Source organism: Phlebotomus papatasi, chromosome 3 (genome assembly GCF_024763615.1).
Source record: "Phlebotomus papatasi isolate M1 chromosome 3, Ppap_2.1, whole genome shotgun sequence".
Lineage (NCBI taxonomy): Eukaryota > Metazoa > Arthropoda > Insecta > Diptera > Psychodidae > Phlebotomus > Phlebotomus papatasi.
Window position 1 is genome coordinate 37,851,391 of NC_077224.1, and position 144,179 is coordinate 37,995,569.

Consider the following 144,179-nt stretch of genomic DNA (forward strand, 5'->3'; position numbering starts at 1 on the left):
TACTTCATTTTTATTTGTATATTTTTAATGCTTTAGTTTTATAATTTGGTTCCTTGTGCTTAAAAACAAATTTTGTACTGTATTTATCAAGAAAAAAGCCATGTCCAACTTGTACCGGCGAATTGTCCAACTTGTAACACTAATTCCAAATTATACACTTTACCCTATATGTATTTACAATAGAGATATAGGGGAAGTGCTCATAATTTTGGACAGTCTGCATATAAGCATCGATATCCCAAGTTTGAAGTGCGATATTTTCAATACTAATTGACTTTATTGTTAGGGGAAAGTCGTCTGCCTTCAAACGAAAAATGGAGTTCCAAATTTAAGATTTTTTTCTGAAGAATCCGCAAAATGGATTTTATTTTCTACTACACCAAAAAATTCTCTTGTTCATTCGGCGTATATGATTACCTCATTTAGCACTCGCAAGTCCTCAGTTTTTCCTTCTAAGGAAATTAAAAAAGTGATGTCGATTTGTATGAAGGCAGCTGGCATAATCTGCCTTTAAACGCGAGGCAGCTGCCTTTAAATGTTTTTTTTTTCACTGAGAATATTGAATCAATAAAACTAAATGGGCTATAAATGATTAGATTGAAGCCTAACGCACTCACTAAAATCATCACTGCATTCAAAAGACATTAAACAATAACTTTTCTTCACATTTTTCTGAAGCACTGTTTTGCACATGAAAATTTGGAAGAAAAAGCCATTGAAGTTGAAAATTGTCAACTTGAAACATCCCGGCCGGAGCAAGATAGCAGGTTATAAGTATGTGTATGACGTTCGTCAGAGAAAAGTAGAGTTCGATTTCACATGTTTTAATGTATGGAAAGATAGGATTTAAAGGCACACGACATTAGCATTTAAAGGCTGCTGCAGGGTGATATTTTCAAATTTTTGCCACCCACAAAAATTGTGTCATCTGAACCAAAATGTATTAACAGAAATATTAAGCCTGATTAACCTTCTATGTGTCACAATGGAAGATTTATTTGTAAAATGATTTTTACTATGAAAAATCACATGATTTGTGGAACATCAAAATTACAGTTTAGAGCTCATTTTCATTTTTTTTGATCTAGCATCTAGGAAATAGGAGCTAGGCTCTCCATTTTTTGATGATTTGTGAGGATGATGGATAGCTACCTAATAGTTAATAGAATATAATTTATGCTTTTGAGAACAACGAAAAAATCGCAACATTTGAAGGCTGCTGCATTTAAAGGCAGACGACTTTCCCCTACTCTCTTTTCAGAAGGATTGTTTAAAAACTTGGCAAGCTATTTATCATCTCATTTTTACTAAAATTAGTTTTAATACGTTTAAAAATGAATTGATATGTAGAGGTGAATTTGACTCTTATTTTGGACAACTTGGTTATTAATTTTTACAACTTGTCTGTAAATTTGGACAGATAATCCGCCTCAACAGGATGCCCATTGTTCTTCATTTTATGAACCAATCTTACCAAGTCCTCTTCCTGTTCATGTAAGGGAAACCTAGAATGTCACAAGAAACCCGGAAACTTTCCATATCATTCATTAAATTGAGTTGACTTCGATACTCCAAGTACGTGCAGATTCGCTCATTCCCTGACCTTCTTTCCGGGAGCCTTTCAAGGCATTTCTCGCTACATCTCTTTCGTAGAGATGATGCTCCTTTGTTTCTCCAGGCATTTGTCCAACCTAGTCATCACAAAAGCTAAAACTTCACGAAATTTCGTGAGAAAAACACCTGTCCAAAATAAGAATCATCACCTCACTGGTGAATGTCTTAAAAAATTTCCCATTTTTCACATGAAAAATATAATTCACAAGGCAAATCTCACTTCAGATCAAATGTACAAATCATCAGTAACGTGAATCAACACAATATTCAATGAATATTCAATAATATCACTCAAAAACAGCGAACAAACTTTGTTAGTACTTCACCAAAACTAAATAAGACTGAAGTAAGCCACGAAGTTCTGTCATATTTCTCGTAAGCAATTGCTCACACTGAATTTTCAACAAAGCAATTTCAACTCAAATCATATTCAAAATTTAACGTATTTAGTGTCAAAATCTTCCAAAAAGAACAAATATTTAGATAGAATTCATTTTTCATCAAATATTGGAATAAAAATCCACCATTTTAATCAATTTATTTTTATTGTCCAATTTTACCCTCAAAGTGTCCAAATTTAGAAACTGTCCAAAATTATGAGCACTTACCCTATGATATATTCCAACCAAATTATAATGAAATTGGCTAAAATCGCTCCATGTTTCGATCTAACCACAAACCAAATTCACCATTAGCTGAAATACCTGAAATATTAATTAACTTTGCGGATCAAATGGAGAAGATTGACTGCAAACAAATAAGAATTGTGAGAAATTGCACCTAAACATTGGAAATTCAATCTGTCTTTAAAAGGTACATATTTTCTTTTGCCAGATGCCCGAGGTTATCCTAAAAATATTATCTCAAGGAAATGAAATGCAATTGGAAACCGACAAAGCAGGATATCGAATCTAAATCCAAATATTTAGTATCAGAGTGTCTTGCTAACAAGAAAAGCAATTTAAATGGTAACACGGGTTTTCACGACAATCTCTGTATTACTCCGTTCTACAGGTGAAAGTGCAATTGTGTTTGGGATACAAAATGTTCCATTATATAGAACATTAAAACTACAATCCACATAAAAGTTGACATACTCGTGGGATGGTTAAAGTGCCCCATTTTATCCTAGGGTGTTATTTTAATAATTCAAACTTTCCTTAATATTACTACCATGCGTTAGACTATTAGAATGGAAATTGCAGACTTTAGTTACAGACACAAGTTGGATCTCTCTCTCTCTCTTTGAGATTTATCACAATAAACTAGATTAGGTTTTGACCTATATTTTAACAAATATTTCTTTCGGGACTTAGGAGAAATATAAACGAACAATACATTTTTTTAAATTATTTCTAAGGATATCATTGAGGCTTAAGCATTGAAGAGAAAAAAGTGTTAACATAATGGCAATGCAAATAATTTAAATTAATTAACCCATTTAGTCAATGTACTTGAAATACTTGAGATAGAATGCTCAGTTTTTGGGATTAAATTGTTACAGATTAGTAGGGGAAAGTGACCATGCTCTGCACGGTCCCAAGCTTTACAATGACTAAATTTTTCCTGTATCTCCGCAATAACAGGGCACTTTCGTATAGTTTTTAAAATACGGAAGAGATGAGTCATATTTATTGAAAAACATATGAAAAATTCAGTCATTGTAAAGCTTGGGACCGTGTAAAGCATGGGCACTTTCCCCTAGATGATTTAAAAAAAATCTTTTATGGGGGAGCGAGAAGCCGTTGTCAAACACCCGTCTTAACGGTCAATGAATTGAAATTTTTTACATTAATTTACTATAAACTCCATTGATTTAGGTCATGGGCGTGCAAGAACCGTTAAAACCGAATAAACGTCAAATGAAACATATACGTCAATGATCAAAACGCTACCAGAACAAACTTATTTTGACGTTTATTCGGTTTCAACGGTTCTTGCACACCTCTGATTTAGGTAGAGTAACTATTCAAGAAAACATATTAACAACCAGAATTCAAATCAGAAAAAAGGATGGAGATAAGTTTTAAGAAATCCGACGGTATGTCGTATTTTCCGTCTGCCATTTTAAACAACAATTTTGCATGACTTTCCGCGAAGCGAGAAAAGAACAACAAAATGTATTCCCATTTCTATCTGGCTATTTTTTCCAAGTAATTGAAGAACTAAAATAACAAAAAATCCATTCCCAGCACCAATTCAGATATCAATTGCCCAGAAATAAATAAATAAAATCACAAAATTTGCGTATGATGTATAATACCATGGTAAAAGGGATAGGTTAACTCTTTAAGGACGATTGGGTTACCCGTGACCCAAAAATGGAATTTTTCCTAAGGCCTTCAAAGCTGTATTTTGCTCTAAAAGGTTAGAAAAAATATTTTTTTCTGACCCTCGTTTTTTGACCTTCTCGTCCTTAAAGGGTTAATAAAGTCTTCGGCATACCTTTTAGATCAGGAAAATTTCATGAAATCGAAATTCATACACCTTTCTTTCGAAAACGTTTTGCATATATCTCACTCTTTATGGCTCAAAATTGGGTTGAACTAAATTAAATTTCTTGTAATGTTTAACCCTTTAAGGACGATTGGAACACCGGTGTCCCATAAAGAAAATAATTTTCCCTGATTACCTAAAGTTATTTTTTCTTATGTCTGTACATAATTGTAAAGTAGAAGGTTGAAGGAATCTAGAATATTTTTAGCAAGTCTCTAGCTATTTGCTGTGTAGTAAATATTTAAGATCAAAAATGGCGAATTTTTAAATTCTTAAATTCATAATTGATTTTATTTATTTTTTATATTTCCAATTTTCTTAAGCAAACCCCTTTTGGCAATACAAACTACAATAATCATACGTAATATTTTTCATTAAAGGGAAAAATATTATTCATTGGTATTGTCAGAAAAATTACTTAAATTTTTGGGCTATTTTTGTCCCTATCGTTCATAGAAGCACAAAATATACCGAATCAGGCTCTGTTGGACTTTCCAAGTTTAGATGTAAGGCTTATTATTGATTATGTTTCCCAGTTTAATTTTTATTGTTGATTTTCAGTCCGTAAAAAGTGTCTCGTCATCAAAGGGTTAAAGAAGAAGTAGAGTGCGAATGAGTTAGGGCAAATATGTGGAAAATGATGGAAAGAGAAAAAATGTCAATTTTGATTTCTTGAAATTATCCTGATCTAAAAGATGTGAACGGAGGCTTAACTACTGAATATAGGTGTTCAAAAATTCCTTATTTTAAATTATTTATTATTTATATCAATTATTTATTTTCATAAAACATTTAGAGATTATTCTCTGATTGACTTAAGCTTGACTGATTGACTTAAACTTTCTCTACCCTATTGGAGATAGGACTAAAATATTTTAAGTGGCCAAATATTTACCAAATATAGTTACGCGGGAAAAATTGATTAAACTAAAATTTAGAAATTTTGCTAGCAATTTAATACAAATTTCCATCTGTTTAGATTTTATCATCTGTTCGTATACCTCAAGATATATTCTTCAAGACAATAGCATCCCAATAAATAGCCCTAAATTATCCAGTCAATTGGGTTCATTCAAGGGAATCCATGGGATGTTTTGCTGATAGCCCATTATTTCCACTTGGAAGTCATCCTTTTGAGCGTCCACTCTTGACAAATTGGTTTATTTTCCTCCATGTGGCCGGGAAAATTGTTGGATCTCATCATGTGTAAACCACCCGAAAGTCACAATTAAGCCACCAGGCCGTTTGACGGTGACAATGCACCGGATACCTTTCATAAATCATTCATGAATCGAACGGTATACTTGCATATTTCATCGACACTCACCCAGAGATCTCCATGATTTATAACTATTCACCCAGACTCAAAGCAAATATACTCCGACCTGGGTTGTGATAAAAAATTACTGTTGTGGAAAAAGGGTCATGAAAGCAGAAAAAAAATACAATAAAGAGTTAGTGAGAATTTTAGAACGTGGGTGTCGTTTTCATAGGGGAAGTTTGTACTAATTAATTAGGGATAATTACGTGATGGAAGTAACTGGATTTTTTTTAATTTAGAGTTTAAAATTTAAAAGGGTTTTCACTCAAAATGGCCAAATATAAAACATTATCCGGTATGATTGGAATCTTGAGTTTAATTTAGTATTGCTTAATTGGAAGATCGTACTAAAAAAAATAAATCATCGAACTTATCAAGTGAAGTATTTTTCAAAGTTTTCCTTACCTTATTAATGGGCCAATCAATTTAAATTCAACTATAATGGCTCCGGCACACCTTTTAGATCAGGAAAATTTCATGAAATCAAAATTCACATGCTTTTCATTCTCCAACATTCAGCATATATCAATCCCACTCTTCAACACTCTGCTTCTTCTTTTAAACACCACAAGAAATTTAATTTAGTTCAATTCAATTTTGAGTCATAAAGAGTGAGTTAAGGTGTCTACACATTGGGAGCAATTTTCGTCAAAAATTGCGTTTTTGACAGAAATTTGACGTTTCCTCCGACAACGCTGCAGGGAATTTCCTTCAAAAAAGCAATTTTTGACAAAAATTGCTCCCAATGTGTAGATGCCATTAAACAAATAAAAACGTTTTCGAAAGTAAGGGATATGAATTTTGATATTAAATTGTACCGAGTTAAAAGGTGTGCCGAAGGAATGAGATTCAAAATTTTCATTGATGTGCTTGTGTTTTTTATAAAGAAAATTTACATATTTATCTTACTTACCTTTCATTCATAAAAAAGTCTTCATGGTCTGTTTAAAAATCTATTTCAGTACATAGGTAAGAAAATCAATTAATGAAAATCTCAGGGTTTTCTTCCTCATTTCCCAGACTCGCCATATTCAAATATTCCTTCAGCATGAAATGGGTAAGTGTGCCAAATTTCGGCATAGTTGCATGCAAGCGTCAAAGTCTCAAGTTTGAAATGTAATAGTTTAAATACAAATTGATTTTTTTTTAATTCTTTCTTCTCAAAGAGTGTTGCATGGAACCTTGCAAAGAGTTTACCGTCTTTATTTACTATAAACTCATTCTTAATACATTTTAAAATGAATAAAAATATAGACATATTAGCTTTGGTGCCCTATTTCGGCCACCTTCATTCTCATAGTTCTTTGCCCTTCGGGAATTCTTCCAATATCTTTTTCACGTCTCCTCGTTTGTCGTAGCTACATTTTTTGTTATTCTTTTACATTGTATAATCTTTTAGAGTACGTAAAATCTAAAAGTTCATGGAAATTCTAGGAACAAAAAAAATGGGCGAAATTAGAAGCTGGCCGGAATTAGGCACACTTACCCTACTTGCTCAAATATTAATGGAATTATCAAGACTAAAATATTGTTCAAAATGTAGAAAAAGAGTTTTCTGGCCCTTAGAAATTAATTCACCTTACGAGATGTTGTAAGTTGTGAAAAGAAATTAATTAAACATTCAACCACATGGAGCGCATATGGACAAGGTTATAAATTGCAGAAAATGCTAAATATCACTTCAAAATGAAGACTTAATGAAATAAATGTTAATTTCCCTCCTTTCATGACCAACACTGTAGAAACAATGATCAAAAGCCCATTAGCGCAGAGGGAAAACTTTCACTCCTCTTTGAGGGGGATGTTTTTGATATAAATAATGTGCTTTAAATTGTTCTCAACTCTCCACCACGCACTTTCCCTCTTAAATCACATAGAACGCTTCTAATTAGCTCTGTGATGTTAAATCCCAAAAACAAATCTCATTCTCTGTCTCGCCTTTTTCCTGAGCCTGAGACACCAAATCCTTCAGGGAAATCGTCTTAAGCGCTCAAGAGGGTTGGTTGAGGATTTTAGAACATTTTCAAGTGCTCGAACACAATGAAAATAATTTCTTATTGGCAATTCGACATTTAAGAGTCGTATGGTTTTTCTTTCAGACGAAAAAAAACGTAATAAATTCCTCGTGTTTCTTGAGGTAAGAAAACATCCCTCTCCATTCATGGAAACACCTTTTAGAATGACGATGTCAAGGCAAAAATTACACTTATATCGCGATGATCGTAAAGTTTAAGTGAAAATTGTGATTTTTCCACAAAAGTTTTACCGATGATGGCTGTAAAAGGATAAAAATTGTATCATAATCATAACTGAGAGAATGAAACACAATAACACAACTAATAATGGCCAATATAGCCCGTGAATAGGAGTGAAAACACTAAATAAATGTCTTTTATATCGTTTCACATATGTGGAAAATTTTCCAAGGGTTTCGACAAAATCTCTTTTCGATATCAATATGAGAAAAACTGTGCCTTAATAGCCATTAAAATGAGTGGAAACGAGATTTCGCTACGAATTTCACTAAAATTGAATTTTGTTAAAACTTTAGTGAATAAAATTAACGAGTTTTAGCATTTAATTAAGTATTTTTCACTTGGCTTATTTGACCAATTTGTGACTGAATGAAAATCTTGATGAAAACAATACACAAAGCCATATTTTTTTTCTTTTTGAAGGGAAGTAGGTAATTTTGAACTGCTCAAGGTGCTCAAGCAAGCTCAAATGAGAAATAAATTTAGGTCACGCCCCCATAAAAGCTTTTAAATTCATAAATTGTAGGAGTAATATTTAGCAAGAATAATTATGTTAATATTCTACAATTAGATGAATAAAAAAGATGTCAAAGATTGGAATTATGGTCTTATAGAGGAGGGAGGGCAGTTTAACAAAGGGGCAGTTTCAAATTGTTTTTTTTTATTATTTTGAAATAAATGGAGTAAAAAAATTGTTACCAAATTGGTAAACTAAGCTCCACCTCATACACAAAAAAAATTTTTGTATTATTTTGAGTTTTGTAAATAAATTTATGAAAATGTATCAAAATGAAAAACCTGAAGCATTGTAATTATCTATCAAATCTAAAAACTTAATTATACTTAATAATTTCCACTGTGCGGAAAAAAAATTGAGTTATTAGTAATTTCCTGTTATTGTAGGGTGAATTACCAAAAAATCATGTAAGAAAGCTAGTGATAAGCCTAGATCAGCTTATTGTAGGTGAGATTCTTAACGTGAGCTAACTCGGAATGCATGCAAATTCGATTTAGAGCTGAAGTTGGGGGACGCCATTCAGTTATCTTGAATCAAATTCGTGAAATTAAATAACTTTTTTAGAGTAAAACCAAAATATCTAGGATTTGGATGGACTGACAGAAAAGTGATTATATGGGTGAATTGTAGACCAGAATATTCTCTATAATTTTGCCTAAAATGCTTGATCTCATTGAATACTCAGAAGCCCAGATAATCGAGGTTGTTTGTTTCTCAACTCGTTTTTTCGACCAAAGCGCCCCAAGCGTTCATTTGATGAACTTCAACTATATCAAAGAATTGTTGTATTTTGTGAGACTTTCCATTTAAAACCCTATTTTAAGTGTCTTGGTCGAGTAGAAGTAGTTAAATTGGCATCTGAGTGGTTTCAATTTCAAAGCGCTATTATGGGAAAAAATCAATTTTTTCACACTAAAAACGACAAAATATAGATATAAATGTCCTCGACAATTATGCCGAAGTAATCATCAAGATCGGTTAACCACGTGTTGAGATAATTGAGGTTATGTGTTATGAAAATAGTTTTCCGACTCTGTTGCCTCTAAGCTTTGGTCCTACGAAGTTTAAATCTACTAGTTGTAAAGCTTTGCGAGACCTTTAATTTACGCACTCACTCGTCAAAATCGGTCAAATAGAACCGAAGATATGAGATTTTTAATTTCGTAAATTTTGACCTCTCTCGGTTCTGTTATAACCACAGCGAAGCCACGCTACTTTTTGGAAACTCCATAGCTTAGGCTTTAACACTCTAAAATTTGATAGAAATGCCCAATGGCGTTTTTGAGAAAAAAATTAGTTTAAATTTTGACGCTATCGTAGCGCTGGTATATAACCTTTGCCGAAAACCGCTAGTCGATATCTCTCTTAGTTTAGGATATATTAAGCTCCAAATAGCGGCCGGACGGACGGACGGATGGGAACGGTTTTTAGCCATCCATATATTCGTGATCAGAAAGTGATCATATCCATATTTTCGTGATCATTTTGTCAAAGTTTGGGGCCGATCGGAGAACATGAGATTTTCTTAGGATTATAGTAAGTGAGATTGTTAAGAATCTCACCTAATAAAAGCCAAGTTAATATTGAGCAGTCAAACAGAAACCCCAAATTGTTAACCGAAATTGCTCAGCAGTGAGGAACTTTCACACATTATGTCGTTCAGGTGAAAGAATTTCCCCTGGAAATCAGTTAATTTAAAGGTTTATTGTTCTTATTTTTATTAACCTTAAATTAGGGATCTCAGTGGCGCAATAGGCAAGACCGTTGGCTCTTGGGCGGTGAGATCTCTGACTCGACTCTCACAACTATGAGCTCGAATCCAGCCCTGTGCAAGCAACTAAATGTCGAGAAAAAGGACATTTTTCACTGTTATAAAACGTAATAAAATGCACTGCCTCTGCCCAAAAAACCTTTAGGAGTACGGAATTCTTCCAATACGAAGAAGCAGATTCTTCCAACATAAGCTACAGTGAAATGATTACATTTTAATGCCAAATAAAGTGTCTCTCTCGATACGATTAATAATAACCTGAAATTCAACAGTGCACGTGGACTTTATTGGTCAAGTCAAGTTTCATATTCGCACAAGTGCTCCGAGTTCGAATCTCCTTTAGACCATCAGAAATATTTCCTGAATTAAATATTATTAGAATGGCAGCATCCAGAGAGCTTCATTGCTTTTAATTACACAGGTCGTGGGACTGACAACACCCCTGTATAAAAAAATAAGGAATGTTCCTCAGTCTCTTAAGGTAAGACCGGTAAGACTTTGTTCCTCTATAGAATGTTATGCCAGCATTATTATTTTATTATTATTTTTTTAGTATTAGCTGTAACTAACCTATACTAAGTCTAACTTGTTTATAATCTTTCTGTAAAACTACATATCAAAAGTTAATTTGAAATTCATGAGTGGAACTGCCTACACTCCCCTATTTTTTCTTTTATTATTTATTTATTATTAGGACGTTTCAGTCCTTGATATAGGGATTTTCTCCAAGTTATCAAAATCTGGGGGAGAACATACGCAAAAGTTCACATACTTTCAACTCTTGACTATTGCATTTAGTTATTACTTAATTAGTAATTATTTATTGTTTAATTTTTATGTTCGTTTTATTTGCTTTATAACGAGGATGCACGAGAAGATTTCAAATGATGAGAGGATACACGGAAAGTACAGAATGCTTTGTATGATAATGTGATATCTGCAAGGATGTCCCAGTCTTATTGCTGTTATGTTTCAGAAAACGTGACAAATACAACTGAGCTTATTGTCATTATAGGAAGACCACTAGGAACTGAATGAGATACAATTGCGTAAAGAAAAAAATTGTTATGCAATTCGATTTTTTTTATATAATTCCGGATTAATAATTTAAAAAGTTCAATAAATCGTCAAATACCACCAGGAGTTCTTGACAAACACCTGTGCTGCTGTAATCCCTGGGCTATTTGGTATAAGAACGTTTATGGAATGTGGGTGGAATTTGGCCTATAAACAGTTGATAGAGACTTCAATCAACCACAAACCGAAATTATCAGCCTCAGGTTATATTTCTCTCCTTTGGACAAAAAGAGACGATGGACAAAATCAACACTTGCAATGAAAATTCCTTCTGGCTTCGCTGTGGTTTGTTTTAGGTGAATAATAGTTTGTGGTCTGAGATTTGACACTTCATGATGGTATCTGGGTTTCCACAGTTTCAGCTGGAAAAACATTAAAAGAAAAATAGAAATCAAAGATCAAAATGCATCTAATTGATATAATTCCTCTTTATTTACATGAATTTGATTATATAATTGTCATATAATTTATTTCAATTAATTTATCAGAGGTTTGAAGTAAATTTTATAATATTTTTTTGAAATTGTATGGGTTACAGAAAAAAATGAGAATTTTTTATAAAGGATGTGGGTGTGTATTGATTTTCCGACTATTACAACAATATTTTCTTTTAATGCCTTTTTTTTATTCAGAGGAAAATTTTGTTATATCGTACAAATAAAATTCGCATGAGGAATTTTTTGTCACAATCACTAATTTATTCTTTTAAAATTCTTATATAGAATAGATAAATTAAATATAGACACTTTTGCAGTCAGCAACAAAACTAACACTTTATCATGTAATTCCTCATCCCACTCTTCGGCGATAATTGATCATAAATCTGTTAATTACATAGGATTTAACTTCTTTCATCTCAATAGTGATTTTAGATTACATCAATTTTTATTTTTATTTATTTTTTTTAATTCATGGCATTCCTCAAGATAAACTTGTCCAATGTAGTAATTTTGTGTGGCTTATCAAATACTTTTGTGCTCAATAGTTGTTGATATTCCCAGAAAGTAGCTGGATCTTTCCAAGAAAATTTCAGTGGCTTCTGTTTTGGCATCTATACTGGAGATATTTTTCTTAAAACATTCTTTTATTGAAAAAGATATATCCACTGTCACACGTTTTTCCTCATTTTTTTTCTATTTTGTATTATATATATTTTTCTTATTGATTTCCATCAATTTCCCTCTTTCTTATTCTCTCTCAGAAGAAGGTATTTTATACACTATGCTGGGGGATGAAGAAAGTCTAAAGGATTCTTTGTTGGTGTTTACACTTGATAAATGAAGGAAATTTAATTGAGAGTCATGTGGTTTTCCGTGGGCTTTCCGAGGAAATTATTCAGTGATTCCTGAAGCAACAATTGTGGATACAAATAAAGGTTAAAGATGTGTGATTCTAAAATAAAGAATTTTTTTGTTTTATTTTACCTGATCCTGAATAAGTTGAGCCAAGAGATTGATTTCTTCATCAGTGAAAATACTGTTCCTCAGGTTTCCACCATCACTTCGTCCCCAGCGAAGTCGAGCTGGTTTCCTCTCCTCACGAGTCATTGGAGCATCTCCAGGATTTACCAATTCCTGATAAAAACAGTAAAAGCATGATAATGCATTTTTATTTGGTAAATTAGTATTAAAGTTATCATTGAATCTAAATTTGTATTGTACTGTATTTATTCTTCATCTTGACTGTGACATTTCAAAACTTTCCTGCGGCCATCGCCGTCTTAGCGTTGGTGACCAACCTCAAGAGCCAAAACGATGGAAAAGCTCTATCACGGGTTGTATAAGCCAAAGTAACATTATTCGTTTACAGATCTTGCATTAAATAAGAACCATTGAATAAGAATGTCAGGAAATGTCCACTCAAGCAAGAGACAAGGCCAGGCTGTGGCAGCCGTTTGGCATGGAGGGTAAAAAAAATTATAATAAAAATATTAATGATAATAATAAATTAATGAAGAACGAACCACGAAGAGGAAAAAAAAAAACACAAAAAAACATAAACTTTGTTAATTTCCAATTATTATACTGTTTAAATCAGAGGTGTGCAAGAACCGTTTGAGACCGAATAAACGTCAAAATTAGTGTGTTCAGGTAACGTTTTGTCCATTGACATACAAGTTTCATTTGACGTTTGTTCTGTTTCAAACGGTTCTTGCACACCTTCGGTTTAAATATTCGGAGAATTTTTTTAAAGATAAAATTGCATAAAATTATTTTATTTAACATTATGAATATTCATAAGGAAATTTTATATATATATATACAGTGAGTGTCAATAGTTTGTTGCCTAATGGATGTTTGAGAAATCAAGTGAAAAAAATGATAGAAAAAAATACTTTTCCAAATTTTTCTTTTTGCAGATGAGTTCCTTGTAATCCGTAGATATTATTTATAATTTTCAAAAAAAATAATTAATTTTATTTCATATCAAAAATAATTGTTTTCCAAAAGTTGGTCATTTTTGAAAAATCAAAAGTTTGTTGCCTCATTAAAAAAACTAATTCAAAATGGTGAAAACGTGCAACCAACTTTATGTAAACCGGTTACATTTTGAGCTTATGTCATTTGACAGGCAAATGGTAGATTTGTACATTTTTAAGGCTGTCAGTGGTAAATATATAGGTGTAAAAGTGATGATAAATAACAAGAAATAATCATTTTTTTGATAATTCATAATTTAGGTTATAATGACAAATTACAAAAAGTTGGAAGGTGGGATATTGTCCAGAGATACTGCTGGAAGGAATCGGCGTCGCTTAATTGCCAAATTTTATGGAAATTCATGAAAAGTTATACATAAAATGGTCAAATATTATAGTTATGAGGCACGAGTACATCTGAAAAACGTTACTGGCAGACCTAGGGTATCGACTCAGAGGGTTGATAACAGCATTGTAAGTATCTCTGATAGTGACCCAATGATGTCTGCTTCATAAATTAAAAGATAGTTGGTTACTGAAGGAACACAGGTCCCTACAGTTACAAAAACGAGCTCATATTGAAAGAAAATGGTAAGAATGTTTGGGTGGCTCTCAATATTCCATTGGTAAGCAAGACCAATCTGAATAAAAAGTTGTAAATTTACTTGAAACATGTTAAACAAGTAAAACTACAATATTTTAACCAGATTAAACTAGCTAACCAATGGAATATTGAGAGCCACCCAAACATTCTTACCATTTTCTTTCAATATGAGCTCGTTTTTGTAACTGTAGGGACCTGTGTTCCTTCAGTAACCAACTATCTTTTAATTTATGAAGCAGACATCATTGGGTCACTATCAGAGATACTTACAATGCTGTTATCAACCCTCTGAGTCGATACCCTAGGTCTGCCAGTAACGTTTTTCAGATGTACTCGTACCTCATAACTATAATATTTGACCATTTTATGTATAACTTTTCATGAATTTCCATAAAATTTGGCAATTAAGCGACGCCGATTCCTTCCAGCAGTATCTCTGGACAATATCCCACCTTCCAACTTTTTGTAATTTGCCATTATAACCTAAATTATGAATTATCAAAAAACTGATTATTTCTTGTTATTTATCATCACTTTTACTCCTATATATTTAACATTGACAGCCTTAAAAATGTACAAATTCCCCATTTGCCTATCAAATGACATAAGCTCAAAATGTAACCGGTTTACATAAAGTTGGTTGCACGTTTTCACCATTTTGAATTAGTTTTTTTAATGAGGCAACAAACTTTTGATTTTTCAAAAATGACCAACTTTTGGAAAATAATTATTTTTGATATGAAATATAATTAATTATTTTTTTTGAAAACTATAAATAATATCTACGGATTACAAGGAACTCATCTGCAAAAATAAAAATTTGGAAAAGTATTTTTTTCTATCATTTTTTTCACTTGATTTCTCAAACATTCATTAGGCAACAAACTATTGACACTCACTGTATATATATATATATATATATATATATATATATACACTAACGGCCTAAACATTAAATACACCCTTCGTAAGCTTAAATACACGTGATTTGGACCGGGAAAACGCTGTAATATCCAGTTCTATTGACTGAAATAGTTTCATATATAAACCTAAGAACAGTTTTAAACAAGATTTGAGAAAATACATGAGTTACAAAATTTATAATTTGAGGATCAGTCAAAAATGAGCTTTTCGGAAAAAAATGCAAAAGTTGCCCCACATTCTAAAACTGATCTAATCTTTTAATAATCATTTAAGATAAGCTAAATACTATTAGTAAATATTATTAAGAGTCAGAAAAACTGAAAATAATACCGAGGGAATATTTTTGGTACGGATTGTGGTCGGTTTCTGGTGTGATGTGTTCTGAAAGGGGTTTCTTCTTTGAATATTAAAATTTTCAGCCCAAATTCTACTTTTTCATATATTTTTTTATTATTTTTCAAATTTCTTCTTATTATTGTTGCAATTTCATTTCTTTTACTTCATTATTTTATTTAAATAAACATAAATAAAATCATTAAATTTAGTTTTCCTCGAAGAATCCTCCTTTAACTTTGATAGGCGCCTCACAGATTTGGGGCATCCTGTTGATCAATTTCTACAAAATGTCTGAAGGAACTTTGCCCACGTATCCTGAAGTGTTTCCACCAAGACTGGAAATGATGTCGGCGCCTTCTCTCGAACCATCTGGTTTAGAAAATTCCAGAAAATTTCGATGTGGTTACAATTGAGCGATTGGGGTGGCTAATGCATTCGGCTTATTGGGCGTGGGTTTTTTTTCCAAGAGGATAACGATCCCAAGCATTTCAGTCAACCCAAGCATTTCAACTATTTCAGTCAATAGAACTGGATATTACAGCGTTTTCCCGGTCCAAATCACGTGTATTTAAGCTTACGAAGGGTGTATTTAATGTTTTGGCCGTTAGTGTATATATATATATTATAAATATATTTATTTATTATTTTTTATTAGCCGAGCTAAGATAAGGAAATTTTTTACATTGTAAGGTGTGACTCATTGTCCACACTTGGGCGTTTGCCCAAATGGCTCACAGCTCAGTAAGAGCTAGCTATTTCTTTCTCTCACAATACTTAGAATCGCGCAAAATAGGCAGATCAGCATTTTATCTGTTACTTTTTGTTATTCTGTGCAAATGTAAAACCTGTTTTGTAAACTTTTGACTTGTAATCATTTGAGACCTCCCTGGCATACACAACCTGAGATGGAGTTCTTCCACCGTTTTACTCCGGAGTAGGTTGGTTATCAACGCTAAGACGGCGGTGGCCGCAGAATTACAAATCGAACACAAAATATGTACTGCGCTTTAAAGTCATTGATGATGAAATAAATATCTATGTATCTATATTATAATTAATCGGAATATTTAGACCGCTCATGAGTACCTTCCTGTGATGTGGATGCTACTTCCATGCTCTCAAAGTTTTTTGGGCATAGGCGGTGAAATTTATTACATTTTATCACAGAGGAAATGTCTTTTTAGGTGTGATTCCTTTTAACCCTTTAACGACGAGACAGTTTTCGCGGACCGAAAATCAGCAATAAAAATGAAACCGATAAACAAAATCAGTAAAAGATCTTACAACTAGCCTTATAAAATCCAACAAAGTCTGATTCGGTGTATTTTTTACCTCTATGAGCGATAGAGACAAAAATAGCCTAAAAATTTAAGGAATTTTTGTGCCAATATAAATGAATGATAATTTTCACTCTAATGAAAAATATTATGTTAGAGTATTGTAGTTTCTTTTTCCAAAACGGTTTTACTTAACAAAAAAATTTGAAGTATAAAAAATAATTAAAATTAATTTTCAAGATGAGAATTTAAAAATTCGTCATGTTTGAGCTTAAAAATTTACTATACAGCAAATAGCTGGATAGTTGTAAAAAATATCCTATATTCCTTCAACCTTCTACTTTGCAATTACATATAAACATTAGAAAAAAGTATCTTTAGGTAGTCAGGAAAAAATATTTTCTTTATGGGACACCGGTGTTCCAATCGTCCTTAAAGGGTTAATCACACCTGTTCTAACATTCAGTTGTTTGCACCGGGCGGGATTCGAACTCACAACTTTGCGAGTCGAATCAGAGATCTCGCCCGTCCAAGACCCAACAGTCTTGCCTATTGCGCCACTGAGATCCCTATTGTATAAAATGAGCTAAGCGATCGAAACCTTTAATATTCAGTGCACAATAGATTAAGTCTTGTCCTTAAAGGATTAACAATAAGGTGAGAAGATAATTAATCGCACTTTTATACAATTTTTGGAGAACATGAATGCCTAATATAGTAACTGCCACGAGCATTTAAGAGGACAGGTATACCTTAATGAATTTTAAAGTATTACTATATATCACGTCTGGGGTAAAATCAACACCCCCGTGAATAAACATTTCTTGTTCATCATGTTTCACCGACAGAAATAGGTTAATCAACGTTACAAATTTCACATGTACATCAAAGAGCAATATGCTCATCACCAACGTGCAGAGATGTGAATATTTATGCAGGTGCAGTCAATCCAAAGCCACAATTCATTCCATCAAACCCCAACCGACAGTTAGTTTGCGCTGTCAGACAATTGCTTTATCTAATACCTTTCTGCAAAAGAAATTATTTCAATGGCCTCTCTTTAAAGCGCAGTAAAATGCCATTATCTCTTATCTCATTACACTTTCTCGAATGTCATATGTTCCATCAGGAAACTTTTCAGCCAGGGATTAAATATTTGTCTGGGGCTTACTCTATAGAATAGGGAAGCTTTTAAGGGTATTATATTCTCAGGTTAAAAAGAAAAAAACTAGCAATTGGACTTTGGATGGAATTCTGAATTACGCTGAATTCTTCGTAAAATTGTGAAAAATTTTCTGGATGACTTTTAGAAGAGTTAAGACAGTCAAAAGCTTAGCTTTCGAGGTTTTAAATAAATTTTTCAGTAGCCTTCAATGGATTATTTAAATGTGGTGGGTAGAAGTTTCTGATGCTAAATTTGCACACAAAATCTTGTCACTTGGTCACAAAAATAATCATCCTTTCTCGTTAGGAAGTTATTTTGAGATTTCACAGTCCACAGGCGCATCTATTTCTGGAAGATTTTTTTTCCGAGGAAATATATATTGATTAAATCCGTGAGTTTAATTGATCTAAAACAAGGTCTTTAAATTTCCAACGTAACACAGATTTTATGTATTACTGAATTCTTATGAACCAGATTTTTATATCTCTAAGAATCTGACATTTAGGCACTTATTTTGAAATATATTTGAAATAGAGCAGAATTTCTCTCTATATTAAAAGGGCACTGAACAAATGAGCAGTAATGAAAAAATAAAAATACTGATATCATTCTTTGGAAAAATAAAAATAAAATGCTTTTAAATGCAACCACTCACTTTTAGAAAGATTTTATATTTTAACTGATCAAAATTTATTATTTTGCCACTCATTTTTAATTTTCTAAATTATTTATTACCCTTTTAAAAAACTATTATATTTTTAAGAAGAAAATTATTGCACTTGCAGTTGAAAAATGTTAGATGATTTTTTTTTCAATGCGTTTTTCATTTACCAAACGGATCGTAAAATTTTGGTAATTACACAGGTTTTGAATCTTTTAAGAAATTTTCTCATTACATTTTTTTAAGAATACGTGAATAATACTTGAAATAACCTTATCAAAAACCAAAATTTTAGTTAGAAACAAAATTAATAATAATTAAGAATTTAATTAATAATAATTAAAAATAATAAATAATTAAGAAATAAAATGATAATTAATATCAATATCATTTATTTGTCTTTAGGATTTATTATCTAGCCTTTCCATTTAAATAGTTCAAGTTTTCATTTAAGGGGTTACGTGGGTCACGCAGATAAAAAAGAATAACAATAGGGGAAAGTGGTCTGCCTTTAAATGCGGCACCCTTTGAATATTTTTTTTTTCTCTTATTTCCCAAAGCAAAAGTTCTATTTTATTAATCGTAGTTAATACAAAATAATTTGTTGTATCGACTATAATTTAGAGAATAAGGTTTTTGCTTTGGAAAATAAGAGAAAAATTGAAATATTCAAAGACTGTAGCTTTTAAAGGTAGGCTACTTTCCCCTACATTTTTTTTGATCTATTTTTAACATAATAAAAAACAAAATTCGAGCTCTAAAGCATACAAAAGTAAAACACTTAAACTATTTTCTGAAATTCTCGTTTCAAGGTTTTTTAGAAGCCATTTCCAATTATTTCAGAAGATAAAGAGGAGAAAGCAAAAAAGCATTGAGCAAGCACTAGGGCGAACATCCAAAACTTTGTAGCGTGTTTTCCTTTTATTACTTTAAATGTGTAAAAGATAAACCTATTATAAATTTCCTGGAGCTTTGGCATGTTTCCTTCTTCTCATAAAAAATACAAAAAACCGTTCAGATTTGGCCTCCTAATTAGGGAAGGCAAAATGTTTTCGGTCAGTAAAAAATTCAAATCGGTCAGTAAAAAATAAAATATTGGTCAGTAAAAAATTAAATATGGTTAGTAAAAACCTTTTAAAAATCAGTAAGAAATTAAATTTGGTCGGTAAAAAGTCAAATTTGGTCAGTAAGAAATCAAATTTGGTCAGCAAAAAATTAAATCTGGTCAGAAATAAATAAAATTTGGTCAGTAATAAATAAAATTTGGTCAGTATAAAATAAAAACTTGGTCAGTAAAAAATCAAATTCGGTCGGAGAAAAGTCAAATTTGGTCAATATTTTTTTTAAATCAGTAAAATGTGAAATTTAATCAGTGGAAAATTAAATATGATCAGTGAATAATAATGTAGTCAATAAAAAACTAAAAGGAAATCAATAAAAGTTAAAACTTTGCATATCCGGATAAAAAGTATTGTACATTTCGTATTGCGGAAACTTCGTATTTTAGTACATTTCGTATTTTACCATTTCGTATTTCATATTTCGTCTTTCCTAAATTTTGTATAAAAATTAAACAGGTGCTACTGGTAACTTTCCAGAGCACAGAAAATTTCCCTTTGCCTCAACAGGTGCTACTGATATCTTCCCAAAACACAGAAAATTTCCCTTAGCCTCAACTCAACATGTGATACAGATAACTTCTCAAAGAACAGAAAATTTCCCTTTGCCTCAACAGGCGATACAGATAACTTACTGAAGCACAGAAAATTCGATTTTTTACTGACCAGATTCTTTATTTTTTACTGACCATTTTTTATATTTTACCGATCAAATTTCATTTTTAAATTAAATTTCATGAAGTTGAAATTCGGATCCCTTTCTTTCTTGCATGTTTTGCATATTTCTATATCATTCCCTCGCACTCTTCTTCTTCTCTTAAACATCACTCCAAATTCAATTTAGCTCAATCGAATTTGGTATGTGAAAGAATGAGATAGTCATATGCAAAATATGTGAGAAAGAAAGGGTTTCGAATTTCGATTTTATAAAATTTTCCTGATCTAAAAGGTGTGCCCGAGCCATTACTGATCAATTTTGATTTTTCACTGACCAAATTTGATTTTTTACTGACAAAATTTTATTTTTTTACTGACCAAATTTGATTTTTTACTGACCAAAATATACGCTGATAAAATTTGACTTTATACTGACCAGATTCTTTATTTTTTACTGACCATATTGCATTTTTTACTGACCGTATTTAATTTTTTACTGACCAAATTTGACTTTTTACTGATTAAATTTTATTTTTTACTGACCAAATTTTATTTTTTACTGACCAAAAAGTCGCAGCCATTGGGGAAACTCCCTTAATATTGCAAATATTTTGGCAACGTTTTTTTTTGTACCTAAGCTATTACCAGTTATTAACAAGTATTACGCATTATCGACATGTAATTAAATATGTGTTCATCAATCTTTTAAAATTTTATAGGGTCGAAGAAACACCTATTCAGCAGGGAATTATTGGTAATTTCGTTAAATATTTTAAATATATTAAAATTTAATTCATGTATCTAATAAAATGCTAGTAATAGGTCGTAACACAATTTCTTAAAGTGCCAATAGGTATTTCTTCGACCCTAGTATATTTGTATTCTTTGATTGACTAGAGCTTGTAGGATTTCCAAGTTTTAGCCAATTAGAAAAGGCTATGGGATTATATAAATACGTAAAAATGTAGGGAAGAGTGGGACAGTTTAGGTAGCTGAAGTTTTTTATTTTAATTTTTATACTCATTTACCAAGTATTTATGAACTATAGTCAAGGTAATAAAACTAACTAAGTGGAAATCACACCTATTTTCTTCTATTATTAAATGGAACTAAGCCTTATCATCATACAATTCGGCTTCACAATTACAATAGGAGCTAAATTCTTTATGATAAGGTCCACTTAAAAATAGGAGAAAAAAGTCCTACTTTTAAGGTGCCCTAATTCAAAGGTGCCCCGCTTCCCCCTATACTATATATTTTCCATATTGAATATGATACGAGAAACTGTCCTACGTTCTCCTACTAAAGAGATAATTAGTTAACTACCTCATTTGAATTATCACTGGTCGTGGCAGCACTTCGTCCCCAGCGAAGGCGACTAGCGGGCTTCCGTTCTGGCCGTTTGAAGGTGAGCTCATCATTTAGTAAATCCTAAAGAGAAGCAAAATCACATCATGGTCACCTCAGCCTATTCTAATTAATTCCCTATGATATCTACCTGATTGAATGTGGGAAACAGTGGGTCATTTCGTCGTCCGAATCTCAGCCTTAAAGATGGTGATCTGATGGGTTTCTGGTTGATCTTCTCCATCTGTGTAGGAATTCAGGTGTTAGTAAATCAGGATGCTAATAGAGAAAAGCTTGAAGTTTCACCTGGAAGGGATTGAAGCTGGGATCACTGCGTCGGCCGAATCGCAGCCTGAGGGAGGGTGATCTCACTGCCTTGCGCTCCACTTGGTGATCGGAAAGTGAAATGGGACCAGTGTATTCTCGCTGTAGTAAGCTCTCGTACAGATCATTTATCGAACCTAATTTTGTACATTTTCATACAGAATATTCACCGTGTGTTTGTGTGTTTTGTGTCTCTAAATGAGCCTTTTTTGCTTTGCAATTTATAGTGTAAGTGTTTTCTTAAAATTTGGCTTTGTCTAATTTGGGCATTGGGTATACGATAGCAATATTCAATTGTATCATGAAAATCTGTAGACTAGGCATTATTATTAATCTATGAAAGTCATAAAGAATCTTCTTTAACTTTCATTAGTCACAATTGCGAATCTTCTCATTTTCGTGTGAATTAGCACGTGAAAATTATTAAGAGATCACATAAATTATCTTATTTTCTAGGAAAAAAAGTGAAAGGTGGTATATTATTGTATTTTTTTCGTAGAAAGGAAATTAACTTTAGAGTAAAGGTCAGAGTGTCATGGCACAAGAATTGAGGTAAAGGAATAAAATGAGACAATACTTCTATACTCACTCTCAGTGTCCAGAGCAGGAGCTGCCATGAGAATCTGAATCGCAAGAATCAGAACAAATATCAGAAGAGATTGTTTGGCGCCATTCATTTTTCCTTCCTGGAAAGAAAGAAAAAAAATCATTCCAAAGTAGAATACGTTATATTGTCCTCTAATGGGCTCTTTGTCGCATTCCGAAGATTTTCCTCTTAATCCCCTGTCAATTACTTTCCCCTTGGAGACTTCCTGGGTCAAACAATGGAATATTTAGGAGGGGTAGTAGGGCGTTGGGTGGAAAATTGACGTGTGTAAGATGTCTTGTAGTTTCCGGCAGTTAGGAGCTTTCAAGTAAATTGAAGAGATTCTCTCGAGAAAGAATTAATTCAGCTGAATATTTAATAAAATTTGGAAAATTCTCTTGAGAAAATGCTCAAAGAACAGAGGATGGTTAATTGGATAGAGAGAATTTTCCTCTTGAGATTTTTTTTCCGGTTCAGATTAGGAAACACGTGGGAAAGGTCACTGATGGCTTTACTAAATTTACCCACTCACTTTGAATGGGGAAAATGAGAGAGGAAATTAACGATACTGCCAGAGGATGCTGGTGCAATAATTGAAAATAATCAGGAAATTGCATTTTCTCCACAGAAATATCAAAAACATTAAATGAAATTCCCTGTGGCTGTTATTTTTAGTCGATGTAAGACCCAAATTTTTACCAAAAAAAATCAGAAAAACACGATAAAAAAGGGATATTTGCGGAAGGTTAAAAACTTAACCAAGATCAATTTTTTGCGGCTTGTTTGTCAGCCATAAAATGAATTAAGTGGATGCCATCAGCTTAATTAATGTCTCATTTGGGAGTATAAATTTCACTGAACCTGACAAGAGTGTCTCTCAACATCTCAAAGTTGAACTTTTCACCCCAAAACACCAACTCTATGTCTGGAATACATGAGAAGTGAATTTTCGTGACAAAATTGGAATAATGAGGAGGAATAAAAAGCCATCAGGTATGTTTCTCGTGACCTTCTGTCCAAAAATCTGTCCCGCGGGAAATCCTTATGGCCCCTAAAACCATTAACCGCGCTATGGTAAAAATTATTCGTTCAATTTTTGTATCACCTACATATCCAGTCAACCGTTTTTTTGCTGAATATTTTATTGAAAACGTGTGACAAAGGCTTCAATTACAAAAAAGATTTATTGTCTGATGAGAAAATCAATAAGATTGGATATATTGAATAATTTGTATAAGTCCGGGGTCAAAAGTTATGTAGGCAGACGAAGCATGGAATGTTTGAAACGTCTGAAATATTGTGTAATGAGAGATATGTTAATATTTGTAACATAAAATATTTATTTATTGGCATCACACATCGCCTTCCAAACCATATGAAATTCTATGGTGTAGGGGGAACCTGGGGCAAAATGTGACAAAACAAATATTCTACTATTTTCACAAAATTCTAAGAGATAAATAATAGGATAATAATAAGATAATAAAAATAAATTATAATTATTCACCTGAATCTCTGATATCCATATGATTGGGGTGGAAAATGATATTATGAATTATCCCTAATAACGGTTTATCAAGGACAAAAGTTTAAAAGACTCTAGTAAAGTGCGTATTCCTCAACTTGATAATTTCAGGTTTGGGTTTGTTGGAAAGGTTTTGGAATTCCTGACAAGCTTCAGCCAATTTCCATCGGATATGAACCAGTAATAAACAGGTTCATAACCGACAACTAATTCTTATCCAAAATTAAATTATATTACTCGTAAGGTGTATTTTGGGCAATGTTTTGAGTAATTTATAAATCGGTTGAAATCAGTTGTGAACCGGTAATGAACCGGTTATATGAACTGATAAGTAATTTTTATATGTAGAAATTGAGTTTTGCAACCCATTGGGATAAGTTTGAGGTGGGTGGAAATGTCTTTAGTATCTCACCGTGGTGTCACATATAAGATTAATATTAACATTAAGAAAGGCCGGAAAGAGAAGTATACAGTATGCAAAATTTCAAATGGAAAATCACGTGTGTAAGAAAGAGTACACTCTAGTGGAGTAATACGATGAGTTACATATTACTGTACGTATTAATTGCTTTCTGAATCGTGTTACAGGCAATTCGAGCAATTTTCCATGCGTGCAAAATGTAATTTAGTCAGTTTTCGAGCAAGATAAAACACTTGCTATCTTTTTTTTGGCATTCTCGCAGTTCAGAAAGTATTAATTTTAATATTAATCTTATATGTGACCATGGTCATCAAACAAGCCTGGATCGGTACGACCGGTAGTAACAGCTCAAAACCAGATAAATATTTTTCATCTGAAATTCAATTCAATTACTTTTATCCAATTTTAAGCAATCTTTTGAGGTGATATATTAATCGGTGTAAAATCGATTACGAATCAGTAAACATAAGATAGAAATAACGTAGTAGAGAAGAACTTTGCTAATTCCTGAATACTGTGCTTTATGAATTGCATGATAGCTAAAAAAAAACTCTTAATATGATTAAAATAGTCAGCAAATACAATTTTGGTCAGTTTAAGTCCCGAGTTTTCGAAATTTATAATACTATAACTCTTTTCGGACATTTTTAAATTCTAAATTAAGTACACACTTATTGTTTTTCTATAAGAAATATTTTTAAAATTTACTCCTAAAGTTCAAAATTGAAAGAAAAAATATTTTCAAAGTGGATAATATATTTAAAGCGTTAAAAGTGATACGTTTTGATACTGACATAATTTGGTTAAAGTCGGACATTTCTGAAAGTCGGCTTCAGTTACAAATCTATATTGAATTTGAATTTATTTTCACCTTATTCTTAATCATTCCCTATTCCCATGTGTCCAACATGATTCCAACAGTTAGAATCTAGTTCCCGGCGAGTGGTCTTCAAAGTTGAAGCCAATTTCTTACTTTCACATACAAATGCGTATGGGAATTTTTCTGCACTCGTGATTGTTATGCTAAATATTTAAAAAGTGAGAAGTTTTTCCGTATTATAAGATACCTTTCCGCATCGTGGGATAAATATACTAAATTTTTGTTGAAATAAATTTTTTCCTTGGAGCACTGTGAGCTGAGTCCGAGATAAATTTAGGAATTGGCTTCAAGTAGCTCCATATAAAAAGGCCAACTTACCAGGCGCTTGTTTAGAATCAAACGGTGGAAATGTCTCTTCTCTGATTGTATATTTTGATTCTATAATGTATTTTACATTTCATTGGAACTAGGCCAGTCAAACAGAGAGAACAAGATTGCTAAGCTAATCTAATCAGCTGTATGGCAGTTTCATTTTAACCAACATTCCTAACTTCTCATAAGCATCTCCATGACAGAAAAAATAAAATGAACTCTAAAATGCGAAAATCAAAAAAAATATAAAAATTTGAAATTTTTAAATAGGATTTGCTCATTTAAATTTAGGATTTGAGTTTAGTTTTTAAGTTTTAGTTCAGAGTTTTAGGTTTTGAGTTTCGGTTCGGTCGGGTCAGGATGTGAAGTTTGAAGTAATAAAAGTTTGTAAATATAATCATTTGTAGATCATACATCATAGATTAAAAAAAAGTTTCTTCTTAACATTTTTTGAGCTCATGCCCGTACCTTAACTTGTAAATCAATAATGGTTTAACCTCATATTAGATTACATTGCACTTCCATAAACACCCACCGAAAAACCCTTTTAAATAATTCAGTGGTTCGTCCCCGAAATCCAACCCATACAGTATCTATTCCATGGAGAGTAAGATGCCCATTGTTTCGGTCTGTTAACCTGGAAAACTATACTCGAGAGTGGTGTTGTCAAGGAGGCGTAAGAGAATCATCCTCCTGGTTTTGTTAGCACGTCAGAAAAAAAAGCTGGAGGGATGTTCGAACAAGAAAAAAATCATTTTCCCTTCAGGGATTTGTTGCAGTTGTTGCGTATCTCTGGGCATGATGAGCTTTTCGGTGTCACAACCAGAGAAATATCGCCATCAGACATTGATGTATGCAGTTATTGCAGCGTCTGACGCAATTATTTCGCGGATGGAGGTTAAATCTGTTAAATTAGAGCCGAGAAGGGGTCATTTGGGCCAGGTAACAGGTGGAAAATTTTCCAATTATTCAATTTATCCAATGCTTCGAAATAGCTAATTTCCTAATACTTTTCAATTCTGAATTAAATTAAATTAAATATGAAATGGGGTTTTAATATTCGTGTTTGGAATAAAATATTGTGTAATTTCAATTATTCTCCCATTTAATTCAATTTTATTTCACGCTAAAATGAAGGAAATTGTCCAATAGGTATTCTCTTTTTGAATGGAAAGAAATCGATATAGTTTAAAAATTGTGAAAGTGAGTGAAAACGATTTTTGTGTGGATTTTCCGGGTGAGTGCGGGCGTAGAACTATTTTGTGTGGTCGGGAAAACCATCAGGAAAATACGCTCACAATCGTGCTTGCAGAAAGCTAATTCTATAAATAATCCCCGTGCCATCCGCATTATCAATAAAATATCTCAACTTGAGTTGATAATAAATAAGATAGAGGTAAATCATTTGATACTGAAAGTACTCCTGAGTCATTAATTTCCAGGGCCTCCAGTGTGATTAATACCGAGTGGGTGGCACCTCGGGAAGTCGACAGGGGATCTCTATAGACGAGTGTGCAACAATTTGTGACTTCAATTAATTGGATTTATACTCCACTTTACACAAAACGCTTCAGTTTCTATTTTCCCGCCACAAAGCACATGCTTTATGGTCAATGACATTTTCTTGGAAACTTTACAAGAAGATAATTTTCCGGAAATTACATCTTCTTTATTTATTTCCCAAGGATATTATTTGTATTAAGTAGCAGAGGACTTTAACCTAAACACTGATGAGTCAATTACCTGTACTTTGTGGTTGACCGGAAAATGACCTGTAGTATCTGAAGTAGTATAAATTTCCCTGCACAAATTCCTCTCATGAATAAACAATGCTGTAGATGGGGAGAACGGGAGAGCAAATAAACTTTTTGTGATGTTTAAAGCAACAAGTTCAAGAGCAATTGCAGAAAAAAAAGTAGCGGTACTTCTTACAAACTTTCCGCATTCTTGAAAGCTCATCGTGAAAGTTCATGAAGAAAGCAAACAAAGAATGAAAGTTAACACTTTACGACCACACTAACGTTGGTAAGATTAATCTTAGTCAATCTTGCTGTTTACGTTTTTAACTACTGTTTGAACTCAAAGAAAATAACGATTTATAAGATCTTTATGATATTATTGAACTTGGAAAAAACTTGCATCAAATCAATTTTGGTAACCGCGTTATGTGATAATCCCGTGATTCTTTGAATTCACGAAAATGATAATGTTATTGTTTATTTTAAATCACAAAAATAGAGTTATCCTTTTTAAAATTTCAGGATTGATCAAAAAAATCATCTTAAACAAAAAAATTGAGTAAATTGGGTTAGAAAAGGCAATGAAAATGAAAAAAAAAAAACATTTTTAATGTTCAGCCTGTAAAAATTTTCTAAGAAGGGACAAGTTATTTCTGAAAGCCGGCTTTTCAGGCCAGATGGAGTTAGTCTAAATAATGTATAATTGCTAGAGGGAAAATGGAGAACTGAAGATGTCAACTATCTGGGAGAGAACTATCTTTCGCGATTGATGCTCACTCGTTGAGGTAATGAAGGTAATTGTCATGAGCAACAAGAGCACTGGGTTAACAACTGTCGAATGGGCCGTAAGTTTTACAGGCTTTACCTTTTTTATTGTTTATCCATTCGTTTGACCATTATGCCCTCGACAGACTGCACTGGTAAAAATAAAAAGGTCAAATTGACCCTTTTCCAAAGGATGGATCATATTTGACTCTTTGAAAGGGTCACCAGGTACCCTTCGAAAGGGTCACGGTTTTGACATCTATTTAATTCCGGAATAAACGAATAAAAAAACAATGAAAAAGTGATCTTTGGTGTTCGCTCAGACGAGAGAAATATGATATCAGTAATAAGTTTACAATAAAACATGATTATTCGTGATAAATGTGCATACTAAATTTCAAGAGATACAAAAGTGAACCTTTCAAAGGGTCAAATACGATCCATCCTTTTGAAAAGGGTCAATTTGACCCTTTTATTTTTCCCAGTGTGACGGATTAAGCCGAGAGGCGACTAAGTTGGAAACTGATGGGATTGCAGTCTAATCATAATTTTGATTATAATTACGTTTAGGCGTCTCTCGGCTTAAGCCGTAGGTGCGTTTAGTACATTATACTCTAGGCCAAGATGCCAAACGTTTGGAAATAACGATTTGGTTTTTAATGGGATTTCCCCAATAATTCGGCTTAAAGACTATTAACAGTACCATTATCTTCATTGTTTCCTCAACTCTTCGCAATCCTTTATAATTTTTTTTGGGTATCTCAAAAACGTGTTGCGCTATTTTATTCAATGTCAAATATATTTTTCGCTTTTTGTTTTTTTTATATTTTTCGAAAAGTCGAACTTTTCGTCCATATGCACAAACAGCCTCAAATAATTTCTCGCAACTGTTTTTAAATGCTTTTCAAAATCAAAGAATTATAAACTAAAGAAGGTATTTTCCAATCAATTAGACAAACATGCACTCTTTAGAAAGGTATTAGAAACCCTTATAAGTTTGAACCGGTATAAGCAGTATAACCGCTTCTAAACTTATAATTGATTTGCCTTAAATTCAATTGTATCATTTGGCAAAGAGAAAAGCACCACGAAGAAGTAGCGTTGAGTATTGGGCTAGTACTTCTTCGTGTTTTTTTTTTTATCCAATCTGAAAAAGTCAATAAATTTCAAAATTTCAATTTAGGACCGATTCCAAATTACACTTTTGTATTCTATGAGTCACCGGTGCCTCACTCGTCCTTATAAAAAGTTAAATAGGTTTAAATCGCTCATGAGCTGCCTCGAAAATGTGTCATTTCATTTTTTATATGCGTTGGGTATTGCCGGTATTACCCATATGAAGGCATTTTCGAGATTTTTAAAACACCTTTAAAGAATACATATCTGAATCGATTGAAGAAAATTTGGATTCGTTGGAAAGGCCTTTGAATTAGACGTATATGAACCGATATTTGAGATTTACTTAAAATTTATTTGTTATTCTGCTCCATTATAAAATTTTACTTTATATTTTTTGGATTTCTATATAGATAAAACTTTTTCAAGACTATTAGGTGAATTCTTAACAATCTCACCTATTTCAAATTTTAAACTATTTTTTACTTTATTAACTGATTAACCGTGTATGTGGGTGCTTTTGTACTTATGGGGTGACTTTGCACCCCTGCTTTTCGTAAGCTTTTAGTTCTAGTTTTTAGTTCTATCGAGTTCGGATATTTCAGAAAGGTTTAACACTTTGCGGGTACTCAATGGGTCAAGTGGTAGGGCACTCGCTCTATGATGTAAGTGTCCTGGGTTCGAATCCTCTTTAGGTCACCAGGAATTTTTCTGCCGATAAAGGTGTTCGGATTGCATCCAGTGAGCTTCACTGCACTTGATTCCATGGAGCATGGGACTGACAACCTCATCCCGTACAAGAAAAAATAATAATGCATGTCTAGAAATCCCCTTGTGGGAAGGCCTAGTCTCTTCATGGAATGTTGTGCCAGGATTAATTATTATATTACTTAAGGATGGGAGAGAAACCATAAGGATACTTAAGGAATGTCTATAAGTCATCCTTAAGTGCAATAGTTAAGTTAAGTGCAATAGTTAAATTCTATAATTTTTCAAATATTCTAATTCAAAAGATAAACCGAAAAACAAATAAAACTTGGTAACATTGAATATTATATGTTAATGTTGAGTATAAATTATTATGAATAAATTTTGTCTTATCTTTGGTGTTTTTGAGGTTTAAAATTGTTTTGTGAATTTTATTTTTCTTTTTCTTTTAAGTATTCTTACATAATATTATTTAGATCCAAAATTGTTTTGTCTATTTAATTACATTGGTTTTCTTAGAGTCCTGTGAAAATTCAAAGAAGTCCTACCTCCTCTCAACCATTTCAGGGTAAAGACTAAGGCGAAATGGGGCACCTTTGAAATAGGTTTTTTTTTTCACTTAGAGAGAAGTGGGCACCTTTGAAATTGGGATTTTTCACCTATTTTTAAATAAAATTGAGCTTTATCGTGATATAATTTAGCTTCTTAATCTATTTGTGCAGCTAAATTATATCACGATAAGGCTCAATTTTATTTAAAAATAGGTGAAAAATCCCAATTTCAAAGGTGCCCCAGTTTCAAAGGTGCCCCACTTCCCCCTATGTTTAAGTGGAACTGAGCCATATCATAATGCAATTTAGCTTCTCAATTTGTTTGTGCAACTAAATTATATCACGACAAAGCTCAATTTTATTTAAAAATAGGTGAAAAATGCCAATTTCAAAGGTGCCCGACTTACCCCTAAGGCTTTTTGGTATTTTTGTGAATCATTGTAAGTGTTATGATGTGGAATAAAATCAATTCACGGACAACAGATGTTAACATGGGATATTCACACATTTCTATTGTACGTGGTTAAGCATAGAACATCCTTTTCCAGGAGAATAGAAAAAACAAACAGAGACTGACTTGACTTGTTGAATGTTTAATGAAGCGATGAAAAGGATATTTCTTAGTTTATTTTCATGGATATCAGAATAAGTGTATTCCAAGAAAATAATATATAGAAATCCTTGTTAGATTAACGGCCATTTAGAACCATATTTATTTGATGTCACATTATTATGCAATATCATATTATATCGTTAGTGCCTCAACGGTATGTCGTTTGAAATTTTGCTTTTATAATAAAGTTTTTCTCAGTGTTCTTGGAATGAATATGCAGATAATATCCCCCTCTGTGTCATTTATGAAGCAATAGCACGTGAAATTCTCCAGTATTATTGCTTTTGAAATATCCATAGAGTGTGTGTTAAAATAACCGACTAACCCTGAGATTTTTCTCTCATCTGGGAAAACTTCTGAATAACTAAGACTAGGGGTTACATAACAGTTATATTAGTCCATTTGGTACTGTCACGAATACCATGAGCTTCATTTTAATAACAAGGAGTCTTAATCATGCAATTCACATCCCTAAAATGCTCCAGATAATGCGCATTGAGTAATTTTGTTCCCAATGGAGGTTAAATGAAAGTCTGCCCTAACATTCCGCCCCCTCACTTTGACTCCTGAGAGTCTCTTCTCTTGGCCCGGTTAAGGATGAGCTGAAAGGGCGTCTGATTTACTAGGCGCCCCCATTGAAGTCTTCCGTGGCACAATGTAAGAAACGTCTTTGGATGGGTTTTTGGGGGGAAGACCTTTATATGAGCAGGGTGGGCTGGATACAATAGCGAGTTATTTTATTACACATTCACGCACGTTGTCCTGTGCATTACAATAAAGAAAAACACGAATGGGAGGAGGGAATGTAAAGGTAAAAGAAATGTGTCACAATCAGAAGAAAAAATAATAATGTCTGAAGTGAAGAAAAATGCATGAAGGTGGAGGAAAAGGTGAATATGAAAAGCTCAATGGGTGATTTTCTATGGGTGGAACTTTTGAATGAATAGAGTTGAAACTCCTTTTGAGCTTGTATTAATAACTAAGACTTCCTTTTTCTCTCACCGGCTCTACCAAACAATTATTTCCAAAGTTTTCTTCTTATGAGACCCAATCGATTTAAAGAAATTGCTTCGTACATGTTTCACGACCGGGTCATTTGCATGAAGTCTTGGAAATTTATAAGACATTCACTTGAATTTAATTGAGTCAAATCATTTTTTTAAATTGAAAGAGAATTTGTTTATCTCTTTTCTTCATACCAAGTTATACAAGCTTCTGTTCGCGCGACCGTTTCTTTCTTGGCTTTCCTATGTAATTTTTTTTTGTATATAGTCGCTCACTCAATTTGACAGAGACTGATTGGTCGAAAAAGAGTTGAAAATATTGATAGAAGTATGATAGATTTTATTAAGAATTAATATTGAAGATACACATTTTTTTATGGAAGAGTTATCCTTGTAAATTCTTTATTATTGGCTTCAGTTTTATCGCATAATAGCGAAAATAATACGTTAGTTTAATATGATAATGTTCAAAACCGTAATAAAAAACGTTAGAGTTTAAAAATTAAGCTAATGCATGACTTAACAAGTTAATAAGTGTTAGAATCCTTTCAGGGTTGAAATTATTTTTGTATTTTATTTTTTAAGGGCCCATCTAAAAGATGATTGCCTCGTGGAATTTTTTTGGAATATAAATCATAAAAATGTTCGACTCTTAACTAATACACTTCTTTAAATTAATTAGGAATCTCGTGGTATAATTGATTAGAATGTAGAGGTAAAAGGAGTGACGATAGGGGGAAGTGGAGCACATATGAAATTGGTATTTTTCACCTATTTTTAAATAAAATTGAGCCTTATCGTGTTATAATTTAGCATCACAAACAGATTTAGAAGCTAAATTACATTATGATACGGTTCAGTTAAATTTAAACATAAAAGAAAAATCCCAATTTCAGAGGTGCCCCACTTCCTCCTAAGCATCTCAGCTTTTCAGAATGATCAGACCTTGATTTTGAAGTTAAAAATTGAAATTTGAAATAAAAGTGTCTTAGCGGAATAAAATTAAAACAAAAATTATGCTAACAAATTCGAACATTCTCCAAAGTTTCAGAAAATGATAATCTATAGCATCTTCAACTCTGTGTAACTGTAGAAATGTTGCTCTTCTTTGGCAAAATTGAATAAGGTGATAGAATTTTTTGCCATATCTACCTGGTGAAAATTTTCACCCGCTAAAGTGTCGAGGTGGAAATATCTTAGCTTAAAATATGTCCCGTAAATAATACAATTTCTCGACTTTTCCATCTCTTAAGCATCCCCAAAACTTGATACAAGGAGAGGAATCTCAAACTCATCTTTCCTGAATACCTTTGCACACATTCTGGAATTTGCAACAGGTGCTAAGGTGTGAGGAATAATCGATTGGGGATTTTTCACGCCTTTTCCAGGATAAACCACAATTTTCCGATTAATCATGAATACTTAATGATACTGGCAAACTTTCTGTTTCATTGAGTTTTGGGATTTTGCTCATGATGGAGCTCTTACGGGAACTTCCTCTCTGGCTGAAGTGAAAGTTTCCCCAGATGAAAATCTGATGGGAAAGTTTGTTTAAACTAGAATATTTCGTGACCTATTTGGGTGAAATGCAAAATAGTAAATGCAGTATATACCTCAAATGGCAATACAATCTTTAGTAGAAATTAAATAACATTTTTTGAGTTCATGCATTCATGAATAATCCATGAGAAATAATTAGTAAGCTCTCTCAGGTATAGAATAAATGATAACTTATATCTATGGGAGAATGTTTGCAAAGAAACTTGAGAGAATTCACAAATTCACCAGCTATTTCATAAAGGTGCAAATTTAAATACTTGAAAAATTTACACTTGACAAAACGTTGAAAGAGACAAATTTATTGCATTGCATGAACGAATGAACGAAACTCTCAACATGATAGGGGGAGGTGGGGCTACTTTGTGCTACGGGGCTAGATTATTATACGACTTTTTCGCCTATTTCTAAATGAAACTGGTCCTTACAATTATTTTATTTGGATCCACAAATATTTTGTCTATCCAAATTACATCATGTTAAAACCCAGCTTCCATTAGAAATATACGAAAAAATCGTAAATGTAGCCCCACCTCCCCCTAAAGATTTTCCAGTGCCATCCCGCTAAAGTGAAGTTATAAATAGGAGACAAACATGTTAGTTGTTATCAAAGGGAGACAACTATTAAAGGGACACACCAAGAATATAATCAGCCTTTTAACGCTTTTAAAGTTGTCATTTGACTATCAAATTATCTCTGTTTAATTTCTTTGTGTGTAGTCACATAATTTTTGGTGAATTTACTAGTAGTCGACCGCCGACTGGGTTAAAAACAGTCAAAGAGGTCGAGCGCTCTACATTTTCAATGCAGTTGATATAAAAGATACAATTAATTTATTGAATTTCCTGGGATAAAAAAATTATAGTCGTTTAATTTGTGGAGATAAATTTTTAAAAGACTTTAAGAACATTGTTAAAACGTTCTGAAAACCCACACATTCTAAAATAACGAAATTTCATGATAGAAATCATTTGTTACAAGTCAAAATTGGTGAATTACTACTGATCAGATCTTAATTATATTATTTTTTTCACAATTTTAGACCATATTCAGAATAATATTTATGATATATTCATTATAGTATCTAAGTTATTTCTCATTGTTTCTGAATAAATTAAATTGCAAAATTAACTTGATTAACCTGGACTGGTCAGAGATTATTATACCCGTCAAGCGCATAATACTCGTCGTTCTAAAAATACATTTTCTCTGTTTTTATCCCAAATGACCAAAAATTTCACGTACAAATGGTCGATACAGAGATAGAAAACTCGAAATTTTTCCTTTTTTAGATAGGTAGATATCCATGCTCTCTGGAATAATGCGTTACAAATTTTATATAACAAAAGAAATTTACAAGTACTTTTTCTGCATCCACCGCCGTCTTAGCGCTGGTTACCAACTTACTCTGGAGTGAATTGAATTCTTTATCTTTAAGTGAATTAAGTAATTTAAAGGGACAGATAATCCTAACCGGCTTATGTAGGTGAGATTCTTAACGTGAGCTAACTCGGAGTGCATGCGAATTCGATTTAGAGCTGAAGTTGGGAGACGCCATGCGTGAAATTATACAAATTTTGTATTTAAACCAAAATATCAAGGATTTGGATGAACTGACAGAAAAGTGATATATGGGTGAAATGTAGACCAGAATGTTCTCTATAATTTTCTCATAGAACATGATCTCATCGATTACTCAGAAGCCAAGATAAGCGAGGTTTTTTGTTTCTTAACTCGTTTTTTCATCCAGAGTTCCCCAAGTAGTCATTTGTTGAACTTCAACTATATCAAAGAATTGTTGTATTATGTGAGTTTTTCCATTTAAAACCATATTTTAAGTGTCTTGGTCGAGTAGAGGCAGTCAAATTGGCATCTGAGTGGTTTCAAAGCGTAATTATGGGAAAAATCAATTTTTTCACACTTAAACGGCAAAATCGGAGTGATAGCGTAGTCTGAGTGGAAAATGATGTATGGACGAAATGTAGAGACAAATGTGCTCTACAATTATGTCGAAGTAATCATCAAAATCGGTTCAGCGACAGTCGAGATAATTGAGGTTATGTGATATTGAAATTGGTTTTTCGACTGTGGCGCCCCTGGTGTTGGTCCCATGAAGTTCAAATATTCTAGAAAGTTGTAGCATTTGGTGAGATCTTTCGTTTAAGCCCTCATTCATCAAAATTGGTCACATAGAACCGGAGATATGATTTTTTGAATGTTGTGAACTTTGACCCCTCATATCTCCGGTTCTATTGAAACCACAGCGCACATACGCACCATTTTGGAAACGTCCTAGACTGGACTACAACATACTAAAATTTCATTAACTTGCACAATGCCGTTTTTGAGAAAAGTGACTTTGAATTTCGATGAATTTTGACGCTATCGCAGCGCCACCTGTGGTGACTTTTTGAACTTCCATCTGAAAGTGCTCATCGAGACGAAACCAAAAAGGTCAAATTTAGGTCGCTATGTTAATTAGAACCGGAGATAGAGGCCGGTCAATGTTCGAACTTTGACCCCTTATAGCTCGGGTCAGGGGTTGTGGATCGACTTAAGGTTTTTTTTGTTTGATAGGTATAATCAACGGCTACAACATACTAAAATTTCAGCCCGATTGCATAAGGAATTTTTGAGTTATTTAACTTTTAAGATTTAAAAATTTTCTTTTTAAAAAAAGCGCCCCTAGCGGTGGTTTTATGAACTTGCGATGTTAGAAGGGGAAGTGGCATTTCACGAGAGCTTTCCAAAAAGCCCTCACTTTTTAAATTCTGACAATTAGAACCGGAGTTATGGCCATTTTAAGAAATTTTTTTTGGACCCTTATAGCTCGGGTCAGGGGGGTCGGGGGACCTTAAGTTTGGTACTGATGGAAAGCTCTAAGGCCCAGCTATAACATACTAAAATTTGAGCCCGCTCGATGCCGTAGGGGCGGAGCTATTGAGAAAACAAAAAAGGGGGGTCTTCAAAATGGCGGAAGGAGGGGTGGGGGGTGGGGGGTCAATACACCAAGTTGCAATTTTCATACGATATTTAACCTTTGCCGAAAACCGCAAGTCGATATCTTTTTTAGTTTAGGAGCTATTAAGCTCCAAAGAGCGGCCGGACGGCCGGCCGGCCGGCCGGGAACGTAACTTAGCCCCCCATATATTCGTGATCAGGAAGTGGCGAAACACATTTTGGCCAAGTTTGAGCGCGATCGGACGACATGAAATTTTGTTAGGATTATAGTAGGTGAGATTGTTAAGAATCTCACCTAATAGATTGAAAATATAGGGTACTTACCAGTACCTGGCTAAACAGGGAAAGTGACGCGAAAAAGCGAAGTGTTAGTTAGTTTAAGTGGAATCTAACCTTAACATTGCGATAGGGACAGCAAAATTAATACTGAAAAGAACATTAAAGGCGTATTTGGACAAACGAATAGTCACTCTTAATTGGATATTACAGTCATGATGAATAGAGTTTACATGTTTGAGGATCTGACAGGACAAATTCATCTAATTTTGTGGTCCTGGCCGTCCTGGCCGAAAAACGTTGTAAATTTACTTGAAAAATATGCCTTGGAAAAATCAGACGATTATCTATCACGGTGGTGACTCAACCCATTATTAATCGATAAAGTACATATCTTAGCGATCTTAGCCCATGTGGCATATTAATTTAGGGGGAAGTGGGGCACCTTTGAATGTGGGGCAGTTTTAAAATTGGGATTTTTCTCCTATGTTTAAATGGAACTGTAATGTTATTTAGCATCTCAATCTGTTTGTTCAGCTAAATTATTTCATGATAAGGCTAAATTTTATTTAAAAATAGGTGAAAAATTCCAATTTCAAAGCTGCCCCACTTCTCCATATTTAAGTATAAAAAAATCATTTTTTCTAGGCATTAAATCCGTCACGCTCGTACTGATCCAAACCATATTTTTACCATTAGTTAAACTATTTTTTTCCATGCACTGGATATGATTCAGTTCTTAAGCCAGAAGCCCCTGCTTTTCACATCCAAAACGCTATCCATTGATCCATTGAGGTTTTAAGTTCAGTGGCTCTTGAGTTCCCAATTTTTCTATTAATACCATGTTGGGCACTCATTAGGCCAAGTGGTAGAATTCTTGCTTTATGGTGCAAGAGTTCCGGGTTTGGATACCCTTTCGGTCAATAGGATTTTTTCTGGCATACGATTGGTTGTTTTCCAACCTTCTGAATCGTAAAAGTCTGTTAAAGTCAAGGGGTAACTAATTTAGATTTTTTCTGACAAGGGTTTCTGGTTTCGCGATGCAATTTTTAGGTTTCGCGATGCAGAAATTAGGTTTCTCGGGTTTCGCAAAGCGTTTCTCGGATAATTGACAAGGATTTCTCAATATGAGAAAACCCTTGATTAAAGTACAATTTTTTAAAGGATATGAGGTCGAAGTTATAAAACTGTTAAAAATTATTGTTTTTGTTGTATATTTTGTTCTAACACTCGAGTTCAAGCAATAGAAAACAAATTCTTATTTGCAGAACGTTTTAAACACGACATTGATTACAATCTCACAAAATAAACATTTGCTGATGATCATTTATCTTTAAGTAATGACCGGCGCACAATAACTTTGGTTTGTAAACATGTTTTCAAAATTTCCCATGAGAAAGAGCGAGATGACTAGATCTAGATCTCACTCACTCTCATTGAAATGTCAAAAAACAATTTTACTAAACAAAAGTTATTGTGCGTTGGGCATAAGTCATTACAGTAAAACCCAAATAATATGAAACATTATTGAAAATATATTTATCAATAATCTCTCTCCCTCTCTCTTATCAACAATGTGTTATTTTATTGCCAGTCATTAATTACATGTCAATAAATTTGTATTTATACATGTGCAATGTATTTTAATACCACTGAATTCAAACCTTTTAGCCGAGATTTAAATGCAAAAAATAAATATTTATAGAAGACTACCACGTGAATCAGGACTAATAAATTAATTCTATGAAAAATTCCTGTGCAGTTGATATTTATTCAAAATTTTTTTGCATTTAATTTCCATAGAGGATGCATATCCAATTCAACCCATTGTATTTTTATGCATGCATGATGCTCATCAGTTGATTAATTTTTCATTTAATTGCACAAATAGCGAGAAAATTCCCCTTTTCGTCTGCTACCTAAAGACTGAAGGTAAAATTGCGAAGATAAATTTTCCTGATATTCCCTTCATTATCATTTCTCGACAATTTTAGAGGAGAAAAGTCTCAAAGCTTCTCATTCATTGCTTGTCACCATTAATTGATATGAAATGTAATTGAAATTAGGATTTTGGTAGAGCGTTTCTCTTTGCTTTTGATTTCCGACTGGTATATATAGGTAATATAGGTGAAGCTCGTCAAAAGCTCAACAGAGGGAAGAAATTGGTTCTCACACCGAGAGCTTAACACAATTGATCTACTTAACGGTATTTTGGCTATTGAAAGGAAGGACAAAGGTTGTTTGAGAAGATTAATTTTGCAGCTAATTTTCTGCGAAATTTTTTAATAATAAAAGTCTTGTTTATATAAATTCATTTTTTTTATGAAAACGAAAAATAACACAAAAGCCAAACATCATAAATTGAAATTCAATTTATTGGATTTCATTCTATAGTGCAATATTTGTTTTAATGTTCCCATTTCCAATATACCACGGACTATCATCAAAATTATAAACAAACATTCCAACTTTCTCTTCTGAGCGCTTTTCCCTGGGGCCAATTTAGTGAGAGCATTTTTTATTCCACACAATTGAACGCTTTTCTGCGTTTTTCTCGCTTGTAAACCATGCAACAAGTTGAATTCCAACACACTAAACTCCCATCGAACCTCTAGGGGAGGTTGGAGAATTTTGGTGAAGCAACAGGCCAATTCGGCGACTGCCAATTGATTTTTCATTGAACCATGAAGCAATAAAGAGGGAGAAACGACCCAAAAAAAACACCTGGAAGTTACCTCTTTCGAGGGGATTCTTTTTTACTTTTCAACCCTCACTACTTGCTACTTTTGCCCCTCGTTAGAAGTTAAAAAAAAGTTAGTGATAAGCCTAAATCAGCTTATTGTAGGTGAGATCGAAAATTTGCAAGGAGCCTCCGTAGGACGGGCTTTTCGACAGAGATCTATGCTATGTTTCTGGAGCGAGCTGACGGAGGGTCGCCAGGACTGGAGGAGGTTAGTGCAAGAGACCTGGTCCCTTAACCCTTTAAGGACGATTGGGTCACCGGTGACCCAAAAATGAAATTTTTCCTACGGCCGTCTAAAGTTATATTTTGCTCTAAAAAGTCATAAAAAGTGATTTTTTCTGACCCCCGATTTTTGACCCTCTCGTCCTTAAAGAGTTAAAGAGGCATTGCAGCCACCTAAGTAAGTATTTTTGTATATTATTTTTTTCAATATTACTACTAAAATGACTTTTACATTTATTGTCTTTAACCTAAGTCGGGGATATCAGTGGCGCAATAGGTAAGACCGTTGGTTCTTTGGCGGATAGATTTCCGGCTTGACTCACAATGTTGTGAGTTCGAGTCCCGCCTCATGCAAAAATCTGAATGTCTAGAAAAATACATTTTTACTGTAGATATAACGCAATAAAAATGCACGGCCCTTGCCCAACAAGTCCGTGTGAGCATGGAAGAAGCATCCACATCACGGGAAGGCGCTCCTGGACGGTCTACAATGAACTTAGCAGATTCTTTCACTACGGGAATTGACATTGCAAAAATGATTACCTTTTATATCTCGTTACGATTAAAATAATAACCTATATATTTAATTCTTTTAATAGCAAAGAAAGCCTAAGACTTTTTTCTTAAAAACTTAGTCTGTAACTAGAAAGTTGGATCAAATTGCATAAAATAGGGTAAATTAAGCTAATTCAAAACCTGCTCCAAATGGAAATTTTTCGCTGCTCTAAATGCAAACGTCACTGTTTTCATGATAAATACAGTATAAAATTACTATATTTATAAATTTTCTATATCTCAGTTTCATTATTTAGTTAATTTTGCTCCAAATAAAGTGAAAATCCATTCATATTCACAAATTTTAATTTGTTAATTTCTCAGAAAAATTAAAAGTGTACCTTTTCACCATCGAATTTTTCATCGATCGACCATGTTTTCCAATGAAAAACACAATAAAGTGACTGTTGTTTATTCGTTTTTTTTTAACATTTATGTCATATTTCTGACTAATTTTAGTTAAATTAAGTGCTAATCTTTATTGTTAACGGTACGTGAAGTTTTCAAATGAAAGAATTACCTTATTTCGTGAACAAAAAGGGTTTTTCTGAAGTGTCTGCAAATGCTTCAATAGGAAACCCCTGAAATATGATTTTTTTTGGAGAGATTTTTTTTATTCTTTTAGATGGGAAAGGTGAAAAGACCAGGAATAAGAACAAATCCTGCACTCAGGATCCAATTTTTTTGTCTCCAATTTGAAACTTTCCCTTGACTCCATTTGGATTAATTTGTGTCCAATAGAAGCATTCTACGCCCGCGTATTTTTCTTGTATTTAAGAAGTTTTCAAATTGTATCTAAAGAATTTTTACTAAACATAAACAGTAACATTCTAGAAGAGTGAAGGAACAAATTTATGTAATTCTCTTCAGAATAAATATGTACATAGGGGAAGTGCTCATAATTTTGGACAATCTGCTTATAAGCATCGAAGTTCCAAGTTTGAAGTGCGATATTTTCTATACTAATTGACATTTCTTGTTACTCTCTTTTCAGAAGGGTTATTTAGAAACTTAGCAAGCTATTTATCGTCTTATTTTTATTAAAATTAGTTTTAATACGTTTAAAAATGAATTGATAAGTAGAGGTGACATTGGCTCTTATTTTGGACAACTTGGTTATTAATTTTTACAACTTGTCTGTAAATTTGGACAGCTAATCCGCCTCAATAGGATGCCCATTGTTCTTCATATCATGAACCAATCTTACCAAGTCCTCTTCCTGATCATGTAAGGGAAACGTGGAATGTCACAAGAAGCCCAGAAACTTTCCATATCATTCATTAAAGTGAGTTGACTTCGGTGCTCCAAGTACGTGCGGAATCGCTCATTCCCTGACCTTTCCGGGAGCCTTTCAAGGCATTTCTCGCTACATCTCTTTCGTAGAGATGATGCTCCTTTGTTTCTCCAGGCATTTGTCCAACCTAGTCATCACAAAAGCTAAAACTTCACGAAATTTCGTGAGAAAAACACCTGTCCAAAATAAGAATCATGACCTCACTGGTGAATGTCTTAAAAAATTTCCCACTTTTCACACGAAAAATATAATTCACAAGGCAAATCTCACTTCAGGTCAAATGTACAAATCATCAGTAACGTGAATCAACACAATATTCAATGAATATTCAATAATATCACTCAAAAACAGCGAACAAACTTTGTTAATACTTCACCAAAACTAAATAAGACTGAAGTAAGCCACGAAGTTCTGTCATATTTCTCGTAAGCAATTGCTCACACTGAATTTTCAACAAAGGAATTTCAACTCAAATCATATTCAAATTTTAACGTATTTAGTGTTAAAATCTTCCAAAAAGAACAAATATTTAGATAGAATTCATTATTCATCAAATATTGGAATAAAAATCCATCATTTTAATCAATTTATTTTTAGTGTCCAATGTTATCCTCAAAGTGTCCAAAATAAGAAACTGGACAAAATTATGAGCATTTCCCCTAATGTGTTGAATCTTCTGTCAAAGTTAAAGCGTCTGGAAATGGTTTTGAATTAGGACATTTACCCGACATCCGAAGATAAGTGAGTTTTTTAAATAACATTGTAGCAATGCGTCTGATGAATTTTTAAATTAATATCCTGAGAAGCTTATTGAGAAGCGAAATAGATTAAAAGTTGAGTTAGAATATTAAATAAAGCAGATTATAGGCTTATTGAAAACTTACACTAGGGGAGCTCTGAATCACATTTTTCTAAAGTTTTAGACTATTCGGAGAGTATAAAATTTTACGAGGATTATAATAAGAGAAATTATTATGAATCTCACCTAAAACTCACTTTTCTGTGTCATATAAATGAGTAAAACTGTCTCTAAAGTTTGGAAAATTTAGTTTTCATAAATTAATGAAAACTTTTATTTATCACCAAAAAAAGTCGTTGGAGATAAAAAGCGGAGAAGTGTCATTTTGCATCCTGGTCATCAATTTATTTTCCATAATGGAAAACTTTTATTTCATACAACATATCAGTAATAAAATTTGAGATGGAAGTTCATAAATCATAAGGAGCTAAGCTGAGTATGAGGGTGAGAAATATAGTCGGATTTTTTTCTGTATAAAATTCTGAAGCTTGTTTTAATGCGAATGTGAGATTTGTTGCATTTTCTTAGGACTTTTTGCTATATTTGTGAATTTATAATTTAGAATGAAGTATTACAACAAAACCCTATAGGGGAAGGCTTTCAGGTTTCGCACACAGTCTAGGTTGGAACACTATGTATTTCTTTCCATATTGTTTTAATGAAATTTACCTATATGGCAATATAGTTTAATAAGTTTAGTATTAAGTCGCACAATTCCTAAAAAATGGTCAGATTTGTCAAAGGGATATGGAAAGAATATGAAGTGTTCGACGGTAGAGTATGTGCGAAGCTTGAAAGCCTTTACCTACCATTCAGCTCTTGGTAAAAAAAATCTTCTTGGCCTAAAGAATGCTTATAACTTTTTTTTTACTTCTTTGAAGAACGATTTTGGAGTTTCATTTTCTTTTTAGAAAAATGGCATTACTTGCCCCTTCCAGGGTATTTCTTCTAAGCTCGTAAAATCTCAAATTGAAGTGACATTTCAATATTTTACGTGGATTACCGCTAGGGTATGTAGTCCTAAGCTAATAAGGAAATACAATAATATTAATCTCTTGCTCAAGCTTTATCTTGAAAATTCATTTAGTAACATGTCTAACAATACTGTGCCGTCGAAAGCTCGGTTTTATGTATTAAGATTACATATGATTAAATTTTCATATACTCCTTGTAAGATGCATTAAAACCACGCGATAGAGAATTTATCGTAAATTTAGCTCCAAATTAGAGCATATTTCACGTCTCGGAGGAAATACTCTTATGAAAATCGCATATGGTTTCACTTAAGCCGTGGATTATTTCAGAGACTGAAACCATTTCTTTTAAAGATTTAGAGATGTCTAAAATCTACTCAAAGACAATCAAAATTTCCCCTCTGAAAACCAAACAGTTTCCTAAATATTATACCGAGTAAAAGCTCTCTCAGCATTCAACTTCTTAGCAAAACTTTTTAATACTTTTCTATTGTTCTTATTCTTGTCAACTCGAGCATTCACCCTCGATTGTTTGATTTACAAATTGCCTTCTCACCTTCCTTCAGCAATTCTTTTGTCGATAATGGTTTTTCGAGGGATATTTTGATGGTCCATCAAATGATCTTAATGGCAAAATATCTCACCGAAAGACGTAACTCATGGCTGTTAATTCTTGTGATGTTTTTTTTTCCTCCAAGAAAAACCTCTGGGAATGTAGGGTAGAAAATTGAGAGAAGTTTTCCTGAGAGCTCTTTGCGGTGAGAGCTGAATGAGACACTTCACAAAGGATCTTATCAAAAAGTTGTATCACACTTAAAATACCTTCCAGAAAAGGTGTTAAAGTATCCCAAGAAACTTTCTTGTCAAACTTGCTCATTTGTAGTGACATTTCTTTGGAATATTCTCTACAATTTTCTGCTTAGATATTCTAGTTATTTCATTCATACCATTAAATTTTCCACTCTATTTGGAATTTCAAAGTTCCACTTGTCAATTTATTCATTTAGAATCATTTAATGAAAATGCAGAATTACCAAAATACATTTACAATGAGAACTCCAAAACCAAGGTAAACCAAAAGCTGAAAATTAATTGATTTCCATCAATAGCATGAATTAATTCATTTTCATACTTATCGAAATGTATGGACGGAATAGATTTGCGCGAGCTTAAATTCTAATTTTACATTTCATTTCGTCTTCTTCGTCAAAAGGTATTAAATTTTATTTAAAATTTCTTTCATCCCCTAGAAAACCTGCGTTGCTACAAGTAGGACAACCTTTGAGGGCGACAGAGATTACTACAGGAGATAATTCTGTGTGTAGGGGAAGAGACCATGTAAATTCATATTAAATGATAAGACGAAATTACGATAAGATTCACGTGGAATTGTGCCACAAAATGTGGTTGAACATCTTTTTGGCGCACATTGTGACGATAAGGCATAGATTAATGAGATTCAAAAGAGTTTATGTGAGTTTGTTGGAGAGATTGGTGATAAAATAGGCTTTTTCTAGTTCATAGAGATAATTCGGGAATAATTACACGATGGGGAAGGTATATGTTTTTTTAGACAGTATTGCAATAAATAAACTCACCTTTTTAAGATTTTCCAGAGAAGAGCCTAAAAGTCATACAATACGGAAGGAGGGAAATCCTGTTTGATTCCAAAATATCCAAGGATGTAGAATATTTATAGCACACCGGAAAAGAAAACAAATGAAAACAGATTAATTATTTTTATTTAATTATACCAAATTAATTTGTTAATAGGGGAGTTGGGGCTATTTTGAGCTGTGGGGCTAAATACGTTCCTATACGATTTTTAATTTCTAATGGCCTCTACACGCTATGAGAAATTTCTTTAAAAAATGCCTTTTTAAAGAAAATTTCCCCTATCCTTGTAGGCAGAAACGTCAGAATTTTTTAAAAAAGGTAATTTTTGACGAAAATTGCTTATAGTGTGTCAACGCCATAACTGTGTTATCACACTTGCACATTAAAATTTTAATATGATTTTCATTAATTGTCGCTGGTGAGAGTCCAAATGTGTAATTTGTGTGTTTGAATCATTTTATATTCAAAATTTGATCTATTTGTTGATAAAAAGGTAGACTTGGCCCGCAAAATTTTATTTAAATTGATTTATAGCATTAATGCGAAAAATTAATGCGATTTTCTCTTTAATTTTTTAATGTGAAAAGTATTTATGCTTTAGGTAAATTTAAACTTTTTTTTGCAAGCCAAGTCCACTTCTTTATCAATAAATAGAAAAACCTCAAATATTAGGTGACTCAAAGACACAAATAACATATTTGGACGCTCACAAGAGTCAATTAATGTGAATCACATTAAAATTTTAATGTGCAAGTGTGATAACGCCGTAAGGGAAAGTAGACGACCTTACAATTATTTTATTTCGTACACAAATTGTTCCGCAGAGCTGAATTTCATTACATTAAAGTTCCTTTAAAAATATGCGAAAAAATCGTATGTCAATGCACCCCCACAGCTCAAAGAAGCCGTACTTCCCCCTATAGATATTAGAAATTTGGATAGGCGAAGGCTTTCGAACTTCGCACATACTCTGCCTTCGAACATTTCATAGTTTTCCTATATTCTTTTAACAAATTTTGTCCTATCTATGGCAATATATTAGGTGAGATTCTTAACAAAATCTCACCTACTATAATCCTAACAAAATTTCATGTCGTCCGATCGACCTCAAATTTGGCCAAAATGTGTTTCGCCACTTCCTGATTCCGAATATATATGTGGCTAAGTTACGTTCCCGGCCGGCCGGCCGGCCGGCCGGCCGGCCGGCCGCTCTTTGGAGCTTAATAGCTCCTAAACTAAAAAAGATATCGACTTGCGGTTTTCGGCAAAGGTTATATATCGGGTGAAAATTGCAACTTGGTGCATAGACCCCCCACCCCCCACCCCTCCTTCCGCCATTTTGAAGACCCCCCTTTTTTTGTTTTCTCAATAGCTCCGCCCCTATGGCATTCAGCGGACTCAAATTTTAGTATGTTATAGCTGGGCCTTAGAGCTTTCCATCAATACCAAAGTTAAGGTCCCCCGACCCCCCTGACCCGAGCTATAAGGGTCCAAAAAAAATTTCTTAAAATGGCCATAACTCCGGTTCTAATTGTCAGAATTTAAAAAGTGAGGGCTTTTTGGAAAGCTCTCGTGAAATGCCACTTCCCCTTCTAACATCGCAAGTTCATAAAACCACCGCTAGGGGCGCTTTTTTTAAAAAGAAAATTTTTAAATCTTAAAAGTTAAATAACTCAAAAATTCCATTGTGCATCGGGCTGAAAATTTAGTATGTTGTAGCCGTTGATTATACCTATCAAACAAAAAAAACCTTAAGTCGATCCATAACCCCTGACCCGAGCTATAAGGGGTCAAAGTTCGAACATTGACCGGCCTCTATCTCCGGTTCTAATTAATATAGAGACCTAAATTTTACCTTTTTGGTTTCGTCTCGATGAGCACTTTCAGATGGAAGTTCAAAAAGTCACCACAGGTGGCGCTGTGATAGCGTCAAAATTCATCGAAATTCAAAGTCACTTTTCTCAAAAACGGCATTGTGCAAGTTAATGAAATTTTAGTATGTTGTAGTCCAGTCTAGGACGTTTCCAAAATGGTGCGTATGCGCGCTGTGGTTAAAACAGAACCGGAGATATGAGGGGTCAAAGTTCACAAAATTCAAAAAATCATATCTCCGGTTCTATGTGACCGATTTTGATGAGTGAGGGCTTAAACGAAAGATCTCACCAAATGCTACAACTTTCTAGAATATTTGAACTTCGTGGGACCAACACCAGGGGCGCCACAGTCGAAAAACCAATTTCAATATCACATAACCTCAATTATCTCGACTGTCGCTGAACCGATTTTGATGATTACTTCGACATAATTGTAGAGCACATTTGTCTCTACATTTCGTCCATACATCATTTTCCGCTCAGACTACGCTATCACTCCGATTTTGCCGTTTAAGTGTGAAAAAAATGATTTTTCCCATAAAAACGCTTTGAAATCACTCAGATGCCAATTTGACTGCTTCTACTCCACCAAGACACTTAAAATAGGGTTTTAAATGGAAAGTCCCACAAAATACAACAATTCTTTGATATAGTTGAAGTTCAACAAATGACTACTTGGGGAACTCTGGATGAAAAAACGAGTTAAGAAACAAAAAACCTCGCTTATCTTGGCTTCTGAGTAATCGATGAGATCATGTTCTATGGGAAAATTATAGAGAACATTCTGGTCTACATTTCACCCATATAACACTTTTCTGTCAGTTCATCAAAATCCTTGATATTTTGGTTTAAATACAAAATTTGTATAATTTCACGAATTTGATTCAAGATAACTGAATGGCGTCTCCCAACTTCAGCTCTAAATCGAATTTGCATGCACTCCGAGTTAGCTCACGTTAAGAATCTCACCTACATAAGCCGGTTAGGATTATCTGTCCCTTTTAATAGCTAGTCTTAAGTCATACATTTACTAAAAGGATTACATCAGATTAATTAAAGGAAATATGGGAAAATATGAAGTGTGTGAAGTCAGAATGCGTGCGAAGCCTGAAAGCCTTCCCCTTAAAAAAAATACAGATACGATAAGGATCAATGTAAACGACGCGACAAGACGTAAAGGAATTTTTGTGTGATTTTCATGCAGATTTTAAACATTTTATAGCTCGAAGTCAAGAAATTCGTATTATAATCCCTCGATTTTTAGTTTAATAGGAAAATGTGGGAAACTAATATTTCTCACGTTGAGTAATGGTTTGAGATATGTATAGCGAGATATTTGAAAGGTCTTTTCGATTAAGATTTCTTTGAATCAAAGGTATACACTAGAGAGCAGAGAGAACTTACCTAAAAAACTGTTGGAAATTCAAAAATTTAAAGCGGCAAGTTGCACAAAAGTGAATAAGATCATGAAAAGGACGTTTATTTTAATGCAATTGAAATTCAAATGTTCTGATAACCTGGAATACACGGATTCCCTGAGATTATGGACTTCGGAATTACACACCGAATGCGATTATGCACACCCAATTATGCATGTTTGCCTATGCCTACCATTGAGAGCTAATTTGTGAAATAATTTTAGAAATGCTCCTCAATGTTGCATATATGTTTACGCCGTAAATTTGAAAATAATTTCCTGTGGATACTGAGGGCCTAATGGCCTCTACACACTAGAGAAATTTATGGCCATATTGAAGAGTTTTTCCTACACAAGCGTAGAGAATTTACTTTAATATGGACAGAAATTCCTCTCCTGTGTAAAGACAATGAAGTTGACCATAAAGTTGGCATCAAGAAATATTTTGCATGTATTACGACTATTACGACGTTCCTGTAACTTATTCGAGAGAATTTTCGGGAGCTTAGGCAAATTTTCTGGGTGCATAAAACCATTTCGCACGGTTTTTTTCGATCCCGAAAATGTGCATAATCCCCGAACTCCATGTAGCCAGCGCTAAAGCTACGAATAAGTGAACTTAGACATCAAATAGTCTTGACTTAGCTTTGGAGTGGCTTTTTCTCTTCATAAATCATTAATCATGAATAAAATCATTTTGTTCCTTCACGAGCTTCCAAAACCCTGAAAGATTCTTATTTCGTAGAACAATATTACAAAATAATACTCTACAATTTTATTGAAGATTATTGCAGCTATTTGCTAAAATTAAAATAAATTTTCAAATACTGGCAAGCAAGCGGTAATATGTTGAATTTTTAAAAGGTGTATTACGGGCTCTCGTAAATCAAAAAATAATTCAATTGACATCTTTTATAGGACAATTATTTCATTGTAATTTCAACGTATCTTTTCTCTGCCTTAAAGAAGCCAATAGAACGGATTCAAACTGTTTTAGAAACATTAATACAAAAATTGTTGAAAAAATGTTGACTAAGCGCCCCTAATGTTCGTGTCTAAGGGCATTAGGGGTGCTGTCAATTGTAGTCAACATTTTACTAATTTTAATTTAATTTAAATATATTTAGTTAACATTTACGACCTAAGCCGAGACACGGCTTAACGTAATTATAATCAAAATAAAATTTGACTAAATTCCCATCACTTTCCCACTAAGTCGTTTCTCGGATTAAGCCGAGAGACGGATTAGCTAGCAATTGATGGAAATGTAATATAATCGTTATTTTGATTATAATTACGTTAAACAGTTTTTGGGTTTAAGTCGAAATTGTGTCTAGAGCATAAGCAACATATTTTAAAACGGTTCAAAACTTAAAAAAATAAACTATATTTTTGAATGTACGGTGAAAGCGATTTATAAAGATTCTACATATGGAAAAATTTGCAGAATTCATGTATTTTTATTTTGAAATACATTGAATTTTGAATTTTTCGACCTAACAGATTTTGTTCCATGTTCTCTTGTATTTAAACTTCTTATTCTAAAAGTGAATAAAATATGTATAGATCTTGAAATCTCGAAATTTTTATATGCCAAACAGTACGAGTTATCTACTTTCGGTCTTAGTTGACCCTTCTAAATTGGACTTTCTTTAAATACGTTACGTTCTGGTTCTTTTCACTTCTTCCAATAAGTGTGTTTTTTTCTGGTAAATATCCAAAATTTATCTTTTTGAAACATTTAGAATTTGAACCTTAAATTTTCTTTTCACAAAGTTATTAAATTTGTCACGACTTTTTTTCTTAGAATTTCAGAATGTGAACCTGATTTTATTTAGTTTTATAAATTTACTAAATGTACTTTTCTCATAAAAATGCATTGAGTAAGTTATTTGATAAATAATTTTTTTCGTAAATCATAGAAATTATTATTTATTTGATTGAAATATTAAAAGTTTTGAGATTTTCTATGTGTTCGTAGAGAAATTTTACATTTTACTTGAGGAATGTCGAAGATCTCTTCAAATACTTTTTAGCTTTGTTTTTATCTTTTTCTTTTAATTCATACGCAAGATAATCTAGTAGTGGAAGGTTTTGCACCTTCGTAACGTTGCAGGTTCGTAAATGTTGATTTTTTTCCAAGTTACTAAATGAATATCATCCATGCTCATATATTCTTATAGCTAATCCCATATATCTCACATTTCCTGACAAACTTGGGAGCTTAGGCCTTTTTTCCTGGGTTCTAGAAGCAAAAATAAAAAATGGGCCTAAAATCGTAATTCCGATGTGTATTATTTTATGCATTTTTTCACGCTTTAAGAGTCTTTTCGAAGAAAAGCAACGTTCCAAGTTATAGAGGGTTTATCAGGGTTAATATTTACCGTGAAAATCTTTCGCTCGAAGGAGGTTGTTTTCGTGGGCGGAGGAAATTTCACAAAGATTGCCTCCTCTGCAGGTTCGTAAAAATATCAGTCAATATTATTGACCACCAACTCTGAGAATTCCTGACTGTTTTGGGTCACACTGTGCACGACGCTCTGGATATTTTGACCCATCCAGAGATTCCACTGAACAAGTTGACAAGGAAATTGTGATATTAAAACATTTTTCAAGAAAATCTCGAAGAAAACACGCACTTTCACAGCAAAGTGAGATTTCATCAGATGTTTTTGTTTCGCTTCTGTCAAATCAAACATTAAGCCTAAATCTGCTTATGGTAGGTGTGATTTTTTCATTGACCATACGGTGCGTTTTAAGCATTTTTCATACAATTTGCTTTGTTTTCAAGCGGAGTTTTCCTCATTTAACTTTAAATTAATCACTGGTAATTCTAAGAATCACTGATGTTCAAAAAATGTTCAGTAAGACAGATTCGAAGTATTAGAGAAAATACGAGGATTACAATAGGTGCGATTGCTGCTTTCTGATTTGTGCAGTGATGAAACTACACTGTTTATGATAGATGTGATTCTTTTATTGCCACTTCGATGTATTTCGAGTATTTTTCATAAAATTTTCTTTGTTTTAAAGTGGAACTTCCCACATTTCATTTTAAATTGGTGGCTGGTCATTTTTGAAATCAGTTATGTCCAAAATATGTTCTGCAAGACTGTTTGGAGGTGTCAGAGAAAATCCGAGGATTACAATAGGTGTGATTATAAGAGAATCACACCTAACCGAGCTCTGAACTGACTGTCAGAGTGCAGGGAAAACATGGTTTTCCGAGTGTTAAAAAACATGTGTTAGAAAAATAGCTTAAAATTGATTTTTAATGCGTGATACCTCCTATAAATGGTGAAAACAAGTAGATGAAAGTTCCATCTAAGTAGTGATGCCCAAATTTTTGTTTCCGGTGTACTGTTTCCGGGGAAAATGAGGCCTACAGGGGTTGGAAGAAATGGTACGAAGCAGAGTTAAACCGGACACCTTCGTAAAAAATGCTACTACATTTTCATTTTCCTGTAGAGGAAAATCCAAGGACTTCCAGGAATTTTGTGAGGCAGACTTATGAAACCAATAAGTGAGAGATTTTTTTGATATGGTGATATAATTGATTCGGTGTGTGTGGCATTAAGTAAAAAATCTTAAATCTTGGACTCCTTTTTTAATACGAACCTGCAAAATCTTCCCCTAATTAAATAAATCATTTATTGCGTTTAATATTTTTTTATTTAATACCGCTGATAAATGAACCCATGTATGAATTTAAAAATAATATTATTCCATGAATTGTCGAAATTGAAATTGGAATTGGATTTTAAAAGCTTCAGACAAGCGACCGACACCTCAAATGAGTATTTAAATTTAATTAATATTCCATGGAGAATTTCGGGAATTGAGCGGAAAATTTATCACTTTTGTTTAAAGTTTTTCAGCAGGAGGAAGACAATATTATTCCAAATACCATAAGAACATGAATATGGTGTGTGAAGATTAGGGGAGAAGTTGACAATAAACTTTCTCTTTGTCTTTCGAGATGTTGTATGAGCAATTATCACTTTGAGGAATTAAAGTTATGCTTCGTTCGACATCTTTATTACAAACTTGTACCTAAAGAGTAATTTGATTTCTTTTCCATAAACGAATAATTTAATTTTCAAGAAGAAATTTATATAAATCAGTTCAGTAGGAGTTTTTAAAAAATGCCAATCATATTTTATTGTACAAGAACATCAAGTTCCCTGAGTGGTAATTCCGACATTTCTAACCAAAAAAAGATGATGCATAATAAATTATATTTATAGTGGGATGCTTTATTAGAATAATTTATCATTTTTTTTTCAATATTTTATTTTCTATTGATAAGTATTCCATGTATTTTATAATTTTTCCCCACATTGAAAGAAAGATAATTTGATTTTTTTATTATGAATTTTTAAATTAGGATTTTTTGTAGGAAAAGCAGCACTTTCCATTCAATAGTGTGAATTATTAAATTAATTTTGTGATTTTTGTAGGTTGGAAAATCTCTCCAACAAATAATTTAATTTCAGAACTAACAAGTTGCTAAAGCTAATAAATTCTGGTGTGAAATAAATCCTATATACACAGGAAGTTTTAGCAATTTATTTACACATTTGCCCTAAGGTTTACTTTTTGCATTTTTAATTTTCCTACACGATACCACAGGAAAACTGTTGAGATCTATTATGTTAGATTTTTTAATGATGTAAGTTTCTATTCACTGAGTACATCCACAAAATCATCAAGCAGAAAAATATACAAAATGGTTTTAACATCGAGAAATTTTCTCAGTGAAATATTGAATTAAATCCGTGTTCAAAAATGTGTTACAATTTTCCACGATGGAGAAAAGCTCTGGATAAAAACACCCACCAGCAACATGTCACAAAAGCCGATTACAGTGTAATGATCATTTAATACACATATTACAATCTTAACATATGGCCATTTAATTAAATTTATCGAACACAATTGCCGGGTAATTTACTAATTTTTCCTCATGCCCACATCCCACGTCCCCCTATTTGCTCACCGAAATTGAGGACAATTTTTCAGATGGCAAATTAATAATATTGGAAGTATGAATTATTGGCTACTGAATAATTAATGGAGTGTTCGTGGCAAAAGATAGAGAGAAGTTTAGTAAAGTAAAGAAGGTGGAAAGATTCCCCTTCGCAATCGAACCAATAATCAGTAATTGAAAAAATCGATCCTTGTCACGTCTTCCCCAAAAATAACAATGTGTTTGGGAGAAACAAGTACTTGATAAATCCTCTAAGGGCTAATCATTACTACTCACAACTGACTTTGAGAAAATACGGAATTTTTGTATGCTTTTATTTCGGTGGCAGCCAAAATCCCGAAAGCCAAAATCCCGAAAGCCAAAATCCTGAATGTTCAAAATCGTGAAAGGGATGAAATTACAGTGCCCGCTTTCTAATCCGGATCGGCGTAATCCGGACGAGTTATCGACCGTTACATTTAAAATAATTTTGAGGTCATGGTATGAATGTGTGTTCAGCAATGAAAATGAATTATCGTGTGATGTTTTTGTTTAATAAATGAAGTATAATAGCATATTTAGGATTCTCTAGTTATGTCTTTTTAAGCTTCTTTAAAACTTTTATTCTAATTCTACAAAAAACAACTTGTATTATATTTTCGAGACGTTGAACAAATTCAAAAAATCCTTCCGGATTACGAAGCAGACATCTGACATATTGTCTCCCAATCATCCGGATAACGTAGCGTCCACTGTATATGGATAAAAATGCATGTATAGAATAATTTCCCAAGATACAGAAGATTTCCCTTTGCCTCCAGCAATCGCAGGTGCAATCGTGAGAGTAGCTATGACACTTTTAAGAATTCGGGATTTTGGCTTTCGGGATTTTTGCTTTCGGAATTTTGACCGGGACCCTTTTATTTAATATGCTTGTTCATATAAACTCTAAAAAGTGCATAGACATAATTTCAGTTGACTTTCATTATCCTTAAATCACTACGGTTCACAATATAGTATCGTTGATTACATCTTCTACTGTCGTATCTGCATTTTGACAAATTTTCAACATTTTTCTTTTAATTTCAATCATTAGCTGAGATTCTTTACAATCTCAGCTTTTGTGGTCTGAAGTAAAATGCGACCTCGTCTGATCGCGCTCATACTTTGTATACACGTGTTGACACTTTATCGATCATGAATAAGATATGCGCTAACAATCGATTATTCGTGTCCGGTCCGTCCTGTCCCATCCCGTCCCGTCCGTCGTATAATCACTTTTGTAGCGAGAACAGTGAGAGATATCGACAAGCGGTTTTCGGCAAAGGTAAACTGTCAATGGGTGGCTAGAAGTAGGTGATATCAGATTCAGTCTCCTTCCGCCCCCATCCCCATCCACTATTTTGGAACACACTCAAATTTTATTTCTCAATAACTTATGCTCTAGACACACTTACGACTTAAGCCGAGAGACGACTTAAGTAGAAAATGATGGAAATGTAGTTTAACCATTATTTCTAATATAACTACGCTAAGCCGTCTCTTGGCTAATCCTCAGGTCTGTCAAGGCCCTTCTTACCCCTCGTATGATATTGATCGATCTCAAATTTTAGTATGTTATAGCTTGGACTTAGAAATTTCGATAAAAAAAACTTATGCCCCTGACAACAGATACAGTAGAGTCTTCTAAATTCGAATGCTCGGGGGGTATTTTGACATTTCTCACCTCCTAAATTCGAACAATTTTTTTCAAAACTAACAGAATTTATGTGAGATTAAATTGTACTTTGAATCAAATTCCCGTACTTTCTCACAAGTCTTAGTGGTAATACACTTTCTTTTTATTTTATACGATCATAATGTAAGGAAGAAGCACGTAAATATGATTTTCATTCATCCAGAATACGAATTTTTTAACATAACCCCAAAATTGACATTTTGAATCCAAACGTCGTTCGAATTTGAGAGATTCAGATTTGAGAGACTTTACTGTATTGCACCGCGACTTTGACAAGTTGCTCGCGGTTACTCTCTCTTCAGTAAGTCAATTTCCTTCAGGAAAAACGTGCCATTAGGTTTCACTGTCTCTATGCAAAACCGTATGGAAAATGAATATCGAAGAGGCCCTTACCTGACCCAAACTATAATTTAATTTTTAAATGGCCATATTTCTGGTTCAAATTTTGGTGTTTTGGAAAGCTTTCGTGAAATGCTACAGTTCTCCGAAAACCCCAACCTCAAACTCTCGGAACAACCAACCAAAATCGATTTTCGAAAATTCGATGTCAAATATTTTCTAAACTAGAAAAACCTGAAACTGAAGACAAAACCTTTCCAATGTTTGAGTCGTACTAGGGGAATGTAGGCATGGTTCGCACAGAGTGTACCTTCAAACGGATGCCAATTTTCTTTTTGTTTGCAAAGAGGTGACTTACCATTTCTCATCTCGTTTCATGAGCTTAAAAATGATCTATCTTCTGGCTAAGAAATGACGAACTAAGTCTTTGCAAACAAAGAGAAAATTTGCGTTGTTTGAAGATTCACTCTGTGCGAACCATGCCAACATTCCCCTATTGTCATTTCGTCAGTTAAACTTTTCAGGAAGCGAAATTTTCAGTTTAGCTTTATTTTCCATAAAATTGAGTCCGAATGTAATACTTTTGAGTCTAAATAATAAAAGTGACACTAATTTACTGTAAATTAACTCGAGAAATCCTTATAAAATTATTATAAAAAGCTGAGATATTAAGATATAAGTCGGAAGAAACATAACAAAATTTTATCGCAACTTCCACTGTTTATAAAGACGAAATTTCCAATGTATGGAAGGAAATCTTGGAAGTTACGACAATTTTCTAAAATGCATTATATCAATTTGAATTATTCCAATGATAATAAGCGCCTTTATTTGACTAAATTAGGCAATTAAACTGTTATCCGTGACCCTAAAAGTTTTTATTTTATAATTACTTTGTAATTAAAGAAGACGTGTGAAAATTGATACGCCGTGATGACCTTTGGCCGAAACAATTAGTGAAAATTTTCCCCAAAACCTTGTCTGACAGGAAATTAAGAAGAAAACATTCTATGATAGTTTTTCTAAAAAAAAATCAAATAAGGGAAGAGCACCAGTGATCGGCAGTGTTCCTCGGATCGTAAGATTATTACCATATTGTTGCACCAATTCAAATTAATTTTTAAAAAAAATTAGGTATGTTTTACCATTTAACTCTCACAAGAATGAAGTTCATTAGTTCAGATTTAATTTATAAAAACAAATTTCCGTGAGACACCTGATTAAATTCGTGACTATCCGAGGTACTGAGTACACAGTTGCAATGACATCCATATTTTTTAATTTATTGCAAAAGATTAAAATTTAAATGCACAGATATAGTTAAAAGGATTACTAATATATAGAATAGCATACATAAAAATACCAAATAGAATTTTTAGGCTTATATTTTCAACTAAATATCGAGTACGTCTCTTAATATTCCGATCCGGGGTTCTCTTCCCTTATTTCTTTCAAATACATAAATTTTGTTCGTCTCATGCCGTTAATATAATATTAGGTGTTTTGAATTTAAACCAAAAAAAAGATAAAACTTTTGCAAATAATCAAAACAGTGAAAATCCCAGATGAGCTTATGTTATATGAGATTTTTCACAGGCAATCTTAGAGTGGTTCAACTCTAAATGCATCCAAATTCGATTGCCAGTTGAATTTAAGAGGAAATAAAAGTTTACAGCGAATTTTGTCCATTTCGTTCTTTAAGGCCGCTTCTTTTTTCTTAAAATTCATAATCGAATTTGCATCCATTCCAAGTTATATTCACTTCGACATTGCTTTTGTCAAGTTTCACATTATATTTTTTTAAGTTCAGGAAAATATGCGTTTTAATTTTATTATCAGTTTTATCAACAAATTGTGTAATATGGTTGTAGTGGCCAATGAATGAGGAAAAAGCCGTATGTAAACAAAATGAAAAATATGCATCTGAAAAAATATTTTTTGTTTCAGTGAGTATATTAATGTTTTCTTTTTGCTTGGGAATTGTGGAAAATATAGGGCACTTCAGGTATTTTATATTATTATAAAATGTGTAGAGTGACAACAGGACAAGCAATGCTATTACATAAATATCGCAATTGTTTACGTCATTATAAATCTCTTTATACACTAATTCTTTGTGTGTTCAACAAATGGTCAGGGTAGCATCCCTTAAATTAATAAATTTTGAAATTTAAAGGCTTAAAATCAGTTATTTGAAGCAAATAACTGTCTGCGAACTCTCGGCCGTCCTTTTCCCAAAAAAGGAAATTTTAGGTATCATATTTTTTACGGTGCTATCATACTAGGATTTTTCACAATTAAATTTTAAATTGAATTCAGCAAATTGAGCATTAAAATTGCTAGAGCCACTTGAAATTTTTCATAGCCAGGACACATTTTTGCGAGAAATTTGCTAAATTCAAAAAAGCTGCGCACATTTCTAGATGTTTTATTTTGTCATTTGTGATTTTGTCACATTATTAGAAAAATGAGTGAGTCCAGTGATGAGAAAAGAAATTTTCCTACTTTATGTAGGATACATGTTCAATAAAAATGTATCTCAAGGTAAAAGGAAGAGATTGTGGGCCAGAAAATGGATACAAGAGAGATCTGCCCATGGATTCATTGAAAAAATGCATGATGATATCGCAACTGGTGATTTTTTTGGACACAACAATTTTCTTCGTATGGCTACTGAAGAATTTGAGGAACTACTTCACATAGTTGGACCTCATTTGCAGAAAGAAACAACGAAAATGAGGGTGCTTACATCGCCTAAAATTGGAATTGTTGAGCAATTTTAGCATTTTAATTTGCTGAGTTGAAATTAATTTGAGCAACCACATTTATGCTAATTTAGCTTTATGCTTTATGCTATTTTTATTAGTTTATATCAATAAATAAGCGAAAATCTATTAATTCAAATGATTTTTAATGCAAAATAATACATAGGAACAATTCATCTGAAAATTATATTAAATTTACAAATTGAAAAAATCCTAGTGTGATAAACCCTAGTGTCATTTGTTAATTTTATCCTCAAAATTAAAATTTAACTGATTTTTATTCAAAAAAAAAAAATAACCAAAAATTTGTCGATTTTTTTAGTTGCCATGAGTGGAGACTTTATCTTTTGGTTTCCTGTAGTTCTTGTTATTCTTTTACTGTTCTGTAGCTAAGGGAAGAGCACCAGCGATCGGCAGTGTTCCTCGGATCGTCAGGTTATTACCATATTGTTGCACCAATTCAAATGACTTTTTGAAAATTATTAGTTACTTTTTACCATTTAGCTCTCACAAAAATGCAGTGCATTAATTCAGATTTAATTTATAAAACCAATTTTCCGTGAGACATCTGATTAAATTTATGACGATCCGAGGTACAGAGTACATAGTTGCAATTACATCTACTTTTATATTTTATTGTAAAAATTTAAAACTCAAATGCACGTATATAGTTAAATGGATCACTAATATACCGATTAGCATACACAAAAATACCAAATAGTATTTTGAGGCTTATATTTTCAACTAAATATCGAGCATATCTCTTAACATTCCGATCCGGGGTGCTCTTCCCTTAAATATAAAAATGTGCCAATTAAAAATTGACATAAAATTTGAGTTAAACTCAATTTTTATTGAGATGTAACACAATGATTTAGGTTTATCTTTTAAATTTTATTAAGTACTTTTATGGAGATTAATTCAGTCTACTGAACATAACAACACGAGAAATAATATTTTAGAAATACTTTTTACCATATTGATTCTCATTTTTTAAGTTTTTGAAAAATTGTGTGTTATACTAATCTAAAATCAAATTTGATTAGCATTCTATTTAGATCTATAAATAAGAATTGACAAAGAGAAAGTCAAGGATTTTTAATTTTCTCTGCAATCTTCTTAAATGCTAATTATATAAATTACACTGATTGTAGTAAAGATTTAGATTTTTCCAATCAAAATTTAATTTTCACTGATCGAATATGATTTTTGTGCTTATCTGCTAACCAAAATTACTTAATCCAAATTGATATACAAGCCAAATTTTTCTATGAAAAAATACTAAAAGAAAATCTGCTAAATCCTGCAATTAAAGCCATATTGTACCGATAATTATACACAATGAGAAGCCCCTGGAAGTACTTGCTTTCATTTTCAACCCCTTTCTTGTGAAGCAAGCCGAAAAAATTGGTTTTAGACACAGCCGTGGGAAAAAAGGTGTTGAAATTCCTCTGACCTTTTCTCATTAGCACCGTTGAAGTCTTATATTTTATATTATATAAAAAAAATTCTTTACGTCTTATTCAGGCTGACAAGGGTGCAATAATTAAATAGACAAATTGATATGGAGTCTCAATATGAATTTCAAATGAATTTACAATTCACAATTCAACGCACCAAAAAAAACTGCCAATTTCCACCAAATTTGATGATTTCTTCCTTCCTTTGGCTAACTTCCTGATGGATTTTATTATCTTAACACACTTCCTTTCACCTCCACAATCACAATTAAGTGGTTATTTTTTTTCTTCACTTGAGACCGAAGGAAGTCTTCCTTCGAAGAGAAAAAAAGAAACTAAACAGTCACAAACTGTCTTCTGGCTTTTTTTGGGAGAGAAATTCCTCAACACTTGGAAGCTTTTTCGGGGGAGACTTCTTCACTTTGGCGCCGTGTTGGAGCTTGTGTGGCTCTGATATTGTCACAGCGTATTTATAAAGCTCCACCGCATCAGCTATAGTGTCTTCCACTCTGCAGATTTCCCCACCATGGCCCAACAGGTGTGTTCACGCGCAACTAAACTTCTGACCACGAACTGTTCAGCGGGGATAAAGCGCGCGCGAAAGCTTCCTCATAACTCAATTAGGGGTATATTTTTTCTTTTTGTATATTTTTTTAATCCTTCCAGCAGGACTTTGACGAAGTTTGTTTGTCTTTTACATCAATCTTCAAGCTGTTCTCCTTTGATTTCTGCGTAACCTTCTACCAGGAAATTTTCTTGAGGTAGAATTAGACTTTTTGAGATGAATCTTTCAAGTTTCTTTCCAAGTATTTCTTGAATTTACATATCTAAATTGAAAGAGTTATTCCAAAGCGTGTAGCTGAGCTCTTCTTGACTGTTTTTAAAGTCATTTAATGCTAAAAAATATTAAATAGCATTATAAAATGCATTGTTTATGTAAAATATTGTTTTACAATTTCAATTCTTTCTTTTAAATTGACATTCACTTGAAAGGATAAAAAGAAGTATTTAATAAGATTACAAATGTAATGCAATATCGCCGTCTTAATGTTGGCGATCAACTTCGAGAGTAAAATGGCAGCAATTAGTTCATTTTTGAATTTAATTAGGGTATGTGTACCAAATTTCGGACAGCTTGTAATTTCGACCACGTTTTTGTTCCTCAAATTACTATGAATTTTTAGTTTTGCCATGCTATGGAGATTATATAATGCAAAAAAAAAAAATGTCACTTCGACGAACGAGATGTTGTGAAAAAGACTTTGGAAGAATTCCAGAAAGGCAAGGAACTATGAGAATGAAGGTGGCGAAAATATGCCACAAAAGCTATGTCTACATTTTCATTCATTTTAAAATCTATTAAGAATGTTTTTTACAGAAAATGAAGACAATAATGTCTACAAGGTACCAAGCAACATTCCTTAAAAAGAAGTAACAAAAAATTCAATTTTTATTAAAAATATTACATTTCAAACTGGAGACACTTGCATGCAACTAATGTCGAAATTTGGCAAACTTAAATTACTTTTAGGGATAAAAATTTACCCTGAGCGTTATCCAGATTTAATTAAATATTTTTATTCCAATAAATATATTCCTGATTGGCTCATTCTGAGATAGCATAGTATGGAATGGAACCGTCGATATAGGCCTTTGCAATTGGTAAGAGCGTTAAGCTTTTGGGCGATGTGAACCCCTGGCTCGACTGTCACAGTTGTGAGTTCGAGTCCCGCACGGTGCAAATGATTGAGGCGATTGAATGGACATTTTTCACGAAACATTGTAGACTGAATAATAAATTTGTAAACTGAACAATGTATTAAATGGCAATAAATAACATGGAAATAAATAAATAATAATATATACCATAACCAACTAGGCAACGTCGTTGACCTAATATAATTTATACACAGAAAAAAAAATTTCATTAAATTGTTTGTAAATGTTTTTGTATTCCTTCTGGGGAATTACGAAATGTTTCGTTGATTTTATAACCCACAGTAAAGTTCGTAAAAGCTTGTATTTTTTTCATAAATATCGTTCGTAACATGATCCCATGACGAGAATTTTTACAAACATTTATGGGCAATTTTTTGTAAAAAATTGTTCAGAAATTCTTATTTGTCTGACAAAATTTTACGAACAAATGGCAAAATTTTACGAACATTTTTTTATGTGTTTACGAACATTTACGAACAAATAATTGTAAAAGAACAAAAATTCTCCAAGTAACCAATTTATCAACGATGTTTGTGAAACTTTTGCGAACTACTTTGTTGGTGATACGATTTACAAGAATTTCGTAAGTCCCCAGTATGAATTATAGCCATTTATGAACAATTTTATGACTTTTTTCTGTTTAGGATTAAATATTAAATTTCAATATTGATTAGATTAGATTAAATTTCAATATAAATATTCAATTCTAGATTATTTGCAGAGGGAATCAAATAGTGCAATGCGTCCTAAATTTCAGGATTAACACCAAACTCTCAACCTATTTTTAGACACCAAGAATCTGAGACATCTCTTAAGAAGCAAAATAGTAACCAAAATGATAATCCCATGATAGTCGGATGGAAGAGTTATTTAAACCCATAAACAGAAAACTTTCCCTGAGCTTTCGGTGGCCTACATACCTTCTTCAATGACTACAGAACAATTTGATTTCACAAAATTGCTTTAGGATCATCTCTATAGTTTTTTTCATTCACTCGAAAATATCAGGTTTCTGGAGCTTTATCTTGCCCAGGAAAGAGATGTCTTCATATGAATTCTGAGTCACAGTTACTTAATTACAATACTATATCTTTTTTAAGTACTAAACTAAACAATTTGTTTAATTAAATAAATTTTTTTTGACTGCTAGCTTTCTTTCTTAGCCCGTTTTTCTAGTGATCTTTGTGTGGGAAGGAAATTGGAATTTGTTCCACCCCTACTAAAATGTAGCTTTAAGAACTATAAAAAATAAAATCTGAATGCACAATATTTAATTTTCACGGTGATTTCAAATTAAATAAAATGGAATATGATAGAGTGGGTACACTGAGAAAAAAAGAGGGTGCGATTAACATTTTTCCTCAGAAATTTAACACTTTTTAGGTGTAAAACTATATCAACATTTTTTAATGTTAATTTTACACCTTTTTAAGGGAATTTACACGAAAAAGGGTAACTTTAACCCCTAATACATAAAAAAGGCTAAAATTTACACCGATTTCGGATCAATACTGCAGGGTAAAATTAACATTTCCGGAATGTTATTTTAACTTTTTCTGATTACTCTCATTGTAGAGGCAACACATTATGCCATGTCCCATATTTTACTCTGGAAGTTAGCTCACCTACGCTAAGACGCTGGTAGGCGCAAGTTATTACTTTCTGAATTTATGATTGTACACATTGTACATGTGTATATATAAAGTCTGCTTCAAGTGTCTATGTCAAAAGCAGTAAATTTTAATAAATTGAAAATTGAAAAAATTTGATGCCATCCTATAAATTTATATTTTTTTAATCATACACCCAGCGAAATTTAATTAAGAAGTTTGCATAAAATGGGTGGTGTGGGTCGTGTGTAGATCCGATCAGCCTAAAATTTTTTTGTACAATATAGGTCTGTATAACAACTTTTTCTATGGTAGCGAGCCGCGGCTCACTACCATAGAAAAAGTTGTTATACAGACCTATATTGTACAAAAAAAATTTAGGCTGATCGGATCTACACACGACCCACACCACCCATTTTATGCAAACTTCTTAATTAAATTTCGCTGGGTGTATTACCATATCGTCGGTTGCATCTGCCGTCATCGTACTTGAATTTGTTTTGTGTCTGTATTTGGTGCAAGCTACGAACAGTCGTCGCCTCTTGCGTGAAATGCTGACACGAAAGAAATGCAGATACTACAATGGTCAATGGTACAACTAACGATATTTTGAAAATGAATTTTGAAATAGGGGAAAGTGTCTATGCTATGCACGGTCCCAAGCTTCACAATGACTAAATTTTTCCAATGTTTCTGAATAAATACGACTCCGCAATATATTTTAAAAACAGGACACTTTCGTCTAGTTTTTTGAAATACGGAAGAGATGAGTCACATTTATTGAAAAATGTACGAAAAATTTAGTCATTGTAAAGCTTGGGACCGCGTAAAGCATGGGCACTTTCCCGTACTGCTATCAGACACTTTGATTTTTAAATTTTAAAATGCCGGAATATTGAAAAGGTAGGAGAAGGCTTTCAGGCTTCGCACACAGTCTGGCTTCAAATATTTCAAATTTATCTCATATTCCTTTAACGAATTTAACCTATTTTTTAAGGAAATATGTGACTTAGGAATAGCTATAAAAATATATTACCATACACAGAAAAAAATATTTTGTAAAATTGTTCGTAAATGTTTGTGAATTCCAATGAGGGAGTTACGAAATGCTCGTGAATCGCATAACCCACTAACAAGATAGTAAAAGTTTGTACTTTTTTCATAAACATTGTTCGTAACATGATCATTTGACGAACATTTTTTGTACTTTTACAAACATTTGTTCGTAAATGCATACACAAAAAATGTTCGTCAAATTTTGTCCTTTGTTCGTAAATGTTCGCAAAATGCTCGACAGGAAAACAAACATTCACGAACAAATGACAAAATTTTACGAACATTTTTTGTGTGTTTACGAACATTTACGAACAAATGTTTGTAAAAGTACAAAAAATGTTCGTCTAATGATCATTTTACGATATGTTTGTTAAAAAGTACAAACTTTTACGAACTTGTTTGTGAGTTATACGATTCACAAGCATTTCGTAACTCCCCCAGGAATTTACAAAACATTCTTACAAAATATTTTTTTCTGTGTAGATAGATCAGATCCATTACAGGAATATATGATAAAATATTACGTATTCGAAGCCAGGAGTGTATGGTGTACGAAGACTGAATTATTAATAAATTACGCATGCATGATCTTAAATTACGTTAAACTATTCTTGTCCTTGAATCACCAGAATGGTTGATTTGATACCTTTCTAATTTATTCATTTACTTTGCTCAATCTTATATTTTTATTGCTTAATCTGTGCGTCTTATAATATGGCAATTCACTTATTCCTGCATTTCTAAAAAAAATCATTTTAGAACTAAAATTAACTGGAATTGTCTAATATAAAATAAAGCATTTATTAGATTTTTATTTATTATGCAAATTTTTCCCACATTGAATCCCCGAGTCGTCATTTGTATTATATTACAAATTTATAATAGATAAAAAAATCATTCTGTTATGAAACACTTTAGGAAAAAATCTATATCAAGTTATATAAATGCACAAGAATGTGTCTGAAAAGTTATAAAACAATTTTTACATAAGCACCAAGTCTTGCTTATCGCAAATCTCTTCTTCTCTTTGGTGAACATTGGCTCAGGAATTACACCAACTCCCTTCGTCATTTGCTAGAAAAGGTCAGTCTGAGAAAATTGTCTTTATTAATGGTATCCTTACGGTGATTTCATTCATGATTTCTTCAATTCTTAGTCCTTCGGCTTATTCTGCTCCCACATAGAACTTTTGCATGCCACAAGTGGTTCACAATGCTCCGCCCAAATTGGGGAAATTCTCCCCACTTTGTTCGCATGGGAAAATAATCGAGGTGGGGATGGAAAAGCCCTTATCAGTGGGAGCTTTTTTGCTGCATAGAGATATCATATTGAGATGATGGAAAAAAAAGGCGCCAATGACGCCAATTGACTTTAGAACTCCATATGATCCTGTGGTATTTGCTCCTGTCTCTCGCTATTTATACTCAAGTACCGACAAAGAGAGTGGGTGTAAATTTCACATATATTCAACCAAGCACTTGAACAGGAGAAATGAAAACGTCAGTTGTGCGGGAGAATTGAGTAAATGTTGTGAAAGAAATTAAATTGTCATTTGATCAGCAGGACGATGGACTCTTGACAATCCATTAACTCCTTCCAACTTCCAAATCATCCTGTCGATTTTAAGTTTTTTTTACTCACCACAAAAAATCCCAGAGATAGATGAACCCATGGAAGTTCAAACAAGTTCAAAGAGATTTTTCCGGTAAAATCTCAAAGTTTGCTCCAGAAATCTATAAAACTTCTGGCTTTGTGTCACAGTTTCCAATTGATTAAGGAGTTACGTTCCTCAAAAAGAATGGAAAACACCATTTTTTCTCCCTGTCTTTTTTCTCTTTTTTCAATATAATTTTCATTTTAAAATCTTAAAAATTCAGCCGTTGGGACCTGATTTTCGGAGACCCTTTTTAGAAAAAAATATACTTTTTGGTGGACAAGATTTTTCAGAATACCGTCGTTGGGAGTGACTTTGCACTTTTTTTTGCAATTTTTAACTTTAAAAGTGAATATAGTTAAAATGAAAGGAGGTGGATCAATGGGTAAAATTGTTTGTATTCAGTACTTAATGAGCACTTGTAAAAATAAAAGGATCAAATTGATCCAAATTTGATCCTTTTGCAAAGGATGGATCAAATTAACATGTTCTATATGATAAATGTACATTTAGGCGTCTTCTATACGGGGGGATTTCGAAATGCACCCCACTGTGCTATGCACCGGTGAGTCTCGGGAAATCTCCCCTAGTGGTTTATTCCTGAGATAAATTTTCTCCACCCTCTGTTATAAATTTTCCAAGTATGCTCTAACTTAAATAGATAGTCTGGAAGACTTTCTATTTTATTTCGAAACGTTTCGAACGTCACTCACACAATAGCCGTACTCACTATGGCGCTGTTATCTTGTAATATCGTTATCTCGTTATCTCGTTATGTTCTCGTAATGTATTTTATAAATGAAAAATTATAACAAGATAACAGATTACGGAGATTACGAGATAACAACGCCATAGTGAGTACGGCTAATGTTTTAGAATCAAAGAATTTGTTAAAGATACGTAAAGTTAATGTTTATGCCTGGTGACGAATACTTTATAAGGAAGAGGAGTTGGGGCACACATCCTCTATATCAAAACCGTCCTACCGCAGGATTTTATGCTAAGATTGTTGTTAAATTAAGAAAATATCCTAAGTTTTTATTTTCCTATGAATCAACTTTAACAATTCGACCATTTATGAAGATTAAACGATGCATTCAGAAGAATGATCGATATCGTGTCCCCATTTCACCTGCTTTTCGACTCTTGATAACTTTGAAAATAGTTCATGAGGAAAACATCTCTTGAAATACAAAAAAAAAGATTTAAAATCGCTTGAAATGTCAAAATATTCGAACATAAACAAATTAAGCTTTCGAAGAGGGAGATTGTAAGCGCCGAAAGATAGGCAAAAATGCACTGGTCTAAAGCTCAGTGGGGGATTTTTATGTCAAAATGGCGGTTTCGAAATGAAGTCCCCCCGTTTAGATGCTTCCTTAGGGAGCATTACGGGGAGATTTTATTTCGAAACCGCCATTTTGACACAAAAGACCCCCATTGAGCTTTAGTGCATTTTTGCCTATCTTTTGGCGCTTACAATCTCCCTCTTCGAAAGCTTAATTTGTTTATGTTCGAATATTTTGACATTTCAAGCGATTTTAAATCTTTTTTTTTTGTATTTCAAGAGATGTTTTCCTCATGAACTATTTTCAAAGTTATCAAAAGTCAAAAAGATATCGATCACTCTTCTGAATGTATCGTTTAATCTTTATTATTATATGGTCAGTTAAATAGACATTCTTAAAAAGAAATAGTTAAATAAAAAAAAGTTGATTTAAAGAAAAATAAAAACTTAGGATATTTTCTTAATTTAGCAACAATATTGGCATAAAATCCTGCGGTAGGACGCCTGTGATATAGAGGATAGGTGCCTCGTCTCCTCTGCCTTATAAAGTATTCGTCACCAGGCATAAACATTAACTTTACGTATCTTTAACAAATTCTTTGATTCTAAAACATTGTGTGAGTGACGTTCGAAACGTTTCGAAATAAAATAGAAAGTCTTCCAGACTATCTATTTAAGTTAGAGCATACTTGGATAATTTATAACAGAGGGTGGAGAAAATTTATCTCAGGCATGAACCACTGGGGGAAATTTCCTGAGACTCAATGGTGCATAGCACAGTGGGGTGCATTTCGAAATCCCCCGGTATAGAAGACGCCTTAAAGTTTGAAATTTGATCCATCCTTTGCAAAATGATCAAAATTAGATTAATTAGATCCTTTTATTTTTACCAGTGAATAGAATTTGTGTCACTAACATATATTTTATAAAATTTTATAAAAAGGGCTTACGTTTGAGATAAGTTCCGGGTGATTTTGCACTTTTTACATGAATACCAAAGAATCAACAATTTTTAGTAAGAAATGACGATGAAGATCTTAATATCCAAGGGCAAGATGTTCGAGGTCTACAATTTAGAATAGATTTACTACTCTAAAACCGCTTTTGGAATTATTAGACTTTCAGATAACTTTTTATCCAATGAATGCCAATGCCCTAATTCTAAATCCTTGATCATTTAGTTTTAGTTGCAATTTGCAAATCCGTAGACATTTTTCATCTTCCGGCTAATGCAAAACTTAAGTTCCCGATCTCTTAACTTGAAAGAGCTAGGGATTCTAGCCCATTTCTTTCGCTCAGAGCTTCTAAACTTAAACGCCTCAGGGATTAACGTCCAATTTAAGATCCTAGGATCTTATATATTCTTAAATATAGTCAAAAATTTCTGTGTGTAGGTTTATTAAATCAGAAACAAGGTAAAACTATGAAATCTTGACTAGAAACTCAGAAAACCAAATGCTGGTCCAAAAACTGTAACATCAAAATTACAATTTTATACCCATTTTATAAAAATGCTTCTAAATTGTAGGATAACAGGATCAGAGTTATAAATATTTCTGGCAATATGGGGATGTGTTCCTACTTTCATTAAAAAATACTTTGCTTGATGTACATTTTAAGGGAAAACGAGAAAAATCCACTGACTAATTCTACCCCTGGCTATAGGTACCCCGGTCTCCCCTAATGGAAATAGGAAGATGAAAACTTCCTCCGGTTGCGTCAGGGTTGTTTATCCTTTCAGGTCAAGAAAAACACGTAGACCTTTGCCAAAGCTTTCGACGCTAACAACGCGCCTTCCTCAGTGGTGAAAATCGTGAACAATGTCTCTGAAAATTGTCGTATTTTAGCTCCTCCGCTCCTAATGAGGAAACACCAGGGAAACACAGGATTTAGCCGGGGTAGCACCTCTCCGGACAATGATCACAAGCCGACCCATTTGAAAAAGCCACTTATTCAAATTTGTCAAGAAACTTTTGGCCGATGAAAAATGATCAAGTTTTAGAAAAGAATTATTTTTTAAATTAAATAAAATTATTTATTTTTTTAAAATACATAAATAACATTCATGGATTAGCAGCAACTCATTTGCAAAAAGAAAAATTTTAAAGTTATTTTTCTATAATTTTTTTCACTTGACTCCTCAAATATACCTTTGTCAAGAAACTTTTGGCCGATACTGCACTGAGTGAATGAGAGAAATCCGAAAAAGTTAAAATAACATTCCGGAAATGTTAATTTTACCCTGCTGTATTGATCCAAAATCGGTGTAAATATTACCCTTTTTAGGTGTATTGGGTGTTAAAATTACCCTTTTTCATGTTAATTTTACCCTTCAAAAAGGTGTAAAATTAACATTAAAAAATGTTGATATATTTTTACACCTAAAAAGTGTTAAATTTCTGAAGAAAAAAAGTTAATCGCACCCTCTTTTTTCTCAATGTGTACACGCATATAAAATATAAAATATAAAAATATAAAAAAATATAAAATCAAAGGTCTACCTGACGGTTTTTTAAGGGTTGCAAAATATTTGTCAAGGTATAATAAATCCAAAGGACCCATGCAAAGTTCTAAATTATTTATGGGTACCAGTACAGGAATCTTCAATTTCAAAATAGACACCATGTAAACCAGAGGGATAAAACAGATTAAAAAACTTTTTTTCAGGTCAAAATCTACAGAATTTATTTACATTTACACAAAAAACATTGTTTTTTTTATCAAAGAATATTTCAAAATCCTTTGTTTTTTTCTAAAACATTTTCTGTGAAAAAAATCTACTTCAAGATTAAACAAAAAGTCTTGATAAAACATAAAGTTATTGTGATTTTAACAAAGACAAGAGAAAACATTCAATTAATTTTGAAAATGGGATAAATTTCAATACAAATCATTTGGTATTAAAAACGAAAAAAAAATCTTGCTTTATGAACTCAAACGTTCTTGAAAAAAAAACATAAGTTATATATAAGATTTAATTCATCTATTTTCGTATTTTGTTCCCGAAATTTCAGGAAAGCGTCATAAATTGTTTTTTAAAAATTCAATTAATTTTGATCATTGTTAATACAGCATCCAAAAGTATATTTCATATGTTTCATTCCAACAAAAATTTAACTAACTGCCAATTTGTAATTAACCAATTTTTGCTAATTTTTCAATTTTTTTTAAACTCACTGGTATTTTTTTTTAATATTCAGTTGAGGCCAATTGATCTAAATCTTGTGACAATTTTTTCTATATCAAGTAATTTTCTCAATTGAGATCAAATTATCATATATTCTCTTAAAAATAAACACAATCACCTCGAAGGTAATTTTAAATAATAAACTCTTTCTCTTAACATTAGCTAAATTACTTTTACACAGAGAAAATATCTTTAGAAATAAATCTATAAAATAAAATAATTACACAAAAAAAACTAATAATAATAGAGATCAATTTGTAATACTTCATTTGAATTAATTTAAACATTGAATCATGTAGCGGAAAATGACACATTTTTACTTACAAGAAAAATAATATAGTCTTCCGGCATTTTTCTACGGGCTTGACGGGCAGTGTTTAGTAGTATCCGACACCCTGAAAGTCACCTCCGCTGTCGCCGTGATAGACTTCCGAGGCGCATTTGGCGGGCAAGACGGCGTATTGGTTCTTAAGAGCGATCTGCTGGTGCTGCTTCTGCATAGCTGCTGCCTGCTTGGCCACGATGCCCTCAATATGACGCACTGCCAGTTCCACCTCCACGGGATCGACGCGCGTGAGGCGGACAATGTCACCAAGAGCTAGTCGGGCAGAGGGTGAGTTGATGCCACGCGTCGCTGCACAAATGCAAGCAGCCGCAAGAACTGACGGCGACGTCCGCACAAACACCAGCTCTGCAACAAAAGACAAAGCGCATACCCATGAATTTCGAATGAAGGGGGTGAAAAAGTATTCAACGGTTCAGGAGACTTTCAACTTCAACATGATTCCCCCGCGGACGATTAGGATGTGGACATTTTTGTGAAATTTTCAAAACATTTTTGAAATGAATTATTTGTTCTAAATTTAGTACAATGCTCATGACATCTTTCAAACCCCTATCAAAAACGGCTAAACATAAATAAACTGTGCTAAAACGTCACATTTTACTTTTTGGTTTTAGTACTGGATTTTAGTACATGTAAGTTTCATTGAATTCCCAGAACTTGAACTTCATGTGAAAGTATAGAAAATTAATTAAAATAATTTGTACTAAAAAGAAATATGTAATGATGTTATTCCAATCAAAAATTACATGGTTTTCTTTTTAAAACTATACTGTTCTCAAGTAATTCAACTTAATACACCTTTTCTTGTATAGACTCCTGTCTCGATTATTCTAGAGCATCGCGAAAACAGGAAAGAACAGTCGAGATAGAAACCATCACAAAGGAAAGACGATGATACTGAAGCTGTTGAGAACAGTCATGTGCTAAAAAACATGTTCATTTTTCGTTGGAATAGCTCCATAATGGAATGCTACTCCAATAGTGTAAACACCAAGCTTTTAAACTACGCTTGTCAAATAAGAATAAAAGAAATAACTTTCAGACCTTGAAAATCTGCAAGTAAGTTCTAAATATAAGTTCTAAATTTGTTTAGGCTATTAAAGTCTCTCTGTATAAAAATATTTCTGTTCTAAAGACTTTGAACATATTAAAGCATTTCATTATCGTTATTTATAAAAAAATCCACAAGAAAACTCAAAATGATCTGCAAAGTAGTAGTACAAGTGTTCTAAAAATTTTCTAGAAATGCTCAACTGTTATATTCAGCCCTTTTCGATATTTTAAATACAGCAGATGTGTGTGACTTTGCACCCATGTTTTTCGTTAGCTGGTTCTTTAATTCTAGCATTTAAGAATGGTCTTTACTGATAGGACATAATAGATCGGATTGATGAAGACCATCCTTAGTTGCTAGAATTAAAGAGAAGCTTACGAAGAGCGGGGGTAAAGGTCACCGGCGGGGATGTAAAGTCATCCGCATCTACGGTATTTTTAGTTTTCAAACGTGAACCAAAATATTATACATAATGCCGTAAAAAACGTAAAAATGTTAGAAGTACAATAAGCACTAGCCCCCGGCGAAATGTTTTTTATATGGAGCTATTTGAAGCCATACTCACAAATTGATCAGAAACTCAGCTTACACTTCTCAGAACAAGACCGCATTTAGACAGAAATATAGTATATTTATCCCTCTTTACAAGGTTCAGAGTCTAGTACACAAGGCTCACCTCAATTTTGACATATATCGTGTAACGGTCACGAGTGCTGAAAAATTACCAAACGCATTTGTATGTGAAAGTAAGAAATTGGCTTCAACTTTGAAGGCCACTCACCAGGGACTAGAATAAGCCATATTCATGAAAAGCCACGGAGATCTACAGTAGTGGGAATATCGGTTGCTTAGGGCTTAAGTGGTCTGAAACATCGGCCAACCGCATGAACCGAAGCATTCCACTCAACAGCATGATCCATCTCTCTCTGCTGATCGATATAGATCGGCAGAGGGTTCAACTAACTGTGAGTTTGAATTGATCGGCAAGCTGTGAGGCATGGCATACGATTCGCTAGAGTTTAAATTTTTCTATTTATAGCAGAACATATGTGACTCAGAACAGAAAGTTAAAAGACACATCTATTCGGCGGCGTTATAAGGAGGACAGGATATTTATTTATTTATTTAATTCAGTAGTAATTCTAGTACTAGGACAGTGTTACACCCTCAAAAGACAAAGAACTGTCGTTTTACAGAGCTACATGATATGCCCCGAGAGGAAGTAGTTCTTGCGTAGCTTCAAGAAGCACTCAGTGAAGAGAATTTCGTCCTGTTCTATACTCAAACTGAACATTGTGACCTCTATCCAGGCGAGGAGAATGAGCTACTTCGGTCATATGTACCGAGGATGCCTGACGACAGAATTTCCACAAAGGTTTGAAATCTGAAACTGGAGGGCAACAAGGTGGAGAGGTCATCTCAGAAGGAGATGAAACAACGTAGTAGATATGATATCCTTAAAGAATTGGGTATGCTTCAATCGCTTCAATACTGGCGCGCGAGAGCTATGCTGTGAAACGCTGACAATGAATGGTGAGATCCGTGAGGTCCCACTATTCTAAGTGTACTAAGTAAAACAAGTTAATTTGACGCTCTCGTCGTAATGGCCTCTAAACACTAGAGAAATTTATGTCTATATTGAAGAGTTTTTCCTACACGAGCGCAGCCAATTTGCTTCAATATGGACATAAATTTCTCTAGTGTGTAGAGAGAGGCCATAACGTAAAAGAACAGTTATTGCTTAGCTTCGAAAATAACTCAGAATCATTTCCTCTGTTCTACTCGTTCTTCTGTACATAGATCAATAAGCACTGTTCTCGAGGCATCTAGAAAAAGAAAGACCGAGAGCTAATAAGACATTGAAAACGAATGGTACCAGTCAAATGGAAGTCCCCTCGGGTTTAGTTCATTGATGTCGTGCATTGCTAATTGTGTTGCTCGCATTTTATCTCTGAATGAATTTTATCTCTGCTAGAAAATGTCTAACAGTCGAAACACGGTAAAGACCTTTAAGATTTCTTATCTTAGATTTCTTAAGTCTTTATCGTATTTTAACACTAATACTCATCGATAGACCGAAAGACCCATTTGAAAAGATCTCATTTGCTGAGTTTTCCCTGGTTTTCCCTGATTCATCAATAAGAAACCTTTGAAGTTCTTTTTAGGGATATACAGGGGAAAATTCTCGTTACAAACAATATTTGATTTATTTTTTCTTTAATATCTTACGAGTTTTGTATTTCCTGTCCTGTGACTTTAAATTAGATAACTTTTACAACTTTCTCCAATTTCTAATTTTTAGTACAGAATTTAATATTTTGTACTAAAACCAGGGGCCTCTCGACATTTCATTTTTCCATACATTTTTGCATAGAGGCACTGAAGACTATTGAGAAGTTTTTTCCTAAAGAGAATTGTCTTATCAGTCTGATATAATGCGAAATCGTACATTAAAGGCTATCTAAAAGTACATATTTCATGATGTTCGCCAAAGTTATATAAAGAATTACGAGCAAATTTGTTTAAGTCGCGGTGCAATAGCTGCAAAATTTTTAAAAGGAAAATTGAAAAATAGCTTCACTTTTTATTAGGCTTAATGTGCCCCTGACTAAAACTAAATTCGTTCAATCTGAAAATAGCGTTTAGTATATAACGTTTAGTATATAACATAAATGCTTTTTTTCATGAAATATTTCAGTATTTTTCAATTAGATGAAATTTTAAATCCTAATCGCGTGAAAATGTTAGTGCGGTGCGGAGTCGTTGGACGAAAGCGAGGGAGAGTATCAGGTGCGGGACGATGATGGAATTCGGTAGAGGGTTGCGTGCATGAAATACAGTCAGGAAAATGTCTTTCTCGTCGCTTTGAAGTATCAATTAAAACACTCATCAACCCCACTTTCCGTGGGCACTGAAGGCCACCGATTTCCGATATAGATTAGTCACTGGACTAACTGAAAGTTCCTTTGGTGGTTTTCTTTGAAAAATTAGCATCTCTCTGGGTACTTCTGCTGTGTCTTTGACGGAACGTGCCTGGAGTTTTTGTTAGGTGGTGAGGAATAATAAAATTAATTTATGCTGACAAATTAACACAGTACATATTTTTTTCCATAAGGATTATCTGCATTAATTTTCGCTGCTTTCTTTAGCATAAATTGTAACAAAAAAATAATGAAGTAATTTAATATTGGAACGGTGGTGTAAGTTTTTAAAGAGTCTCATTGCAAATGAAAATAAACAGAGAGATGTTCGGTTTTAAAGAGGTTGAGAGGATGATTTTTGAGAGAAGATTATTGAAAGAGGAAGAGACGATCAAGATGCGCGCCAAAAAATGAGCGCGAAACATTTCGCGGAATTATTATTTTTGTTTCAAGGTTCCAACCTCGTGCTTCGAGAGACAAAGACACATCCAAATGAGTTTTGTGACCCTTTCTCTGGGCAGGTATTTTTGGTGTTTTGGTAGTCACCTGGCCATTGTGATCTCACGAAGACACCCAAATAACTCGTTAACGTGGATTCTGCGTATGCGTTTTGAGCGAGCACCTGTTGGCCGCGAGAAAAAAACATCTGGCGGTCATTTAAATTGCCCCAGTATGCTTTTTACTGTGGGATGCATCAGCGAGAGATTCAATCGGAAATCACTCCGAAGCATCCCATCATCTGCTCCCTCGAGCTCCTTGGCTTCTTTTGTTATTCGAAGAAGAGATGAGAAATTGCGCCAGAGAATTACTCAAAGATTGGATTTTGTTCAGAAATATTGTGGACCAAAATGTCCTTTTTCCCTCCTATATGAAAGGTCCAGCAGTCACGTGAAATTTGGCTGATTGTCTTGGACTACACAGGCCAATTGTATGAGCAGTGAGCAACACAATCAAACATGAGACACTTTTGTGTATTAATGCAAGAAAAATAGTGGCAGATGTTTTCTTCCACCGTCTCTCACCGTCTTCGCTTTTGGCAGATGAAAGACACCATATCGAAGGAAAAAGGGCATCAACAAAAAAATATTGTTACGAGACGAGTTGAGGAGGAATAATCAAGGGGTGGGTAGGGAAGAAGGAGGAATGTTCCAGGGTAACTCTTATAAGGAAGGAGAGAGGAGGCAATGGAAGAAAAAAAAAATCATGAAGAAATTGGAAGGGAAATACAACAATAGAAACATGAAATTACTTAAATATCGAAAAGAAGTAGAGGACACACTCTCTTCGTCCTCATAATTTATCTTTATGCTCCTTTTCCTTGTTCTCCCATTTCCCCTTCAGCAAAAATGCAATAATCTTAGGTGATTTTCAGGTAAGTAAAAGTGATATGAAACATCCTCTTCCATGTGAGAATAAGTGAGAGATTGCGTTCAATTTATGAGGTAAGATCCTTCCAAATGGATCAAAGATTTTCTCCCAGCCCAAAAGAGGGAACGATGACACAAATGCCAATCAAAGATTCAAGAGGGGAAGGATGCAAATAAAATTTCATCCTCATCAGAGAAATTAGGAAGGAAGATGATAAAAGTTGTATATAATTCCTTAGAGACACTTTTAGAGACTTCCTCACTCTCACTTCCACTTTTAAACGTCCCCCAAAAAAAGAATCCTCTGGAATTCTCACTGAAAAATTCTTAGGAATCTTCTCACTTTGTCGGTTTTGAAAGCCCAAAAAAAAACAACTCTGCAAAAGTCATTGAAGGATTTTTGTAGAAGTGGCTCTTTCTGCAGAAGAGAGAGATCCTGCGGTGATCCTCTCGACTTCATTCAATGACCATCAGGAACAAAACCATTGTGTCTCGAGAGAAGCACAGTTTGTGCTGACAAAATTTTACTTTTTTTCTCATTTATGATGATATTCAGGATATTAACTCTCTAAATATTCCACTGAAGGTACCAGAAAATTTTTGAAATGTAAAAAGTTAAAAAAAAATTAATTTTAATAGCAATTATATTCATTGATTTTGATTAATTATCATGAAAGGAGTGATAAAGCGTTCTGGTTTTGTAGGACGCTTGAAATTATACCTCAAAATCCTGGAAGCCAAAATTTCGAAAAAACAATATCCCGAATAGCCAAAATCCCGAAATGGACAAAATACTGATCCACAAAATTCCGAAAGGCTAAAATCCTGAAAATGAAAATCCGAAGAAGATCAAAATCCCCAATATCCAAAATCCCGAACGCCGCAATTTCAGGAGCCAAAAACCCAAAAGGGCCAAAATAATGAAATCCAAAATCCTAAAGTTTTAAAACTGTAAAGATACTCACACGATTGCATCCGCGAGTGCTGCAGGCAAAGGAAAATTATCTGTGTTTCGGGACATTATTCCACAGTAGGGGGAAGTGGGGCACTTTTGAAAGTGGGGTGCCTTTGAAATTGGGATTTTTCACCTTTTTTTTTAAAAAATAAAATTGAGCCTTATCGTGATATAATTTAGTTGCACAAACAGCTTGAGAAGTTAAATTACACCACGATAAGACTCAATTATATTTAAAAATAGGTGAAAAATCCCAATTTCAAAGGTGCCCCACTTCCACCTATCCTTGGTATATTTTCATCCCTTCCAAGATTTTTACCATTTAAGATTTTGGCGTTTGGGATATAGGCTTTCGGGATTTTGACTTTCGTTATTTTACCCCTTTCGAGATTTTAGCTAGTATTCGAGATTTTGGTTCTTCAGGATTTTAACCCAATCGGAATTTCGCCTTTTTTGGGATTTTGGATTTTCGGGATTTTGGATTTTCGGAAATTTGGGTTTCGGGATTTTGGCTTTCAGAATTTTTGCCGACACCGCTTTCATGTCATTTACTTGTATTAATAAAAACAAGAAACATTTTTGGTCAGAAAAAGTAAAACAGTTTTCAAGTTCTTAATTTTCTCTTTGGCAATAATATTTCAGTATTACTAACCAATTTCCATTGTTACTAAAATACTACCCAAATGGCTGCAAAACTATGACAGATTCATAATATCTTAAAGTGAAATACTTCAATTATTATTTTTTTTTCTATTATTTTTAATTATTCATAAAATTAATCTTCCTATTTTTGTAGAAATTATGTAATTTTCGCAAAATTGGAATTTTTTTTACAAATATGGAAGATATTAATTTAGCCCTATTTGGATCTTAATTTTGAGATAGAGAAAATTTAAATATCTAAGTTTATATATTTACAATCAAAGTCCCAATTGTGCGATAAAACATAAGGCTTTAAAATCCTTAAAATAATTCTAAAAAATGATATTATGTACCTTCCTATAAAGATTTCACTTTAGAGTGTTACATTTCCTAAAAACTGTAGCTTAATGACCAGCGCACAACAATTTTTGTTTGTAAATATGTTTTCAAAATTTCCCAAGAGAATGAGCGAGATGACTAGATCTAGATCTCATTCACTCTCATTTAAATGTCAAAAACATGCTTATTAAACAAAAGTTATTGTGCATTGGGCATAACGCAATAAACTTCACAATTACTAAACAAAAATAGAATTGTTAATTTATTTAAATTGTTAAAAATTTAAATATAGTCGTCGAAGCTCTAATATTTCTTAAAATTTTGAAGCGAGCTTTTAAAAAAGTATATAGTGTCACTAAGTTTTCTTTTAAGTCAGAATAGAAAACCTGTTAATTTTGACATTAAATATTTGTAATTGTCGCCTACAGTGCTGTCTCTCTATATGCACACTCTCTATATGCACAGCTTTTGTGTCGGTTGCATTCAAAATCAATTTGTTTACATTTTGACAAAGTAATAAAGAAAATTATTTTCTTGGTAACTAATTTTTCTTGTTTTTAATTTTCTTAATTTTATTTTTTCTGTCTCATATTATATTTAAAATAACACGGTAAATTCTAGAACAATAAAAAATGATAATTTATTAAAAGAAAGAAAAAAAACCGTTGGGAATTTCAAAAAAAGTTGTGCATATTCAGAGAGAGAACTGTCAAAAAAAGTACCCAAACTGTGCATATAACGAGACAGCACTGTATAAGTTCTATATAAACTTTCTTTATCTCAGAATTAAAGTTAAAAGTGTACAAGAAAACTCAAATTTTTTGCATTCTTTATTGCGTTTTAGTTCAACAGATTAAAATAAATTTGATGTTTTTAAATTTAGGTTCGTTAGGTATCCCAAAATACGATTAATTTTTAAATACTAATTTAAATAGATTTATCTTAGAATTTATCTGTTGGAAAAACCACAACTTCTAGAGCTAGATTTCGTAAATTTTTTTGTTGATCTCTCAAACAAAATATTTACAAAAAGGCAAAAGAAATCTTAAAAAGCCTTCAAATTGTCTCTGGATTCATATTCTGCAAAAAAATATATTTTTTTAAAGTATCAAATGTTTACGCTTTTAAGCGTGTAATTTCGAATTAATCTTCAGGTTAAAATTAAACGACTTTAAGCTTTTTTTTTAAATTTAGAAACTGACCATGAGGCACATTCAAATTTTTATATACTGAAAATATCTTGTAAATATATTTTTTTAATTAATTTTTTTTTAAAAGATTTTTATCTCAGAATTGAAAAGACTCATTTTTCAACAAGGGTTTCTTCATATAAAATTAGAGTGGCTCGAGTTCCCGGTTCCCGAAAAAATATATAGGATTCCCTGAGTTCCCCGAAAGATCCCTGAAAATAAGTAGCCCGGGTTCCCTAAAAGGATATTTGGGTTTCCCAAAAGATCCCTAGAAATTGTATGGGTTCTCCGTGGGTACCCTGAAAAATGTAGGAGTTCCCTCGGTTTCCAGAGAGATCCCTGAAAAATGTATGGGTTTCCCCCGGTTTCCCTGACTTCCCTGTAGATTCTCCGGTTTCCTCGTGAGTTCCCCGGCCTGATTGGCTCGAGTTCCCCGAAATGAGTTATCTCTTGTTTTTCAAAATTAAACAAATGTAAATATTTATTTTTTAAAGTTTGCAAAGTACGCCTTTCGAGAGGAATTTTATTAAGAATTTTAGAATTTCAAGTTGTTTCATCTTTTATTAAAATAAAATTAATAAATTAATAATTTTAGAACGGTGATTTAAAGTTTCAACTTCGTTTATTATGGCTCCGGCACACCTTTTAGATCAGGAAAATTTCATGAAGTCGAAATTCGAATTCCTTTCTTAATCACATGCTTTGAATTTGTCTATCTCATTCTCTTGTGCTCTTATTCTTCTTTTAAACATCACTCCAAATTCAATTTAGATCAATCGAATTTGGTATGCGAAAGAATGGGATAGTCATAATGCAAACCATGTGAGAAAGAAAGGGTTTCGAATTTCGATTCCATGAAATTTTCCTGATCTAAAAGGTGTGCCGGAGCCATTAGAAGTGTTTTGTCCTTCAATATTTGAACAAAACCTAATTTATTTCATAATTATTCTTAATTTAGAAATTGCTTTATTTAATTTCATGAACTTTGCAAAGTTCCTTATTTAATTCTGAATCAGGAAATCTCCTTGAAATTGTCAAATATAAATCTTTCCTGCAATATATAATAATAATAATAAATAAGGAAACACTTGTCCTTGCCAATAATAAATTAAATTAATTACGAAAATTTACGGCAAAATTGCCCTTTGGAACTCTTCACCCTTTTCCCGCATATCGAAATAAATTTCTCACTTTTCGAGGGCTGAAAATCATATAAAGATTCCTTGGGAAGATTGACGTGAAATTTATTCCATCCAATCTTTCAATTTTACCTTTTGATATCTCCACAATGCTCTCATGGAAATTTTCCCAATTATTCGCCAAGAAAAGAAAGAATCTCCATGAATATTCTAATTTTACCCTGAGGTGCTTTCACTGGGAGAAAAATGAAGGTTAATGCAATAAAGAAAATACCTTTCCGGGGGATCACTTTGGGTGAAATAATTTTTTTTTTTTTGGTTGGAAAGTTTAGTACATAGCATTGAGTGTAATTCTCACAGAGGGATTGTTTTGTCGTAATTAACCTTCGTAGGGAAACTTTTCTTCTCGCCAGGTTCAATGGAACTTCTTGCCTTTTTAGAAGAAGTCTATATATGGAGGGCAAAATCAATTGATTTACAAAAGATCTTTTCTTTCTCTCTCCCTTTCGTTTTCATTCCAGAGCACAAACTTTTCCCATAACTTCAGTATTTTAGGAGCATTCGCTCTCTCTCTGATATTCACGCACGCACATTTTGTCGTACAATTTGCATTTGAAGGAAAATCATGGAGTGAGAAGCTTTATCAGGCCTCTATCGGGAGGCAATTAGATAGAGGACAATTTTGAAGGAGGAACTTACCTGTAAGGCAGACGGAGACAAGGGTGTGAGAATGTGTCCTAATATGAGGATTCTCAGAGCCCCAGGAAACGCGATGGAGGATGTGGTCGATGTAGTCGAAGCCCGTGATGGCACTTAAATTCCACTGAAGAGACGCCAACACCAACAATTCCCAGCTCTGCGTACAAAAGTTTTCAGATAAATTAGTTCCGGACAGAGTTGAGAAAATAGATAGTGTAAAGTTGGTAGCATTGAAAATGTTGTATGTAAAAACTTCAGTTTGGAAATTGAGCTAACAGAGAAATACACGTGTTCTAAGCAAACCTGGATTGTGTTATTTCCTTAGCGTTCCTAGTTTTCCTGCTTATCTTACATGGTGTCAGAAAGCGACCCACGATGGCTAACGAACAGGAAAATGCAATGGAGGAAGTTGCAGGAGCTGTGGGAGGATCCACAGTGAAGATTCGTCAGCCGGGGGAGTTGAGGTTAGGTCAACCTCAAATGAATTCTGTCTGGAGGAAATGGGAAAAAGCGTATAATTTTTACGCAAAAGCTACCAAACTAGATAAACAGGAGCCTGAGGTGCAAGCTGCCGCATTCATGTCTATCATTGGGGTTGAAGTTGAAGAAATTTATGAAAATTTCGGACTTTCGGATGATGAAGCCAATGATGTGAACATCCTTATGACAAAGTTCCGGGAGTATTTCAACCCTAAAGGCAATGAAGTTTATGAGACATATGTGCTCAGGAAGATGCAGCAGGTCTCTGATGAGTCTATTAATGACTTTGTGACCAGAGTTATTACCCAGGCGAAGAATTGCGGTTACCCGGTGAGCATGTTGGATCGCATAATTCGAGATCAATTGGTAATCGGGGTGAGCAGCAAGGTTGTCCAGGAGAAACTATTGGAGTCTGAGAATCTTACACTGGAGAAGGCTGTAAGAATGTGCAAAGCTCATGAGAAAGCAGCCAAACACACCCAAGCAATTTCTGAAGAAAGTTCCTCAGTGGCTGTAGTGAAAAAGAAGGCCCCGAGTGAGGCTAAAGTGAAGTTGTCTGAGTGTAAACAGTGTGGTGCAAGTCATGCAGTCGGGAAATGTCCTGCTTCCCAAAGGAAATGTTTCAGATGCAATGAAACGGGACATTTCGCGACTACATGCAAAAAGAAAAAGACTAAAAAAGTGAAAAAGATTCAGAAGGACGATCAAAATAGTGACAAAAGTGAAGGAACTGATGAAGAAGACTTCATGGTAGACCATTTGAGAGTGTGGTCAATTCGTGGAGGAAGTGATAAAGACATCTGGAAGGAAACCATTGAGTGCTATGGGCAAAAATTAGTGGTGAAAATTGATACAGGTGCGGAGTGCAATGTGATTTCCACTAAAGTGCTGAGGAAGTTTCCGGACGTCGAGGTGGTGCCGTCAAAAGTGAAAAGGCTAGTAGCTTTTGATGGAGGGGTTATTAAAGTTCTGGGAAAAGTGAAACTTTCGTGCAAAGTTAAAAAATCTGAGCAAGATTTCTGGTTTCAAGTTATAAGTGGGGCACAGAAGACAATAATGGATGGAAAGTCTGCGATTATGGCCGGACTTTTGGCACGAATTGAAGGATTGAATGTCGCAAAGGATGTCTTTGATGGATTGGGATGCGTTAAGGGGTTTGAATACGACATCGATCTAGTAGATAATCCCCAGTTTACGATACATCCAGCTCGTTCAATACCATATGCTATACGAAATGATGTCAAAAAGGAGTTAGACATAATGGAAAAGCTGAATGTTATTGAACGGTGCAAGGAGGCCAGTGATTCAGTCGCGCCGTTGGTCGTTGTGAGAAGAAACGGAAAATTGCGACTGTGCATCGATTTGACGGACGTCAATAAGAACGTGAAAAGGCGCCATTTTCCGTTGAGAGGAATCGAAGAGATTTCTGCTCGTGTCGCAGGAAGTACCAGGTTCACTTTGTTAGATTGCACTAAAGGATTTTGGCAGATCCAGCTTACCCAAAGGACGTCAAAAATTCTTACATTTTCCACTCCATGGGGCAGATACTCGTGTAAAAGGATGCCATTTGGGCTGGCGTCTGCTCCGGAAGTTTACCAGTGCTTGATGATGCAATTGTTGGGGGATATTCCGAATGTAGAGGTCTCCATGGATGATGTGCTGATACATGCGGCCACTAGTGAGGAGTTACAAGAGACAACTCTGAAAGTCATCGAAACATTAAGAAGCAGTGGGCTGAAGCTCAATAAGGAAAAGTGTGTTTTTGACAAAAGCTCGGTGAAATTCTTGGGTCATATCGTATCCGAGGAGGGTTTGAAAATTGATCCAGCAAAAGTGGATGCCATTCAAAGGTTGAAGGTTCCAGAGGACAAAAAAGCACTTCAACGGTTCTTGGGCATGGTGACTTATTTGGGTAAGTTCATTCCTAATTTATCCCAAATTACTGAGCCTTTGAGGCAGCTATGCAAGAAAAATTATGAGTGGCGTTGGGAGTCAGAACACCAAGAATCCTTTGAGAAGATCAAGGTTCTCTTAGGTAAAGCCCCTGTGTTGAAATTCTATGATGTGAACCAAGATGTGACCCTCACAGTTGATAGTTCATCTAAGGCGTTTGGGGCTGCGTTGATGCAGGGAGGGCAACCAGTTGCTTATGCAACTAAAGCTCTGACTCAGGCTGAACAAGGTTGGCCACAGATTGAAAAAGAGGCAGGGGCGATTAGGTTTGCAGTTCGAAAATTCCATGCCTATGTCTGGGGTAAAAAATTAGTCGTCGAGACTGATCATAAGCCCCTTGAGGCTATTTTCAAAAAGCCAACGACATCTGCTCCACCTCGTCTGAAGCGTATTCTGTATGATGTTAAGCCATATAATCCCTTGGTAATTTACAAAAAAGGATCACAAATTCCACTGGCTGATATATTAAGCAGAGATTGTGAGTCTACTGAAGATGAATGCGAGGAAATATCAGAGGAACTCGAAGTGAATGCCGTTTCTTGTTTGGAGCCTAGTGCAGAATTAAGGATGATTGATGCAACTGCTGAAGATCATGAAATGCAAAAGCTCTGGAAAGTGATACAAAGGGGATGGCCTGATAGTGCAAAAGAGGTTCCATCTTGTGTTAGACCATACTTTACGTTCCGGGAAGAGTTAGCGTATGTGAACGGTCTAATTTTTAAAGGCTCGCAATGTGTGATTCCTGAAAACCAAAGGAAAGTTGTTCTGGATGCGATCCACAAGGGTCATTGTGGAATCCAAGCAGCACTAAGGAGAGCTAGAGACTTTGTGTACTGGCCCGGAATAACCTCGGAAATAACGGAAATGATAGAGCAATGCAAAGTGTGCCAGGAAACTAGAAATCAAAAGCCCAAGGAGACTGTGTTGATGAAACCGGTTCCAGAGCTACCATTCCAATTGGTAGCTGTTGATTTCTTCCATTTCAAGGGGAAGGAATTTGTGTTGATGGTTGACTCATTCAGTGGGTATTTTGATTTTGCGCCATTGAGAATAACTACTGCAGCAGCGTTGATAGAATTTTGCAAAAGCAAATTTTCTGATCACGGCATTCCCGAAGAAGTGCACTCAGATGGTGGGCCACAATTTGCTAGCAGAGAGTTTCAGTCTTTTGCTAAGGAGTGGGGCTTTAAGTCCGTCATTTCAAGCCCATATTTCGCAAGGTCTAACGGACTTGTAGAGAGGTATGTGCAAACTGCGAAAAAGTTACTGAAAAGATGCGACTTAGAGGACTTGAGGCTGGCAATTCTAATGGAAAGAAATACCACACGGCCTGGTTTGAAATCTCCTGCTCAAAGATTATTTGGGAGGATCACAAGGAATCCTCTAGTAATTAATAAAAAAGTTCTGACTCCGTGTTGGCTATCTGATGAGGTTGAAAGATTAAAAACAGCCAGACAAAAGCAAAAAAGTTATGCGGATCGCTCGGCGAAAGAGCACAAGGCCTTTGATAATGGAACTCGGGTCCTTCTTCAGGATCGTGGTAATTGGGTGACGGGTGAAATACGGGAGCCTGTCACAGAAAGGTCATATAATGTAAAACTAGATGACGGAAGAACAATCAGAAGAAATTCTGCTTATATTAAGCCAACAAAGATACGAGTTCCGATAAAGGCGGAGGAAGTGCAGTTTGAGTTTGAGGATGATAATTTATCCCAAATTGCAGAAACACCAGTACAGAATGACGTACCGGCACTTCATGAAAGGGTTGTGAGAGGTCCAAAGAACCAGGCAGAAGGTTCTTTTGGAAGGAGTAGTGATGGAGAGGCAGGTGGGCCTGCCCAACCAGAAGCGTCAACAAGGCCTATACAGGAAAGAGCGAGCACTGCATCACGGCTAGAACCATCGGCAAGTCCATCTCTGGTAACAACTCGTTCTGGAAGAGTTGTAAAGAAGCCCGTCAGGCTAGATCTTTAAATTTAAATACTTTTGCCCTTTGCCAATATTTAAAATGCATTGATGCTTACTTTTATTCCTCTGAAATTTGAAGTATATTCCTTTATTTTTCAAACTTGAATTTATTATAAAAAGGGAAAGATGTAAAGTTGGTAGCATTGAAAATGTTGTATGTAAAAACTTCAGTTTGGAAATTGAGCTAACAGAGAAATACACGTGTTCTAAGCAAACCTGGATTGTGTTATTTCCTTAGCGTTCCTAGTTTTCCTGCTTATCTTACAGATAGACATAGTTATCACATCCCAAAAGAATTATATATGTAGATATTTTTTTAAAAAAATATCTCTAAAAATATAAATTTATATTGAAAAATTGTTACTGAATATATTTTTGGAAAAATACAAAATTTCATTATATTTTTGAATTCTACAAAAACATCTGAAAATTTGAGGGTCTTAAAAAAATATAATGGATTTTTTGTAATAAAATTAATAAAATCTATTAAGCTCTTAAAAAAGCCCATATGAATAAATTTGAAAATATTTTTTAATGCCAAATGCAAAATATATGCAATTTCAAAAATTAAAAAATAAAATGTGTAGGGGAATGTTGGCATGGTTCGCACAGAGTGAGCCTTCAAACAACGCAATTTTTCTCTTTGTTTGCAAAGAGCTAGTTCGTCATTTCTTAGCCATAAGATAGATAATTATTAAGCTCATGAAATGAGATGAGAAATGGTAAGTCAACTCTTTCCAAACGAAGAGAAAATTGGCATCATTTAAAGGTTGTGCGAGCCATGCCTACATTCCTCTAATTTCATGACAATTTTTAAAATTTCATAGGTATAATATTGTTCGTAAATGTTTGTAAATTTCTATTGGGGGCTTACAAAATGCTCGTAAATCTTATGCCCCGCGCACAATAACTTTTGTTTGTAAACATATTTTCGGAGCTTCCTGTGAAAGAGAATGAGATCTTGATCTAGTCATCTCACTCATTCTCATTGGCAGTTTCGAAAACATGTTTACAAAATAAAAGTTATTGTGCGTTTGGCATTACGCCATTTCGAAAACATATTTACAAAACAAAAGTTATCGTGCGTTGGACATTATAACCCACAAACAAGTTCGTAAAAGTTTGTACACGAACATTGTTCGTAACATGATCACTTGACGAGCCTTTCTTGTACTTTGACAAGATTTTTTTTTGTCCAGCGAACATTTTACGAACATTTACGAACAAATGACAAAATTTAACGAATACTTTTTGTATGTTTACGAACATTTACGAACACATGTTTGTAAAAGTGCAAAAATTGCTCGTCAAGTGATCATGTTACGAACAATGATTGTGAAAAAGTACAAACTTTTATGAACTTGTTTGTGGGTTGTACGATTTACGAACATTTCGCAAGTCCCCAATAGAAATTCACAAACATTTACGAACAATTTTATAAATTTTTTTTTCTGTGTAATATTTATGGCTCGAATTCAAAGAGGGAGCAGTTATATAATCCGGTTTTTTTTCAACTTTTCACCGCTCTCTCTGGAGCTTAAAAGGTAAAAAAATATCTAAGGTAAGATGAGGTAATTTGGAATCACGTCTATTTTGGAATTTTCAGATTTTCTTACTATTTCAAATGGTCAAAGACAAAAGGAAAAGTACAAAGAAGTACAAAACTGTACATTCGAGATTAGTCCTTGGTTGTTTATTTTTTTTACCATCTAAAACTGTTAGGAAATCTCAAAGTTCCAAAATAGACATGATTTCAAATTAACCCATCTTCCTCTACTTCCGATCTTCGGTGACCCTAAATAAAAAAAAAACAGTCTTCAGACGTTTTCTTTTATTTTTCCCCTCACCCCAATACTCCATTACCATGTTTTTTCAGTTTTTCTCAAAATTGCCTAAGCTTTTTCAATGATTTTCGGATATATTTTAGATGTGGTCCAGATAAACATTTCGCCCAAATATACCGGAAAATTCGTCGTTTTGAATTACAGTAGACTCTCTCTCAATCGGGCACATGGGGCAAAATGTCATCCAAATTATTGAGAGATTTGGGCATCAAAATCATTGTAAATTCCACAAAAAGCGGTCAAATATAAAGAAACACGATAAAACAAGAGGAACTACAGCGAATTTGAACAAATTTGCTTTAAAATCAAACGTGAAAATTGTCAATAAAATTTTGCGCCCGATTGAAAAAGAGCCCGATTGAGCGAGAGTCTACTGTATTGAAAGTTAAAAGTCAATCTCTTTGGAGGGATCAGTTTTTAACGGATTTGGTTAAATTTGGATTTTTGGAGAAGTATTGAAATTTCGAACTTAGCTGCATCGGTATTCATCAGCAATGAATCGATTAAGTATTCATAATTGATTTATTTTTCTCGAATATTCGTTTGTAATTGCTCGTAAGCCTGTTACTATTTACAAGAACATTCTAAAATGCACACTTCTCAGCCAATTTTCTAGTTCAGAATTGTTTTCCGATTTATTAATCAATTTATTCGATCTTAAACCGATATACACGGGATAATTTAAGGGATAATTCACGGATAGCTCTGTCTCGCGAGTTCGAACATTCTGCAAAGCTTGGACGCTTTGCCATCTCTTTTCAACATATTAAAAAAAATTGTATAATTGAAGCTCTTAAACGTCTTAAAACATATAAAAGTACTAGTACAACATTTCAACTATATTTTCTGAAATTTTCTTTAAAAAATAATAAAAATTCAATATGCTTTATAAATTTTTAAGAACTTGAATTAATTTTTTTTATGTTGAAAAATTAGAGGAAATATGGTATTTTTTAGAGTCTGCCTTAAACGGTCCGTAGTTCAATTCTGGGTAGCAGCAGGATTTTTTTAAGTTTCTACTTTGAAAAGGATTTGATTTGTTATCACTTGATTCATCATCACCCACTATCTAATTATTGTCAAAAGTACCAAATTTTCAATGTTTAACGTGCACATTCGCGAAAACTGAAACATCTATTTTTTTTAACAAAAATTAAATAAATTTCACATGACAAAGCACAATAGTTCATCTTGTATTTTATTTTTCAAAATTTTAATTAAGCTTTGTGAATTAATTTGCACAACACAACAGTCTTTTTTTTTAGTTGCATCGGGATCACACGTATTTTAACGCACTAACGGCTAAATCTCAATCTTTATCAATTTTTTCCAACTCTGATTTTCCTGTAAGAAAATGGAGAATATTTCTTGGAGGATTTGAGACACTTACCCTGATTTGTTCGGGTGTCACTGTGAAATCCGTGTAGGCACAGAGAAGATCCACCGAGAGGGCAATACACTGGCGAATTTTGGAGGCCAGCAGAAGACAAGTAGCCCCCAAAAGTTGAAGTTGCTGGCGGGAAATGTCGCATTCGCAGAGGAATCTATCCAGGAAGTTCATAGCCAGAGGGAAAACTTGCTCCTCCGTATGTTGTTCATCGCAAAGCTGCGAATTTTTATTTGAAATATTTCATTAAATAAAAATAATTCACAAAACACTCATCACTAAAATTCACCTCCAGCATCCAAATAGCCACAAATTTTCGCATGAACGGCTTAAGATCTGTCTGCAAGGATTTGAAGTAATCCATCCGGGGAATTGTTGCACCCTCCAACTGAATGAGATTCTCAATAACTCGTGGATCACGGCTCATGGTGGGATCAATTCCCGCAAAATTTGAATCAATTCGCCCTCCAACGACTTCATCACATCTTAGATCCATTTTCTCAAGCTTTAATTTTTTTTTTGAAGACTTCACACTTAAAACTTTGATAAAAATGAACTTGGTCACTGTATTATTCTGATGTTCGTGAATTTGGGAAGAATTCACATAAAATTTTTAGAGCACATTTTTTCGGTGGTAGCAGTACGGCGAGCAGATCGCGAATGAATTAAAGTTGTGTCGATCACTCTGGTGAGCCCAATAATGTTCCGGCAGACGAAGGAACTCCGACCCGAAGGAAAAAGAAAACAAGAATTGCCAAACAACAGCAGTTCTTCGGCCTCTTTTGTCACACAAACACACTGAGCTAGGCCAGAAGACAGGGAAAGAGAAAAAATTACCCTCCAAGAGTATACAAGAAAATTATTAACAATAGAGTCTGAACGAGGGATTGGGGAGAGGGTAGTCAGTTATATCTGTAACGAATATTTATGTCGTTTTACCCAGGCAACGTGTCCCTTCTTCCAGTCTTACAGTTCACACTTACAGTTGAGGACAAACCATGATCACCCACGCATGCGATCATGATCATCAGGTCAGGATTATAGAGGTTGAAATCTAGATAGAAGTTATAAGTCCAGTTTTGGCAAAGATCTTGCGTAAAAGGGCAAGAGAGGCTAATGACTAAATGTTTATAGTTTTTTTTCATCAATTATTTTGAAAATTCAGTAAATAAATTAACTCAATAAAATTATTTCAAATTCCGTAAATCAGATGGATTAAAAAGAAACTTGGAAGTCGATAAAATTTTGAAATTATTCAAGCAATTTTAGCGTTATTTACATTTAATCAAATTTTTAATCCCATCACAATTCGTGATTGACTGAAGATTTAAATTACTTACGGCGTTATCACACTTACACATTAAAATTTTAATGTGATTCATATTAATTGTCGCTTGTGAGCGTCCAAATATGTTATTTGTGTCTTTGAGTCACTTAATATTTGGGGTTTTTATATTTATTGATAAAGAAGTGGACTTGGCCAGCAAAAATAAGTTTAAATTTAAATAAAGCATAAATATTTTTCACATTAAAAAATTAAAGAGAAAATCGCATTAATTTTTCGCATTAATGCTATAAATCAATTTATATCAAATTTTGCGGGCCAAGTCTACCTTTTTATCAACAAATAGATCAAATTTTGAATATAAAATGATTCAAACACACAAATTACACATTTGGACTCTCACCAGCGACAATTAATGTGAATCATATTAAAATTTTAATGTGCAAGTGTGATAACACAGTTAAAGGCGTATAAGTTCTAGCCAATCAGAAAAAGCAATAGAAAAGAAATATTTTATGAAAATTAGATAAATGACAAAACTACATTCCAACAATTTTATTTTATTTTTTTATATAGTTATTTGACTTAATTTTCACAGCAATATATTTTCACTACAGAACAAAACAAACAAATAATTATGAATTAACTGGCAAACTTTTATTTTTAACTACTAGAAATAGAAAGCTCTCGATAGGGGGCGTTGTCAACTGCTCTTGATTTTTAGTTCTCAAAGTGTTCTGAAATTATTCTCAAGTTCGATCAAAATGACTAAGACGTCTTTGCGCGCAGAAGAAAGAACTAAGAAAGCCTTAAGACAAAACAGCATAAAACGATTGAAATTATTTTACAAACGGCACAACTAATAAAAATTTCAATTAAGGTAAGGTACTCTCTAGTCGGCCGTTTAACAAGTCGGCCACTATGTGTTCTTCAAGTCGGCCGGTGGAATTATTTATTCATATTATATAATTTTGCAATAATTTTCCAGGAGTTTTATTACATCATAAGGTCAATAATAGTATAAATAACACAAATGACCGAGAATACAAATGAAATTAGACACAAAACATTAAAAAAATTATTAAAAGTCAGAGGATTCAAATTTACCTTAAGCAATATTGGTCATTTTTCAGCATATTTTGATGTTCTTTATAATATTCACGACATTTTTTCACAAAGAGTTATTCGATTTATTACCTGTACAGATTACTTTAGCAGTCAAATTTTGAGTCAAACCGCAAGTTGAGAACTTTAACTAACTCACTGTGCAATAAATTTATTTTCATTATTGATAAAAATATTAATTTTCTGTCTTAAATGTGAAGTTGTGAAATTTTAAAGCCATGTTCCTCAATTCGGCCGGCTAAATAAAAGAATAAAAAGAATTTTTCTCTTACAATTTTTTGTGTTCTTAAAATTACTATTCTTTAAAGGTTTTCTTTCTTTCTTTCTCAATATCCTTTTCTAGTGCGTAAAAACGTTACGGGCTTTTAAAATTTGAAAAATGGGTGGCCGACTAGAGGAACCCCAGGTGGCCGAGTAGAGAAACGCTTATATTGAAGTGGCCGAATTGAGGAACACTCTACATTTTTAAAACATTTTAATTTTTTAATAATCTAAAATTATTTTATCTCCAAATAAAGTATACAATCAGATGGACAAAGATCTATACTACAACTTAGGGTGAAAATTTGATCAAAACAGGCAAATTAAATGTCCTTTTACATAAGTTTTTCATAAAACCCATCCTTAAGTGGCCGACATACAGCCCCTTACCTTACAGCAATTTAATTGTTAATTTAGTCATTTAAAAAACAAGTAAAATATTCTGATTTGCTTTATTTTCTAACCTAAAGAACATATTATTTTTTATATTAGAAAAAAGTTTTGGGATTTAGAATTCAACGTTTACTTGTCAAAGTAAGTTCAATGAATTCGCTACTTCTAATCATGGAAAATGAAAAAAATATTTATCTTATAAACCCTTCTTTAGGATAAATAAATAAAACAAGGTTTCGTGTTTAAATAATTTTTAAAGGACTAACACTCAAAATCGCTTTATTCGTTATTAAATGGGCAAAATAATAAACGCTTTACTTAAAAATTACAAAGAATTTTTTATTGTACGAAATATTTAGACATGCAAATGTTAGAAAAAACTCGATGGATGACACTATTGCGCTGTCAAAACTGTTCCCAATTTTTATTTTTAAGTTTTTGTACAAAAAATTCAATCAAATTGAACTTTTTCTCATAAAAGGACACTTTTTTTTCATAAGGAGTTAAAAAACGTCTAACAAGTTTGTTGAGAAATTTCTCAATGGCCCATTACGGTCAAAAAAAAAAAAAAAACAAAAATATTGAAGAAGAAAAACTAGAATCTTGTTTAATCTGTAAAATCTCTAATGTTTTCATCATAAAAAGGATAATAAGCCATGTTTTTTTTTTTAAATACAGTTCTTGAGAGTAAAGTCTTCTTCACATGTAATGAAATATTTTACTCCATAAAATATTTTAGTTCAATCGTGTATTCTGATTGGTCAAAACTTTTTAAGCTTTGAAATCTTGCAGATTCTAACCAAACAGGAAACACAACGCAACCGAAATATTTTAAGAGGTTCATAATGTTTAATAGTACTTTAGACATTTAGGGTAAGTGTGCCAAATGTTGGCATAGTTGCATGCAAGCGCCAAGTTCTTAAGCTTGAAATGTAATATATTTAATACAAATTGAATTTTTTGTTACTTCTCTTGAAGGAGTGTTGCTCGGAATCGTTTTTGTTTTCTCTAAAATCATTTTTACCATATATAAAATGAATAAAAATATAGACATAGCTTTGGGTAATATTTCGGCCACCTTGATTCTCATAGTTCCTGACCTTACCAGAATTCTTCCAAAGTCTTTTCCACATCATCTCGTTCGACATTTATCGTTTTTTTTTTCATGGTATAATCTCTTAAAATATGCAAAACTACAAATTCATAGAAATTTCAGGAACCATAGAAGTGGCCGAAATTGAAGACTGGCCGAAATTGAAGACTGGCCGAAATTTGGTACAGTTTCGCTATAAGACCATACTTAATTTGTATATTTTCTATGGAATCTAAAACATATTGTGTTATTTTTTATAAACTTAACAGAGAGAGTCTCAAATGGGTCAGTGGATAGAGTAGTGGCTCTATGACTGTGAGGTCACAGGTTCAAAGCTGAGCAGCAGCAGAAAAAGATTTCTCATGCCATATCGGTTTTGAATTCGCCCAGTGAATGAATGAATAGTAATGTCAATGGTGCATATTGGCAAAAAAAGTGAACCGCCTAAATAATAGAGGCTGGTACGAGAATGAGTTTCGGCATGAAAGTGGTACTTTAGTCAATACAAATATTCACTCTCACTGATCCAAACACACGCCGAGATGGGCTACTGTGATATAGTAGCGGCACTGGTTGGCCACAGAGCTGTGATATGGAGCGGCTACCCGTATTGGGGGATAAAATAAAATAGGAGTGGGCAAGCATAAGGGGCCCAATTGTGGCCTGGATGCATCGGTATTCCGAAATGGAGAACTGACCCCTGGCAAAATCTTATCTTATTTTATCTTAACTTTTTCCGGACCACAACATATCCAGCGAACGAATTTCAGTAAAACTCACTTTATTGTAATTCTTAGTGGTCAAATATGATACTTTCGTAGAGAAAGAATTTTTTCCGCCTTTGGGAAATTGGAAAACTCATGGGTACTCTTGTCCCCAAAAGAACGAAAAGGAGACAAACTGCAATCTTCAAAAGTCAATAATATCAATTTTGTGAATTATTTTTACGTATCAAATGACTCCTTTACAATGTTGATCACTAAAACAAGAAGAATTATTGACCAGTATCTTGTGGGATGTGCAGGAAGTGCTAAAAAGGACACCCAGCTCCTGCTTGCCAACAGATTCCTCAAAATATTTCACACAATAACACTTTAACACACATTTCTTTCAGCACGATGTTATTGCAGACACAATAAGCTTTCTCAAAAGCATAAAAGACACTTCCTGGACAATCAGAATTCACCAAAATCAGGAAGAATAGGAAAAACTTCCTTGAAAGCAATCTGCCTTGCTGCCAAATGTCAAAATTATCGGCCATATTGGCAAAACTGTCGCTCCCGCTTGGAATTTTGTTACAAAGTTGGTGTCAAAAAGCAAATGGCGGGCATTGGTGGGATAACCTTACATTTGACCTCTAGATTTTTGGGGACGAGAGTACCCATAAAGTTTGAACAAAGTTTTTTGAAAATTTAAGAAAAAATTGCTTTTGAATTTATGTAATCTGTAATTGTTAGTTATCATACTTATTGGCCCCGAGAGGTTTTTCCTTATTCAGGTCTAGAAATATCAAAAAAGTCACAATATCTGCAAGGAAGCAGAAAATCGAAAATTCACGATTTTTGCCCAAAAATATCTAAGCTCAGGAGCTAATTAGGATCCCGCAAAAATATCCTAGATTTGGACATACTTATAGTTTGTAATTATCCAGAAGAATCGGATTTTTATCGATTCTAGATAGTCTAAAAAAATTGTTGTTTCCATGGGTACCTAGAGTCCCAAAGGAGATGAAAGAGTTGACTCCTGAAAGATTTCGTAAGGGAACATCTTTACTGTCTTTAGTGTCTTTCAATTGAATTTATTACAGTTCAAAAATTAGTCTCAGATATGTATCTGACCTAATTATTTGATCTCAAATATTTGTTCTCATAAAATTCGCATTTGATTAGTTGAGAATTTGTCTGGTTAAAGGAATTCTCAAATCTAAAAGACGTTCAAGATCTCAATATCTCCTTGAAAACTTTTAATTAACCATCCCTGTAAGAAAATCTAATTGATCGCACCCCAAGATTCAGGACATATCTTCTTAAGGAGATCACGTTTTTCTTCTGGTGTGCAACTTGAAGGGAAAGAAACACGAGAGTCTCGAGACTCTTTTTCGCCTTCACCAGTTTCTTCTCCTTTCGTGTCTGTGGTCTCTGATGTTCACAGAATAGTAAATTTGTGTGGAGTATGAATGGGTTCAAACTCCTGCCCTTGTCTCACACACTCCACTCCTCCGTCTGAGCATAACGTTACCAGACTCATGTGAGTATCGGAATGCCCTCGTGCCCCCTGATCAGTTCCTTCCAACAGCTCCACAAAACCTCGTCCACATGGCGATTTCTCGTTTTTCTCTCTCTCTTTCTCTTTTTCTTCTGGCTATTCAACTTTTCTTTACCATCGAGGCGCCCTCCAGCTAAAAAATACTCCTTGTGACTCTCCGTATACCTTCTTCGCACCTGGTGCCTCAAAAACGTAGATTGTACCTCACTATTTTACTAATATACCCAAGTATGGGTGTTTCTGCTCTTTTTTCTTCACACACCATTCGCATTCACGTTTTTAATGCACTCCTGCCTCCTGCTTCCACAAAAATACGGAGTCAGCTGCTTGCTGTGCGTAATATCAGAGATATAATAACAACACGTAACTCTTAATCATCCATCGAAATTTCACGTTTTATTTACACTTGAGTGCAGGAATTCAATTAACTCCAGAAAAGGATAAAAGGGATAAAAGAGTAAAAATACCATTTACATCATGAGCATTTTCTTAAGGAGTTTCTTCATTTTAGCATTTTTTCCGTGACTAAGAATTTCTTAAAATATTTTAATGTCTTTCCCTATTTTTTGGAATGAAAATAATAATTTTGAGAATTAAATTTTGGAAAAATATTTTAGAGAAAGTTCTTCCTCATAGAACACGTGGTGTTTTGGCGCTCAAATTTACGCGCAATATCCAAGACACCAACCAACATCGAAAAAGCTCGAATGGCTTCTCCGACACTAAAAAATGCGCGCGAAACTGCAGTTTACACGTCAGGCATTTTTGAGGTTACACTTCTTCCTCCAATTTTCAGTGATTTTCCCGGGATTTTCAGTGTTTTCCCACGTGAAATTGTGCAAATAGTAAAGAAAAGTGACAAGAGTTACCCAAAATGAATCAGGTTGATGCAAATGTTGGGCATTTGAAGGTGAAAGATGAGATTGCAGTGCGGTGTCGTGCATTGTTCTTGGATTTCCTGGAAGAGTAAGCTAATCCCTGAGATTTTCCAAGATATGAGGTCAAGCTGATTTTCTTTATGAATTTCCACAGGTTTAAGGAAGACGGTGAGGTGAAATACGTGAAATTGGCTGAAGAGCTTCTGTCTCCGGATAAATCCTTGCTGGAAGTTAGCTTTGATGATCTGGAGAAATTCAATCAGAATCTCGCTCAGACAGTCATTGAGGAGTACTATAGGATCTACCCGAGTCTCTGTGATGCCGTAACAACCTTCGCCAGAGACCATTTCGATGTGAAAAAGGACAAAGATTGCTACGTGTCCTTCGTGGAAGTCCCGACACGTCACAAAGTCCGGGAATTAACCACTTCGAAGATTGGTACTCTCATTAGGATCTCCGGACAGGTGGTACGCACGCATCCTGTGCATCCGGAACTCGTGTCTGGGACTTTTGTTTGCCTGGATTGTCAGACGGAAGTGACAAATGTTGAGCAACAATTTAAATTCACAAATCCCACAATTTGCCGCAATCCCGTGTGCTCCAATCGAAGGAAGTTCCTCCTGGACGTCGAGAAGTCCATGTTTATTGACTTCCAAAAGGTGAGAATTCAGGAGACGCAAGCTGAACTTCCACGGGGTTGCATTCCCAGGTCAGTGGAAATTATTCTGAGAGCAGATATTGTTGAAACTGTCCAGGCTGGAGATCGATATGACTTCACAGGGACACTGATAGTTGTACCCGATGTGGGAGTGCTCCAGTTTCCCGGAGCCAAGGCCGAATTGGGATCTCGGCATCGGCACGGTGGAGAAAATCGTCCAGAAGGTGTTAGAGGCTTGAAAGCTTTGGGAGTCCGAGATTTAACATACAGGATGGCCTTTCTGGCCTGCAGTGTCCAGGCCACAAGTGTCAGATTCGGCGGGACAGACCTCCCAATGAGTGAGGTAACAGCTGAAGATATGAAGCGCCAAATGACGGATGCAGAATGGAACAAAGTATATGAGATGTCCAAGGACAGAAATCTCTATGCAAATCTCACCAGTAGCCTCTTCCCGTCCGTTTATGGAAATGACGAAGTCAAGAGAGGAATTCTATTGATGCTTTTTGGCGGCATTGCCAAGACAACCCATGAGAAAACAAGCCTTCGTGGAGATATCAATGTTTGTATTGTTGGAGATCCCAGCACAGCTAAATCACAGTTTCTCAAGCAAGTTGCCGATTTTTCTCCACGGGCAGTCTACACTTCCGGGAAAGCCTCATCTGCTGCCGGTTTGACAGCAGCTGTGGTGAAAGATGAGGAGAGCTTTGACTTTGTCATCGAAGCAGGAGCTCTAATGTTGGCAGACAATGGGATCTGTTGCATCGATGAATTTGACAAAATGGATCCAAGGGATCAAGTTGCCATTCACGAAGCCATGGAACAGCAAACAATTTCCATTGCCAAAGCAGGAGTCCGGGCAACTCTCAATGCCAGAACTTCCATTCTTGCAGCTGCAAATCCCATCAATGGACGCTACGATCGTTCCAAATCCCTCCAGCAAAACATTCAGCTCAGTGCTCCAATCATGTCCCGTTTTGATTTATTCTTCATCCTCGTGGACGAATGCAACGAAGTCGTGGACTATGCTATTGCCCGGAAAATCGTCGATCTCCATTCAAATGTGGAGAGTCCGGTGGAGCAAGTGTATTCCCGGGACGAAATGCTGAGGTACATCACCTTCGCCAGGCAGTTTAAACCTATCATAGGAGAGGAAGCAGCAAAACTCCTCGTGGACAACTACAGTCACCTGAGGCAGAGGGACACAGGGACTCTGGGCAAGGGAACCTGGAGGATCACAGTGAGACAGCTCGAGAGTATGATCAGATTGAGTGAGGCCATGGCCAAAATGGAATGTGCCAATGAAGTTGAACCAAAGCACGTCAGAGAGGCCTACAGGCTCCTCAACAAAAGTATCATCAGAGTTGAGCAGCCAGAGATCCACTTAGACGATGAAGATGATGAAGCATTGATGGAAGTGGACATTGAAGACCCCAATGTGAGTAATTTTTGCACTTGATTATCTTTTAGAGCCAATAAATCAATAATGACTGTGTTGGTCATTATAATGTTTTCAGTTTAGGCTTTGTGTCGCAAAAACTAAATTGCCTATTATGATCTTTTCAAAATCAAGTCGCTGGTATACCCAACACAGAGAGAAATCCGAAAAAGTTAAAATAACGTTCCGGAAATGTTAATTTTACCCTGCAGTATTGATCCGAAAACGGTGTAAATATTACCCTTTTTAGGTGTATTATGGGTTAAATTTACCCTTCTTTCATGTTGATTTTACCCTTAAAAGGTGTAAAATTAACATTAAAAATTTTGATACATTTTTACACCCAAAAAGTGTAAAAGTTATGACGAATGAAAGTTAATCGCAGCCTTTTTTTCTCAGTGAAGATACAAAATGAGCAAAAACACCATTTTATTTAAAACAAAAATTTTGGGGAGTAATCAATATCCATTGAAAATAGGAACAAAAATAAACATATTCTCTAGCTTTCTTTTGTGAAACATAGGTAGCATTTTGCCAAATTTTACCACTTTATATTTGCTTGGTAGCCATAACGTAACAGTGACGTAACAGTAACTCACTATAGATGTATGGTTCTTCTACTGCGTGATGGCGCATATAGTAAGGTGGGGTAACTGGATCGTTTTCCGAAAAGTGCTACTTAAACGCTTGTTTTTGGACTGATGAAATTCTTTTTTACTTCTTCTAAATCAATAGCATCATTCATTGTTTCATTCAGAAACATAATATAAAAAAAATTATCAAAAATATTAAAGAAAATTTCAAAAATAATGATAATACTGAAATAAGTCAGCATGCACTAACTGGGTCGCCTTTTCGCTATTTCACTTTTAATTAAACCTTTGGAATTAAAATACTTTTTTCACAAGGAAAAAAAAACAATAAATGTTTTCAATCAACCATCTGTCATTAGCGAAAATGTCACTGCTAGAAAATTTTTAGTGAAGAACCCAGCTGGCACAAGATTGAAATGAGTACAATTACACTCACTTTTTTAATGGAAAAATATTTATTTTTCTTTTTTCTCAAAGTTAAATAGTTATATTATGGTAGTGACTATATTACGAAAATAAAAAGAAAAAAAAATTTAAGTGGATTAGTCATAAATGATCCAGATAGCGAAGCGCCCGGATTAGCACACTTGACTGTAGTATAATCCAAAAACAGCACGGATACAGCGAATAACATAAAAAAACAGTAATAAACCTAGATTAGTTTATTGTAGGCGAGATTCTTAACGTGAGCTAACTCGAAATGCTTACAAATTCGATTTGAAACAGATGTTTTGGGACACAATAACAGGCCGTAGGGTGATACCGGTGATACATAAATGGCGCCACTATAAAAATCTTGAATGCATCGAATCAGTCAACTTTTCAAATGATATGTGTCAAAATTTGACACTATATGGTCCGATTACTGTCAAATTTTGACACACAGCTGAAGTATTTCTTTAATTGAAAATTCTGAGTTTAGTTTTTTGATTTAACTCTTTCGTCTCCATTGGTACTCTGGGTACCCATGGAAACAACAATTTTTTTAGACTATCTAGAATCGATAAAAATCCGACTGGATAATTACAAACTATAAGGATGTCCAAATCTAGGATATTTTTTGCAGGATCCTAATTAACTCCTTTCGATTTTCTGCTTCTATCAGGTATTGTGACTTTTTTGATATTTCCAGACCAGAATAAGGGAAATCCTCTCGGGGTCAATAAGTATGATAACTAACAATTACAGATTGCATAAATTCGAAAAACAATTCTTTCTTAAATTTTCAAAAAACTTGTTCAAACTTTATGGGTACTCTCGTCCACAAAAATCTAGAGGTCAAATGTAAGGTTATCCCGCCAATGCCCGCGATTTGCTTTTTAACACCAACCTTGTAACAAAATTCCAAACGGGAGCGAAATTTTTGCCAATATGACCGATAATTTTGACATTTGGCAGCAAGGCAGATTGCTTTCAGGGAAGTTTTTCCTATTCTTCCTGATTTTGGTGAATTCTGATTGTCCAGGAAGTGTTTTTTTGGCTCTTGAGAAAGCTTAATGTGTCTGCAATAACATCGTGTTGAGAGAAATGTATTTTAAAGTGTTATTGTGTGAAATATTTTGAGGAATCAGTTGACAAGCAGGAATTTGGTGTCTTCTTGACCACTTCCTGGACATCTCAGAAGATACTGGTCAATAATTCTTCTTGTTTTAGTGATCAACGTTGTAAAGGAGTCATTTGACACGCAAAAATAATTCACAAAATTGATATTATTGGCTTTTGAAAAATTGAAGTTTTTCTGCTTTTCGTTCTTTTGGGGACGAGAGTTCCCATGAGTTTTCCAATTTCCCAGAGGCGGAGAAAATTCTTTTTCTACAAAAGTATCATATTTGACCACTAAGACTTACAATAAAGTCCGGAAAGAGTTAAAATTATTATTTTCGTATGAAAACGATAATCCGTAGCAAATTTAGGCTAGATTTAGTATTATCCCCAATTCCTACTCTTCCCCGTTTAAGATGATTCAGATTTGGTTTTCGCATTGATTGGCGTTGAATGATCTGACAGCACCAACATCTAGTCACCTACCGATTTTCAACCTTTGCCGAAATCTGCTTGTCGATATCTCTTTTCGTTCTCTCTCCAAAAGTGGTTATAAGACGGACAGACGGACGGGACGTCAACGAAAATGGATTTTTGGCGCATATTATAATCGTGGTCTATGAGTGTCAAAACGTGTAAATCTAAAATTTTGGGCACGATCTGACGTGGTCGGATTTCATCTCGGACCACAAAAGCTGAGATTCTAAAGAATCCCAGCTAAAGAGATGTCGTAATGTCGTATGACCGTTTGTTCAACATCTTACCTGCCCCCATGATAAGTTGACTACGCTAGAAACACTAGGCAGCGTCCCTATCTAGCGTTGGTCCTTAGAAGTTAAAATGTTTAAAAGTTGTAGTATTTCGTATGACCTTTCATTTGCGTACCGCTTCGGTCTTACAAAACCGAAGATACGGCGTTTTGAATTTTATGAATTTTGACGGTTCTACTGAAATCACAGGGAACCCACTACACTTTTAGTAACACCTCTGCCTGGACCATGATATATGGAAAAAAGACCTGCTGGCATAATACGGATTTTCAGAAATGTTTTGGAAGTTTTAAGCTATCATAGTGCCACTATTGACGAATTTTCAATTAAATTGAACTTTGAAATTTGGGCAAATTAGCAAAAATTGATAAATTGCAAACCTTCATAGGAGAATGCCCAAGAAGCAAAATAGCTGCCTTATAGAACCAAGTATTAGACAAGTCTTTTAGTGCACTTTTAAAAGACTTAAAGTGAAAATTTTCTGTTGAAATTCTCATAGCAGCTCTTAAGATCCTTAAGAGTGCGCCACTTTACTCATAGTAATCTCAGTGATGGAAGCAAGAGCGTTATAAGTAAATAAATAGATTTTTGGTTCTATAATGCCTTTCTTAGGGAATTCTACAAGACTATTTTAAGAAAAAATTGCTGCTTGGGTGTAAGCATGGTTCACACACAGTGAACTTTCAAACGATGCGAATTTTCTCTTTCTTTAATGGCGTTCCTATGTTTCCTTTAATAGCGTTTAAATGTTTCCTTTAATATCGTTTAATAACATTCTTTTAATAGCGCCCCTAGTGGTGGTTTTACAAAATTTCATTGTTAGAAGAAGTGACACTTCACGAGATCTTTTTTCATTCTTGTACCTGGATGATCAAATATTCAAAATTAGAAGTGATAATGGCCATATTGTGGGCACTCAACGGGTCAAGTGATAGAGCACTCGCTTTATAATGCAAGTGCCCCGGGTTCGAATCCCCTTTAGGCCACCAGAAATTTTTCTGGCGTTAAACTGCACTAGATTCCACGGGCATGGACTGACAACCTCATTCCGTACAAGAAAAAATAATAATGCATGCCTAGAAATCCCCTTGCGGGAAGGCCTTGTTCTTTCATGGAATGTTGTGCCAGCATTATTATTATTATTATTATTAATGGCCATATTAAGAAACTTAGTTAAGCGTTTTTAATTTCTAGCAATCTAAGTCCGAATGGTATCGTAACTTCTTTTAGCCACAAATTACAATCGAATATTTAAGAGTGGTTAAAAATAGATTGTTTATGCCAAAAATTCGTTTCTGTATAAATACAAAGAGTAATATAACAACAAAAAATCTAATCAACCTTTTATCATTGTGCTATTTTTGTCAAAGAATGCCCAACAGCCAGCAGAATCAAATGCTCAAGAAGGCGAAAGAGAAAGTCAGGATGGAGACGCAGAAACTCCTGCTGTACAGAAAAAGAAGCTAACTCTATCTTTTGAAGATTACAAAAATCTTTCTAACATGCTGATCCTTCATATGAGAAACGAAGAGGCCCGATTGGAAGCCGAAGGAAGTGATTCGGAGGGAATTCGTCGATCAGACATTGTTAATTGGTATCTTGAACAGATGAGTGACCAGATTGAAACTGAAGATGAGCTGATTGAGAGGAAATCTTTAGTTGAAAAAGTCTTGGATAGATTGGCCTATCATGTAGGTTTAGAAGTCGTTTTTTGTTTTATCCTCAGTTATAACCTTGCATTAACTTCTTTATAGGATCAAGTTATTATTCCTCTGCGATCAACAGGATTACGAGGTAGGAGAGAAGCAGGTCAGGACCCAACTCCAGATGAAGATACCGAGGATCCCTTGCTTGTTGTCCATCCCAATTACATCGTAGAGTAATCTCTTAGTGTTTCAATCACGTTTTTGTACTCAATTATCTCATCAGATTAAATATTTTTTGCCATTACATGAAAGCCTTATCATTTTGTCTGTTTATCGGTCAATTATACCCCAAAATATTGTTTTGGAGCTTAAGAGTACGTTCCTCAATTTGTCAAATGGCAAAATTTCCCAGATATTGTGCTCGATGACGCGCTCTGGAGGCCGTGAAATTGCGGAGCGACAGAAAAAACAACACACGCCAGGTGATGCACTGAAAATCTAACAGCTGGTCTCTTTGGACACACTTATCGCTCGTTTTGGCACAATCCGGCATAGCTCAGCGATGAATACGTGGGCTTCGGTGCACGTGTACTCATTATCAGGCTTTTCTTAAAATTTGAACGAACTAGAAGTGAATGGGGAAGAAAAAGTATTGCGATAGCATTTCGAGTACACTGATGAATAAAAAGCCGTAATTTGACTTCAATCGTACCTGGATTGAGTGATTGCCTTATCAGAGATTAGGGACTGTGGGAAAATGAGTGAAGTCTTGCTGATTTTGGAACTTGACGCGGATGATGCTTCAGGATTAGCGGTATGGTCTCAAGAACAAGAAGTCTGTTTATTTATAAATTATGGGTAAGACGGCGATGGACGCTTGATTTTTTTTTAATCATTAGGGATCCACTGATCCTCAAAAGGGTTATAGCAAACTATTTACATGCTTTTCAAAGCAGATAGACACAGGAAAACGCTGGATGATTTGAGTGCTACACAATTGATTACTTAATAATGCTACTAACAAATGATCATGGGGAAGGCAATGCTGTTCAAACGATTTACACACTGGCCAGGAGGGCTTTTTTGTGTGTGTTTGAGGTGGAACCGGAAGCAAATAATCCACAAAGAGCAGCTCATATACTGAAATAAATCCGAAAAAGTTAAAATAACATTCCGGAAATGTTTAATTTACCCTGCAATACTGATCCGAAATCAGTGTAAATATTATGCTTTTTAGGTGTATTAGGGGTTAAATTTACCCTTCTTTCATGTTGATTTTACCCTTAAAAGGTGTAAAAATTAACATTAAAAATATTGATATATTTTTACACCTAAAAAGTGTTAAAGTTATCAGGAAAAAAAATGTGTAAAAATATATCAACATTTTTTAATGTTAATTTTTACACCTTTTTAAGGGTAAAAATTACACGAAAAAGGGTAACTTTAAACCCAAATAACCTGAAAAGCATAATATTTACACCGATTTCGGATCAGTACTACAGCAAGGTAAAATAAACATTTCCGGAATGTTATTTTAACTTTTTCGGAGTTCTCTCAGTGAGTGTATCAGGCAACACTTTGATTTTCTTTGATTGCTATGTGGTACAGTAGAGTCTCGCTACAGTCCATATTTGGTTTCAAATTTGACACTTGGGTCGCACTATAGTCCATGTAATTTTTTAAAATTATCAACGACTTTTAGTATTGAAATTGCTCGACGGCTTCCACTTTCTTTGCGATTGTGGTACTTGTCCTTGCTCTCTTCATTGTGGATCACAATTATCACAACTACTTAATTAAGTTTGCCAAAAATATTAAAATAATTATGCATGTCGCATACTAAAAAAACATAACCTAACTTAAAATCAGTGTTTTGAAATCAACGGTCGATAAATTGTGGACTATAGAGCGATGGCCTATAGCGAGACTCTACTGTACATTAAATTACTCAAATCGTTTGAAGCCAACGCTTTCAACGCTTGACTACATAAATACAACTTTGATGACTCCAATAAAAATCGTAAACAAGGTTGGCAGTTAGCATAATAATTGCACCCGCCTTATAAGATATCATTGTTTCGCCCGATTACTGTTTCTTGATTTTATCAATCTCAATTGTGGATACCAAATTCAACACTATAATAAACTGAAAAAAAATCGGGTTTACAAGGTAAAGATTTACTAAATTTGTCCAGTTTTCATAAATTTGCCAATGGTAAGCATTTAGTTAATGTTTAGTAATTACTTGATTAACATTAAGGTATTGCGTTAGGTTAAGTACCTAATGCGTTAGCTACGTTGTTTTAGATTTTAGCTAGCTAATAGGGACAAGCAACTCTATGGGACCAGCGCAGTGAAATTACAAACCAATTCACGTAGGGTAAAGTGATACAAGTTGGACATAGTGTTACAAGTTCGACAAATCGCCGATACAAGTTGGACAGGGATTTTTTCTTGATAAATACAGTACAAAATTTGTTTTTAAGCACAAGGAACTACATTATAAAACTAAAGCATTAAAAATATACAAATAAAAATGAAGTACTAAATTTATCAAGAAAAAAAAAAAGCCCTGTCCAACTTGTCCCATTGTCCAACTTGTACCACTTTACCCTATATTTGACTTTTGTGTGTTATAACTTATTAAATGAAGCGTTGACATGAAAATACAAGGGGTAACTCATATTGAGAAACCCTCGTCAATTGTCCGAGAAACGCTTCGCGAAACCCGAGAATCCCACATTTTGCATCGCGAAACCCGAGAAACCCAATTTCTGCATCGCGAAACCCGAGAAACCCACTTTTTGCATCGCGAAACCCGAGAAACTCAAAAAATGCATCGCGAAACCCGAGAAACCCAATTTCTGCATCGCGAAACCCGAGAAACCCACTTTTTGCATCGCGAAACCCGAGAAACTCAAAAAATTGCATCGCGAAACTCGAGAAACCCACTCTTTGCATCGCGAAACCAGAGAAACTCAAAAATTGCATCGCGAAACCCGAGAAACCAGAAACCCTTGTCAGAAAAAATTGAAATGAGTTACCCAAGAAACGGCCTAATATGATTCTTTTACAAGAAATTGATGTAGAGCAACATTTGAAATTCCGGACAAACCAATTTAAAGTCCGGACAACTCTCTTAAAACTTGATAAAAATAATTCATTCATAATGGATTCTGTACATCTTTTAGATCAAGAAAATTTCATAAAGTCGAAATTCGCATCCTTTTATCCCTTAAAAATTTCGCATATATCTATCTTACTCTCTCACACTCTTCTTTTTTTAACGTCACACTAAAGTAAATTTATTTCAGTCCAATTTTGAGATCGAAGGAGTGGGATGGACTTATGCAAATCTGTTGAGAAAGAAAGGGACATGAATTTTTCTTTCATGAAATTTTACTGATCTAAAACGTGTGCTACAGGAAAAAAAGCGTTGTTTTCAAAGTACAGTAGACTCTCTCTCAATCGGGCATATGGGGCAAAATGTCATCCAAATTATCGAGATTTGGGCATCAAAGTCATTGTAAATTATAAAAAAAAACATTCAATTATAATCACGATAAAACAAGAGGAACTTTTCCGAATTTGAGCAAATTTGATTCAAAATCAAACGTGAAAATTGTCAACAAAATTCTTCGCCCGATTGAAAAAGATCTGATTGAGCGAGAGTCTACTGTACTCTAGTAACTGCAGAAATTAGTAAACAATGTCCGAATTTTTAAATTGACTCGTCCGGAATTCCAAACCTTCACAAAGAATAGGAAAAAATGCAAAATTAAGATTTTTAAAAATTTGTTTTATCTGCTTACTACAATGCTTGTGAAAAACTTATTTTTTTTAACAAGTCTCTCAACGAACATAAGATTAATTTTTTATGTTTGATCTATCGTTAAAGTTTTAAGAAAAAAAAAAACGTCCGTCATAGAAATATGAATCGCAACTAGATAGAGTTGAATATGACCAATGGTAACATTGAAAATAGCTTTAAAAAAATGAGCAATAAATTAATGGTAGACTACCAGTTTTCCAGTGCATCCTAGGAAGTTTGCTTCCCGTCTTTCTCTGAAATACCTTGATCTATGAAGTGAGAGAGTGCAGACGGTCAAAAGTAATATCACGCTGAGATAACTCCCCAAAAACACGCGAGACCAAGAGTTTTAGCCAGGGATTTGGGTGTGGGTGAAAGTGGGTGGGGAAAGTGATAATGGTAGGTCTGTTCCTGATATCCAACACTCGGCTTGAGGCTATTTAATCAGCGGTTCGTATTTTGGGCAATTTCAATAGTGAAGCGATTTTCAGTGAGTCAAGATGAAGGAACGTGAGAAGCAAAAGTGGACGTACCATCCCATGACGGATGGCGTGAAGTGGACAGAATACTGTGCAGAGACACTTGACAAGATCTGGAACCGAATTCCCAATTTTCTGGGACATTTTATAGCTACATTGGCTATTTTTGCATTTGGAGCTACGCTAAAAGGTGAATGGATTCTCATAATGGTGCATTTCTTGAGACAAATGGGAAAATCTGTGTACACGGGGGATTTTGAGGGTCTGGAGGAGAGCCAGGAAAATCTCACATTTCCTATCAGTTGGGACGATTTGACGCTAGAGAGATTTCATCTACAGAATTGGCCGTATTTCTGGCTATCCTCAGCTATTGGATCCTACGCGATGTATTTCCTAATTGGAGGATTCATTCACGTAAGTTCGTAGATCAAGGTTCAATTTTTGGTTTGGAATTTTAACAGCACCTGGTACTCTAATCTAAATTTACTTTCTTGTGCATAAATCAATTGGGTGAAATATGTGATAAGAGCTTCCTAATCGAGTGATTGGGTTTTACGCCAATTTATGATGTTCTCGTTCAAAGTAATAAATCAAGAGAAATCAAGAACACCCCTAAAATTCATAAAATACGATCAGAGGCCTCTAAGATCCTAATCTCGATTCCTAAATTATTTTAGTGGTACTTTTATGTGAGGAGACGCCACAAGGCTCATGAATGGAAGATACAACCTGATAAATTCCTCCCGCCAAATTTGGAACTCGATGAAATCTTTTGGGGAAGCCTATCTTTGCTGATCTGTTCAGCAATTACTGGGACTCTAGCTTGTTATGCTTCAAATGATGGGCCTTTGATGAAAATCTACTACCAGTGGGATCAGTATGGCTGGTGGTGGCTCATTCTACAATTTCCTGCAATTTTTATCTACCAAGATTACGCTACCTACTGGCTACATAGGATTTATCACTTTCCCTGGCTTTACAAGAAATTCCACAAGCTCCATCATCAGTACAAACAGCCAACAGCCTTCTCAGTCACTGCAATTCATCCAGTGGAGATTGTTCACATTCAACTAACCTTGCTAATGCCCATCTTTCTCATTCCTCTTCATTGGGGTAAGTATCCGGCTACAAGGGATCAAAAATGTATCTAGGGAAACAAGGTTTCTCTGGCCGAAGGACTCTGATCTAACTGATTTTACTTTTCTAGCTCCATTCTACACTGTAGTCCTTTACTCCTATTACCACGCAATCCTGGATCATTCCGGTGTGGCTTTCAAAGCTTTCTGGTGGCAACCATGGCAGCCAGACGCCTCCTTCCATGATAACCATCATCAGTATTTCCACGTGAATTTCGGTTTCAATATAAAGTATTGGGATAGAATTCATGGGACTCAGAGAAGAAAGGATCGTGTGTATACTGAAGATACCTTCTATGGCGTAGGGAAAGGCTTTCAGGAAGTGTCTGAAGATGTTCTTATGAATGACTTACGAGAACGTGAATCAGAAAATCCGCTCGCCTACAAGGACAATAAGAATGAATTTGTACTTACCAATAAAGAACTACAGAATAAGAAGCTAAAGAAAAAATGATACACTGAAGAATTATACTACACTTATTTTAAATTTTGTAAATAAATTTAATTATGGTTACTCAAATTTTTTCTCTTATTTATAACAAAATTGCAAGAGGAGAAAAAACGAAACTTTTTTGGCCATCTTTGATTTGAAAAGAAAATCGAATTCGAAATTCGCCGTAGATGCGTCATTGCGCAATGCTCGAGGGCGAAAAAGCTCTTTTCAATGTGACAGACTGACGGCAATTCTGGCGGCAAAATACGCGTTTCGTGTTCTTGTGCAAGTGCATCCGGAGAAGTTCTCTCTGAGAATAATTAATTATTTTAACCCTGATAAAACAACAAATACCCAAGAAAACTTCTACACGTCTCCTACGGTATATTCTTCGAAAGTTGTGATAGAAATTTTAGGACAAAATGTTTGAGGCTCGTCTCAGTTCTGCCACGACCCTGAAGAAGGTTCTGGATGCTATTAAGGACCTTCTGAATGAAGCAACATTTGACTGCAATGATTCAGGGATTCAGGTGAGTCATCTGGATAATGTGGGATTTTTAGTGATACTGCAGTGGCTAAATTATAAGAGGAAAAATTTTAACATAACCTTACTTTCTTTCCGGACAGCTGCAAGCAATGGACAATTCCCATGTTTCCCTCGTCTCCCTGACGCTGAGGGCAGATGGTTTCGACAAGTACAGATGTGACAGGAATCTTTCGATGGGAATGAACCTCGGTAGCATGGCCAAAATCATGAAATGCGCCAACAATGACGATACCGTGACGATGAAAGCTCAGGACAATGCCGACACTGTGGTGTTCATGTTTGAGTCCCAGAACCAGGAAAAGGTGTCTGACTATGAGATGAAGCTCATGAATCTCGACCAGGAGCACTTGGGTATCCCAGAGACTGACTATGCCTGCATTGTTCGGATGCCAGCAATGGAATTTGCTCGAATCTGCCGAGATCTCTCCCAATTCGGAGAGTCTCTGGTGATTTGCTGCACAAAAGAGGGAGTTAAGTTCTCAGCCTCTGGAGACGTAGGATCTGCAAACATCAAACTGGCCCAGACTACGAGTGTGGACAAGGAGGAGGAAGCAGTGATCATTGAAATGCAGGAACCCGTGACTCTGACTTTTGCTTGTCGCTATCTCAATTCATTCACTAAGGCTACTCCTCTTACCAATCAAGTTCAGCTCTCTATGTCCATGGATGTGCCTCTGGTGGTTGAGTATCGCATCCAGGATATCGGACATGTTCGCTACTATTTGGCACCCAAGATTGAGGATGATGAGAACTAATTGGGTTCTTCCAGATTATTCTGGGAAGTGAGGAGACTCCCAATATAATTTATAAGGGTATCTATCGTGAGACTTCCGGACGTATTGGACTTTATAGGAGGGAAGTGTCTCTATTTTAGATTTTAGGATCATCGAAGGAAATAAATTGTTTAAAATATAAAAGAATTTTCTTTTACTGGTTTTAACTCTTTCGTCTCTTTTGGGACTCTAAGTACCCAAAGCAGCATATGAATATTCTGTGAAAAACATTGTTTTTCACAGATTCATATGCTGCTTTGGGTACTCAGAGTCCTAAAAGAGACGAAAGAGTTAATAACGATATAAAAATGTAATTCTTGGTTTAGGCATTGAGCATAAACAGAACAGCGTATGAAGCATATGCTTCATAAAATATCCTTTGTGTGCTCAATGGTAATATTTGATTTTAGCACCATAATTTATCTCAAAATGGAATACTCGAACTCGTAACTTGCTCTATACCTCAAAAGCACCTTAACATCATTTACCATTTAACCGCTTCTTAACCAATTTGAACTGATTCATAAATTACTAAAGAGATACTCAAAAACAGCTGAGGAAAGGGATTTCCGGCTTGACAGAAAACGGACTGCAAAAAAAAAATTGATATAAATTGCCTAATATTGGGAGCTTATAAAATAATTTTTGGATTGCCCATAAATGTATGCAAATTTTTTTCACGTGGTAGATCTGAAAAATTAGCACTTAAAATGTCTTGCATAAATTATGGCGTTTTCATAACTTTGCCAATCCCAAAGATATCTCCTGCAGATATGCAATTTTACTGTGTCATTGGAATTAAATCGCGGGCTTGTTTTCGGTTCCGAAAAATTCTTTCAAAGCGGAACTCTCTGTAAAATTGATTTTCGGACAAAAATTACTTATCAGTTCATAACTAATTGGAACCGGTTCAGTCTTGTCAGAAATTCCAAGACCTTTCCAATCAGACCGAACATGATACCATTCGATTGAGAAATACGTTTTCTAGAGCCTCTTTAACTTTTGACCTTGATTCAACGGTATTTTCTTATATGGACGAAACATTCGACTAGAAGATAAGTTTTAAAATACATATATAAAATTAGAAAAAAAAACGTAATCTCTGCGGAATGTCTGGACAATTTCTACGGAATTTGCGCAGAATTTCTGCGAAATTTCTGCGGAATTTTCATATCCATTTTTAAAAGGTTAAACCACTTTGAAGGATCTATTTTGAAAATTTCCTTAAATTTTTCTATTTTTTTTTTTAAGATTTTGAAGTCTCCAACCTGACTGCATCGGACCTCATCGGTAATGAACATTGGTAAGGTGCCGCTAGGCCAAACGGTAAGAGATATTGACTTCCTGGTCTTCGACGACCCCTTGTAAGTCAAGGAAAGATTTTTTTTCTTATCTCCTCGCCCCCTTACGCCACCCCAACCTTTTAATAAAGAAATCGGAAAACTTCCTATAACAGAAGTTTTATTGTAAATATTTAAGAATTTAATGCTGAAGAGAACAAGCCTTTATTCACTGCAGTCGGCCCATAGGGGAGACCGGGGTACTTTTAGCCAGTAAATGAGACTTTTTTTCGCGCATGATTTGTGAAAAAATGATAAGGTTTGTCTAATATTTTTATGTTTCATAAGTAGCATTAGTTTATTGGCTATAGGGTAACGTGTGGTATTTCGGGACACTTTTAGTACTTTCAAATTTCAAACAGCCTAATGACTTCTCAAATTATTTTCTTCTTGGTTGATACAAATATTTATGTTCACTATTTTATCCAGAATAAGATTCTTACCGAAAAATGTTGAAAAATGCATAATTTTTTATTCAATATAGCAAAAAATGTAAAGAAGTAAGAACGGTTTCGTTAGAGACAAAAATCGCTATTAAGCAAATAAATTTCACTGAGCCTGACTATTTACCTTTAAGTAGAAGGTCTAAACTTCACTCTTTCATAAAAACTTTGTTTAAATTTCACTTGTAAAGTGGCTTAACTCGAAAAAAACTCAACACTGTGTTAACATCTGCAAAATTGACCACATTGAAAGTTTTATAAAAAGTGGAATGTGATACTCACAATTCACGCGTATTTCACACTTTAAATTAAATAAAATTTCAGAAGTTTTATGTTTTTCTGATACGTAAAGAGCTTAAAATTTCATATAGAACTTAAAAATAACAAGAAAACAAATATTTAGAGGATTTTTGATGTGTCCATCCAGAAATACCCATATTATGTCCCGAAAAGCACCTTGTCCAGAAATACCACACGTTACCCTATACGAAACAGTGTAGTTCAAAGCTCTAAATGCTTGACTTTTTCTAGAGAGGATAATGAAAAAAGTATGACACATTGGCTACACGTGCCTCGGCCTAGGAAGATATAGCCACTTTTGGGGTACTAATTGCCACCAGTTTCCCAGGGGAAATTAGGTGAGATTCTTAACAATCTCACCTACTATAATCCTAACAAAATTTCATGTCGTCCGATCGACCTCAAATTTGGCCAAAATGCGTTTCAGCACTTCCTGATCACGAATATATATGTGGCTAATTTACGTTCCCGGCCGGCCGGCCGGCCGGCCGGCCGCTCTTTGGAGCTTAATAGCTCCTAAACTAAAAAAGATATCGACTTGCGGTTTTCGGCAAAGGTTATATATCGGGTGAAAATTGCAACTTGGTGCATAGACCCCCCACCCCCCACCTCTCCTTCCGCCATTTTGAAGACCCCCCTTTTTTTGTTTTCTCAATAGCTCCGCCCCTATGGCATTCAGCGGGCTCAAATTTTAGTATGTTATAGCTGGGCCTTAGAGCTTTCCATCAATACCAAACTTAAGGTCCCCCGACCCCCCTGACCCGAGCTATAAGGGTCCAAAAAAAATTTCTTAAAATGGCCATAACTCCGGTTCTAATTGTCAGAATTTAAAAAGTGAGGGCTTTTTGGAAAGCTCTCGTGAAATGCCACTTCCCCTTCTAACATCGCAAGTTCATAAAACCACCGCTAGGGGCGCTTTTTTTAAAAAGAAAATTTTTAAATCTTAAAAGTTAAATAACTCAAAAATTCCATTGTGCATCGGGCTGAAAATTTAGTATGTTGTAGCCGTTGATTATACCTATCAAACAAAAAAAACCTTAAGTCGATCCATAACCCCTGACCCGAGCTATAAGGGGTCAAAGTTCGAACATTGACCGGCCTCTATCTCCGGTTCTAATTAACATAGCGACCTAAATTTTACCTTTTTGGTTTCGTCTCGATGAGCACTTTCAGATGGAAGTTCAAAAAGTCACCACAGGTGGCGCTGTGATAGCGTCAAAATTCATCGAAATTCAAAGACATTTTTCTCAAAAACGGCATTGTGCAAGTTAATGAAATTTTAGTATGTTGTAGTCCAGTCTAGGACGTTTCCAAAATGGTGCGTATGCGCGCTGTGGTTTCAATAGAACCGGAGATATGAGGGGTCAAAGTTCACAAAATTCAAAAAATCATATCTCCGGTTCTATGTGACCGATTTTGATGAATGAGGGCTTAAACGAAAGATCTCACCAAATGATACAACTTTCTAGAATATTTGAACTTCGTGGGACCAACACCAGGGGCGCCACAGTCGAGAAACCAATTTCAATATCACATAACCTCAATTATCTCGACTGTCGCTGAACCGATTTTGATGATTACTTCAACATAATTGTAGAGCACATTTGTCTATACATTTCGTCCATACATCATTTTCCGCTCAGACTACGCTATCACTCCGATTTTGCCGTTTAAGTGTGAAAAAATTGATTTTTCCCATAATAACGCTTTGAAATCACTCTGATGCCAATTTGACTGCCTCTACTCCACCAAGACACTTAAAATAGGGGTTTAAATGGAAAGTCCCGCAAAATACAACAATTCTTTGATTTAGTTTAAGTTCAACAAATGAACACTTGGGGCACTCTGGATGAAAAAACGAGTTAAGAAACAAAAAACCTCGCTTATCTTGGCTTCTGAGTAATCGATGAGTTCAAGTTCTACGGCAAAATTATAGAGAACATTCTGGTCTACATTTCACCCATATAACACTTTTCTGTCAGTTCATCCAAATCCTTGATATTTTGGTTTAAATACAAAATTTGTATAATTTCACGAATTTGATTCAAGATAACTGAATGGCGACTCACAATTTCAGCTCTAAATCGAATTTGCATGCACTCCGAGTTAGCTCACGTTAAGAATCTCACCTACATAAGCCGGTTAGGATTATCTGTCCCTTTTAAACTGGAGATACCAAATATTGTTTCGCTTGATACACTGAAGCCCACTGATGCTAAATATGTCACTTAAAGCTAAAGAAAAAGGCTTTAGCCGACTTCTTTATGATATTTTTATAATTGCGGCAAAATTTATGAAAACATCCTGAAAAAATATATTTCACAAATTGTTCATCCGAATGGCAATATTGCTTGGAATATCAATAGTAAGGGAGACTGGGGCAAAAGGCCACAAATCGCAAAATTCAATATTCAATATCTTCCAAGGTAAGAAAGATAGCGGCTCATTTTTTTTTCTATAGATAGCCTCCATAGACCTTCTTCAATGTCGTAAGTTTCTTAGAATTCGAACAAGGAATTTAGAAAATAAAAAATATCGAAATTTTTAGCCCTATTTTTGAAATATTTTCCTTGCAGAAAATAACAATTATTACTTACTTATTTTCCAAATTGATGCACTGATGAATATTTTCTAAATAATTTGGATTCTTTGAATACGAATCCGCTATCTATTTTAAAATTTCACAAAGGTACTTTGCTCCAGAAATCCTTTTATTAAAAATGGCCACTTGGGGTAAAAAGTAACAAAAGGTGTAGAGTAAAAAGTAACAAAAAAACTAAGCAATTTCTGATGTCTCACGGCGAAATGAAACGTCATTATTATGTCACGCCGCTTGTTGTTTGCATTGGTCAAACGATTTGCAGTCTTTTGTGTGTTTTTTCTAAAATAGCTTGAAAACCGCTTTTTTCGTTTTCTCACTCTGTATTAAACGGTGTATTACAAAGGTGTAGATGAATAAATTTTCTATGAAAATATGTCATCTAGGTATTTTTTTAGAATTTCTGTAAGCCCGTAATAAAGCATATCAAATTGTGATAATATTCCATCTCTGATACTATTTGCCCCAGTATTTTTGAGAATAATCACAAAATCACCTTTTAGAAATTGTCTCGATAAACGTATTTCCTTACAAAATAGACGAAAATTACTTTCACAAAGTTGTAGAGCGGTAAATTTCCTATAAAACTGCGCTAATTAGATTTTTGAAGCGCTCGAGTAGCTTGTGAAAAATAAAATATCCGTTTTGTGACTTTTTGCCCCAGTCTCCCCTACTTTTTCATCTAACAATTATCCATGTATCAGTGAAAAATCATCAATAGTTTTATCCCGCCACGGAAGAGTGGCTACATCTGCCCCGAGGGCTGTTTCAGTGTTTATCATCTTATACAAAAATGGAGATAACTATTATCCCACTGAAAAATATCTCTTAATTAACTTTATTAAACCAGAAACAAAGTAAAACTATGAGGTTTTACTTACAAGTTAGAAAACCAAATTTTGGGCAAAAACTGTAACACCACCAAAACTACAATTTTATACCCATTTTATAAAAATTCTTCTAAATTGTAGGATAACTGGATCAGACTTATAAATATTTCTGGGAATATGGGGATGTGTTACAGCTTTCATTAAAAAAATACTTTGCTCAATGTACATTTTAAGGGAAACGAGAAAATTCCCGCTGTCTACTTCTACCCTTGGTTAATTGTACCCCGGTCTGCCCTAAGTTCTTTTTTTATCTTTCCTACCAATTAGAAGTAATTGTAAAAATGAGAAGTGGAGAAAACGAGCTTCAAAGTTTTGGAAGTTCTCCCGAACACTAGGCAAATCTGCTCGGCGCCCCTTTGCTTTCGTCTCTGTATCTTCGGAGAAACGTAGAATTGACTCTTAAAATTTTAATAGTATATTCTTAGATAGTGTACGGTGGCAGCCAAAATCCCGAAAGCCAAAATTACGAACACCACAATCCCGAAAAGACCAAAATTCCGAAAGCCAAAATCCCGAAAACCAAAATCCCTAATGTTCAAAATCCTAAAAGGGATGAAATTATATGGAGGAAAATGTTTAGAATAATTTCCTAAGACACAGAAGATTTCCCTTTGCCTCCAACAATCGCAGGTACAATCGTGGGAGTAGCTGTGACACTTTTAAGAATTCGGGATTTTGGCTTTCGGGATTTTGGCGTTCGGGATTTTGACCGGGACGGGACACATAGTGTATCTATGGATTTAACAATAAAAAATGTAGACCTCCTTTGACCTTCTTAATTGACATTCCCCCTTTAATCGTTTTAATAGACAGCATGAGTGTGCTTATAAAAATATAGGGGAAAGTACTCTCCCTTCGAACGTTCATGCCTTCGAACGTCCATGCCTTCGAATAACGTGAATTTTCTTTAATTCTTCCTAAGAAACTTACACATTTCTATTAAATATTAGTTAGCTTATTATCAATTGGTGATAATTATGGGAGAAGTATGTGTAACTCTTTAAGGAAAAATAAAATAAGTCGAATTATTCGAAGGCATGAACGTTCGAAGGGAGAGCACTTTTCCCTAGGGAAAAGTACTCCCTCTTCGAACGTTCATGCCGTTTATGCTTTCGAATAATGTGAATTTTCATTTATTTTCCCTAAGAATCTTACGCACTTCACTTAAATATTAGTTAGCTCATTATCAATTATTGATAAAATTATATGATAATGTGTGTCCCTTAGGAAAAATCGGAAAAATATAAGGAATTCACATTATTCGAAGACATGAACGTTCGAAGGGAGAGTACTTTCTCCTAGACGAAAGTTTTTGTAATTTGAAATTTATAAGATCTTTATCAGGATATCAGGATTTAAGATGTTACAGTTAAAAAAATATACTTATGCATATTAATTATAAATTCAAAAAAATTGATTTCTTAAGCCCATTATTCAATAGAGTTGACAAAAATTGCATAACTTTTGACCTTCTTCATGCTATTTCCGATCAAATGTCCCTGATGCAGAGGAAATGAGATGAGCGTGGAGAAGTCCACAAAATGCAAATCTTTCGACAGCTTTTTCCTCTCATGAATGGATTCTGTTGTCAACAAAGTTCTCCTCATATGGACATTAAATTGACGAATTGCACATTTCATTCTCATATTTGAATAGACGAGATAGAGGAGAGCGAGATTTTCCAGGTATTATTGTAGCGGGGTTCACCCTAGGGGGCCTTTTGAGGTAAGTAATTTCCCTTACAAAATGAATCAATACAATCACCACAGATCGAGAATGAAGGGTGCAACGTAAATAACAACCTTCCAACGTCTCTGGAAACCTTCATTTGCAATACGCATTATCCATTGGAATTCGAGAATCAAATCATAATGGAAGGGCCAGGGAGCTTTTGGAAATAGATTTCGATGAGATTGCTTTGAGATGCAACCCCGGGATTGGAAGATTCTCCCATAGCAAATTTCTACAATGCAATGCGAGCTCCAAGCAAAGGAAGCATCCGAATATTTATTGGATGGACATACACCACGTAGTAAATTAAACTCATTTCTATATCCAAGGGATGCCACCCAGGAGATGAGAGGTGAGACTATGGGATTTTTTGGCTAAGTTACATACAGTGAGTGTCAATAGTTTGTTGCCTAATGGGTGTTTGAGAAATCAAGTGAAAAAATGATAGAAAAAAATACTTTTTCAAATTTTTCTTTTTGCAGATGAGTTCCTTGTAATCCGTAGATATTATTTATAATTTTCAAAAAAAATAATTAATTTTATTTCATATCAAAAATAATTGTTTTCCAAAAGTTGGTCATTTTTGAAAAATCAAAAGTTTGTTGCCTCATTAAAAAAACTAATTCAAAATGGTGAAAACGTGCAACCAACTTTATGTAAACCGGTTACATTTTGAGCTTATGTCATTTGATAGGCAAATGGTGGATTTGTACATTTTTAAGGCTGTCAATGTTAAATATATAGGTGTAAGAGTGATGATAAATAACAAGAAATAATCAGTTTTTTGATAATTCATAATTTAGGTTATAATGGCAAATTACAAAAAGTTGAAAGGTGGGATATTGTCCAGGGATACTGCTGGAATTAATCGGCGTCGCTTAATTGCCAAATTTTATGGAAATTCATGAAAAGTTATACATAAAATGGTCAAATATTATAGTTATGAGGCACGAGTACATCTGAAAAACGCTACTGGTAGACCCAGGGTTTCGACTCAGAAAGTCGATAACCGCATTCTAGGTATCTCTGATAGTAACCCCATGATGTTTGCTTCAAAAATTCAGAGTCGGCTGGTTACAGAAGGCATACAGGCTTCAAAACCAACCGCAATTTAATGAAAGTGATAAGAATAATTACTTGGTTTGCAGGTTTCCATTGGTAAACAAAACCAATCTGGTTAAAAGGTTGTAAATTCACTTGGAGCATGCTAAAAACGTAAAAATACAACCTTTTACGCAGTTTGGTTTTGCTTACCAATGGAATCTTGCGAGTCAAGTACCTATTCTTATATATTCTTTCATTTTGAGTTTTATTTTCGAAACATTTGAAGCCTGTATGCCTTCTGTAACCAACCGACTTTGAATTTTTGAAGCCAACATCATGGGGTTACTATCAGAGATACCTAGAATGCGGTTATCGACTTTCTGAGTCGAAACCTTGGGTCTACCAGTAGCGTTTTTCAGATGTACTCGTGCCTCATAACTATAATATTTGACCATTTTATGTATAACTTTTCATGAATTTCCATAAAATTTGGCAATTAAGCGACGCCGATTAATTCCAGCAGTATCTCTGGACAATATCCCACCTTTCAACTTTTTGTAATTTGCTATTATAACCTAAATTATGAATTATCAAAAAACTGATTATTTCTTGTTATTTATCATCACTCTTACACCTATATATTTAACATTGACAGCCTTAAAAATGTACAAATTCACCATTTGCCTATCAAATGACATAAGCTCAAAATGTAACCGGTTTACATAAAGTTGGTTGCACGTTTTCACCATTTTGAATTAGTTTTTTTTAATGAGGCAACAAACTTTTGATTTTTCAAAAATGACCAACTTTTGGAAAACAATTATTTTTGATATGAAATAAAATTAATTATTTTTTTTGAAAATTATAAATAATATCTACGGATTACAAGGAACTCATCTGCAAAAAGAAAAATTTGGAAAAGTATTTTTTTCTATCATTTTTTTCACTTGATTTCTCAAACATCCATTAGGCAACAAACTATTGACACTCACATGTCCATTGGGGACAGGCGGGAGAGGAAATAAGAGACAACCTCACAGAATCACTCTCAATCAATTGCTTGATTTATAGCACGAAATATTTTATTATCCGCAACTCATCATGAATATGAGATTGTAAATTATTAGCACACACCACATTTCAGGAAATGGAATTGAAACGGTTTAGAAAATCCACACAGAAATATGCTATAAGCCCTACAGGAGGAAATCTATAAATTCCGCGCCAGTAACATTTCTACTCATATTCCGAAATTAATTCATGAACTCTTTAATTCTTGCAGATTGCGGCAATAGGTTCTGGCAACATATCTAAAATAAATCACAGAAATAATATGGCTCACCTTTAAAAGTAATAAAGAGCTATTCTAAGCTTAGCATTAAAAAATTAAAAGTAGTACAGGAAGGAAGCTATAAATTTAGCACAGAATTGTAATAAAGTAACGCAAAACTAAAATGAACAGACAAGCCTAGATCAGTTTATTGTAAATGAGATTCTTAACGAGAGCAAACTCGGATTGCAAGCAAATTCGATTTGAATTTGGGATAGATAGTTGATATAAATACACGGTTAAAAATCCTTGCATTACCTTCGATCCTACGCTAAGTTTCTGGTATCTATTTCTTTTTACAAAGGCGTTATAGTGGAAAAGTTATTATTTTGTATGGGGCCTGTAGGAAGGCGCGAAGAGGGGAGAAGCCTTATATACATCGTTAAAGAGCCTTTCATAAACCTGGATCCCATGTCAAGTTTCAGCTTTCTACTTGTTCTCAGAGAAGAGTTATAACGAAAAAAGTCCACAATTTTATATGGGGGCCACAGGAAAGAGGGGTAGGGGAACGGGGTAATATCCATGAGTAATTAATTTAAGTCATACATTGACTCCATACCGAATTTCATCAAAATCGGTGCAGCCGATCTTGAGTAATTCGATGTCAAAATAGTCTTTTTACAAAAGAATACAGGCGTTTTTACAAGGACTCTCATTAACGCACATCGTCCTGAGTCTTAGCAGTTTTTCATCCTTTATCATTACCTATAAAATGCGCCAAGTTCCATCTGTGGACGTCACACATACCATCTCCCATACATTTTTGCTCATTGTCCTTTGGCTGCCTTGTCAATTTTGATGCTTCACGTAAAAGCTATGATATAATTTAGATTCGGTATATTTGGACCATAAGCATTGGTCATCGTCTGTACCAATTCAATACTGGAAACTCTTCCTTTCATATCAAAAAAGAAAAATTTCGTAAGTGGTTTTTTTATTTTTTTTTATTTTCAGTAAGTTATGCAGCACTGATTTTCCTATATGTATTTTGACTTTCCCTTAAGCTGTCTATACACTAGGTAAATTATTGCAATAATAACATTTCAAAGTGACATTGAAATAAAACATCAATATTGAACAGAATATTGAAACCAGTATTTCAATATTTGCCTACACACTGAGCAAATTGACTTCAATATTAAAACTTCAATATTACAACTTATTAAAATATCATTCTAGTCAGAGATTCAGTTCCTTTCAAACATCGAAAAACTCCTAAAATTAGCATGTTTATGAACAAGAAGATATCCCGGAATATCATTGTAGACAGCACCAGAGATTTCGCTGTATATCCTGCTCAATTGTTCCCAGAAACTCATCTTTGTCACGACTTCTCACCTACTTCCTCCAGAAAATCTCAGAACTTCTGGGATTTTCTTCTGTATCTTGTCAAGAACCCCCAAAATACTCATGTTGGTCAGAAGATTTCTCCTGGTTGCTCCAGGAAATCACAGATTTTCTGGGATTTTCTTCTGTGTGTTGTCAAGAACGTCCAAAATACCTTCATCGGTCAGAAGATTTCTCCTGATTGCTCCAGGAAATCACAAATCTTGTGGGATTTTCTTTTGTATTTTGTCAAGAACGCGCAGAGTACTCATGTTGACCAAAAGATTTCTCCTGGTTTTTCCAGGTTTGTTTAAGATTTCGGTTTGTATTTTGTCAAGTACGCCCGCAATAATCATGGTGGTCAGAAGATATCTTCTGGAGGAAGTTGGAGAAATTTCTGACCCACTTGAGAATTCTGGGCGTATTTGATAAATACGCAACAAAATCCCAGAAGATCTATGATTTCCCGGAGGAATCAATAGAAATCTTCTGACCAACTTGAGTATTTTGGGTGTATTCGACCAAGTGCACAACAAAATTCCAGAGGAACTGTGATTTCTGGAGGAAGCAGGTGAGAAGTGCTAACCAAGCTGGGTTCTTGGGAAGATTTGACAAAATGTACAGCGAAATTCCAAGAATCTGGGATTTTGTGGAAGAAGCAGGAAGAGATGTATCCTGGCTTGGATGTGTTTTCATTCATGAACAAGAAAATCCCAGCAGTTCTGTAATGTTCTGAACGAAGAAGATTCCTGACCATTAAAAAAAATATTGAAGGAAATATCAAATCAATTTGATATTCAGAATTTCTTTGAAATTTTATTTCAATGTGACTTTGAAAATTTTTATTGACATTATTTGGCCTAGTGTGTAGCCATTGAAAATAATGAAATAAAATATTTAAAAAAAAAGCTCCATGTGATACAAATATTGCAATAATTGCCTACACACTGGACAATTTTCTTCAATATTGAAACTTTTATGTCAGCAAATCTTTGCAATGTGGAGGCAATCCTTGTCAATATTGGACATTGAAAAGAAATATTGCAATAAATTTTGTCTAGTGTATAGCCAGCTTTATGCAAATAACGCTTGAAAATACCTTATCAAGTCATATTTAATGTCTCTGAAAAACTACTCTGATCATTTTTATCCAGTAATGCGTGTAGATTGGCTTTATCAATTGTTTTTGGTCCTTTTGCCCTCTTTTTCGAAATCGCTATTTCTGAAATATTTTAACCGATTTTGATAGGCGATTTTCGATTATGCATGTTCTCTGAAGATCTCTTTAGCCAAATGACGTGCTTTACTTGATTTTTTTTTCTCATGTTAAAGTCATAAAATATCACTTCCCGTCAAATGATGCTTTTTGGCACTAATTTTAATATCTCTGTTATTAGTGAAACATTTTTTGAGGTGCGATATCTATCGGTATTATGACTGGATATTGTTGACAGATGACTATCCTCCAAAAAAAAAGGAACATAAGTTCATTGATGAGTAAAAATTCACAAATTAGTTAAGGACCTAGTAGATTAGAATATATTTCCTTCCTTCGATAATCATAAGCAAACTTGAAAAATATCAACAAAGTTTTTAAAATTCAAATTTCGCTTGCATTAAAAAGTAGCCCAATCTTAAAAAAAAAAATAAAAAGTACCTTCTTCTACATAAATGGTTCTGGATGATCATAACTAGTTGATCTCAAGCTGCATTAATGAATTAAGTTCCGAAACCTAGTGAGATAAACTTTCTACATGTCCAATATATGGGAAAGCGGCCTACCTTCGGACGATTCAAGCTTCGTCAATTCATTTTTTTCACTATGTTCCTTATGGATTTCACACATAGGCTTTTCTGAAAATTTGAGGCATTGTAATAGCTATTAAAATGTAATATTATAATGGACCAAATTCATTTATAACACATTAAAAAAAATTATTTGTGCGATGCATAAATCGTTCGAAGATAGCGCGCTTTCCCCTACAAAATTAAACTAAGATTCAGCTAAAAATAAGAAACGTGCATTCCTGTTTTTATTGTGTTTTAAATATTTTAAAAAGTAATAAAATTATAACATATATTTTATTTAGTAGTAAATGTCTTTTGCATAATAATTTATTACTTTAACGAAATATCACGGTATAGTGTTACTAAGTGGCTAAATAAAGTACTATAGTTTGAATTTAAAAGTCATAAAATTTGTTAAGGGAGTCTTGGTATGGGGAATATAAAGAATAATTTTATTTTCTATCAACCATCATGCTAATTGAACAAATTAAATTGCTTATCACAAATATTTGAGATTTTTATTGACCAATTTGTTTTGCTTGCATTTTAATGATTTTAGAAACTAATTTTGTTTTTCTTGACCAAATTATGTTTTCTTATTGCCGGAACTAAACTGAGAGTTTTTTTTTCTGTAGAAGAATGTATCTAATGTTTAAAAAATCTCACCTAATATTGGAGTTATGCTCATGTCTTAACAAAATTTGAGAAACGAAACCACGGATTAAAGCACGTAATTTAGAACAAACAATAGATAAATACATATTATTTTTTAATAGACTAAAATGTTGCAATATTTTGCAATAAATTTTACTCAATTACTTAAATAAGAATAACTAGTGCCACTTGAACTCCAATTGGTCCACGATAAAAGGGCGGGAGTTTTTTTGAGCGCCGAAACACAATGAAATAAATTATTCATGAAGCTACCCACCCCTAAAACTGAACCATGAAAACGGAGTTAGGAAAATCTGGATGGAAATTGAATGATTTGCGACAAATTTCGATGGCTCTTTCCCCCAACCCAGATTTAAGCTTAAGAGGGAATCTTTTGTGGTTTGATCTCGATCAGAATGCCACTCTTGTTGTCCTCAATGGTTTATTTTCATGCATGAACATGGGATGGGGTTCGATGGAAATCTCCTCAGGAGTCTGCCACGGGCAAGCCCTGGGAAAATTGTGGAAAATGGTCACGTAAGCTGGTGAAAATAAACTGAAAAGCTCAACAAATACAATCTTGAATGGTAGGGCAGGAGAAAAAGATGAACAAAATCTTCGTTAGATGAAAATTGGCAGCAAAATTGTCCCTGCGTGCCATGAAAAATTCAATACCATGAAATTTCTCACCACTCTGGATTTTTTTTGCCACAATAACTCCCACTCTTATGCATTCTGTGACGAAATTCTGGCTCGTGCCAGAGATTCTAACCTCTTCCAGATTTATCACATAATTTTTTGGGATCACAAAGTGCAAGCTCGTGATTTTAACCCCAATTCTCCAAAATTTTATCTTATCAATATATGAAAAGCTTTAGAGGAAACAGGCTTCATATCATGTTGTAACAGGAGCAGGGAAAGAATGCAAATTAATAATTAAAGTATTTGTTAAACAATTTGTTTAGACGTTCTTTCCAGCATTTAATTGATATTAAGCAGCATCTGTTGCATAAAATCTGACTTAGAACTTAGGGAAATCCTTCTAATTCACTTGAGATTTACGATACCTTTGGAACTTTTCATTCAATTCCGTCACATTTGACAGCCTTCGACATTTTCAAAGGGATTTACCAAACTTGATCCTTGCATCTCTTGTGGCTTCAAGGATTTTCCTGCACTCTCTAAAGGTGGCGGAAATTTCAAACCCTTTTTCAGATTCAACAAATCGGGAAATGCCACAGCGTACGCTAAAAGTGGCGAAAATGTTGAGTGACTAAACAGATTCCGACACATAATTCGGGATCAGTGTCTTGGCAGCATGATGAGAAAATTGTCTCAAGAACAAATCCCGGCAAGTGAGAAGAGATTGTTAGGAGTTTCTCTTGAGGGGGATAAAATATGAGGAAGATTTTGCTGTAAACACGCTTTTGCCACCCTCTCATGTTAAATGCTATTTAGATCAGTGTTTCGATATGAATTTATATCCTTAAATTTGTACACACAAAATAACACAAGTAGAGTTGAGAGATAGATAAATAGGAGATCAGCATTTTTATACGTTATTATATTTCATGACTGTAATGCGTTATGACTGTAGAGGTCAAAGAGTTACAATTCGCCCTTTAATTGAAACAGAGTTCTAGTTTAACAGACCTTTTAGTAAAAAATACCTTTTAAGGTAGGGGGACGAGATGCAATGTCGAAATTCTATTTCTTTCTTCTTCTATTTCTAATTCTATTTCTATTAACGCTTAGTTAGCTTATCATCAATTATTGATAATTACATGATAATTATGTGTAAGTCTCTTAGGAAAAATAAAATAAATTCACATTATTCGAAGGTATGCACGTTTGAAGGTAGAGTACTTCCCCCGTAAACCTCTCAAAAACGTCCAAAGGTTAAAGGGATTCTTAAGGGTTCAAAAGTTAAAGGGAATCTTGGCCAACATATTTATCAAAATTTATGCATTATAGCGTAAGTTTACGGTTTTAGGGTCAGAGACAACCAAAATCCCGAAAGCCAAAATCCTGAAAGTCAAAATCCCGAACGCCAAGATCCCGAAAGTGCCAAAATCCCAAACACCAAAATCCCGAAAGTGCCAAAATCCCGAAAGCCGAAATCCTGCAAGCCAAAATCCCGTAAAGCAAAATCCTGAATGTTCAAAATCCTATAAGGGATGAAATTATATGGAGGACAATGTGTAGAATAAATTCCCAAGTGTAGAGCGTGTGGCCTATTCGACACATGTCAACCCAGTCGACGGCCATAACCCACCAATCATTATGGGTGCTGAAAGGTTGCTTTGGGGCTTTTATTGTTAGGTAGCTGTCCTCAGGTTTCAGTGAGTGAGCATCAGTCGCCGTGGACGGTTCACTCTCATGAAGTGAAAAATGGGTGGCACCTTCAGTTCTCCAATTTCCCTCTAAGTTTGTATTTTTCTATTTAGGTGAGCCCTATCTGGGCTTACACAAGACACAGAAAATTTCCCTTTGCCTCCAGCAAGCGCGGGTGCAATCGTCAGAGTAGCTATAACACTTTTAAGTATTCGGGATTTTGATTTTCGGGATTTTGGACTATTCGGCATTTTGGCTTTCGGGATATTGGTGTTCAGGATTCCGGTTTTCTGGATTTTGGCTTTCGATTTTGACCGGGACCCTTAAGGGTATTCAATTTTGATTGAATTAGACTCTTCGAGAACACACTATGATTTCTTCACGGTTAATTTCATAAACGTCATAGTTTTAGTGTCCGTTGTTATGAGGTACAAGAGGCTTAACAGATAAGAATATAGACTTGAAAATTGCGGGTGACCCCCTTAAGGGGTTACGCTTGCCAAGAAATCCACTGGTAAAAATGAATGGATCACCGAGCATCCGTTCAAAGCGTCCCTGTTTTGATACTTCTTTGACTCCGGAATAAGGGGAATAAACGAATAAAAACATTGAAAAAGTTAACCTTGGTGTGCGGTCAGATAAGAGAAAGAGAAATATGATAATGAGTAATAATTTTATGATAAAACATAATCTATCGTGATAAATGTGCATGAAATATTTTAAGAGATACTAATGACATTTTCAAAGGATCAATTATGATCCAATTTTATCCTTTTATTTTTACCAGTGCATTGGAAGTTTATACAACCTAGGTTCAAGGAAAGAATAAAAAAAATACATAAAATATAACTATTATTAATCGTATCGAGATATTTATTACAAGGTAATCATTTTTACAATGCGTTATATCCCGTGTTGGAAGAATCTGCGAAGTCCATTGTAGACCGCCCAGGAGCGCCTTCCCGTAGTATGGTGAATGCTTCTTCCATGCTCCCGGAGTTGTTGGGCGAGGCGGTGCATTTTTATTACGTTATATATCACAGTGAAAATGTCTTTTTCTAAACATTCAGATCTTTGCACCGGGCGGGACTCGAACTCACAACAGTGAATCGAGCCAGGGAATCGATCCGCCCAAGAGTCAACGGTCTTGCCTATTGCGCCACTGATTCCCCAAAATATAACTGAAAAAATATTTTTATCGGTAAAAAATTTAATTGGTTCATAACTTCATAATTTTCTGTTTACAAATAATATTTCATTTGGTTACTTACGAATTTTCATTTTTTCTTATTTTATCTAATTTTTCTAATTTTATCTGAAATATATTTCCTTTGCTTCTCACTCTGGTGAAATAATAAAGAGATTTTGGTTGTGTTGAGAAGTGCTGAGAATGAGACAGTTGAATTAGCGCGCATTAACAATTGTGGCTCGCACTTTGATCCCACGTGAATCTCTTGCTCTTGCTCAGTGTCTTTCAGCTGAAAATCCCATGAGTGGGTTTTAGAGGAAGACAACGATGAAGAAGGTTAATAATAATCTTATGAAAGTGTGAGATAAACACTTCAGAATATCTTATGAATTTTATCAATTTTTGAGTGAGGATTTTCCTCAAATTTTCATGGAAAAGTGCAATAAGTTTTGAGACTGAAGATTTACATAGTAGTTAATGCAATAATTATAATAATATAGGATTACTGTAGATTGAGTTACAAATCAGGTGCATTCAAGATTTGAAGGAGGAAGGACATGTCTCAAGGTTTGTTTTCCCTTCGGATGAGTGAGATTCAATTGATGAAATTCATTGTTAAAGCCCTGCATTTCCATTTGCTGGAATGTAGCAAACACCTTTCCCCGGCTCCCCATTCAAATTAACCATTTACTCAGGGGAAAGCTCTTAATTTTGGGTCACAAGCTCATTCAGGGTGTTGCATTCACAGAAAGCTACTGTAATTACTATTTTGAGATGTAATTAAGCATTGAGATGAGTTTATATTGTTTATTCGCATCATCTTATGATCATTCCTATCCCAATTTCGTATTAATTTTCTCATTTTCTCGCTTAATTTCACTTTAATTGAATTTTATTTTGAGATTTTGTTTTGTAAAACTATTTCAGTTATTTCAATTTTACTTTCATATTGAATTTTAGTAAAATATTGTATTTAACAAATTTGTTAATCTATTTGCTTTAATTTTGCTGACCACCTAAGTAGCAAAAACTACTTGTTCTCACAGCGGATATTTCAATATGTCTTACATTTTTACTTAGAGCCTCCTACACACTAGAGAAATTTATGTCCATATTTTGACAGTTTTGACAGTTGATAGAAGCGTAAGCAATTCGCTACAATATGGATATAAACTTTTCTGTATTGGACAGTTTTCAGGCTTCGCACACACTCTGGCTTTGAGCACTTCAATTTTTTCCATATTCCTTTAATGAGTCTGACCCATGGAAATATATATAATATTACTAATAATATTACCTTATATTATTAATAATATTACCTAGTCTTAACCCTGTAAGGACGATTGGAACACCGGTGTCCCATAAAGAAAATAATTTTTCCTGACTACCTAAAGTTGTTTTTTTCTTATGTCTGTACATAATTGTAAAGTAGAAGGTTGAAGGAATCTAGAATATTTTTTGCAAGTCTCAAGCTATTTGTTATGTAGCAAATATTTAAGCTAAAAAATTGCAAATTTTTAAATTCTTAAATTCATAATTGATTTTATTTATTTTTTATACTTCCAATTTTTTATAAACAAAACCCTTTTGGCAATAAAAACTGCAATACTCATACGTGATATTTTTCATTAAAGCGAAAAATATTATTCATTGGTATCGTCAGAAAAATTACTTAAAGTTTTGGGCTATTTTTGTCCATATCGTTCATAGAAGCAAAAAACATACCGAATCAGACTCTGTTGGACTTTCCAAGGTTAGATGTAAGACTTATCATTGATTATGTTTCTCAGTTTAATTTTTATTGTTGATTTTCAGTCCGTAAAAGTGTCTCGTCGTTAAAGGGTTAAGTTACAAACTTCCTGAAAAAATTAAGTCTGATTTATTAAAAGAACATGGGAAAAATATTAAGTGTTCGAAGTCAAAGTATGTGCGAAGCCTGAAAGCTTTCCCCTATAATCCCCTTTAGACCCTATAGGTCATTAGTCTTATCTGAGTCATTTGAAAGTCACATGACTAAAAGTGGGGAAACGTATCGAGAAACACGGTTTCATTTTTTCTAAGCGAGGACTTCGATTATATGGGCTTCAGACCTAAGGCTTAGCCATATGGCTTAACTGTTATAATTTCTTATCAGTAAAGGATATTTTGGAAATGGAAGGATTGTATTATTAAGGACAAATGACTTATTTGATAGAGCAATAAAATTGTTTGCCATTTAGGATTCTGAAACCTACGGGAACAAGGCTAAACCTCTAGTCTAAAGAGTGCTTTACTGCCGATTTGGTGTAGGGGATGTAGAATTTTGGCAACATTGGCGATGTTGCCATCAAACTTTTCAAAATTTTATATCACGTAGAATCTGTGAAAATAAAAGTGTTAATATTTTAATTTATGAATTTTGTTCATGGGTTATATGGGAATATGTTTCCTCCTAAACCCAATACCTCCAAATTTTCGAATGTGTTAAAATGTGAAATAAACCAGCAATAAATTTAATCGAAGAGTGAATATTTTTCTACGTAGGTCGAAACCGCCCTATTTGATAAACTATTTATTGATGTTTCATTTTTATGGTTATAAAGCACGTCGTAATTAATTGGTCACTATTACGTTGGCACTTCGACATTAAACCCATATTTATTTGGATTGCTTTCAAACTTGAAGAATTTTGGTCCATTTGCTGACGCGAAAAAGACGATGAAACGACGTCTTTAGTACTAAATATTCTGTGATTTGTTCTGTAGTACTACTTGGGTAATCACAATAATTTTTATTTCCTAAACATGTTTTTAGAACTCTGCAATAAGATGACTAAATAGAATTTGATAAGAAGACTTTTTGGAAGAAATTTACCTATATTCCGCGAGAATCCGTGGGAGAAGAAGTGATTTCCACGCCTACGGATCTGCGAGTGATGAATCTTAAGTAGTTGAATTGATATTCATCAGTCCCCAGGTGAATGGTCCTTTCTGGAGTATCTTCCGGAAGACAGGAAGTAGGTGGCGAATTTCCCACGTCAGCCATGTGAAAAAGCTGAAATACTCCTGGGGTTTTGTGTTGGTTGATTTTTAAATAGCTGCAAGGAAAATTTGACACGCTCGTGACTTTATAAAACTCCTGGGAACTGTGGCAGATGCCCAAACCAACACTGTATTCCCATCCGGCCAAACAAAAACATCACGCGCATAGAACAATTTGCCACATTTATGAGCGCGCGGGAAATGTGCCGGAGGTGGAAAATCTGTATAATTGGTAATTAAGAATTAGTGGCCTCATGAATGACAAAATTATATGAGAGCTGAAGTGGTACTTTGAGCCATGTCTCTCTTTCTCGCGTATTTTGTACCCTTGGCGCGCAAATCATTAAATTCACACCCTAAGCTAAGCCCATGAACTCATGCTCCTTCCTAAAAGCTCGAAGAGGGTGGAAGACTATATAATCTGGGTTTTCATTTTGTGAAACGAAGAGCAACTAGATGCATATTAATGCATAAGATTCTCCCCTGAAATTTGTGTAAGGATTCTCAGGGATGAAAATGAATTATAATCTGATGAGAAATCATCTTTGTCTGATTACCATAATCACAAAATTTGTTGTTTCTCCCCTGAAGCCTAATTCTCTTAAATCTTCCTCTTGCTTTTGCTTCTGCAAAATCACAGCTATTTTTCACCCAATCGGTGTTAATTAATTTATTTATCAATTGTAACATTTCCCTCAAATGAAGTTATTTGATTTATTTCCGACCAGCAGCATCATTCATTTGTGTCATTGGGAACTATATTACAACAATAATGACCCAGAGAATAAAGAAAGCTCCCCCGCAGGATGCTTCATTAATTACCTCCCATATTGGGTTAAATGTAAACCAGGAAAAAGGAAAACATAATAATTCATTGAATATTTCTCTCATTTTTCATACCACGCATATCGCAATTTCCTACCCAATATTGATGTCTTTCATTCTAGAAATATTTCTTTGATTCTTTCTTCATCACATTTCATTTATTTGCTCTCGATTTTCTTAACTATCAAAATTTTTCTTTGGAAGCATACAGCATCCCATTTGTGTCTATTGATCTGTGAGACGTTTTGAGTGAGCAAATATTTGACCTTTGCCTTCGATTCATGAGCACACATGTTGGAGTTGCCTCAGGATAATTCACCTCTAAATGCTCCCATTTGACTCTTAGCTTGCACTAGATTTGCCTTGCAGAACTTCTCAGATTAACTATTTCACTTTTAGTTATAATGCTTCCTCTACAGTTAAGGGGCTACGTGAGTCACGCAGACAAAAAAAAAATATTTCCTCAACATCTTTTTTTCTTTTTCAATATAATAAAAAAAATAATTCGTGCTGTTGTTTTAAACATATAAAAGTACAATATTTTAAACATTTAGTACAACCTTTTTTTTGTGAAATCTTCATTTCAAAATTTTGAAAATTCAGTCTTTGGTATTTGATTTTTGAAGACGATTTCTAAAAACACAAAACTTTTCGGTGGATAAGATTTCTCAGAGTATATTCCTCTGACGCCAAAAAACAGATATTTTCTGTTAGCTGATGAGTTAAATTCGTACCAATTCGTACTTGAACCGTAGACTTTTTCTACTTTGATCACGAAACGTAGTGTAATATATCTCAAAAATTATATTTTTTTGTATAAAATTCCTCTAAAAATCCATATTTCATTTTAAAAAAATGTATCATTCTGGTTCAAGTTTAACTCATCAGCTAACAGGAAATATTTAGGTTTTTGAATTCAGATGAATATACTCTGAGAAATCTTGTCCACCGAAAACTATGTTTTTTTTTTTTCAAAAGTGGTCTCCGAAAATCAGGTCCAAACGGCTGAATTTTTATGATTTTTCAATGAAAATGTCAGAAAACATAGTTAAAATATGTTGTACTTTTATATGCTTAAGAACTTCAATAAAAAGTTATAATGTTTAAAAAACAAATTAGAGAAAATATGGTGTTTTTTCAATTTTTTTGACCCACGTAACCCCTTAAGACAAAGTACTTGCTTTACAAATGCAGATGGAATATTTTTCAGTTCCATATTCGAATCAATCCATGTCAAACGAAACGTGTGTCTTTGATTGGTTTAGTTTAAACAGCATCAAATTGAAAAGTTGTTATTTTTATCGTAAGTACATAAATGTAGAATTTGAGAAAAATTTGTTTCCTTGTCAAATGCAGTACAGTGATTAGAATTGTTTTTCTTTAAGAAATAAAAATGTTTTGTTGTTTAACAATTAGGAAACATTTTGAAGAAAAACTTTTAAACAATTTTAATTCTTTGAATATTACAGAATATTTATTATTACTTATCAACACTTTTATAGCAATATATTGACCACTGAAAACTTTAGAAATGTGCAAACTCAATTAGCATTCCAAGTAACATAACTTCAAAATATGGATTATATTAAGTCAGTTGTATGTTTTTGATAATTTTGAATTATTTTTCAAATGAGGCAACAAACTATTGGCGTATGAAAAATAATCAATATATAGACAAAATTATTTTTTATATGGAATATATTTTTTTAAATGCATAAATAAGATTTATGAATTACTTGCAACTCATTTACAAAAATAAAAATAAAAAGAATTCTATCATTTTTTCCACGTGGTTTTTCGAACTTACACTAGGTAACAAACTTTTGACACCCACTGTACTTCGGTGGGATCATGAGTACGAGTGTTAATCCAACACTCAATTTACAACTATTTGACTGTTGACATTAGACCCATTATATAATCATAGGGCTTGTATTAACACCAAAGGGCAGCTCATTCTCATTTTTACTGACAAGGATTTCTGGTTTCTCGAGTTTTGCAATGCAAAAAAGGTGATTTCCCGAGTTTAGCAGTTTAAAAACTTAGTATCCCGGGTTTCACGATGCTATTTTTTTGGTCTTTCGGTTTTTGCGAAGCGTTTCTTGGACAATTGACAAGGGCTTCTCAATATGAGTTACCTTTTGACTAGTGATTCCAAATAATCGGGTTTTTAGGATAGACGGTTAACCGGTTTTGGAAGGGTCTGAAACCGGTTAACCGATTTAAAACCAGTTTCAAATTTAGGATTAAGTTATGGAATTTTGAGCAATTTTTTAGAACGTGAACTTTGATGTAATATTTAACACACAAATATATTCTTTTGCTCAGTTAGTTTAGAACTTATTTATTTAATTACTTTATTTTGTATATAAAATAATTCAAGAAAATTTCAGAATTCGGGAATATTACTGGGAGTTTTTCCAATAATATTGTAACTTGGAAAAGCTAGTGAAACGCAGATTCCCGTAAAAATAACTATTTATTCATACAATTAATTTTTTTTTAGAATAAATTGCTTGTCATTTTTGACAATCTTTAACGAGGAAATACCTAAAAAATTTATTCTAGATCTTGGAAAATGAAAAAAGAAGAATTTTATAAAGAATGTTTTAACGAGCAAATCGAAAGAGCTTTCCTCTTTATTTTTAAAATCCTATGACTAGTTAAATCTTGTTAAACTTAATTTTAGAAAATTTGAATTATGGAAGAAAAATAATATTCGCAAAAATATAAAAAAAATGGATAAATAGTACCAAGATTTTTCGCTACCTAATTCGTTATAAAGTTTTTTTTTTGAAAAATCATGCCAAAATTATTTTTTTTTTCAACAAAAAATCCAAATTTTGCGATCGGGAATGGTTTCTAACGTCAATTTTTAGATCATTCTCTAGAGCAAACATACCGATGCTTAATTTTTGGTGCTTTGGCTTTCATGTTGATTTTACCCTTAAAAGGTGTAAAATTAACATAAAAAAATGTTGATATACTTTTACACCTAAAAAGTGTTAAAGTTATGACGAAAAAAAGTTAATCGCAGCCTTTTTTCTCAGTGTTGTTACTTTTCCGCATAAAACAATATTTTACAACACTGTACTAAATCGTTTACAATTTTTTTCTCAGTATACAATTGATTATATGATACAATATACAATTAAATGGTACAATTAAATGATACAATATACTGATATTTCAAATATTATATTTAACTAAGGTTTAAAAGATATAATATTTTCAAGTGAAAAAGTCCTGAAATGAGTTTCCGATAACCTTTAAGCACATAATTCTTTTCAAGAGTGGAAGAAACGTATATCATACCCATTACTACTCTCCGTCATATATTATTAACATACTACCATAGGGTGAACTTTGGAAAGTGGGACACTTAAGAAAAATTTCAATTTGAAATACATTTTTGAGTTGGATAAATATTTATTTTTTTCATTTTCTTTGCGTCATGGGATTCCTTGTGAAGTATTCTAACAGAATTTTCACAACTTTTATTACAAATTTCGACTGATTAATTGGAAAATTCAAACAATTGAGAAAAGAACACATTTTAAAAAGATGGACAAAATTTTGGAAAGTGGGACAAAAACTTTTGGAAAGGTGGACACAGATGGATATTAATGACAAAATAATTTATGAAATACGTACAAAAACCAATTGGTGTGGTTTTTCTGCGCAATACTTGCATTGGATGGTTGTATGGTTATGCCCTTTTTCTCCTAGTGACGCTCAAGTAATCCAAATTACCAAGAACTTCCTGGACGTACCAACAAAAAGAGGTTCCGTAAATTTCAAACAGGCGCGCTGCAGTGTCCAGCAATTACATCTTTGATTGAGGATACAATTTTTAGTACATTTCTTTACCCAAACTGCCCAAGTCCATTTCCAGGTGCTTCGGAAGTACTGCAATACTGCAGTACTTGCCCTTTTCCAGGTTTTCCAGGTATTTTCGCTGACCAAACTGTCAAACAAGGTGGTCTTGGGAATCTGGATGGCTTTGGTAGCCTTTCTCCAGGAGATTACCTCCTTAACAGCTGCTACTGTTGTTGCAACTATATCTCCGGATATAGGGATGATTTTCTTCCTTGTTGATGTGATTTCACTACACAAAAGTACCAAATTTATTCACAAAAACAACTTGTCCATGATTTCAAAAAAGTTGTTTTGAATGCAACACAAAATAAAATCACTTTTCTCTCTTTTTAACTTAAATATTTCACAAATATTTTTTATTCACGTTTTAAATGGATGTATATCCTTTAAATTTCACTGCGCACTTAATAATAAATCACAAATTTTGCCAAGAAATCAAGCAAAAGACTTTGAGATTTTCCTATCAACTTCCATAATAAATAGAGAAAATGACAGCTACCGCGTTAAGGTTACGAACATCACGCATGCAATACATTTTTCAAATTCTTTTTGCAAGTCACTCTTTTATTGTTTAGTAACGCCTTTTGCATTTTTAACTTCTCAAATAATCACAAAATTAGGATTAATATTCGTTTGATCGAAAATTATAATATTTAATTGGTTTATTATCAAATTTTGAGGGAGGTGTCCCACATTTCACATTGCTTGGTCCCACTTTCCAAACTGTCTCACATTCCAAATTTTACCCTACTACAAATTACACTTAGAATCATCTTGCACTTCATGTTCCTTTCTAAAGCCAAGGAAATATTTTGCAGTGTATCTTGATTTTCAAGAAATAAACTTAAGCTTTTACGAGACATTTTAAAATTTTTGTAAAGAGATGGTTTTAAACCGGTTTCATCTCTTAAAACCGGTTTAAAACCGTCTCCAAAATAGGGCGGTTAACCGTTGTTGGAATCACTACCTCTGACTAACACTAATATACTCTGATATGACAAGCATCAGCCAAGTCTTATTGAGACTTGGCTAAAACTTATTTAGAAAAAAAAATCAACACTACAGGTAGGATTTAGTGTAAAAATCTAGTATCAATTCGATCGGAGGTTATTCTTTAGGAAGTGGGGCAACTTTGAATTGGGTCAGCATAAAAATTGAGCTTTTTTCTCCTGTAAATGAAACTATATCTTAATATGGTATACTTTTGCTCCACAAACCAAATGCGAACATAAATTTTATGATTAGGCTGAATTCCATTTACAAAAATAGAAGAAAAAAGCCAAATTTAAAAGCGCCACGTTTACTCCTAGTTTCTTTGAGGAGATTTTCTTAATGTTGAAGGAGAGATTTGGAATAATTTAGTTGGAAAACTAGTGACTGTTCATTGATTTCGCAAATTTTAGTCTCTGATATATGTCTTTAGAATTTAAAGCGTTCCTTTAATTTATTAATTTTATTATTTACTCATAAAAAATCTTTGTATTAATAAGTATAATTTATTATCCAGTTAAATTTTTTATTTTTTGTCATACCAAATTATATTGAGAGTATTTTTATTACCTAATAACAAAGACATTATCGCTCAAATCAAAATTTTCGTATAGGAAAATCAATCGTGCACAACCCATTGAGCTTCAAATTGAGTGACAAATCGTTTTTACCCTATAAATCCAATCCCAAAATTCTTCAACAACTTCACTTTAAAATTTTTCCCTTGTTTTATAAAGTCCTTAAAGTCTCCTCTTTCAATTTAACCTGAACAGTAGATGCCAAACCACCAGAGGAATTGATGAAATAATATTTCCTGAGGAATTTCCTGAAGGAAGGAAGTTATTTGGAAAGAGGTGGAAGAAGGGAATCAAAGGGATTAGTTTTAAGTGACTCCTGAGTGAGATAATCCAATTGCATTGATTCGGATGAGGGGACAAAAATCAGCTGGATTTCCTCTATGAGAGGCTGGTTGCAAAAGGGATGAGAACGTCTGTGAGGAATCATCCTCATGATTAAATTTTCTTGGGGAAAATCGACAGGGCAAAATAACATTGAGGGCGGATTTGGAGCCTCAGCATCTCGTGTGTAATCCAGAGAGCGTGTCTTTTATTGTGAAGGCGACATGGTGAAAACATTTTACACTTTCTGTCCTCATCTTCAGCCCTTTAAGTATCTCTTTCTCTCTTTCACTTTAGTTCCTGGGGTTGGGATACGTTTTTTTCTCTGACACCCTGGGTGAAAGGCAAGAGGAGAGATTATGAGTCCCCAACGGAGAATCAAAACAATCCCCAATTGAGGGTGGTCGATGAAGAAGGATCACACACGGTGCTCTTCCACCAACACTTATTCCCATGCGATGTACAAATGTTATTCGATCTCTTGCTTATTTTGGCTTTCGCAAATTTCACCCAGACACCACTGAATCCTTCTCCCCAAGCGTCTGTCCTCAATTTTCACACTGACACTCCACCCAGAGCCAAATAGGATTCCTCCGGAGTCGCAATAAAATCCTATGCGTCTCAAATGTTTCCTTTTTTTCTCATCGTCATCTCCCAGACATCAAATTCATTCTCCTGGCTTCGACTTTTTCTTCGCATACCCTTTCCACCCACAGCTCTTGGGCCAGAAAACAAGGCTCTTCCACAATTTTCATTTACCACTCTTTCCCTTTCAGCATCCCCCTAAGAGTGGTCCAATGAATTTATTCACAACAGTTGCAGCATCACAAGACGAGGCAAACACTCTGAGGGTGGCCGTAAAAGTGGATTTAAACGAATTTTATTCTCAGTTACTTTTCCCTCTTACTTGCCACTCTTTTGGCTTCTTTATCCTGAGACATCATTTCATTTAATCCATAGATTATAAGGCTCTCAATTGAGTCTCTATATAAATATTGGTAATTGATTTGAACGAAGATTTGAGCTAATTTCTGAGATATTATTACATACCTCATGTTTGTTGAATGTTGAAAGTTTACCAAAGTACTACAGGCGGTAGAGTCGACAAATTGTTTTGAACATAACCTCAAAGATATAATCACACATATCCTTCAATAATTTATCTAATTAAAGATCACCTTTGGCCTAAGAAAAAATTATTTCTCAACAAACTAAGTTATTATACTTTGAAATAGTAGAATAACCACTTCTCATAAGTAAAACACTTTTGCAGGATCCGTAGGATCCCTTATTTTACCGCGTTGTTCTAATGATAGATAACTTAGTTTGTTATTTCGTTAGAATGGCTTAATTGTCCAATGTATCGCTCAATATTATCTTATTAATAATCTATCTATAATATCTATCTATAATAATAATAATATTATAATATTCAAAGACCTTTCCAACGAGCCCAAACATAACCCCATTTGGATCATAGATGCGCTCTCAGGATCTTTTTAAGAAAAACCGTTACTGGGAACGATTTAACGGTATTTTTGAATAAGGACGAAATGTCTTATGTAAACATAAGAATGAAAAATCTCACTAGGGTAAGTGTGCCAAATTTCGGCCAGCTTCTAATTTCGGCCACTTTGAGTGTAATTTCGGCTATGCAAATAAATTAATTAAAATTATTTATGTAATCCTCGAATAGTCAATGAATTCATTTTGCTTTTAACTCTTTCGCGTCTTTAGGGTAATGTCATGACTCGGGGAAAAAAGTTTTTTTTTTTGGGTATTTACATTGATTGAAATCTATCTGTTCGTGCACGACATCATAATAGAAGGATGTAAGATTCTTGGCTCATTTTCTCAAGACTCCAGTTAGATTTCAATTAATGTAAATAGCCAAAAAGAAACTTTTTTCCCCGGGTCATATATGACCCTAAAGACGCGAAAGAGTTAAATATTTATTTATTTTAGGATGTATTAACACAAAGACAGTAAAAATTGAGGTATAATTTGAATTTATATTGTGTTATAAAAACTCTGTGTGGTAAGAGTCTTCCAAAAAATGTGACATATCGATTGTGTTTCTAGCAGTCTTACGATTTGTGGTGAAGTGCAAAAGGTTTTCCTTCGGTTTTTTTCATGAAAATTGATTAGTTTTCATTAAAGATTGTTACTGTTTATGTTAATACTGAATCAATCTTTAAATTTCGGGTGAAATTTCCCAGCTGGATCCTGTATTTCGCGAAAAAAAGTATATACTTTGTGAACATCTCTCCGGTGAGGTAATGTTGCCTATTCCGGCAACATTTTTTGCTTTCCTAAATTTCTTATAAATTTTATGTGTTTTTTTCAATTTTTGAGTTGTCCAATGTCCATAGAAAAAAACCATCGCTTCTATGAAAAAGATGATGTGGAAAAGGCTTTGGAAGAGTTCAGGAAGGGCAAATTGCTACGGGAATCTGCGCGTCAATTTGAGATGCAAAGGTGAATTCTTCAGGCCTTCAGGACAAATTACACGAAAGATCCTCAGGGCTTGTGGGTCACATAAACATATTAAACTAAATATTAAACTCGTCTCGCTTGACGTTTTGAAACTTTCTATCCGTTGCTTCACAAAAGCTGGTCAGAAACAAGGTGGCCGGTATTTCACTCAAAGTGGCCGGAATATTACCCAAAGCAGTGTCCACATTTTTATTAATTTTTCAATATTTTAGGAAGTGATTTAAAGAAAACAAAGATGATAAACTAGTTTTCAAGGTTCCACACAATCCTCCCGAAAAGGAAGTAACAAAAAATATCTATATGAATTAAAATTATGGCTTTTCAAACTTAAGACTTTGGTGCTTATTTGCAGCTATGCCGAAATTTGGCACATTTACCCTACGCGTTTTCGAGAAATCCTAGAAAACTTGGCTTTAGAGGGAAAGGAGAGGAATGGGCGGTTAATGAGTAATATGTTAATGGTCCCAGGGTCAACTTATGGGGCGGGGGGGGGGGGGGGCGTCGTCCAAAGGTCCCAAGGCTATTTCCAACCGTTTGGGTTTTAGGCGTGGTAATGGCCGGACGGTCTGACGAACAAACAGCAGGACATCAACAAACTGTAAACTTCAGATTTCTAAAATAAGGGAGGTAAAGAGTCGAAATAATATATAACTCAGAATCGAGAGATTATAATATCGACGGCTCCATTCCATAATCTTCTAAGTAGACAATTGGTGAAAATTTGGTAGTCATCCAAGATCCGGGTAACGAGATATTCCATTTTTTTGAAAATAGAAAAATTACACTGGCAGTATAGGCAATCGCCAACTTCAAATGGCCCTCCTGAAAAGTTGTCGTTCTGAGATAGAATAGAATGGAATGGAACCGTTGATATGTATGTATACTGCTAGCTCTGTGAAGTTCGAGCAGTTAAATGATAATTTTTCTTTTGCAAAAATTTAAGTCTGTGTAACAACTGTTTTCAATATCACCTTAATAAATGTGCAAAACATTTTTATTAGTAATTTTCTATGGAAATATCCAGGACAAAGGATCCTTTTCATTTAGTGTTTAAAAATTAAAACCACCGGGATACATTGCAGTTCGTTCTTTCAATGTGCAACAGCGTAAAAATCTCTCATTTTTTTCGAGCAATATAGCAATATATTGATTATTTTAATACGAGCTTTGAAAGTCCCTCTCTGTTGGGGTCCTCTCAATTAATTATTATTATTTAACTTGTTGGTTAGATGTGTTGGTTTTTTGCACCCATCTGTTTCAGTTTCAACATACCAAGCATATGCATTTTTTACCACTGCTGGCATTTAATATTGCACGGAGCATATGCTGTATCTCAATGCACAATTGTATGTTTCTCTATTTTGTGCAAACAATTCTATGGAAAATTCAATGAAAACAGAATATTTGGTGAAGAGGAGAATGAACGAGGAAGATCGCAAAGTGTTGCAGTAATAATCACAAAACACTTTAGAATAATTAAACATCGCTTAAATGTAAATACAAATCTTGCATATTGCTGCATTTTCCTAGCTTTCATCCAAAAAGTCAGTAGGGGAAAGGCTCATAATTTTGGACAGTTTCTAAATTTTGGACACTTTGAGGGTGACATTGGATACTAAAAATAAATAGTAAATTGATTAAAATTATGGATTTTTATTCCAATATCTGATGAATAATGAATTATATCTAAATATTTGTTCTTTTTGGAAGATTTTAACACTAAATATGTTAAATTTTGAATATGATTTGGGTTGAAATTGCTTTGTTGAAAATTCAGTGTAAGCAATTGCTTACGAGAAATATGACAGAACTTCGTGTTTATTTCAGTCTTATTTAGCTGTGGTGAAGTACTAACAATTTTTCCTCGCTGTTTTTCAATGATATTATTAAATACTTAATGAATTTCTGGGCTTCTTGTGACATTCTACAGTTCCCTTACATAAACAGGAAGAGAGCTTGGTAAGGTAGGTTTTTGAAATGGAGAACAATGGACATCCTTTTGAGGTGAATTAGCTGTCTAAATATACAACCAAGTTGTCCAAAATAAGAGTCAAATTCACCTCTACATATCAATTCATTTTTAAACGTATTAAAACTAATTTTAGTAAATAAAAGACGATATATAGCTTGCCAAGTTTCTAAACAACCTTTCTAAAAAGAGAGTAACAAAAAAATCAATTAGTATTAAAAATATTGCACTTCAAACTTGGAACATCGATGCTTATAAGCAGACTGTCCAAAATTATGAGCCCTTACTCTATAGTTTCTCATTGCTGGGTCCTTATTCTCTCTCTTCTTGGCAAAATGATGCAAAAGTTAGAGATGCGACTGTGGAAAACGTGGTGTTTTCGGTTTTTCCCACCGACAGTGAAGCATGATCCACCATGATATAAAAGTTGTATAATACATGAAAAGCTCACGTGAAAAGCTCTCAATTGTTTTCTCATCCTTTTCACTTTTCTCTCCCTGCAATTGACTCGCTTCAATTCTTTACATCCTCATTGCTCTCTTTACCAAGGGGTTAATACTCTAAAAATTAATTACATTGGAATACAAATAATTTACATAGGGAACTGATAAAATTTTAATATATCAAAAATATAAACATTTCTTGCACGATATTTTCCTTGTTACTAGTTTACAAAATTATTTTATAATGTGAAAATGAAGGTTCTTAGGTGTGATTCCTTCATAATCACACCTATTTAATTTTGTAAGAGTCATTTAAACTTGTATATTTGAAAATAGTACCAGGTTAGTCTTTGGTAAACCCTATAGAGGTCCGTTTGAATTGTTTCAACTAATATATGTATTTCACTATGCCCCTGCGTGAATCTTAGAAAATTTCCCTAGTAGTTCGTTTCTGAGATAAAGTATCCGTGCGGTCTGCTATGATCCTCCCAAGTGCGACTCGGCTAAAATAGAAAATCATATGGACTATTTTCTTAACTTTGTCTTCAGAAGTTAAATTAAGAAAGTTAGGGTTTTTTAGTTTTTCCCTAGTTAGGATTTATTCCTTTTCATTATTTACAATTTTTTCACTTTTTCTCACTTGAAAAAAAAGTGAAAAGAAATTAATCATAGGGTAAGTGTGCCAAATTTCGGCCACCTTTTTTGTTTTTCGAATTACCATGAATTTTTAGTTTTTACATACTCTGGAGATTATACATTCTTTTATTTTTCTAAAGAAAAACAAATAGGGGAAAGTACTTTTCCTTCGAACGTTCATGCCATGTTAAGAGATTTACACATGATTATCACATAATTATAAATAAGTGATGATAAGATAACATTTATTTAATAGAAATGTGTAAGTCTCTCAGGAAAACTAAAAGTAAATTCATTTAATTCGAAGGCATGAACGTTCGAAGGGAGAGTACTTTCCCCTACGAACCAAAATAAAGCTTAAAAAGTAGAAGATTTTTTTGTAAAAGGGAGTTTCAAGGGGAGATTTCAAAATAAAATATCCCAGTGTATAGGAGCTCTACTAAAGCAATCTTAGTACATAGTGGTGATGGAAAAACTTTGGGTAATAGTTGTTTATTGACTTTAAGATTTTTAGTATAATAATATTTTTAAAAAACTTATAAATATTCACTTGTTTCCAACCCCTCGACATTTTCCATTTTGTGTACTTTCCATTGAGATTGTGTAAATACCACATGGAGAGAGTGATGTCAAAAGAAACACCAGAAACACACAACTTGCAACAATAATACGACAAATACCTGTGCTTTTTCCTTTTACATTTCTCGCACAATTTATGAATGTGTAAGGATTTTCTGAAGGACAGAAGGGAAAAGGAAGAAAATCTCGGAAAAAAATGCCTACAAGCTATTTACAAATGAAATCTTTTCCACAAATTTCTCTGTTTTTCTTTTATTTTTCCCTCCTTTTGTATTATTTTCATTTCACATAATTACATGTGCAATTTCATCCCTTTGGCTAACACGGAAATGAATAAACTATTCAGGATGCAAAAAAGTACCCATCCTCTTCTAGGCCTCTTTGCATCAGTTCGCGCTTTTTTCCGCGCACTATCCTGAAAAAAAAAAGAGATGGAATTATGTGTAGGTGGCAGAAGATTGTAGATGCAGAAAACACATGAGAATGTGGCATCGAGATAGGAAAGGTGATGGAGAAAGTTTATTGAAATATTTGTGTTTGATATTTAGTACAAATGAGGGGAGATAGAAGTGCATACATAATGGGTGGATCAGTGAAAGGGAAGCTATTTAAATGGGGAAGTTTCAACGATTTTACTGAAATGGAAAATAACTCTTTAGAGCATTTTATGTTATGTACCAGAAAGTTACAGAATATGTATCTTTGAAGTTAAAAAACAAGACGCAAAGTATTCTAAAAACATTGACTGGTTTTTGAATGAGAATTTTCATCACCATCGTTTGTATATTCCAAAAAAGAACTGTTGAATATGAACACCATAATTCAAGGTTTTGCTATTAGTGTGGGAACTTATGAATTTTCTTGAAAAAAAGTCAAATATTTTTTTCTATTTATTTGAGTGATGTTACTAGTAGATTTGTAGAATATTTACCACTCATTTAGGGCTTAATGAGATTTTGAATTAAGGAATGATATGGTTTCGAGTTCGAGCACTAATATTTAAAGCTTACTTAAAATTTAATCTAAATTATTGAATATCTATAAAACGTGATTAATAAAAGTTTAATAATAAGGAGTTGCAAAGCCGCTTCGTGAAAGTTTGCAAAGTGTTTAAACTCTTAGTTGAGAAGTTTAACTCCAAAACTAGTTTTGCATTGTCTAGATCTAGATTATTAAAGTGCTTTAGGAGTTTAGCTTTTAAGAAAAAGGTTTTGGTTGAATTCGAGCAATTTTCAAAGTTTTCTTAATTGTGCGCATTTTTTACGTCTATTGATTCAGAATAAATTTCAAATTATTTTACTTAAAAGATTGCCTAAAATTGCGTTGAACAAATATACTTAATAAAAAATCAATAGAAATTAAATTCTCGATTTGTTGTTCCATTACCGGTGCAATTGTATACCAACGTTTTGATTGTGGAATGTGGATGGGACATTCTCGATTTATTACACAAATTTAGGCCCTGCAGGTGATTCCATTCATAATCGAAATGTTGGCAAAATTAAATTTAAGTTTAAAACGTAAAAAATCAGACCGAAATTCCTACTAGGGTTAAAGGAACGTCTATTGACACTTTAAGAACTGGTGTCAGCACCTATTGACACCCTACTCTGTACCATTTGGGATATGAAATTTGCACATCTCTGTTTATAGTAAAAAGTATATTACAGAAAAAACGTTATATTACTTATATTTTACTGGATACATTAAATAATTTTCAACATTTTGACAAAAGTGTCAATAAGGGTTCCCTGTCGAACAGACGTTCCTCCGACCCTACGCTACACTGTGACTTTAATTGTACTTACGGCACTTACGGTTTTTGCTGGATTACGGGATTTCTTGGAAAGTTCTTTAGGTCTATTTGGGCTCAAATATATTCAGGCTGATCTT

General features: G+C 34.0%; 5 protein-coding genes across 7 annotated transcripts; 3 read left to right on the top strand and 2 right to left on the bottom strand.

The window, feature by feature from the left end:
* Positions 1–11,455: 11,455 nt before the first annotated feature.
* LOC129805564 (short neuropeptide F) lies at positions 11,456–60,122 on the bottom strand. 2 transcript variants are annotated; one of them, XM_055853560.1, is made up of 8 exons: positions 59,822–60,122; positions 45,084–45,142; positions 22,473–22,569; positions 21,866–21,945; positions 21,711–21,803; positions 21,539–21,643; positions 12,476–12,625; positions 11,456–12,396 (listed from the first exon to the last, which is right to left on the bottom strand). In XM_055853560.1, exons 3-8 carry the CDS (start codon positions 22,558–22,560, stop codon positions 12,340–12,342), a joined length of 573 nt encoding a protein of 190 aa, XP_055709535.1. In that variant the 5' UTR covers positions 22,561–22,569; positions 45,084–45,142; positions 59,822–60,122; the 3' UTR covers positions 11,456–12,339. The 2 variants fall into 2 exon arrangements, with proteins under 2 accessions (XP_055709535.1, XP_055709534.1); XM_055853559.1 differs by having other exon boundaries at positions 21,866–22,020.
* A 9,523-nt stretch (positions 60,123–69,645) lies between these two features.
* LOC129805561 (G1/S-specific cyclin-D3-like) lies at positions 69,646–89,266 on the bottom strand. Its single transcript, XM_055853556.1, has 4 exons — positions 88,749–89,266; positions 88,463–88,678; positions 80,828–80,984; positions 69,646–70,866 (listed from the first exon to the last, which is right to left on the bottom strand). Exons 1-4 carry the CDS (start codon positions 88,953–88,955, stop codon positions 70,553–70,555), a joined length of 894 nt encoding a protein of 297 aa, XP_055709531.1. The 5' UTR covers positions 88,956–89,266; the 3' UTR covers positions 69,646–70,552.
* A 6,348-nt stretch (positions 89,267–95,614) lies between these two features.
* Positions 95,615–102,707, top strand: LOC129805539 (DNA replication licensing factor Mcm6). Of its 2 annotated transcripts, none has more exons than XM_055853521.1 (4): positions 95,615–95,847; positions 95,914–97,852; positions 102,128–102,448; positions 102,512–102,707. In XM_055853521.1, exons 1-4 carry the CDS (start codon positions 95,756–95,758, stop codon positions 102,638–102,640), a joined length of 2,481 nt encoding a protein of 826 aa, XP_055709496.1. In that variant the 5' UTR covers positions 95,615–95,755; the 3' UTR covers positions 102,641–102,707. The 2 variants fall into 2 exon arrangements, with proteins under 2 accessions (XP_055709496.1, XP_055709497.1); XM_055853522.1 differs by having other exon boundaries at positions 95,624–95,847; positions 102,140–102,448.
* A 3,973-nt stretch (positions 102,708–106,680) lies between these two features.
* Positions 106,681–108,349, top strand: LOC129805552 (uncharacterized). Its single transcript, XM_055853539.1, has 3 exons — positions 106,681–107,107; positions 107,371–107,806; positions 107,901–108,349. The coding sequence occupies exons 1-3, from the start codon at positions 106,715–106,717 to the stop codon at positions 108,281–108,283; spliced, it is 1,212 nt and encodes a 403-aa protein (XP_055709514.1). The 5' UTR covers positions 106,681–106,714; the 3' UTR covers positions 108,284–108,349.
* Positions 108,350–108,492: 143 nt separating this feature from the next.
* LOC129805562 (proliferating cell nuclear antigen) lies at positions 108,493–109,726 on the top strand. Its single transcript, XM_055853557.1, has 2 exons — positions 108,493–108,792; positions 108,890–109,726. Exons 1-2 carry the CDS (start codon positions 108,685–108,687, stop codon positions 109,562–109,564), a joined length of 783 nt encoding a protein of 260 aa, XP_055709532.1. The 5' UTR covers positions 108,493–108,684; the 3' UTR covers positions 109,565–109,726.
* The last annotated feature ends 34,453 nt before the right edge of the window (positions 109,727–144,179 follow it).

What these genes read in the sequence shown, in the direction of transcription:
- LOC129805562 (XM_055853557.1), top strand. Translation starts at nt 108,685, where the DNA reads ATGTTTGAGGCTCGTCTCAGTTCTGCCACGACCCTGAAGAAGGTTCTG. An exon ending in GCAATGATTCAGGGATTCAG is followed by an intron (nt 108,793 to 108,889) that starts GTGAGTCATCTG and finishes CTTTCCGGACAG; the next exon opens with CTGCAAGCAATGGACAATTC.
- LOC129805564 (XM_055853559.1), bottom strand. Translation starts at nt 22,560, where the DNA reads ATGAATGGCGCCAAACAATCTCTTCTGATATTTGTTCTGATTCTTGCG. An exon ending in CCAGTGATAATTCAAATGAG is followed by an intron (nt 12,626 to 21,538) that starts GTAGTTAACTAA and finishes TGTTTTTATCAG; the next exon opens with GAATTGGTAAATCCTGGAGA. An exon ending in CTCAACTTATTCAGGATCAG is followed by an intron (nt 12,397 to 12,475) that starts GTAAAATAAAAC and finishes TTGTTGCTTCAG; the next exon opens with GAATCACTGAATAATTTCCT.
- LOC129805539 (XM_055853521.1), top strand. Translation starts at nt 95,756, where the DNA reads ATGAATCAGGTTGATGCAAATGTTGGGCATTTGAAGGTGAAAGATGAG. An exon ending in TTCTTGGATTTCCTGGAAGA is followed by an intron (nt 95,848 to 95,913) that starts GTAAGCTAATCC and finishes GAATTTCCACAG; the next exon opens with GTTTAAGGAAGACGGTGAGG. An exon ending in TGGACATTGAAGACCCCAAT is followed by an intron (nt 97,853 to 102,127) that starts GTGAGTAATTTT and finishes TTTTTGTCAAAG; the next exon opens with AATGCCCAACAGCCAGCAGA.
- LOC129805552 (XM_055853539.1), top strand. Translation starts at nt 106,715, where the DNA reads ATGAAGGAACGTGAGAAGCAAAAGTGGACGTACCATCCCATGACGGAT. An exon ending in TAATTGGAGGATTCATTCAC is followed by an intron (nt 107,108 to 107,370) that starts GTAAGTTCGTAG and finishes AAATTATTTTAG; the next exon opens with TGGTACTTTTATGTGAGGAG. An exon ending in TCTCATTCCTCTTCATTGGG is followed by an intron (nt 107,807 to 107,900) that starts GTAAGTATCCGG and finishes TTACTTTTCTAG; the next exon opens with CTCCATTCTACACTGTAGTC.
- LOC129805561 (XM_055853556.1), bottom strand. Translation starts at nt 88,955, where the DNA reads ATGGATCTAAGATGTGATGAAGTCGTTGGAGGGCGAATTGATTCAAAT. An exon ending in TGACACCCGAACAAATCAGG is followed by an intron (nt 80,985 to 88,462) that starts GTAAGTGTCTCA and finishes TTTTGTACGCAG; the next exon opens with AGCTGGGAATTGTTGGTGTT. An exon ending in TGTCTCCGTCTGCCTTACAG is followed by an intron (nt 70,867 to 80,827) that starts GTAAGTTCCTCC and finishes CTTTTGTTGCAG; the next exon opens with AGCTGGTGTTTGTGCGGACG.